Source organism: Acipenser ruthenus, chromosome 5 (genome assembly GCF_902713425.1).
Source record: "Acipenser ruthenus chromosome 5, fAciRut3.2 maternal haplotype, whole genome shotgun sequence".
Taxonomy (NCBI): Eukaryota; Metazoa; Chordata; class Actinopteri; order Acipenseriformes; family Acipenseridae; genus Acipenser; species Acipenser ruthenus.
The window spans coordinates 70495887-70612717 of NC_081193.1; the positions used below are offsets into that span (position 1 = coordinate 70495887).

The 116831-nt window shown below is 37.5% G+C and overlaps 5 protein-coding genes across 11 annotated transcripts; 2 read left to right on the plus strand and 3 right to left on the minus strand.

The window, feature by feature from the left end:
* The first annotated feature begins 1808 nt into the window (after positions 1 to 1808).
* Positions 1809 to 34827, plus strand: zgc:153169 (uncharacterized protein LOC767799 homolog). Of its 4 annotated transcripts, none has more exons than XM_059024425.1 (11): positions 1809 to 3039; positions 21523 to 21690; positions 23941 to 24097; positions 24873 to 25029; positions 27348 to 27393; positions 28155 to 28193; positions 28292 to 28380; positions 31594 to 31609; positions 32240 to 32307; positions 32904 to 33008; positions 33856 to 34827. In XM_059024425.1, the coding sequence occupies exons 1-11, from the start codon at positions 3024 to 3026 to the stop codon at positions 33955 to 33957; spliced, it is 963 nt and encodes a 320-aa protein (XP_058880408.1). In that variant the 5' UTR covers positions 1809 to 3023; the 3' UTR covers positions 33958 to 34827. The 4 variants fall into 4 exon arrangements, with proteins under 4 accessions (XP_058880408.1, XP_033860514.2, XP_058880410.1 ...); XM_034004623.3 differs by having other exon boundaries at positions 1820 to 3039; positions 23959 to 24097; XM_059024427.1 differs by lacking the exon at positions 1809 to 3039 and adding an exon at positions 20165 to 20183.
* LOC117402933 (actin-related protein 2-like) lies at positions 3246 to 20989 on the minus strand. The gene is made up of 9 exons (XM_034004622.3): positions 20828 to 20989; positions 16877 to 16987; positions 11103 to 11318; positions 10271 to 10343; positions 9885 to 10021; positions 8996 to 9145; positions 8195 to 8340; positions 6855 to 6987; positions 3246 to 4433 (listed from the first exon to the last, which is right to left on the minus strand). The coding sequence occupies exons 1-9, from the start codon at positions 20873 to 20875 to the stop codon at positions 4263 to 4265; spliced, it is 1185 nt and encodes a 394-aa protein (XP_033860513.1). The 5' UTR covers positions 20876 to 20989; the 3' UTR covers positions 3246 to 4262.
* Positions 34828 to 36831: 2004 nt separating the features above from the next.
* On the plus strand, positions 36832 to 59713 carry rab1ab (RAB1A, member RAS oncogene family b). Its single transcript, XM_034004699.3, has 7 exons — positions 36832 to 37099; positions 48403 to 48475; positions 49296 to 49391; positions 52971 to 53066; positions 53586 to 53717; positions 57958 to 58156; positions 58463 to 59713. The coding sequence occupies exons 1-6, from the start codon at positions 37077 to 37079 to the stop codon at positions 58153 to 58155; spliced, it is 618 nt and encodes a 205-aa protein (XP_033860590.1). The 5' UTR covers positions 36832 to 37076; the 3' UTR covers position 58156; positions 58463 to 59713.
* Positions 59714 to 59721: 8 nt separating this feature from the next.
* On the minus strand, positions 59722 to 82075 carry LOC117402659 (centrosomal protein of 68 kDa-like). Of its 4 annotated transcripts, none has more exons than XM_034004021.3 (7): positions 81949 to 82075; positions 68245 to 68626; positions 64445 to 65929; positions 64017 to 64139; positions 63599 to 63695; positions 62326 to 62486; positions 59722 to 62006 (listed from the first exon to the last, which is right to left on the minus strand). In XM_034004021.3, exons 2-7 carry the CDS (start codon positions 68590 to 68592, stop codon positions 61998 to 62000), a joined length of 2223 nt encoding a protein of 740 aa, XP_033859912.1. In that variant the 5' UTR covers positions 68593 to 68626; positions 81949 to 82075; the 3' UTR covers positions 59722 to 61997. The 4 variants fall into 4 exon arrangements, with proteins under 4 accessions (XP_033859912.1, XP_058880411.1, XP_033859911.1 ...); XM_059024428.1 differs by having other exon boundaries at positions 62319 to 62486; XM_034004020.3 differs by adding an exon at positions 80917 to 80996 and having other exon boundaries at positions 59722 to 62486.
* A 1029-nt stretch (positions 82076 to 83104) lies between these two features.
* On the minus strand, positions 83105 to 103831 carry LOC117402344 (neutral amino acid transporter A-like). Its single transcript, XM_034003398.3, has 8 exons — positions 103132 to 103831; positions 98167 to 98209; positions 94889 to 94954; positions 91771 to 91937; positions 89593 to 89826; positions 87958 to 88152; positions 87187 to 87321; positions 83105 to 85786 (listed from the first exon to the last, which is right to left on the minus strand). The coding sequence occupies exons 1-8, from the start codon at positions 103665 to 103667 to the stop codon at positions 85564 to 85566; spliced, it is 1599 nt and encodes a 532-aa protein (XP_033859289.3). The 5' UTR covers positions 103668 to 103831; the 3' UTR covers positions 83105 to 85563.
* Between the last annotated feature and the right edge of the window lie 13000 nt (positions 103832 to 116831).

The following is a 116831-nucleotide window of genomic DNA, read 5'->3' on the forward strand; positions in this document are numbered from 1 at the left end:
CATTGTCGATTGTTTCGCATGCAAAAGCACGCGCTTTGAAAAAATAAACGGCAAAAGTTACTTAGCAAGGCTTCAAGCTATCCGTTTGCCTCCCTCACCCCAACTGACCAGAAATGAAGTATTTATACCTGAAATTATATAAAATATATTCAATAAATCCTAATACACAAATATTAAGAAACAAACGTGCATGTGTATCAAATAAATAACACTTCAAGCAAGCACAAGAAAAACAATTCATAAAATACTTCCCCTTTATTTTTACCTTATGGTGCTGCCCTGACTACAGGAAGTCAGCACAGAGGTAAGTATCAAAAGACCGCTCACCCAAGATGGCGGTTTTCCACTTCCTCCCACAAAATGGAGGACAGCACTACCCTATGCAACTCAGGTAAGTTAAACAATTTTACAGCATATATATTATACACAGTAACAAAGAAAAATGTTTGAAGGTTTCCACCCCAACAACTAGATCCATGCAACACACTGAAAATGTGCACCTTTCCAGTGTGTTAGCCCTTCAAAAGTGGCAAAACCCATTAACCCCTTTTTCTTTTCTTTTTTTCTCTCCAGGGACCTCTCTGCTGCAGGACAGTGAATTACGCACAACAGATAAGTAACATTTTTTTTTCCTTTTGTGTTGCAGTTATAGATTTGTTTTAAAAGTGACAGTATTTAACTAAAGCACAGTTACATGAAAAGTGAAGTACCTTGTGTATGGCAAAGCAGTGACTATAAACTTATACTTAAGCATGAATTGCAATGCAGATAAACTGGTCTGTCTAACTCATGCAAAAACACGCGCTTTGAAAGTTCTGCTGACAAGGAGCTCAGACTCTGGAGTATCTTCAGTGCCCTCTTGAGCCAAAATTTTTTTTTTATCCCTTCGGTATCTGTAATAAGTGTCGAGTTACGAGTAACGCGTGGTGTTGAATATGCATATATTTCATACTTTGACAACAGTATTTGGGCACCCTTACATTAGTATTTTGTGTGCTTCACCCTTTGCTTCCTTTACAACTTACAGCCTTTTTTTGTATTTTGAAAACAATTCCTGCATCTTTCCAGAGATATTTTTGCCAATTTTTCAACACATACAGCTTTGAGTTCTGCAATCGACTTTGGTTTCCTTTTTGCAACAGCAGCCTTCAAGTCAATCCACAACATCTCGATGGGATTCAAGTCTGGGGACTGAGATGGCCAATCCATAACTGTAATCTTCCCTTTTTTAAAAATTCCTTTGTAGACTTCACAGAATGGTTATCCTGCTGGAATACAAACTTCCATCCAGTAAGCCTTGTAGCACTGGGTAACAAATGAGAGTGCAACATTTCTTGATATTTTGCAGCATTCACTGATCCTTCTACAATACCAAGGTTGCCAGTGCCTGAGAAAGAAAAACAAGCCCATACCATCACACAACCTTCACCATGGTTAATACTATGCATGATTAACTTTCGTTTAGTTGTATCACTGCCATTTTCAGCACTTGATGATTCATGTATTTATTCTATAATTATCATCAGGTGTTAGTTTTCAATCATGATAATTGTCAATAATTAGCAACAAATGGGTTGCATACAAAATGTTAGATTGCCCAAATACTTTTGTCAAAGTATGAAATTAGTTTTTGCATGTTATGTAATAATTTGTTGTTTTATTGTAAAACTGAATCTTGACTTTAATTTATCTTTCAATAGAACAATTAGAAATTATAGAAATCACTATTTTGTGATTTTTCTTTTTTTTTTTTTTAACTTCACAAATACTTTTGTCTGCGACTGTATATATATATACCGAAATTATTAACCAAGATTTCTGGAAATGATTATCTATCTATATATAAATATCTGTGTTTATATCAACTTCTAATGAGGTGGCCATGTTAAGTGAGCATTCCCTCACTTCACATGGTCTTGGAAGACAGACACTTGTGACCACATTATTCCTTAATAGAAATAAAAAATACAAATACTGGTATTTGTATGGTAAAATTAAAAAAAGCCAGCAACACATTACATTATTATTTTTTTTTTACCTGATCTACATCTTCTCCCCCCAAACCTAATCAGCATGTCTTTATATGTCGTGCAATAACATACCTCGGCCGGAACTTAAGTTCCATCAGATCATTTTGGAGATATCATTAGTGCAAGAAAAAACAAGATGGCAACCATTTTGAATATGGTAATGGGCTCTCAAATTCCTCAAGGGTGTATATTTTACCTGTCTTGTTTAAAATTAATTTTTTGCTTTCACAGAAGTATCAGTGGTTCTTATAAGCACTGTACCAAAATCTTGGATGTTCCCAACTTATTTTGTTAGAGAACAAGGTACCTCACCCCCCTCCAATGCAACCGAAAATATCAAACATTTGGTTATCAGAACAAATTGCCTGTTGCCAAGGAACAGTGTCTGCTGTATCCAATGTGTTACGTGATTGGGAATTTATTTTTGTATATTACAGTGGAACAAAGATGGTAAGTACTGGAGCAAATAAGACTTTCATTTTTCACTTACGTTACCACCTTTATCATTTACCATAATGTACAGAAACAAAATACATTTACATAATTTTGGTTATGTAACCCTGTATACCATTTCATGTGGGGGATCCTGTATGATCTTAATCGTGTTACTTAATTACGGGACTGTAGAATTGTATAACCTCCAAGCCTTTTTGACAAGAAACATCAAAATGTCACCAGTCTCCTTTATGTACTTTTTTCTGATGGATACATTGAATATATTGGAAACTGATTATTCCCGAGGTAAAGGGGTTAAGTGGAAACCCTAATACCAAAAGTATTCACTTGTGGCAAGGTGAAGTAATTTAATTCCTTTCTTTTGATTCCTCATTTTAATGGCCGCTCGATCGGCAGCAACATTATTTCCACCGTTGGAATCGCTGTGGGGTTCTGGGTTGCTGGTGCTCTGCTGCAGATAAAACCCCAGGCCAAAGCATTTGCACACCACATGCTCTGCTGAACAATCTCCAGGGAAACCAGTAAAATACCAAAGTGATGCACCATATCTTGGGTAAGTGACTTCCCCACAAACAGACCCCCACATCAATGACAACCACATCAAAGTCAATGAATTAGTTCAACTATGCTTCACAAAAGTCCCCCCCCCCCCCCATGTATTCTCTGATGCTTTTAAAATATTCGTCCAGCCGTTTTCAAATTGGAACCCAGTTCTGCAGCAGTAATGTAAAGGGAAGACAAGTTTCAATAGCCAAAACGTATTTATAAATCAGTTTGCTTTATTTAAATCAGCATTAGGCAGTTACGCGATGAAAAAAAAAAAAATCCAGTTTCAATAACTGCGCTTGGCACTGGATAAAACATTTATGCAAGATTTATTATTGAAGTGCCTCCAATACATACGAGAGCCAAACAGAAACTTAAATACCAACTTTTACAATGTCTTTGTGGCACATACACTGGTTTTATTTGTATATTACAAACATCCCCCCAGCTTTTTTATTTATTTTTTATAACTAATTTAATACATCTATTCCAGGGAACCCAGTCCCTTTTAAACAGAACAATGTATACTGAAGCTTTGTGCACTTTTGTGATTGTACATTACATGACTACACATTCTTGCACTCTACTTAAGAAAATGGTACTGCACAGCAAAATTAAAAATGAAAATTATGACATAAAATAAACCTGTTTAGGAAGAGAAAAAAAGAAAGACTTCCCCCATCACCAACACCTCACAAAATGTATAGCCTCACACAGTTCAAGTGCAGCAGTAGAGGCCTTTTATGGCAATGATTGCTTTGGAAGATCCAGTTTATTAGGGAACTACACCATAAACAGTGAATCTTACGGTACTAGCCAATGCAATATAACTGGGATGATACATAAAGAGCATCTTTTATATTCACCCAAGCTTCTTGGACTCAGAAAGGCATATACCACCTGGTGTGTTGAAGACAAAGCTAGCAAGCCTGTTGCTATAAATGCAAACAATAATAAAGAGAAAGACTACAGGAGTTACAGTAGCTACAACAATCTAAGAGACAGGCCCTTTGTTTATGTGGTTTTGTTTACAGGGCAATGGCCAAATTAAACTGTGAAATTTGGTGGCAAAAACATACATTTAACAAAAGTTCTCCCAGGAAATCTACACATCCCCTTTGCCGTGGGCACAGACAGGACTTTCCAAGTTAGATGGATGAATGAGTTGGAAAAGTAGCAGAAAAGGAGTAAGAAAGCCATAGGGAAACGATGGTTAACAAGTGTCCAAGCTTATCTAACAGTTACTCCCAGTTTCTCGAGCACGCGCATGCCTTTCTCCTCGTATTCCTGCCGAGTCATCCAGAAGTTGTCCTTGTCTTTCATGATGTCGGCCAGCACTGCTCCACCCAGGAACACCATGTGCTTACGACGAGGAGGGTCCTCAATGCGAATCTTGAATTTCTAAAAAATGTAATGAACACTAGGATGAATATAGGTCTTCCAGTATTCTTTCAAAATTCACACAAATAGTCTTTAGTTTTTAATTAAGAATTTGTATAAACTGGCTCCTGCTAAATCTGTTGTGAACAGGTTGCCCTTATCACACCTCAGTCTGAAGGTTAACTGGGAGTTGTTCATGTCGCTATAGGGGAGAAACAATGTATTTAACAGGGGCCGGACCATTTGAATAATAATACTTAACTGAGGGTAGTTCAGGTAAAACAGGACTGGCAACCCTGCAATTACCTGTGTAGTTTCCTTTTCTGATGTTAGATTGATATATTGCATTACCATACCCATTGAACAACCACATCCTTGATTTACTAAACAAACACCCTATTACAATGAATATATAACACAAAATAAAAAGGAAATAAATATTTATTGGAACTTAAATTATCTGTCATATATTGACTGGCCACAAACAATATGAGTATATAGTAAACATGGCACATTATCCAGTAGACCTGCTCTATAGGAGTGTGTGAACTATTTCAGGAATAATGGTAAAGCAGAACAATCTCATTAGTGGGTGCCTGTGTAACAAGCTCATTCCTCAACCCAGTGGATGTTTGCAAGTAGGAGCCCTTGTGCAACATATTGTGACAAGCAACAGATGTGCTACTGTGGTGTATTTATACTGGGTTGTCTTGTCCAGGGTTTAGGACAAAGATGAGCCGTAAACATTTATTCTTAATAGTCATTTAGGGATAAAGCAGGTTTACCACAAATCTGAAGCTAATTTAACACAGTTTTAAAGTGAAGACAGAAGCTAACCTGTGGAGCCAGGACAGAAGTGCACCTGTGGTGGTTTATACAAACTACACATGATGCTAGACAAGATTAAAATGTTATGGGAAGGGGGGAGCTTTACAACTGTAGATGGGGGAGGTTTAGGGAACCCTTGACTTCCTGTCCCACATCAGGAAGAGATAAGCTGATTTGAATCAGGCAGGTGGGAGACATTTGCATGAGAAACAAATTCAGAAGATTAAGGCAATTAAGTCTTTACTGCAGTTGAACTCTCTTTTATTTTACAGATAACAGCACTGAAGTTTACAGCCAAACCCATTGATCCTGGAGGGCTTTCCAGGGTAAACCTACAGGTTGGGGTGGCTGGTCCCTCGAGAAACACAGAGAGGATGACCGGTCTTTTCTGTGAACTGAGATAGCCAGGGTGAAATGAAGCAGCTCTTCATTTCTGTGGGGTTCTGCTTGTATTGAGCTTTGCGGCTAAATAGACCAGATTTATTTTTATTTTTTGTAACTCAAAATCGCCTCGCCGCCTCTAATTCCTTACTGTTATTTCACAAGATGGGAAGATTACTTTTCACTTAACATTCGAAATAACTCTAAGTTCTGTAGATGCGTGGACCAACAATCCTGTTCAGCATAACAAAAAAACTTCAGAAAAATACCTCAATAGAACAGGTCAGATGTCTTCACTGATATCAATGTTGTTAACATAACTGCAGACGATCTTGCACACGAAACAGTAGCAAGCATCTTTATGTGCATTCAGGGCACTTTATTTTCTGAACATTTTATATCTGACTGGCATAAATGGAACATAAACCTATCTGGCTTTTAATCTGTAATTGATCATCTAAAAATAGCGGCCTGACAACCTGAGAACTTAAATGAGGTTTTCCAGGCAGGAAGCCAGACTTGAAATAGCCAGACTGGGCTAGCCATGACCCAACCCACACAAATATCTGACCTGACCTGCTGTGCATTCCTCCTGCTGGGTAAGAACACCGCAGAGGCCTGCCTCAATCATTACTGCAGTTTACAGCAGCATTGTTAACCTTTTTTAACCTCTTGCTCCATCTGGTGGCACTTTACAATAGTGCACACAAGAAAACCTAAACTTCAGTACAGCGTAGCACTAAACTCTCTTGGTTCAAATAAAACTGGCACTGCACTTCCTGTTGCCACTACTACTACCACCACTTCCTTAAATGATATAGCATCTGGACTTTTCTATAAACACAGATTATTCATTTTATAGCATGTGTGCTGTTACATGTTGCATTAACCCAGTAAAGTTCACTGTTGTTGCATCAGAGCAACCCATATTCTATAACTCACAAAGCAAAAGTCCATTCCAGTCCAGGTCCTTAATTTTTTTAATTGAAACCTGGGTTCAATGAAACAATTAAAAACCTTGGTGGAACCAAGCTCTGGAAGCTTAAAAAAAAAGCGGGAAGGAATTCCTGGATAGGAATAGAATGAAAGAGCCACAAGTGAGTACCACTGCTCTAACACAACCACAGTTGCTTTACTCAATACTACTGTTCATAGCAGATGACATGCATGAAATGCACCCTGAAGTAAAAACATCCGGATTACAAAGCGCTCCCTGCCACGCTTCACACTTACCGAGAGCTTCTCCACGTCTCCCTTCAGAACACGCTCCAGGTAGAGCTGTTTCAGTTCCCGCTCGAGTCGCGAGGGCAGCCCGGGGTACATAGTGGAGCCTCCGGATAGAACAATGTGCTTGTAGAACTCAGCCCTGGGGGAGACACATACAGATTGTTTCACTGATTGTGATTAGCACTAATCCTGAACTACCTCATCTATCTTAACATTAGGCAGTCCAAGACTAGTACTAAAGAGTCTGTGAAACCAGTCAATAATGCACACAAGCGTCACAGCTTGTTCAGACTGTGCTTAATGTACAGAAATGACATTTAAGTGCTCAGACTATACTGAATGCACTGGTTTTCAAAAGATCCCCATAGATATCTTAAAAAGCTGCTTTACATAACCTTTCAATTCCACATCGGTATTTACATGAAGTGTTATATGTATTGGTCAGATAAACATGCGTGTGTGTGTGCCTTTCTGTAAATGAAGTTGACTTAACTGGGTGCAGTGAGCAGCTTTGGCAGGTGTCTTTTTTAACCTTAAATAGTTTTGTGTACGGTGTATTTAGTACCGCTGTGCTGTTGAACAAAGCACAGATGCAAACAGTGATACTCTTGCAGACGCACCCAAGAATGAATTTGCACAGATTCAAAAAACAAAAATGACGTGTCATTTCTTAAGTTTGCAGATTCCTCATGTTATTTGAAATATAAAATAAAGATACACATTTCAGTATAACATGCTTACGTAATAGAATGTCCATCGTTAGCTTAAAACTGTGCGATTGTGGTTCAAGCGCAGTACTGAATGAACAGCTGTATTCACTTACTACAATGCACAAGGCAATCTCCAACCTTAGTGCACTATAAGAAAAAGTGTTCCTGTTTACTTTATCTTTGTTTTTGAAGACCACTGCAGTTACAAACCTCTTTTAAAAATGTAAACCCATTTAAAACACAAAACGAAGAGGCTCAACCCTGCCTGCCCCCCTCCCCAGCCAAAATCTCCAACATCATAACCAAATGCATGATGTTTGCAATGATTCTGAGTGATGATTACTATTATTATTATTATTATTATTTTTTTTTTTTATAAATTAAGTCTGTGTTCTGGTGCTTTCACGGCTGCTCTTCAGTTGTAGTTGCCCGTCCGAGACATCTGTAATGTAGGCTACCTCAGCAAAGGTGTCTTTATATTAGTAAGCACCAGCACCCTCTAGTGCAAAGCAGTGTGTAGTGAGAAACAAAAGAAAACTTGATCCAAAATGCTAGATCACGATTTGGCACTGGCTGTTACTTCAATAAAGACCCTTTTGTTGATCTAGCCTAGGTTACGTATTTACATTCCCATACCTGGTATCAATATCAGCCGCATGGATAGTATTGAAGAGTAATTCAGCCACTCCAACTCCTTCCACATTGATGAGGTGAGGCTGGAACAAAGCTTCCGGGGCTTCGAAACGCTCTCCTCCGACTTTTATTAACCTGCCATCTGGGAGCTGAGGGGACGGGACAATAAAAAGTGAACAATACAAAAAAAATGCCTTTCCATGCTCATATTTTGCTATCGAAAAGAATATGTTGGCACTTCATTTAACTTCTCATGACATATTATAGCCATAGAGTTAATATTGGCACAGTGCATCATAAAGGCTCTGCACAAATATATGCACACAGTGGCTCCTCTTGGCATGAATTAATTGTCAAGATGTTGTGATTTCACACTCAGCGCTAGTACCAAATTAATCCATTGTACAGGAGTTAAAGTATAAATAGTGTTTCAGGTTAAGAATATACACACACAATGTTTCCACTTGCACTACAAAGTCTGTAGTTTAAAATACAAAGTGGTCAACCAACCCAGTGTTCTAAAGATGCTGGCCAGTTGGTGGTCACACAGGAAATGATGTTATAAAGTGGTCAGTGATTATTAACAGCCATAATATTTGTGCTGTTTGAAATGTACCCTACTGAAAAGAGGCTGCCCAGCTATATTTAGTCAAAGAGAAATGAGATCAAGCTGCCAGGTTCCACCAGTTTAAAAACAGCAATGCCAAAAAATTGCAAAACAGAAACAAAATTGACAAACTATTTGGTAAATTGTAAAAGCAGTTAATGGACTAATTCAGTTACAACTGGAGTCATTTCACTCACCGTGTAAGACTCTACAAGCACAGTGGTCTCCAAGGCTAGTTTCTGTTCCTGCTCAATGTTGTAGCCGACGTAACACAGCTTTTCTTTCATCATGCGAACCGTCTCAAAATCAGCCGAGTGGTTGAAGGCGTATCCTCTCAGCAAAAGCAACTTAAAAAATAAATAAATAAGCAAAAGGAACATTAACTTCTCATACAGTTCTTCAAGTATGTCAGTGACATGTCCATAAATGCAAAAATGTGAGCTATCAATAACATGAAAATGCACACTTACTGCACACAGGACAAACTGGTGCCTCCATATAACCCCGGATTCTGATATTTGCCTAAGCAAGTTGCATTACATTTATCAAGCGAACCAGCAAAATTGTAAAAGTATAAAGTGACACAGTTTTACAGACGCCACCAACTTCTATTTGAATATGCTTTAAAGTCCAGCATACACAAGAAATATTTTTTTTTCCTGCAATTTCTTCAATTAAAAAAGTTACTCAATAATGTTTTCTGTCTAATCATAGGTAAAAGTAACACTACTGCAACCAGCTTGATGGCTGGCTCTATATATATCCCTAACACCACAACAGTAATATCTGCAAGTCCAGACTTACGCTTTATTGGCTTGTTGCATGGACAGCGCACTGTACATTTTTGAACAGACAATGTAGTTTGAATTTCACTGTGGCCATGCCTATTGTGTTTCTATACTAGTGCTACTAGGATATTCTGATCAATTTTCCACAGTATTCATCATATGATGTATGCACAAGAAAGAAAGACAGAACCTTTCTTATGATGAACATTGAACAGAACACTGACAATGCCAGTGTTTGACTAATTCAGGGGGTTAATGAAACACACATACATACAGTACATAACAGAGTTTGGTTTACCTTGATGAGGTAGCGGGTTATGTCCCTCCCAGCAATGTCTAGTCTCCTAGTCAGGTGAGGCAGTGAGAACCCCTCATAGACAGGGCAGATGTGGGTTACACCATCTCCAGAGTCGACAACCACTCCGGTCAGCAAGCCTAAAGAATTAAGACAAATCAACGTGAAAGCATCGAGAAAGGCCTGGCTGTTGTATGGAATTGCATAATGACAAAAATGGGTGATAATATAAAATCTTAAAAGGTATACATAGTTAAATCAATCAAATTAACTTCTTCAGACTTAGCACAGAAAGCAGGGTAATAGGTCACAGAGGGATGCCAAAGCACTGTCCACTGTTTACACAGAATTATATGGCTGGTTTGTGCCATATAATGTGATTAACTTACCTTGAGCATATAGCGTAAGTACAGCTTGAATAGCTATATAGACCCCAGAAAACTGGTATGTTTCAAACATTACCTGAAAGCAAAAATTGAAAAGTGATTTCAGTAAATCCTGTTGGTGGCAAAGGTCAATGAAATACAGAAATACAGAAATAACTATTTAAGAACCGCAATCACCCTGTTACAAATCTAACTGATTCCCTTGCACAGTGCCTGAGAATATATATATCTTGAATATATATACAGTATATATGTATCTTAAAATGACACAAAAAACATTTCTCTTTTGACCTAGTGAAAATAATACCCTGTAATAAACGTATTCATAATCACCCTGATTTTTTCTGTTTTTATATATGTCCACTGTTTCTGTAGACTACGATTTTATTCTAATAATCCACCTATAATAGTCCTTATATTGTGAAAGGAATTGATGAATCCCTAAAGCTCCACCCCCATCCCAAGGAATCTCACCCTGTGCACCTGGGTAATAGTTTTGTCATCTCTACTTTGAGGTCTTTTAAAAGGAATGCTGTCTGATCTTGCCCAATCCATAATGAATCGGGCCATATACAACTATCTTGGTAAACTTCAACACATGCAATAGCAGAGTTTAATTTTGATGTATGTGTTTAATACAGTTTGCTAGGAAAAATGTTGAGAAGAAATCTCATCCTGTTAAAGATCCTAGAAATTTACCATATGCACAACATATGAAAATCTTTAAAATAACTATTGCAGCAAAGGTAGTGAAACAGCTTGTTCGAACTGGAATGAAGGATTTTCAAAAAATCTTCTCTTAGTGAATCGTCAGCCAAATCTCCAATCACTTTACCTCTATGATCTTCTCCCTGTTCTTCATGGGGTTCATTGGGGGCTCCGTCAGAAGGATCTTGCAGTTCCTGGAGTCGATGTTGAGTTTCTCGGGACCAAACGTGTAGTCCCACAAGTGCTTCATGTCGTCCCAGTTCCTGACTATCCCATTCTCCATGGGGTAGTTCACTTCCAGCATGGAGCGTAGCTCACTTGCCTCATCTCCCACCATGAGATCCTAGGAAGCCATAGAGAACTAGTCAATATCCAAATAGAGGAGAGTGGGTTAGACCAGTACTGCTCTCCATAAGTTAATAACCAGTTCTCAAACAATACATTGAAGGAAAAGTTGGTTAAAAAAAAACAAAAAAAAACACCACATGCTCCCAGATGTCCTTCATTTCTTACTACCAAATTTAAAGCTACAAAAATATATTTAACACTGTTCCATGCACTGCCTTAAGCTACCACACAAGATGACAGAGAACCTACTACAGTATTCTGACATGCCAGAAAAGTCTTCAAGCATCCTGTTTCTGGATAAGTATGTAAAACTTCATAAAACAAAAAGAATATTGAAATTAGGGATCTCTGAATTTAAATTTACATTTATTTTTAATTTGAATGTAATATACAAATGGGAAACCTAAATGTTAAAGTTGTGTACCCATCGATTATAAATAAATAAATATGGTTACAAATTTTGCATTTGTTACTTATCAAAGTAGAAAAGCCTTGCAGTGTCTTATCCAACAAAGCCTATAGGTTTCTGCATGAGCTTGTACACTGCATTCACTGTGTACAAATTACAATGGTCCTGCCAGTAAGTTGACTTTGGAAGTCAAAAATTACGATCTTTTTTTTTTTTTTTTATTACTTTTTTTATTATTATTTTTTTGTAGCCAAGGATGTCAGGATATAATCTTCATTCCAGCTTGGCTTATACTGTATCTGGGAGACAAATCACATCAGTTTCTGTCACGCATACCTCTGGAAATGAGCCCTTAGACGCTTTGGGTTGTCCAAATGCATAAATAAAATTAAAGAAATAAGAAACTGATACGGCTTGTCTCATGTCTCACAGCAGCAGAATCAGAAACTGGCATGCAGATAAAATATCCATGCATTTCATTTAAGAATGTCAGGAAAAAAAAATTCCATACAATTCCATGTACCTTTAAAGATGCATTTTCTGTTGTAAGGCACTAATAAGCACAGTATGTGAAGTATAGTCTACTCCTTTGCTAAAGAATAAGAACTACACATCCGTTAACACTGGTGCTGTGTGGACCTTTTTGCAAAACACCACCACGGTTTTCCCTTTAAACAAAGAATGCACCCACTATAAACAGTAATTTGCAAATAAAAGGATAATTTCAATCTTCCTTAAAAGTTTATATTTGTGTACAAATTCTATAATCTCATTACAAACAGGGGTGTGGAATTCATATCGGCCGACGCCTGGGACAAGTCTATCACATACACACGATATTTAAAACTGCATACCTACGTATAAACCTCAAACCAAACCTATATACCTCACACATACATAACCCTTTAATTCACAAACCCTCGGTAACACAAACCTACTTCAATTAATGAAACAACATTGTTACTAATTTACATTGCTTTTGTCTGCTGCAGTGTTTCTCAAACACTTTGGAACTCGCCCCTCCCTTGTCTGTGGTAATTGACTTAAATTAGGCAGGTTTGCCACCTTGGGTATTTTGAATTGGCGTTTTTCACTTCGCACATTCAAATATATGTTTACTTAATTTAAATATGTCTGCTAAAACAGTATCTCATTTACAGTAACTCGTTGGAACACCTGCAATGTCACTGCAGCACCTTAGTTAGAGAACAACAAAGGCGGCCTTCTAAAAATCAGTGCCTGTATTTATTGTTCTTATATGGCCCTTAATTTTAAGGTACCGGTAAACTTTTATGATAAGCATTGCTATTTCTCAGTTTTAAAACTTAACTGTGGTTCACAACATAACACAATGGAATGATCACAGTATCATGCAGTAATTGTAGAGCAGTACTGCCATGTGTGAAATCTTTAACAATAAAGATGAAACGAAAATGCTTTAATTTGCTTTGAAATAATTTAAACCTGGTTAATAGACTAGTAAGCACTAGCAAAATCAGCTCAGTTTTATACGGTGCAGAATTAATTAATTTTAACATTTTTGTTTTGTTTATGGAATTTGCGATACCTGCACTATGGGTTTCTTCAGTAGTCGTAACTACAGTGTATCAACAATAACAACAAACCATTTTGTTACAAGCTTTCTAAGAAGTCTGACACACAATTTTGGCTGTTAATTAGCCCTTGTAAAAAAAAAAAAAGAAAAAAAAGAAAAGAAAAACACTAAAATGTTTAACGTAAAAAAAGAACAGTCCTACTACAGTAGCAGTCGCAGTTTACAGTGCCTCTAGGCTTCTGATCATCAATTCCACATTTTTTAAATCCATTGATGGAAATGTCCGGTCTACTTTTAATGTTTTCAAGCAATCACTGCCATTCTCATATCCACTTTGACATCTGACACATTATTTCCCTTGTGTATATTTTGTGACAACTGCTAATAATAATAATAATAATGATGATAATAATAATAAATAAGATGTGTAGAATGACTTTCATTATTGTTTCAGCACTCGACATGAGGATATAATACGTTCTTTCACAATGACTTTGATTTTATTACAAAGCCCTGACTAAGCTTGGCTATATTGTATTGATTTCAATATGCCGCATAAACTGCGGGTTTGGCGGTTGAAGAAGCAAGTGCTTATAACTTATTCATTTTTATGATTCTGCAGCTGAAACACCGTATAGGTATTTAATTCAAATATTTAGTAACACTTAAGAACAGACATGTACGAGATATTCACATACGCAGAGATATTTAAATTTGAATTGCAAAAGCCGTTCAAAAAGTGGCTATGGCGGTGCTAGTGTTAAGTACATTAACAGCACATGCTGTGTTATTTTTGTGTGTTTTTTTCAATCTTTATTTTCTTCTATTTCATTTAGCTGTTCCTCATCTACTGTTAGGTGTCTACACTTGATAGTTGGTGCTGTACCAGTTAACTGGAGTTTCATCCCTAAATATATTAAAGGAAATAGGTGGAATGTCACTCATTTTTGTTATGGTTTTGTAACCAATAATAAATAAAATGGCAGTTTGTCATGGAATTTAGAATGCAGTGGTGCGTAGTGATTTATTCAGTGTGAAGCGGTTCATTAGTATTTAAGCCATGTTATACGTTATATATACGCCCGGTCATGTGATGCTGTTTAACCAATCAGAGGTTGTTATTCTTCTAAGCTGTGTTACAAATATATATAAAACAGTTATATCATTATTAATACTCATATCCGGTTTGTCCATTTTGCACTGTAAAAAAATAAATCTTACAGCTGACAACCGATAACACAATATAGTGAAACAGAGTTTCAGTGGTTCACATCTTATGAATCAGAAACTTTTTAAATAAGTTACATATTTACATATTGTCAGATTACTAACTTTAAAAAAAAAAAAAAAAAAAAAAAAAAAAAAAAAAAAAAAAACACTGCGTCTCAGTAGAGTATCTTTGTGGTGTGTCTGTAAAGAACGCATTTATAACACAGATATTATGATAAGCATTACAGATTTAAATGTATAGAAATCGTGCAAACAACTGTGTTGTCATTTTTCAAGATTTGATGCTTCTTAAGATTAAGGGGCCTGAATTTGAGGAGTATAACCCCAGCAGAGCTATTGAATATTGGCTTTCTTCTGATGGTACCAAGCATGTGAGGGGCCGTAAGAGACATCTTTCTTTGTAACTCTCTTGGTGCATGAGGTCCGACATAGTTTGATTTTATTATTATTATTATTATTATTTATTATTATTATTATTATTATTATTATTATTATTTTGGTTTTGCCATAAACACAAATTAGAAGGGCTCAATTTTGCCAAGTACATTTGGACAATTACTTTTACTTTATATTTCATTTCATGAAGCAAAAATTCTTTTTTTGTGTGCGATTTGTACGACGGGTAGGGAGCAATTAGATTTTTAAGAAGGACAAGAAGATTTTTCTAGCATTTTGTCCCTTGGACAAGAAGTTTTTTTCAGAAGTTCCACACCCACGACAAAGCACTCTCTCATGATCAGACTAGACTCAGTTTTGAATATTGGTATCTACTTAACCCTTTATCACTGGAGGCTGTGTGGTCCAGTGGTTAAAGAAAAGGGCTTGTAACCAGGTCCCCGGTTCAAATCCCACCTCAGCCACTGACTCATTGTGTGACCCTGAGCAAGTCACTTAACCTCCTTGTGCTCCGTCTTTCGGGTGAGATGTAATTGTAAGTGACTCACCCTAGTCTCTGTAAGTCGTCTTGGATAAAGGTGTCTGCTAAATAAACAAATAATAATAATATTTCCCCACATATCCAGAAACAAGAAAAGTTGAACAAAATGGCAGGTTGTTCAGCCAAGTTTTTGATTCGTAGCCAGCATAAACTAGAATGGAGCAACATCCAGAATTCAATGGGTTAACTTTCATGCCCTATAAATAACTACAGTACCACTTAATTTTCATGTTAATTATTATAAACCACTTCCGAGTTTCTAAATAAGGCACAAAATTAGGACACAAAATGGAACCATTTGATGCTCTCAATCTATTTCCTTCTTATATGTGTCATATTATACTAAATTTACAAAAATCTCTCACATAGACAAACCCTAAGAGAAGTTATAAATAGGTTCTATCTGCAGTTTTAATGTTCAAAATGAGAAGTCAGCAGCAAGAGGAGCAGTTCTTCACTTGTAAATCACACCCATTGGGCCGCATTAACCTTTACCAAAATACACTTTGCTGACCAAGGTTAGCAAGACTGATATTCTTTCATCAAGGCAAAGTATGCAGACCAAAAAGGCAAGGGAAAAATGTTTCGTAAAACCACAAAATTAAAGAAAAGAAGAAGCAGAGCAAATCTTTCCTCAGGCCAAGCAAACAGGGGTCGAACACAGCACATACGCAACCTCACTTACCATCTTTTTGATATTCTACTTCAACAGGTCAAGAAAGAAAAAGAAAGAGAAGGCAAAAGCAGAAGGTCAGGAAAGAAGCTTGAGTGTAGATGTCACTCAGAAAAGAAGCACTAGAAAGGTTGCTGTATAAACTTGATTCAGACTCTGCATCAACAGAACAAGCTATGTTTAAGCCAGTACACTACCTACCAGTCATCTCAGATGTGTTCTTGTTTAACCAGGTGTATGTAAATATAGGTATACTCTATATTATTCTTTTTTTTTTTTTGTCCAACGTGATTATATATACACTGCATCCTGGAAAAAAAGTGATGGACCATCCCTGGTTTCTGGCGCTTGGGTTGGGACATTTGCTCCCAATGTTACCCCAGACTGCTTGCTTACTAAATATCTTGCTACACCCTGAAGGGACAACCACCACCTATTCAAAAACAGGCAAAAAAGATTCTGTTAAGCAAGATGCTTTATCCATTCAGGGATGCCACCAGCTCATTAAAAGCCTATGCTGAAACAGCAGACAATTATGTATTCAGGCATACGAAGATATTTAGCAAGTAAGCAGTATAAGGTACAGTAGAAGGGCAACAAATGTCCCACCCCCATGCACCACAAACTAGTAGGGGTGGTCCATATTTACTGTATTGCTGCAAAAGTAATTTGGCTAAATGACTAAAAATTGTAATATATTGGAGTCCTGTATTCTGGTTTAATAATGTAAAATAAATAAAACCTTGTACCTTGATTTCGATGTTTCCCACTTTGGCAGTAGACCTGATGATCGGCCTGCCCACTAGCGCTGGAAAGATGTGCTCTGGAAAATTGGAGCCAGCATAACCGCACTTCACAAACTAGCCAAAAAAAGAAAGGGAACAGATTAGTCTACATGAAAGTTACATAGGATCCAAGTCTGTTGACAATTTAACAAATTATTACAAATTAGTGGTACACCAAGCAACAAGGAAATGGGCTTTGCATATAAGCTATGCAAGCCTGTTTAAGGTTATCCTCAATGTCTAATGATTATATTATCAAATACATGAAGGCCTTGTTCAATATCAGACATACAGTTTACCACTGTCAATGATCCCTATAACTTTTTAATGCCTAGTCAAGTGACAAAGAAAATGCATCAGTTAAATTTCATTTCATTACAATACTGGAGAAATTGTATCTTATTGTTATTGATTGTGTATATAGTAGAACTTCATTTTGATGTTGTATGAGGGTAAGTTCTCTGCTGTAGAGTTAAATAAGTGACCAGATGTCTGTCCAAAACAACGCACAAACAGATTTCCAACATTTAAATACATACATTTTAGATTTAAAAAAAGTTTAAAATATGCTTGTTTGTTGTAATTTACCTTACCTCAACTTGTTTTAAAGATAATTAAATTTTTGGGTGAAAATTGTTAGACTAGGGTTTGTGACATTGATGAGAAAGAATGGTGCTAACCTTAAGTGTCCTTCTGTTTCAAAGATAAGATGCTTAATTTATAAACCAATCTTAAAATCAGAATGGTTACCGAGCATCCTTAAAAATAAATATAGTACATTAAGAGCAGTCAAGTGCAAGATGTACAGGAGTTCCTAAATCAATTAAGTTACGGACTTATCTAGGTAAGCATAACATCGTAAGGGAATATTGCTGCACTAAAAGCAATGCTGGTGTACAATTCCTGGCTTTAACTAAGCTAATGAGGGTTTGGACAATACTGTATAAATATATACGGAATTACAGAATCCATAAAAAAAAAGAAAAATAAATCCCTTTTGATCAATATTTTGGAGATACAGCAAGAAAATCTGCAAATTTAAATAACTATTTTGCATTAATAAACTCTAACCATTGGTTGACTTCTACAAGTAAACTACGTGTTTCAGTTTCAGCACATAACAGCCGTCACGAAAGAATGCAAGAAACCAGTCAGCACAGGTCTGCCTACAGGATATCAAAACAGATAGCCACCTCTGCAAACAAGTATTCATATCAGCTACATCTGACAATGGATACTTAACAGATATGGATCATTTTAATACACAGCTTAAAGATATAGTAAGGATAAAACATAGCTCTCTTGTACTAATGAAAGTCAATCGGATAGGTCTGAACTTTTCAAATAGTGCTTCTTTGAGTTCCTGGACAAGTATTTTTACAGCTGGGTGGGGCAGAGGCATAGGAAGATAAGATAAGAATTCTTGCCCAAGGGTCATAAAGCAAACAGGAGAGTCTAAACTGGAATTTAAAATTCAGGTGCTCAAGAAATAAGTCAGTCTCCTGGGCAACAGTGCTTTTATATCCACAGTTACCTACAGTATCTACTACATAACGCTCCCTCAGAAAAGACTGTCAGCGATAACAATGCAAATACCATAGTGAACCCAATGGTCTTAGAATGGGCCAATCAGATTGCTTCCAAATTGAAAGGGGCAGATAGATAACTGTCTTAATAGTGAGTTGGTCTATACCAAGTTGGCAGCAAGGATTTTTTTTTTTATATACATTTTCTTTTTTTTTCTTTTTTTTTAAACGATTTCTACATAGCTTTGTGGTTTCAAAGCTGACCTCACTTCCTTCTGAGTCACAAATTTGAGCAGTGTAAACTAGCACTTTTTTGCTGCAAGTGTTTAACCAACTTCCTTCTAACAGCTTTGTAGTTTTCCTCTCCACTCTCTTAAACCGCTCTACCTGGTTGAATGCGCACAGTTGATAAAAGTGCTGTTAAATCTTTTTGCTATTGCAAATGTGTATGTGCTCGCTATACACAAAATATCTGATGTCAATTTTAAATCCAAAACCATATCTTTATAACGAGCTGCAAACCATTATGTTTTGATAAATCCTAGTTGCTATATTTTTATCCTTGATTCGAAGCATGAACAGCTGTGCGTGTGTGTGAATACAGAAATTTCTTTGTTAAATAGAAATTAGTGCTTAAACTTAAGTCAGTCAATTTAATCACTGGTAAAACGCATCATTACAGGATTACCTATAATTGACATTAGGGTTTCTCATGGATCCCAAATCACATGCAAATCCCAGGGTCAAGTCATCAGATATGAACGTTTTCTCTCTGTTTTGACTGCTTTATTTAGCAATCACTACAGTACAAACAGGCTTTTTCCCCAAATATCATTACCTTGTTAAATGATATCTGCTTTTACAAATGCTGTTGATCTGTGCCACATAAAAAGGAACCACAGGGACAAGCTGTCCTGCTTTAATGGAATTGGTACACGCTTGACTCAGCTATATTTAGACAGATTTGGATGTCAAAAAAGGCATCTGGTTTGGAGTAAAAATGAAAATTACATCATTCTTTTTTTACTGTTGTGATGCATTTTACACAGTTCACTATCCCACTGGGGCCTATTACAGTGTTCACCACTAATTCTGCTACTGTGTGTCATGCTTGCTTTGATCCAAAATGATGCTTGTCCTAAAAATACTCCCTTTTGCATTATTTCTCAAAAGAAGATAATTAAGTGTTTCTATGTGTTTTGAAAATGGTTTGTGCAGATTACTATTCTTTTTTTTTTTAAAGGCAGGCCCTGGGTATCAGAATACTACTATCTGAAATATTGTATGTTCCTACATTTTAAGTATTAATCGTGATTTTTTAAAATTGTACATCCAGCATCATAAAGCTATCGCCTCTGCAGAGACGCACATCAATGAGTACATCAATTAACATAGCTGCATAGTGATTCATATTACTGGGGCTATAAGAGGATTTTGCTGTGGTGGTGTCAACTGAGTAAGCATGTTTCATGGAAAACATATTTTTCTTCTGTATTCCAATAACCATTGATTACGCGTAAATTCTAGACAGTGCAGGACAAAAAGCTGAGCAAGTTGCATTCATAACATATACAACGTGTGCCGAACTCTGGCACCATGCAAGCGCCCACGAGTCCCTTAACTTTAACAACATTTACCCAAGTGACATTGCCATGCCTGTCATTTATATTTAAACGCGCTCTTGCAAAAGTGTCATACGTGGGCCACGTCCTGTCGGACCTCTGATCTCAGGCAGTGGTGTACCGGTAAGTAAATCAACATGATGTATATCCGGTGGCAGATACTACTTAAAGCTTATAAAAACACGAAAAAATAAATCTGGCAACGATATCGTGTGAAATGATTATGATCTAACACTCAAGGTTCAAATAACATGTAAATTAATTCTTTTTTTTTTTTTCTTTTTTTTAAATGTGATCGTTGAGGATAGTGATAAATGATCGTGCAATTAAAAGCAGTTGTGTGAAGGCATATGATAACACATGTAGCCCAGTTTGTTTTTTTTTACATTCATACAATCTACAGTTGTCTGCTGCTGGCTCCGGTACATCATGATGACTACATTGTACAATAATGGCAATGCACAATGCCAGCAAATAGCTTGCCCAGAAAACATCGGATACAGTAGCAGTGCGCATCTGGGATCTAAGAAACATATAAGGTCCCCACCGCCATTATATATTTTGCATTCTAATTAACACGAGATATATAATGTCCCTTTCACACACACAAAAATTGACAAGCTGACACATTCCTCTGCCTACCCACCCAGTGAGCTCGCCTCTTTACTTCCTGTTTCAATCCGTTTTGTTTTCCTCATTCAAAACAAAACCATGGAAATCCTAGTGTAAAGATAACATTAAAACAAGAATGCTGGTTTAAAACCTACCCCGGTTCCATTGTCACAAACCACCACTTTCCTGCCCTGGCTGTCCATTTTTTGAGAATCCAGGAACCTGCAGCGCTCTCCTGCTCAACTTTCTTCAGCAAGCCGGAAATCACCACCCCGGCTCCCGGAAAGGGTTTCTTCCGGTATGTCTGACGTGACACAGTCTTCATCGAAGACTCCTACCACGACCTTCAAAAAGCCAATAGCGTTTGAGATCTTTCCAACCTGTTCATTTTGATTGGAGGCGATAATAATTGACAATGAGCGCCCACCAATCAAACGTTCATATTGCATCGCAGTGAAGCGCGAGTGAACTGTCTAGTCTCAGCCAGGCGAGGGAAAAAAAAAAAAAAAAAAAAAAAGGTATTTGTAAAGTAGTAAATGGAACAGATCTCGATGTGAAAGTGCTGTCAGAAAACAGTATGTCTTCTAAACTGAATATATATATTCAAAAAAACTTTATTTGATAAAAATAAAACACAAGACTGTGCAGTGATATGTTTTGAAATTAACCATTTGCCAATTCGTTTTACCGTAATTATTTCGTCAGTACCGTAACCGTTATGCAAATGTCACGTTTTGCATACTTGAAGTATTGAAGAGTACTACTTCTCTGGTCAGCACTTGCATATCCATAGATAGACGTAGGTGGCAACTATTCTTATTGTTACTTTGTTGTTTGTTTATTTAACCAGGAAATTCATCAGCTGACCCTTTGTTTACAAAGGTGTCCTGTGACCTAGGGGACACTAGAATGGCTGCACTAGGTACCTGGCCGTTCTCCATTCCAGCAGTTGAGAAAATGAAATCCCTCATCTTGAAAGGACAGCACTCCACAGACTGCATTGAAGAGGCCATCACAGGTGAATAATGTGCTTATGCATACCTAGTTGTTACATCTTATTTGCAATGGCCTGAAATCTTAACATCTGGTTGCATTTTTGTAATCCTTAGCTTGACACCACAAACGTAATGTAAAATATACAGTATGTAAACAATAGGGTATTCAATTATGAAACCAATTGTGAAACGAAGTTGCAAAAAGTACGCTCAGGAACACAGGTGCAAAGGTAGCTGAGGCAGAAATACAGAGATCTATTCCAACCAGGTCCTAAATTAGTTGCCTCTTAACAGCTTCAATTAACTACATAAGAACCTGCTTGCCGTAAAAAACCTGGACTAGATTGGATCTCAAGGACCAGAATTGAGTACCACTGCATTAGAGGTTGGTGTTGCAGGGGGAGGGTTACACCCTGTTGAACATGATTATGAGTCCAATTGAGACTAAAGGGTTGCTTTAAACCTCTTAGTTTTACAAAGTCACTAGTGGAGTTTGTTGAGTGACCTTGACTTTGATCTTATATGGCTGCCTGGAAACCATCTTGCTTGGAGGTTATTCTCGATACCACAATTGCTCCAAAACCTGTGCAGATTAGATTTTGGAGATGATCATATCAAAGGTGACTAATGGGTGGCTAATATATACCCTTATTGATCTGTATGATGGTGCCTCTTCTTTGTGTCGGTCTGAAGCAGTTATTGGTATCCCCCAATCTGTCTGAAATATTGAATTCACCTGTCCCGAGAATGCATATGGGCCTGCTAGGGGCTGGGTGAAAGCCCTAAAGGTAAATTTTATATTTGTGTGCGTTTGGAATATAAGATTCTCACATAAATACATGTGAGAGTGTCTCTGGAGCCTTAATTGAATGATTAATGGTTAATTGTGCTGCATGGTATTTAAGAAGGTGAAAATGCTTTGTTTGGGGGTTGGTTTGTAGGTGAGTGGAACCTGAGTTTGGAACTGTGTGTATACTGAGTTTGGAAGTCTGTAGTGAAGGCGAATCCCAGCCTGCAGTCGCTTTTTGTATTGTTTTGTTTAAACCTTTCATGTTGGCCTTTGTGCTTGTTTATTTGTTCCTGGTTTTTGTTTAATTAAACAGTGCTTTAAACTACATCTTCTTGTCTCTGAGTCTCATTCCTGCCGATAACATCTGGGCCTGATGCTATCCTGTTACAAATACTATTGGAGTTCAAATCCACAATTAATGGGAAGCAGTGAAAACAGTACACAACATAATAAAGTTACATTTTTGTAGTCTCTTTGCACATTGTATCCTGTAGTGCAATAGGATTATAGAATAAAATTTGCAGGACAACAGATGCTACTCCCATTCCAATTATTTTTATTATTTTCTCCAAATTTGGAATCGCCAATTATTTTATTATGCTCAGCTCACCGCTACCACCCCTGTGCTGACTCGGGAGGGCGAAAATGAACACACGCTGTCCTCCGAAGCGTCAGCCGACCGCTTTTTTTTCACGCTGCGGACTCGCCATGCAGCCACCCAAGAGCTACAGCGTCGGAGGACAAGCTTACAGGCAAGCCCGCAGGTGCCCGGCCAGACTACAGGCGTTGGTGGTGCGCGGTGAGCCGAGGACGCCCTGGCTGACCTAGCCATCCCTCCCTCTGGGCGGCGCTCGGCCAATTGAGCGCCGCCCCCTGGAAGCTCCCATCCTCAGTCGGCAAAGGAATAGCCTGGACTCGAACTCGCGACGTCCAGACTATAGAGCGCATCCTGCACTCCACATGGAGCACCTTTACTGGATGCGCCACTCGGGAGCCCCCCTGCACATGCATACTTTGAGCTTAGTTACATTGAGTTAAGTTTTGCTCCAGCTGACTTTCCTCCCTAACCTCGCAGGAGTGCAAAGGGCAATGCAGCACTCTCAGTTGGTCCCCAAAACAGATTGTCAACTTGACACCAGTGGTAATCAAATTACCCTTGCCTAGTTCACCTCGCATACTAACTGAGGGGACCCCTTAGTTATAGAGCTTTTAACCTGATCCCATGTGCTTAGGTGAGAATCTGTAATGGCAGTGCATCCCACAGCACTGCTTGTTGAACTTGAAGAAGTTTAATGCACATCTGCAGTAAGAAAATCAGAGTTGACGGTTATGTAAGAAAAAACACATATAATCAACTGTAAGTTTCTGTTGCAAGTACATATACTAAAACTGTTATTGGAGGTAAAACAGTGCAGTGTCAGATCATGGACCCACCCTAAAAAAAAAACAACTAATGTAGGTATAGGGTTCTCATGACCAGTAGTTCACCTTGTTTTTTCAGGTATTGAAAATGACAGAGAGACAGGTCATTATATTGTTGGCAGAGGAGGTTACCCCAACAGAGATGGACTGGTCCAGTGTGATGCTGCTGTCATGGAAGGGACCCCAGGCCGCTTTGGAGCTGTGGCAGCCCTGCATGGGTAAGCGCAGAGCTTGTGGAGTTATACTTTCAGACCAACTGGCATAATCGTACGCCTGGGTCTGTGTGATCCTCAGCACTGTGGAGAATTATACAGTATTTTCAAAAATCCAGTCACTAAAATGTGTGATTTGTTTTCTCAAGATAATGCCAATGTGGGTGGGATATGTCAAATGTGCTGCTTGAGCACCCCAAACAGCATGACTGGCTAAATACTTTAAAGGTCATTCGCTGTACGGGGTTAATATTTTGAACAATAGTAACTTTACTGAAGTCTGAATTTACCTAAAATAAGGTACCCAATAGTCCTTTACTTACAGATAGTCTTTGATATGGTCTTTGTCCACTGTATGTAACAACATGTCATGCTAATGCTGTATATAGTAAAACAAATGTCTAAACATAATGTCTACATGCATCTTTAGCAATTGGATTCCTTTATATCTGAATAGACTTGTAAATATTATGCAGTTATACAGTACTGAGGTGATTTTTTTATTTAACCTAAACAACAAATATTGGCAAGCTACTGAATCCTGGAGCTGAGGCCTGAACCGGCTAGTCTCTGCCTGCCCATGTTTGGCACCTGACCAGTCGTGGTCGCTGAAGTGGGATGAGGTGAATTAACCCCAACTGATTTTCCTACTGAACCTGCTGAAACACAATAGGACAACTCCCAATGGGCCTCTAGTTAGCACAGTCAATATGCATGATTCACCTTGCACTCCGGGGATCCCCCATGTGTTTTAAGAATGCGTTTATGTTGTTTGGTGCAGCGTGGGGACCCCCATGGCAGTGGCTCGCCGTGTCATGGAGCGGAGCACTCACAGCATGCTGGTGGGAGAGGGCGCAGTGACCTTTGCCAAGGAGCAAGGCTTCACTCTGGAGGACAATGAGAGCATGATGTCTCCAGAGAGTTCCAAGGCTTATCAGGTAGCACTGCCTTTACCTTCAGTATCTTGAATTTAGGTAATGTGTAAAGATTTCAACCAGACGATCAAGAATGCCCTCATTCAAGTTTAATTTGCCACAAAAAAAAACTTGATCTAACCTGGGATACTCCATCAGCACTGCAATCCTATCTAACAAAACAAGATTAGGATCAAAAAGGAAAACCATCAATCCAGGGCTCCAGAGTAAAATGGTCAACAGTGCGACCAAAACAAAAAGAAATTGGCAATTGTTTTTTGGGGGATTGGCGCATGTAAGACAAAAAATGCTGCCTCTCCCTTTAAAAACGTGTCACTATTTATGAACGTGCAATGACGTCTGTCTAAAGAAAAAAAGCCTACATATCACATGTTTTAAACTAAAGTGCAAGAAAGACGGTAACAGTCTGATCGAATACTAACGCCTGGAATTCCAGAGGTGCTGTATTAACACAAGCAGAATATGGTAACCCCAGTTTCATCCAGCAGATGTGATAATGACCAAATGTGTGTGAGTACTGTTATGTAAAAATGTTTCTTAAAACAAACAGTTGCATTCAAGAATTTTAGAATAAGAACAACGAAAAACTAAAACAAAAATACACAAGATTTGTGTTTTGCACACGTGCCATTACCAAAATGTCCTGAAAACTTAAAATAAACAAAATAATTATAACGAAGGGCTGAAGCACAGCAAAAAGGTTACTGTAAAGCTAAAAAAGTTTTCTTTGTAAACTCCAACAAACCAGTGTTGTCTTCCACCAGTCAAATCGTAAGAATGCCTAAATAAAGCTTTGAGTTAACTAAAACAGATTGTTATCTTCTTTAGCAGCTGCATCTATTTCAGATACAATAGATTTGGTTATATTATTTACCCTCAAGAGTTTGAGGATGATTTAATTGCACAGCAGCTTCCCCAATTAGATGAAGAGCTGATAATATCTCTTCCACTAAAGAAGCAGGCACAGTAATTTAAGATGTTATCATAATGAAAAACAGTAAATGTAGCGTGAGTTTTGTGCTAAAACAAGGTCAGGTCAAACTGACCATTTTAAGAAATGTGAGAGAAACATGCATAGAAATACTTGTGACTGTAATTAGGAAATGTAAAAAAAGTTGCTAAATTTAGCTCTCAGATTGTGGTAATGAAAAATAATGGTTTTGAAATATCTCAGATATATGACAGTGTATTTGCTGTAGTGTATTTAATATCGTAAATAACAGAACAAACTCACTGAAACTTAAACTTGTTTTTACTGGGAAAAAACAGTAACATGTAACCATAAGAGCTGCCTGTGTTACATGCTGTCAGATCAGGACTTCACTAACACTAAGCAAGGGAGCTGCAGCACGCTATTGCCCATATTAAAACTGTACACAATTAAAGGTGCAGTCACCTGGGGCTCCCGAGTGGCGCATCTGGTAAAGGCACTCCGAGTGGAGTGCAGGATGCGCCCTATAGCCTGGAGGTCGCAGGTTCGAGTCCTGGCTATTCTATTGCAGACGGGAGCTCCCAGGGGGCGGTGCACAATTGGCTGAGCGGCGCCTGGGGGGGGGGGGCTTAGGTCGGACAGGGTGCCCTCGGCTCAGCGACCCCTGTAGTCTGGCCGGGCGCCTGTGGGCTTGCTTGTAAGCTGACCAGAGCTGCATTGTCCTCCGATGCTGTAACTCTGAGGTGGCTGCGAGGTGAGTCTGCAGTGTGAAAAAAAGCGGTCGGCTGACGGCACACGCTTCGGAGGACAGCATGTGTTCGTCTTTCGCTGCTCCCGAGTCAGTGCGGGGGTGATAGTGGTGAGCTAAGCCTAAAAATACTTGGATATGCCAAATTGGGAGAAAATAATAAAATAATTGCCGATTTTACTAAATTAAAAAAAAAAAAAAAATGCAGTCAACAATTCCATACACAACACTTGAAAAATATCTAAACTATAAACAAGCTGAGTTACTGCAGGCATCAGCTGCATAGATTAACCATTCAGCAGAATGTGGCAACAAACAAGTGACTACAAACATTAACTTACTGTTTTAGTATCACTGGTGTCTAGCAAGTTGTTTAAGCAGTTGAATATGGGAGCAACCAACTTGCTTCTAAAATAACACTTAACACTTAATCACCTCTACCTGCCAAACTCAGCAGTGAATGCTTTTCACACTACACTTGAATACTGTTAGTTTGCTTTATATTAAATTGTTGTTAACGCCCTTTTTAATAATATTTTTGTATTGGCTTTATTCATTACTATTCGCTTGACTGAATGTGGTTTCAATATATTGTGGTCAGTCTATGATGTCATTTTTTCCTTTTATATTCTGTGTATTCAGGAGTTCGTAGAAAAAAATGAAAGATGCAGAGGACATGACACATTAGGTAAGAATTAAGTAGAGAAGCCCCCAAAACGTATTTAAATGTGCATTGGTTACAGTGTCACCTAGCCTGCAATTTGTATATCAGGGCTGTATACTGGGCGGTTACATTGTACTTCATTGATATCCGTTAACCTTCATTTTCCAGCAAGGAGGTGACTATTGTTCGGTGCAGTACGGTGATTAATCCACAAGAGGGAGCTCAAACAGCTCAGACATTCAAAAGCAATGGTTTCCTTTTAACATTTGTCTCTGTACAAATGCCATAAAACATAAAAATATAATTGCCTTAGGAGCTCCAACACTGATTGCTGGTGCTTAAAACTTTTCTTTTTCAACAACAGCAGTGATTAAGAGGGACTTTTATTTAGGAAAAGTGTAAAGATCGGAAACCTGATTTTCTCCCAATTCAGAGTCTACAAGGCCCTCCTCTGGTGGTCACATATTAAGGTGATCATATACCATCATTTGTAACATGAAAAGCTTATAGCAAAATAAGAACTAGAAATAGTTTTTATGAAGATTAAAAGTGCTAACCAAACTACACTTTAAACACGAAAACAATGAACTTTACTCACAAAAACAGCACAATATGTATTTACAATACGGGTCACAGTTATCCAAAGATGTCAGTTAATGTATTTCTGAATAATTATTTTTGATTGACAGTATCTCAACCCATGGTATATACAAAGTCATTTAAACTAGGAATATTGCAAATTATGTTATCAGTAATTGACTCATTGTTTTTGTTCTTACCCTAAGGTCTGATTGCTTTGGATCTTCAAGGAAATATAACTGTAGGTGAGAGTGTGGTTTAAAATCATATAGTTCATGTAATATATTAGGGCAATGAAATCAGTCAAATGCATGTAACTCTGAACTGTGTGCTTACATCCCAGGTGTCTCTACCTCAGGTGCTCCATTTAAATCCCCTGGGAGGGTAGGCGACTCTCCACTGCCTGGCTGCGGCCTTTACGCTGATAACACGGCAAGTCTCCTACCAATTACAATTAATGGGCCTCTGCATCTGTCTGGGCTTATAGCTACAAGTCATATTTGCATATTGAAAACTATGACTTTAATCATTGTAATCAATATATACTAAATGTATGAATCTAATCCCCTGCCAACTCTTTCCCATTCAGACGATTTCTGAGCCCACCTATTATACTGTACTTACTAAAGGGATGATTTGATCAACCTATAACCTGTGAGGAAAAGCAACAGTTTTTTTTTTTTTTTTTTCAGAGAATTTACAGCAACAGCGAATCACCTTGGGTTGCATCAGCCACCTACCCTTGGTTCTCGGGATTACCCCTAAAAATAAATGGTTCATGCAATCCAGGGTGAAATCCAGCGGTGTTTTAAAAATGTACAGTGTATTCCAATGAGTAAAACAACACAAAGCCGGATTTGTATCACATGCAAACTGTCAGCACTGCATTGCACCTCTTATGTTGAGCCACTATAACCAATTGCTGCTTCTTCAGGCATTTAATTTCAAGAAATAACTATTAATAAATTGATAGTGTTTGCAGCCAATAAAAAACATTTTGTTAGTGAAACCATGTATTGCTGTCACCCCACCCCCCCACACACGCACACACAATTATATTGGACAGGATATGCCATTTCTGTCTTTAGATATCATAAAGTGGCTAGGCTGCACTAGTGTTACCGTGATTATCGTTTACTACAGTAGTTTCGATATTGTATTTCGATATTATAATGGGAAATTAGCTAGTCACATTGCCAACAGCAAAGTTGAACCGCAGATGAAAAAAACCCACAGAATCAATCACGTTCACATTTTCCACCTCTACGCATGCGCGGTTTCGATGGAGTGGATTTACACTCTGATAGGTGAAGCTGCCAATTGTGCCTATAGCAAGCGCTCTGTGCGGCTCATGATCTTTGCTGTTTTCAGGTTGTCATATCACTGAAGCACAATGTGCATGTTTTAGAAGTCTAAATGCTCCAGTAAACATAAATAATAATCACAATACTGATACTTTGACAGGTTTTGTTTTATTTATTACCGCGGCTGCATTTTAGTAACAGCAGTAGCGGCTGGTTGAATATGTTGTCGGTGTTTGAAATGGATGCATTTCTTACTTGCAAAACAAAAATGAAGGAAAAAAAACACAAGAGTCTACAGAAAGTGCAAAGCGACAGAAAGTTATACAGAGTCCCTTTGGATAATGTTTATGCTGGCTTAAATAAAAAAAAAAAAGTTTAACATTGTTATTATAGTTTAATCTTGAGGTTAATGTTTTTGATACTGTAAACATTTGAAATAACACACAATTATATTGAGGTGGGCAGTAAATGATAATGTGATAAACATTTATAGTGTAGACTATTTTGTGAATATTTATAATGACTTTGTCGAATACAAAGTGAATATGAGTGTTTCCAAAGAGATGTAATTAGGTTTTAAGAATGAATCCTACTGTTTGGTATTCTATCTTAAACCAGCACTGTTTGGTATTCTGTCGGAGACCAGCTGTGAAAAATGATATATTAAATAAAATGGGAAGAAATGTGTTTATCATATTATTCTGGCTTTTATTGCAACCGTGGTTCCTTTCAGTTAGCGAAAATTGTAAATGGGTCATTCCATGCCAACTCAATCAGTGCCTTTGCCCATCCGTCTCAGATTTTCCTAGAACAATTCACCTGGGGGTTTTCACACGCTGAGTTCAGAAATGATAGCCATTATTTTTTTTAAAATGTCCCCTTCGACCTGTGACCTTGCAAAGCTCAACCTAAAGTGAGAAAGGGACCTTGACCAGAAAAAATCACCCTGGGTGCAATTTAGATGCTACCATCATGTGTAGCACCTCGTTCTACTCATAATGAATATGGCTTTTCAGAAATGAATGCTAGGAGCACCCTACTCACTAAGTAAGGTTTTGGAAGTTTTAAATGTGTCATTGTAACAAAGAAGTCCCATGCAAGTTCATAACCCCTCAGCTCCAAGCTAGTGCCAGTGGAAGCACATACTGTTACTTTTTCCTCTAGATCAATCCTCAGAGAATGCAAAGTTGAAGAAATAGCCAGTTTGGATAGAACTATGTGGCACTTTAGCCTCACCAAAGTGGCCATAAGCAATGCTTGAATGCATGACAAATAGAACTTCAAAAATCCCAAATCCCCGGATACCATAATATTTAGCTTGATGCTTGTAGATCTCATCAACATCATTTCTGAACGCAGCATGTCAGAAAACCCCCAGGTGAATTTTTCTAGGAAAATCTGAGACGGACAGGCAACAAAATGTCCCTTTTCTGGTTGAGTTGGCGTGGAATGACCCAAAGGGTACTTTAGCTGAAACCTCCCGACAGAAGGGGTACAGTTTCAAAAAAAGGTTGAAAACCCTTGCTTTAGGCTTATATCACTAACTGTTTACTAGTTTGGTATTACAGTATATAATCCAATTATGAGTGAAAACAAATTAAATAGGATGGGAAGTTGTTAGCTTGGCTGTAGAAATGTGATTGGGTACTGTTAAAAGTTAAGTGTACAATAAAGGTAAATGTTTTTCAATCAGTCATTCACATCAGAACGTTTCTATCTAAATACATAAGATCATTTAAAACACTTTAAAATTAAGTGAGTTGTACCTGTTAACTTGAATTTATAGTAACTAATTTCCAACCACTTACGCAAATAGAAATTACTGCCATGTGTAATGCTAAAAATGATGTAAACTAATTTAAATATCGTATCGTAGATATCGAAATTTCAGTAATTGTAGAATAAAAATGGTTCAATAATTGAAAACTAATTTTGTGAAGCCAAGAATAATTTAAACAGTGTAACGGTGGAAAACAAATATCAATACAATAAGATTAAGATAGAACAAAAGATTTAACCCTTAGGTTATCTTTATTAAATTCATATTTCCTGCAGAATTACTACACTCCTTATTCTTAGGCTCCAGTAATGAAACAATTCTAATTTTAAAAAGTTAGTTATCCCCTGGCACATGAAGGATTCTTTAATTGAGTGAACTCTTATCAACTGTGAGGTTTGGTACACAGCTTATTAGACTATATAATTGACCCAAGTAAAATCATGTTCAGTAATATACACTGTAGTATGAACAAGGATGAGTACATTTTCATTAATACCTTTGTAGGTTTAGTTGGTCTATGCTTCACATCAGCACTGACAAAGCTATTGTGTTGTTTTCTAGGTGGGAGCAGCTGCAGGTATGTGAAATCATTGGCTTTTAAACATACAAGGGTTGGACACACGCATAGAAAGACCTGCCTGTGCACTTTTCAAGTGCTATGACATGGCAAGTCTGCAAGGTGTTCCCTCAGATAAATTAGGGGTAGAAATCTGCAGGAAATCCTGTGGCCCATGGAGCCATACATTTTGAAACTGTTCCTCATGAAACCTTACTAATGTGCATGGTCTTTGATATGGAAGCGCCTGCCATGCGCCTACGATCAGCACTCTATCAATTGCCGACAGATCAAATGAGGTGTAAATGTATGAAAATGCTGCAGACTGATTCATGTTCCATCCCCTTGTCTGTCTACTGTCTTTGATCTTGTGGGTTGGATTACTGGGTGATCTACAGTACTTGGTGGTTCCCTTTGCACTGCAGCAACTGTATAGTTTTATTTCTTGTATTCCTTATGCAACTTGGTGGTTACCTTATCCAAACAAGTAGCACAAAGGTAAGCCTAGGCACTTTTTATAAGGAGGTTGTGTTTATATTTAATTAACATGATCTGAAATTGTGTATGTTGTTGCAGGTTTTAGAATTGCATGTTCATTTACTGGATGAGATTAGTATGATCTCTATTTTGTTTTATTTGTTTTTCTATTAGCAACAGGTGATGGAGATAAGATCATGTGTTTTTGCCCTAGCTTTCATGTTGTTCAGCTGATGAAGCAGGTAATTTTCATTCCATTTTACTACAAAATTAATATCACATGGTTTTCAATATGTTTAGAATGTCTATATTAATTTAGAATATCTGTTACTACTTAGTTGTTGGTTCTGTTTATGTTTGTTGGAAAATGTGTATGTGGTATAGAAGCTTACTTCCATAAATAAGCCAATTGCACAGTGGGCAACTTGCTTAAGTTTTGAAATAGTATTATTATATATAAAATGAAATGATATCCCTTCCATATAAGTGGAAATCAAGTCAATGCTATTGTTATACTAATTTGTAGATGAGACTCTCCTATGTTCTGGAGTGCAAGAAGCAACTGTGTGCTTTTGTGAAAATAAAAAAAATGCAGCTATTTCTATTGTAGCTGCATAGGATTTGAAAAATATGTATTAAGTATTTCAGAACGTTCTAATCTTGTAAGCAAGTTAAAAATGTTATCTCCTCAGCTAAAATTGTCAGGAAGGTATATTTTCTGAAATTAAACAGACATCGATGATTTCAGTGTAACATTTTACAGGGTTTTGAGATACTGCAACTTTAATGTACGTAAAATTATGCTGGCTATTCAGTAACTGAACTTTTTGTTTCTTAGGGGTTATCTCCTGCTAGTGCTTGCCAGACGGTTGTCAGTGATATTCAGAGAAGGATTGGAATGGGTGTCATGTTTCAATTTGGGCTGATGGCAATGAATATGAAGGTATATTTCCCAATTATTTTTAATTAACAACAACAACTTCCCATGTAGTTGCTGATACAGGCCCTTGGTTGCTGATACAGGCCCTTGGTCATTGAATATGATCATATATTCTCTTGACAAAAATCTCAACACACTGTTGAATTAATTTAAATATTTACAGCACCTTCAAAGTTTACCCAGACATTTCATAAAGCTTTTGACGTTTCACACCCTGTATCCACTTGGCTCTTCAGTATCATCTGCTGGTAGAGGTAAAGTAAGGATCGATGCTGGTGTCTGATATTGGTGGCTGTTTCAGTGTCAGTTTGTGAGCTCAATTTCTAGCTCTGCCTGCCAGCCATGGATTTTATTTGCAGGGAGTTTCCAGGATTGAGAGTCCTCAGCGTTGCAGATGTTTGTGCAATGAGAATAGGGGAATCACAGGAAGCTTTTGCATTTAGTTCATTGCCAGGTACGCTGGCAGACACCAATATCAGATATTTTTGTGAAGAGAATATATGATCATCCTTAACTTTTTTAAAGCATATAATATGTAAGCACACACTTATGTGTAAATGTTCCATACATGACTGATTGATTTGACACACAAGCACAGACTGAAGGAAAATCCTATCAGTATAGAGAAGGATTTCAAAATCAGTTCTAGATGTATAAGAGAGGTATTTTGTATACATTTTTAATATGATAAGCTGAAACATTTTGATGTAGTTCATTGAGAGACAAAAGCAAGTAAGGTAAGCGTGGTCTGAAGCAGTTTCTTGTAACTGCTCCCACAGCTTGGCCTCCTGACACATCCTAGTACACTTCTGGTAGGATTAAGCTTTTTATTTATTAATTTTTTATACAGGGTGATGTTGGAGCTGCATCCTCAGTAGAGTTCCCATATGCATTCTGGCGTCAAGGAAGCAACACCGTTGAACAAAATATTCAGTTGCCACTTCAAGAATAAACCAGCACTTCATATCTTTAAGGATCATGAAAATCAGGTGGAAAATGCCTTCCTCTTGCACATCTGTGCTGTGCTACAAAACCAAATAATGTTTTTTTAATGGTTAAAAGGAGAAAGGGAGTGTGACATGACAATTAAAGCTAGTACTTGATATGTATTCCTTTTTTAAAATCGAGAAATCACTGTGTTGTTTGTTGTGTTTAAAATTGATAGGTTCTTGCTCTGACTAGGGACAGAACTATTCTGCCATGACACCTGAATCTTCAGTTCTATGCCCAGCATTTATGCCACTTACTTGCAAGACTTTAACAATTGAAGATGATTTGCACTGTTGGTTTCAATATTTATTTGTATTTGTTGTGTAGTATGTAGTGTGCAAATTCCTGAGATGGCAGTAATATTTACCATGAAGCTGATTCATATTAAAATGATTTTTATTAGTTGTGAAGTATCTGTAGCACTCTTCCTGTTACCTGGGAGTTACCCAGAGAATTAAGAGGCCTCTGCTATTTACTAAATTAATTAATGATCTGATAAAAAATAATAATAATAAAAACACTGCAAAGTACAATACAAATATATACCTGTTTCATACTGAGGGACAGCTTATGATTTACACTAGTTTACTCGTTTGTTTTTTTTTAAGAAAAAAATAACTTATTGGGATCTGTATTAAATCAAAATGATCTTCAGTAATCCTGATCAGTAATACTTATACAGGTACTTACATCATAAAACACATACTGTATGTTAAAATGTAATTGGTTACACCGTCTGCTGGGTCTATTTGTTGAACTTGAAGGAAAAATGTAAATGTTAGGTAAATTCAAGTAATGCCCTTGTGCAGTTAATATACTTTTTTTAAAGTCTCTTGTTCGGTGAGTGGACCATTATTATTATAACGGCGGGTCCCGAGGTGGGCGGGTGAGATGGGCGGGGCCAACACTGACTACTTGTTAACAACCGGAAAGAGCGCACCCCGCGGGTCGGACTGAGAGAAGGAGAACAGAGCTAAAGAGAGAAAGAGCTAAAGAGAAGAGAAGGCCGACTTGTAGAAGCGTGAGCTGTGGCTGACAGCAGCTTTGTAAAAGTGATTATTAAGGCTGAAACAAAAAGTTTAGCCTTGAAACCTTGTCTTGCATCCTTCTTGACACCATTACATTGGTGTCAGAATGGGATGTCGTGGGTGTTCAAGAAGGAACCAGAGGAACTCCGAGAGGCTGTGGAGCTAGCGCATGAGAGGGAGGTGGTCTGGGCTATGGAGCGACAGGGCTCGGCGGGACGAAGCCGACCAGCAGGCCCGACGACACAGCTTGAGAAGGGGCCGTTCGACCCCAGTGAGGCGCCAACGGCATGGCTCCCAAAGGTCGTCACTCTTCTCAGAGCGGTAGCAGCCCATGACCTGGGAGCCAGTCCACAACAACCTGTTCTTTGCTGGGGTTGTGGTGCATGGATCCAGCTTCGAAGTGCTGCAACGCCTGGAGGTAAGGGGTCTGAAGCTGAACCCGGATAAGTGTTGGTTCATGAGGAAGGAGGTCACCTTCCTCGGACACCTGGTGGGGGGTCAGGGCACCAGCACCGAGACGGACAAGATCAGCGCTGTGCGAGTTGTATCTAATTTATCTATCCAAAACGTTTCTCTTTTCAAGTTTGTTATTCAAATCACCTACTCTACATCCCAGTGACACATTTTCAATTCCTATACATCGCAAACTGAAAATCGGATGAAGGTGTGTTTGAAAGTGTCTTGAAACAGAAAATGTTTCATCTTTGTGCCTAATTGCACTTTTGTGCTCACTAACTAGTTTTTAGTTGTCTACTTGTTTTACCTACATAGCCCCAACTACAACTACAACTAAAGTGCCATTTATATCTGAGCAGAAAATCTATTTTGAGAAGCCATGAGTACTGTTATAGTATGAAGGTGTTATGAATGCTGCAGTGTTCAATTCAAATACAGCTTTGTCCTGTTTTATTATACAATCCTAGTATATACATGACTCAGAAAGTTTAATTCTTCATATACTGTATAATAATGGGAGACATGCTGTACATATGTGCATATTACCAGCTGCCAATCATACACAATTGAGAACTGATCAGACAACAATGTGGACTACTATTTTTAGACACATGGTGTCCTTGCAGTTGCAAGGTTACTGGGATAAAGGCAAGCAATATTAGCTACAGTTTAACCTAAACAACACTATTATATCAAGCCTTATATAGTTCAGTACCAGAATCCTCACAGTGACAACACCATCTACAGAATTTTGAGATGGATCAAATCGTAAGACCACTCACTTGCAACACTACTGTCTTTTGAAGCTTTGGAGGGGAGGGGGTATGTAAAACAGTCTTTTATAACAAATAACGATTTATTTCAGTAAACCGTTTTAAACCTTTAAAGCATCGTGTGACGTTGCTGATAATTAAAAATGGTTGGTGGATTTCTAATTTAGCAAGATACCAAATCTTCAGAGAATGCAACAATGCTAGAATTCCAAAGAAGACCAGCATTAGATTAGACAATTGAATGCCAATTTCTGCCATAAAATTATGTGCGATGCGGACCATTAGCCAGTCATCTTCGAGCATCACGAGTTATACAAAATAAATGACAGAACTATTACATATCATAGGATTTTTAGTAATCAATACAATGATTTCTAAACCTTTTGTTCTACTGGTACCGGTCTTGCTGCCACGTTTCATTGATGACGTAACCATTTTTGACAGTGAGCAGGGTTGCGCTAGAGATGGGAGACCTGCTTAAAAAGTACGGGTATATCATTGCGCATGCTCGGATTACGCATGGCAGTCAGGGAATCGTAGTCAGTTCATCCTGTGTCACTTCGTTACTGACAAGGAGCACTTCTGTTTAATAGACTACAAATCCCGAGAAACCACGGACTCGACGATAGCTTACGCTAATGTATTGCTCTCTGTTTGAGGAGTTGCTATTTCCTGGTTAGACTGGCAGCCATTTTGGGTTTGAGACAACTAGGCTTTAGGTTTTTGGGGAGTAGTTACTTTGAATTTGACAAAACAGTTACGATTTGAAGTTATTTAAAGCAAAGGGGAGCACCATTTTACAAGAAGAGGCGGTCTAAAGTGACATGTCAACAATGAATCCCGAATAGTAAGTATTATTTCGTAGTGTTGACTGGATCTTGTTTGGCAGTGATGGATTTGGCTGTTATAAGAAGTTGACTGTTAAAAAAACAAAATAAGGTATACGTAGACTGGTGCATGGTGATGTCACCGCCGCGAGGTTATAATGTAGCACCGCAAATAGGCTATATTTAAAATTTTCTGAACCTAGGGGACACCGGTATCATGAACTGACGAAGAAAGGCGTTATCAGAAAGTATGGGTGTATTTTTAAATGTATTAATAATACTGTTTGGAGAATTACACTACTGTGATGACATGATAATATGAAGTGAGAAATTGCAAGTATGTCATATATACTACATGTAAATATTGGTATAACTTGTAAATTAAAACGAATGGTTAGAAATACATTGAAACAAACAACTTCACCGGGCCTAACATCTTTGAACCTGTACTGCCGCTGTTTTTATTTTATTACAACCGGTAAAAATAAAAATACATTAAAAAAGCAGTGTTATGTTGTGCAGTTTACGTTTTCGTCAACATAATTTAATGAATTGTTCCTAACAATAACATAGTAAGGACAGTTTTATACTTTGTCTGGCTTTTGACATTCAGCAAAATGCGAATTAGTTATAATACTGTACCTTGTATTTCTGTATTTTGTCAGGAAACCAGCAAATCAATAATATAAAAAGGCACATGTACACATTTCTAACATTTTATCTGCATCTGTACATAACAGATTCTTGGTTCATACGTTTAGTTTGCTAAGATGGAAGAAATTCATAGCAGGAGAGTGAGGTTTCACGAAATGTCATGAAAAGTTAATGATTTCCTAGTTCACACATTTGCTGCAAAAGCAATTCACTTAGCTTATTGAGTTCAAAATAACAACACATGTAATTATATGTATTGTAGATATTGTTCTGATCAGATTGTTTACATAGCTTTTGCTTCCGTTTCCGGTTATTGACATACCGGTATGTAGTTGTAGAGCAAAATGTATATGCGACATTCAAAAAGATTCTTTTTATTGCTTTTGGAAAGTATCTAAGAATGTATAACAAGGACCCACCCATCCTTTTTAGAAGCGAGTCATGTGCCGGTCACATGGGTCTTGCAAAATACATTGCACAGTCTTAAGCAATTTGCTTAAGGGTTTGTATTGCATGTACTTTGACAGCAGTTGTATGTTCGTCATCAGTATTCTACAGTTGGAGTAATTATAAAATTAAATTGGCCAATTTGAAACGTTAAGAAATAGAAGAACGTTGTCAATTCGTCATCTACCATACAAATTTAAACTGACTAGGAATTCAAACGGAACAACCTCACAATTGGATGACATGCTGTACAATCAAGTGAATTGTCTGTATCTGTTCACTGCATTTCTTATCGCTTTATATCATATACTGCTATTTAAGATCACAGAAAAGCAGTGGTTCAGTAATGCTTGTTTCAGCAAGATTCTAAATGGAGGAGGAACAACCAAATACAGTATAAGCAGTGGTTCACATAACTGGTACGCATGCGCACCAATAAAAAATGCGGACCATCAGTACATCTTTCATATAAGCAGTTAGGGTGCATAGTGGCTGTGACCCATACCTGCCTAACCTCACGATTTTCTGTTGAGTCTCCTGGTCTCTAGGATCTGGCAACAATCTCTGGCTGTTACCGCTGATCATAATTAAATACCAGTCTCCATATTTCACTTCAGGCCAATGATTCCAATTCATGAAAAACTCAATTTCTGCTAGTGCTATCATTGGCTGCTTCAGGGTTTTATTAAAAAAAAAAAAAAAAAAAGAGAGAGAGAGAGAGACTGATATATATATATATATATATGAAGCATTTTACTTAAAATAATATATTTTTTCCTTAAGTTATCTTTCTATAAATACCGTTGTGCCATCAAGCTAACATGTTCAACAACACTAAAGTGAAGAAGTTTTGTTTTTTGCTTTTGAATCCCCAGGGCTGGAATTTAGTGGTAGACTATTGAAACAAACAGAGAATGCAAGATGATTTGTAAAAAATTGTAATAACCAGCAATCCGGACTCCTATTTAAACATTCATAAACTATTGTTGTTGTTGTTGTTGTTGTTGTTGTTGTATGTGTCACTGCCAATAACCCTTGAAGGACTGTGATGGTGTAACACGATCATGCTGAAGTGTCATTCTGGGCCCGTGATCGGGTAAACACGATAAAAAACGCACTTCGTTTCTTTGACTTACTTGGCCACCATACTTTGTAGTACAGCTTGTTATGCATGTCATTGGATAGGGGAGGGATTGAACTTCAGTGCCTCATTTTGTGTGTGTGTGTTTTTTTTGGTTTTTTTGTCACTGAGCCGGGCATTTAATTTTTAAAGGGCAGAAACATTTCATAGCACCAGGCAGACAAAACATGACACAGGAACTTGTTTACAGCAAAGAAAAAACAGGTAAACACTGTAAATCCAATGTATTTGACTTAGTTACAGGGCTTGAAATACATTTTCCCATGCACTAGCCACCATGGCTAGTGGATGGAAAAATCCACTGGCCACACAGACATTTTACCGGCCAACGTCGTTCCGGGGGGCGACGACGACAAAAAAAATGTAAAAACAAGCAACATTTATGAGCAGTCTTAACAGGGTCTGAAACAATCTGTGTCATGAGTGAAGATATAGCTTCCGAGATGTTTTGGGCATCTGTCCTCTGCACAGACTGCATACACATAAACTGCACATTCACCAGCTTTTTATGGCAGAATCATACATATACTAGCTCCTCTTCTATGACAGCGCTATCAGTTGAACCATCTGATATCACTGGCAGGAACTTTGCACCTTTTATTTTCTCGTGCAGCTGCCTTCTTTCTACCTCAGCAATGTAGTGCATACATACTGTTGCTTGTTTGTCATTCCTAGATTTAGCACAGTCTGTTCATCAACCCTATATTATTAAAAATTATTTAAATAATTAAAAAAAATTGTATTTTCTATTGTCACACTTTGACTGAGGATCTGCAAAGCATAACTTGGTATGTTTTTTTCAAGCTATAAAACAAGTCCGTTCAAGATGCAGTTGATTCCAGTAAATATTAAATTCACCAAAATGAATCTTAAATAACAAATAAGAGTTTAAAAAAACAAACAAAAAACAGTAACCTTTTAACTTCATTTTTAGCTTAATTATTGAGCTTATTGCTTCATTTCAATTGTTTTCTTTATGTTAGGTTTTCAGGGTGTTTTGTTAATGCACCTCTATTTTAGTTTTTCAATGTTCTACATGTTTTGAATGCAGCTGTTCATTTTAACCATTTTTTTTTTCTTTTTTCACAAGAGTACTCACACACGTTTGGTCACCATCATAACTGCTGCATGAAACCGGAATGTAATAATCCAGCATCTCTGCACTTAAGCATTTGTGTATCGGCTAACAAGTGTTAAGCTGATATCCCATCACGCCTTTCTTAAAGACGGACAGCCTCTATACATGAGTTGAAGCTGACACCCTGGGATCCTTCAAGAAGCTGTTTGATGAGATTCTGGGATTAATAAATTACTAACAACCAAACGAGCATGATGGGCCGAATGGCCTCCTCTCATTTGTAAACCTTCTTATGTTCTTATGAACCCCCAGTATCTCTTCAAATTAATATATAGCAAGACCATAGATGCCTTTTTAAAAAAGTAAACAAATAATAATTTTTACATGTATAATTTAATTAACTATATACAATACATTCAATAAATACAATAATGTTTCACTGTACAACCTAAACCCAAACTAAATGTTGTAGAGACCCCTATTATAATTCATACTTCATTCAGTACAAATACATTAATTAATAAAATTACTAGTTTATCTAACAATTACACATTTGAGTCATTAATTAGCCTTACATTTTTTGTTTTCAGCACAAAAAGTTCCACACACTGAAAAATTGGGACGTTACAGTCTGGACAGTATGAGCTTGTCAGTAGCCTAATATTCACAAGTCTGATCATTATTTTCTGCAGTTACCCAAAAATGTACAACATGGGAACAGTGATTCAAATGCTTGCTAAACTTTATTTATTTTATTTTTGTTCTAAAATACAATGAGTATAAATTATTATTTGTTTATTTAGCAGACGCCTTTATCCAAGGCGACTTACAGAGACTCTTCATTTGGTAGATCTGTAGAACAAATATGATTACACTTATATACAATAGTTTTTTTTTATTAGTTTTTGCTGCTTTTTTTCTTTTCCCTCTCTCGTCTCTTCCTATCTCGCTAGCTACACTGTCCTGAGGATCACAGCTTTCTGTCTCACAATCTTGGTCGGCAAATAGAAGACCAGCAGCCTGCAGTGCAGTGTGTTTTGTATTTTGCCATTCTAAAAATAAAAAATAAACAAGAGGAGTAATTCAAGACGTAAAACAGACAGCACTGCCAGGGCGATTTTATTTTCATCAGTGAAAATAGTTTTCAGTGTTTTCACCAATTTTTTCTGAACTATGTTTGCTGTTCTGTGGCAGCATTTTTATTTGCAAAAAGTAATCACAGAGAGAGAGGCAGTACAGCCCAAGACGTCTGGTTTGTTTTGAACCTGTGTAAATTTCCCACGGCACTCAGTCTGACAAGCTGCCTGCTATGCCCTTCACACACAGTTATTTTCTTGATTGGTTATCCAGCAAAATGTTTTCCATATATATTTAAATAACATTTGACTTTATTGTAAATCAATCAGAAAAAAACATGCAAACATTACTTCAACTTTTTTTTTTTTTAGCAGTATGCATATACAAGTTCTTATTAACAGTGATTTACATCTAAAAAGATCATATTTATACTATCTCATTAACAGAAGCTGTTAAGTAAATATCAGAAACTAACCTCAATTCTTAAAAACGAGAGAGATGCTGACGGACTGTACTGAAAACTAGTCCTATCACTTCGCAGGGCAGGCACCACCTCCTCTGTTTTGTTTGGTTGCCAGCAACATCACTTTCATGTGATTTGCTAAAAACAGCTTGAATGACAGCATATATTAAATAATAGAGCAATCGAAAGCAGAAGTTGTGGTGCTTACTGTGACAGATTTTTTCAAGTTTCTTGTTGTTTTAGCCAACAGCTTCTCTTTAAAGGTACAGCGGTCTGTCGCAAATTCTCACCACTGACACAGAGCCGCTGGCATTCAAAGTGTTAAGTGTACAAAAACATACCCGCCACTGTGGCGTATGTGTGAAATTTACCCACCACAGACCAAATAAACCTGTGTTTGGCGGGTGTTCATTTCGATCCCTGTAGTTATATTAGAACGTTTATTCTGTCTCATGTTTCAATATATGTTTTTACAAAATTTATAAATATCAAGAAACAAGTGGATATAAGCAGATCATTGTTTTCCTTATTACTGATAACAATGGAGTGAAGAACTGTGATTTTATTTATAAGTACTTATTTTGAGAAAATTATCGAGTAGTGTCCATTATTGCTTATAATGACCCTGAGAATAACCATGTATTATGTCATTACAATCATTCGGGTGAATTGGCCCAAACATCAATATTTTTCAACAAAGCGTTCGGAAAGTCTTGTAAGATCCTTTGGGTCATAGAATAACCAGTTTTTATACTTGTATCTCTAAGCCGAAATACATAATTATAAAAAATACTTGACCTTAAAAAAAAAAAAAAAAAAAGAATATATATATTAGGGGTGCACCGATAGCCGATGGTTATCTACCCATATCGGCTGATACTGATAGGATACCGATAATAAATACAGTGCAGATAAACTACTAGAACAAGGGTCTGTATTTAAACTGTTTTATAATTTATAAATGTTAAACAATTAAGATATCGTTTACTTGTTGTATTTATGAACAAAAATGAACAGGTATTGTTTACTTGTTGCATTTACTTCAGAAAATGAATAGAAATTAATTGTGTGCTTGTCAAAAAGCTTGTATTGTTTCTGAAGTATTTTATAATGTTCCCCAGAGTGTCAATTACAGCCAAAAAAATACCCTGGTTCTGGGGGAGCATCCCACTGAAAAATGCTTGGTCCTTAAAAGGTTAAGCAGTGCTACATGTGAGCGTGGGTTTTCACATGTCAAAAAACAAATATTGATCCTGCCTATCAGCCTTGCGCTCCAGATTTGCACCCCTGATCCTTGACATACCAATTGTTTGAATTGTTGGAGGAGGAGGTGGCGCTACAGATTATGACCCCTAATTTTGGTGCGTACCAAACCATTTCTGCTGGTACTCATGTGAGACTAATGATAAGTTATGTGAACCCCTAAGTATAAGTGTAATTGTTTTACTTACCAAAACGTTTAGCACAGCAGCTCAGCAGTAGATATACATGATGGAGGAAAAAAATAGTTTTAGCCACTCCTCACAATTGTAATTGATATAGTAATAATCAAAAATAAATTCAACGTTTTCATAAGCCCACTGTAAACAATTTAGCATTTTCTTTATTCTTGATGGTAATTATTTTTCCAACTTTTAAAAAGGTGTAAATAAACACATGTATTTAAATTAGGATATTAATATGGATTTTTAATTGTATTTATGTTTCTAGGTCCCTGTAGCTTTATTTTAAATAACTGGAATTTTACATTTAATTAAGTTCTGTTTGAGGTGAAACAGTCATGTTGGCTCTATAAAGAGGCCTTTGTTTTAGGATTAAGAAGTATGAAAGCTATCAAGAAAAAATGCAGTAGCAATACTTGACTACATACAGTAATAAGGAAAATGACTACAGTGGCCATGGCATCAGCCATCATGCAGTACTGCAAGCACAGCAAGAACATGTAATGTATGCTATTTACATTCTGTGTACAGCCCCTTTCACAGTGGCACTTCTACCCGTGTCCGGACATGGGTTCTGGCTACCCGGGTCACAATCCCGCGTAGTTTGAAACCACGTACCTGGGTTGAAACTGGGTTAATCCGGGTCCCAGCGACCCACCTCAGGATTTGGGTCAACACACTTTGACCTGGCTTGAGCGAGACAAAGTGCATGACGGTCGTTCGTAAGCCGTCGAAAAAACAAACAGCCAAGACTGCGTGAAGGTTTCACTTCTGCAAGGAACGTTTTATTCTGTTTAGCCATATTTGTGTTGCTTGAAAAACACCATGAGCCTAATTGCAGCAGGGATGAAGAAACATTTGCACTAATCAAAGACTGGGTTCAAGCCAGAGAAGCTTGGATGGAAGTGTCTGTAACAAGCTGCTTCCTGGATATTGATATGCGTATTGTTTACTTGCGTCTGTCACCCAGGTCAGCCCTGCTTTATCAAAATCATTGTAAAATCGCGTAGCCAACCTGCATGACACCGGGTCCTGACCCGGGTAGAGCATGCCAGTGTGAAAGGGGCTTTGGAGGATTTCAGTGATTTCTCATCTGGAAGATTTTAGGCAAGTTTTGTTGAAGACTTTCTTGGTCTTTCAATCAGTTTTTGTGATTTTTATACGAAAGCTATCTTCACCTAGTTCACCTTGGCAACTGTTGTTGATGCACTACCCATAGTTCACCTGTTTTAATACATGCTGTACCATGAACTGGGGCAGACCCAGGATTAATTTAGAGACATTAGTTAGTTTAATGATTATCCCAGCTTTAATATTCAGAGTATAACACTGAAAAATGAATGATAAACTAGAATATCCCAAGTGTCATTGCAGGATTTGGTTTGAGGGATATGGAAAGAAGCTCAGCATTACAGTAGCTTCTATATTAGAGTTGTTTTTCATGATTTCTCAACATCGACATAATTTCTGGTTGGAGTCAAGTTCCTCAAACTGAACGCAGTAATCCTCAAACTGAACACAGTAGGGATTCAAGGAAACGCATGCACATGGATTAGGGAGTGGTTAACATGTAGAAAACAGAAAGTACTGATTAGAGGAGAAACCTCAAAATGGAGCGAGGTAACCAGTGGTGTACCACAGGGATCAGTATTAGGTCCTCTGTTATTCCTAATCTACATTAATGATTTAGATTCTGGTATAGTAAGCAAACTTGTTAAATTTGCAGATGACACACAAATAGGAGTGGCAAACACTGTTGCAGCAGCAAAGTCATTCAAAATGATCTAGACAGCATTCAGAACTGGGCAGACACGTGGTGAATGACAATTTAATAGAGAAAAGTGTAAGGTACTGCACACAGGCAATAAAAATGTGCATTATAATATATGGGAGATAATGAAATTGAAGAAGGAATCTATGAAAAAGACCTAGGAGTTTATGTTGACTCAGAAATGTCTTCATCTAGACAATGTGGGGAAGCTGTAAAAAGCCAACAAGATGCTTGGATATATTGTGAGAAGTGTTGATTTTAAATCAAGGGAAGTAATGTTAAAACTTTACAATGCATTAGTAAGACCTCGCCTAGAATATTGTGTTCAGTTCTGGTCACCTCGTTACAAAAAGGATATTGCTGCTCTAGAAAGAGTGCAAAGAAGAGCGACCAGAATTATCCCCGGTTTAAAAGGCATGTTGTATGCAGACAGGCTAAAAGAATTCAGAAATAATCTATTCAGTCTTGAACAAAGAAGACTATACGGTGATCTGATTCAAGCATTCAAAATTCTAAAAGGTATTGACAATGTCGACCCAGGGGACTTTTTCGACCTGAAAAAAGAAAGAAGGACCAGGGGTCACAAATGGAGATTAGATAAAGGGGCATTCAGAACAGAAAATAGGAGGCACTTTTTTACACAGAGAATTGTGAGGGTCTAGAACCAACTCCCCAGTAATGTTGTTGAAGCTGACACCCTGGGATCCTTCAAGAAGCTGCTTGAGATTGTGGGATCAATAAGCTACTAACAACCAAACGAGCAAGATGGATGGGCCAAATGGCCTCCTCTCGTTTGTAAACTTTCTTATGTTCTTCTTAAGGGTCTCCGACCTTATGCGACAGGTTGGAATTACTCTTGCGACGTACATGTTTTTTGGAAAGTCGTACAGCATTTTCTCATGCGTCTGCGACCTGAGATCACACAGGGTCAGATAATGTTGAAAAATGTCAATATTTGCTGCATGGTCGGAGTGAAGCTGCAGTGCTTTTATATCTGTCTGTGCTGGACGTATCGCATTCATCTGCAACAGAAGTATGAACCAACCCTAACACTGAGCCAATCCTCTGCATTTAGGATCTGCCAGTTGTACAGCAGCTGTTGTCAGCAGTGGAGCTGAAAAGCCTGATCTCTTATCCTTTTGTCAGAATTCAAACATACATGCTAGAGTAGTTAAATCTACTTAATACAGAGCTTTTAGCATTTTGGAATATGGTTTCATTGTAAAACAGTAAAAAACAGGTTTAAACATAAGCACCCTAATGTGTATCTGGAGTAAAATCAAAATTCCTACTGGTTATTTTCCTCCCTAGGGACAGTATCAGTGACATTTGATGAAAACTGTTAGAAAACTACCAGTTTATAATAATTAAAGTAACAATAATACAGTTCCACATCAGGCATTCTTTAAACTTCCATACTTACACATAAACCGACTGCACATGCATCAATCTATTTGTTTTACTGTTTGCATTATTCTGTCTTGCAGCAAGGATTTATGAATATCTTACATTTGTAAATATTTTGCCATGTACCATATTATTGTATTCCTAAATGTGGTAATACATGTTCAATTGAAATCTGTGTAACCCTGCAGTCTTTGAGGTATATATCTTATGAGGATGAGTTACTATCTCAAGGAGCAGGGTGGCTTCCATGTATTGTCATACATTGGAAAGGATGCTTTAAGGAGACACCTTAATCTACGCAGTCACCTCAGATGACCCTTTCTTGGCTGAGAGATTGGGAGGAGCTACAGCTTTTCCCACATTCCAATGTGTCAGAGTGAGCACCTGACTGTGCTGGCAAGGAAGATAGCTGTCCTTTCCTCTTTCCTATAGAATCCGTCTCCCATTAAGTCTTGCACAGTGGAGTTACGATGTGTCTGTTTATTGTCTGATTAGCTCTAAACTAAAAGTCTGTACGTTGCAGCGACAGAGAGCTGCATTTTAACAAAACAGCCGAGCTGACAGGAACAGGGACAGGCACCTGCACCTCCCCTTGAACAGCCTCACAGAACCCCTGTGCTAAGCTATTTAATATAGATTTTAAAAGCTACTACTGTAAGCCAATATGCCTTTATTACTAATGTGGCCTCTAATGTTGTATTTAGCTGTTAGTGTTTATATTAACAAATATGTTATAGTTGTGTTGCCCTTACTTGTATCCAAATTAATAATAAAAGTAAAAAAGTGTCAGGTGTCTTATTTGTGTTCACATCAACCACAAAAAAACAAAATGGCTGGTTTCACAGTGGAATGTGTGTTCTTTTACATAGTACAGCCAGCTTTGTGAAGTGTATGTTAACAAAACATAAATCACACTTAAATCTAATTTTGTTTTTTCAAGATTTTGAGCAGTCTATTCAGCTCAGTATACATTATCAAGTGTTTTATGCAACATTAGAAATTATTTTAAATGTCGGAAATACTTAAATGTAGTTTGGGAAGGTCCTATTAACTGAATATCCTATTATTATTATTTTTTTTGCCTACGCCTTTTTCCAAGGTGACTTGCAGAGACTAGGGTGTCTCACTCAAAAGACAAGGAGATTAAGTGACTTGCTCAGGGTCACACAGGGAGTCTGTGAGTGAGGCAGGATGTGAACCGGGGACCTCCTGGTTACAAACCCTTTTCTTTAACCACTGGACCACACAGCCTTGAGGAAGGGATGCTAACAAGTTTCCTTGTGATGAGCTCTACAGGATAGTGCTTGTGACTTCTTTTTGCAGCTGCTAAACCTGAATATCTAGTTACTGCAGGTTGGACTGTCAACAAAGCTTTTGTCCAAGTCAGTGGTGTGGGAATGTATCCCATGTGTTTTTGCAAAGCCGCCAATTCCTAATCTTCAACTAAACATGCCTGCAAACTCATGGGCACTTTCAGTCTTAACTTTCTTCATGTTATCACTTACAGTTTTTGCTCTCTAGGTCATCTTTGATTCAGACGATAGTGGGTTTGTTGAGTGGCTCCATAGAGAAAACAAAGCACTCCAAATTATACTACCACCCATCATTTTTCAAGTGTTTTGGCTAAAAATTCAACCTCAACATTCAACATTTCTCTAACACTAAGAAAGATAGCCCTGGCATGTCATGTTAGAAAGACCTGTATTTATCCATTGTATTGGTGTGCGTTAACCAGAACTCCTAACAATAGAAACATTGGAAATTAAGCAAAAATAAATACTTGAGTTGAATTTTGATTTTCACCAATGTTTTGATAGCCTCCATTTATTCTTTATTTTTTCAGTGATTATTTATTCAAGCTGCTTCTGATTGGTGACTCCGGTGTGGGAAAATCATGCCTCCTTCTTCGGTTTGCAGTAAGTCTTCTATCCTGACTGTATCCCTGAAAGATTAAACGGGCTAAATCTGTGCCAAGAAAACATTTTTGTACTGCTAAGCATAGTCTGGTATCTGAATTTGTTTTTTCTGCTTGAGAGTTGTAACATTTATTGTTAAACTAACGCAATCCTGTTTTAACTTTGAAGTGACCAATTATTATTTTTATTTTCCCCCAATTTGGAATGTCCAATTATGTTTTTTTTTTCCTTCACCGCAGCGAGTCCCCACACAGCATAGAGGTTCTGAGGGCGTGCGAGCATCCTCCGATCTCACAAGCCTAAAGCCAGAATCGCTTTTACCCTGAGCAATCCAGAGCAGAGGTGGGGGGGCTACCGATCTCGGAGAACAGACATCGGCCCTGCTTTTTATCCACTCTGAACGTGCTCGTTGTCTGGCCAGTAGGGTTCGCTGTTGCACGATGAGGAGAAGTAGTCCCTGCCGGTTTCCAATCCAACACCCCCCACCCCTGGGAGCGTCGGTGCCAGTGTATCGCCCCCTTTGGGGTCCCCAGCAAAGTTTGGCCTCTTTGCACAGCTCAGACACGAACTGTCCGAGCTGTATGACTCATCCTGTGCTCCCAGCGGCAGCACTTTAACTGGATGAGCCACTCGGGGACCCCCAATCTTGTTTATTTTAATTATATAAGAGAGATGTTTATTTTATTTATTTCTGATTAAGAAACTTTGACCACAACAATATAAAGTCTATGTTTATGTATTTGTATCTAGCATTTGCCTCATTTGAAGATACCTTGAATAATAATTATATACATCACAATTTGTTTTTCTTTCCATACAGGATGATACATACACAGAAAGCTACATTAGCACAATTGGTGTGGACTTTAAAATAAGAACTATAGAATTAGATGGAAAGACGATCAAACTTCAAATTGTAAGTAGATTCTTAATGACTTGCAACAGGCCAGTTTGTGTTTAAATTAATGCTGAACTTCACAGAGGATTATCCCATGATTTCCAGTTGAAATGGTAACTGAACAAACAGTTGAAGTATCAATTGTCAGGTTTAATTTGGCATGTTTTATTTTAAATAATTTAATTTATTAATCAAGTCACAATTCTAATGATTAGTGATATTTAGTTTTCTTCTATTTTAACATTTGTTAATTTGCCTGCTGCCGGTGCAAAATAAAGGATATCCAGGAAAAATAAATACAAGATTTCCTGTTCAGCTTTTTACTTGCAGCAACAACATAGTAGTGAACACTGTGACTTGTACAGAAGCCTGTACTTGAACTGTCATATAGATAGTTGCCTCCTCTAGATCTTGAGAACCACACCCAATTGTTTAGAAACTTGGTAGTGGCATTCCTTGGCACACGTTCCTATATTTGATGACTCTAAAGCCCCTTTCACACTGGCATGCCAGTCTGAAAGGGGCTTAAGTGTTTCTATGGAACCTACCTGGGTCAGAACCTGGTGTCATGCGGGTCGGCTACGCGATTTCACACTGCTTTTGGTAAAGCAGGGTTGACCTGGGTGACAGTAAGTAAACAATACGCATATCAATGCCCCGGAAGCTTGTTACGGACGCTTCCATCCAAGATTCTCTGGTTTAAACCGTTGGCCCAAATGTTGATTAGATTAAATGTTTCTTCATCCCTGCTGCAATCTGGCTCATGGTGTGTCTCAAGCAACAAATGTCTAACTAAATAGAATAAACAAAAATGTTCCTCGCGGAAGTGAAACCTTCACACAGTAATGGCTGTTTGTTATTTCGTCGGCCGTCATACATTTTGTCTCTCTCAACCCAGGTCAAAGCGTGTCAACCCACATCCTGAGGTGGGTCGCTGGGACCTGGTTCAACCTGGGTAGTAGTGCCAGTGTGAAAGGGGCTTAAGTGTTTGCTATTTTGCAGCTGGTTAATCCGCATGCTGTGAATGTATTTTGCAGTGACCTACTTTTTCATAGTACCTTTGAGCTGAGCTAATGAAGACTAAAGTGTTTTATTTTTTATTTTTTGGAATCTAGCGCCCAAATTCCATTAAACTATTCATGGACTTTTGTTGTGACATAACATTCTATGTGCTATAGATGTAGGTCATAGTGACCTATTTCATGGCATCTACAGTTGCAGACAAAAGTATTGGCACTATAATAATATAAAATAATTCAAGAAAACATGCTAAACTATAAGCATTTAGTGAACATTAGCCACCAATTAATGATAATGATAAAGATAAAAATACACAATTTCTAGTAGCATTTAAGCAATTTTCACATATTTGTTCACAACAAAAGTCTTTAAGTCAGTAAAAATGTAGAACTAATTAAATATATTTATTGATTGAAAACCATTACGAACCAACTAAAGTGATTCGTTTCATTGTACCTTCTTTTCCAAAGGCTAGAATAACCATTTCGTCCCATTTCCAAATGCATCTCAAAGCATCCTTTTTTTTTTTTAAAGTCACCAATTATGGGTTTTTTTTGTGTTTTAATGAACTGTAGAATCTCGGGACAGATCTACCAATTTTAATATTATATTATGGTCTGTTGTAAAGGCTGGTATTGGTTTGAGGCGAATATCCTGGAAATGCTTATATCAATTCTAACTAGGACTGTCACTCGATTAATCAACTAAAGCCCATAAATAAACAGATCAAGATCTTTAATCGGTAGATTAATCCGTACAAATTTTTAATAAAGGCAACAATCTTATAGCAGCTGTCCTGCATAGTAAAACAAAAAATCAATAGAATCTTAAAAAAGCCCAATGGTAATGGTCTTTTTAAAAGCATTTTTATTATTTTTATTTTAGTAAATGTAACACATTTTCACAGAACAACTGTTCTTTCAGGCCCCTGTCAGTCACATACCTGAAAACACAAGACAGCTGAGCTGTGTTTCCATCGTCGGAAGTTTAATCTACCATTACAGCTGCGTACTTGGCTTTCTGTAGTTCTGCTTTTATTCGTTCTGAATCTTGTTAGAGGTACACGAGAATACTGTGGCTATTGACAAGCGATTGCTTAACATGCTGTCGTAGTGCTTCCTGTACACAAGGCAGTTCAAGCAATATCATTTTAATTGACAGCTACCAGTAAGCCACAGATACTTTTCATAATTTGTATCATTTTGGGTATTTGTGGTGTATACCTCCCTTTTCTATTAAGAAAGTTCTTCTTAAATTGATTTGTAACCAAATCGAGTACGATGTCACCATTGTCTGACTTTTTTTTTTTTAATTTGTAAAAAGCAGTTCTAAAAATTACTTCGAAGTTCTCAATATAATTCTCAATAAGTCTCTAATATTATTAGACCGCTGAAAAAGCAGGGCAGATCTTTGACGTTCCCATTGGTTAAACTTGCAAGACCTTCAACTGAAACAGTGTATGTCCCACCTCTGCTTACTCATGATTGGACACCTGCACAAAGGGCAGATCTTTGACTCTCCCATTGGTTAAACCTACTCAAGACCTTCAACTGTTTGTCCCGCCTCCGCTCACTTAAGATTGGACTGCCGTGGAGAAAATACGGATCTTCTATTGGTTGATTTTATTTTATATAAAAAATAAAATTCTGCACGATCAAATTGTAAAAAACAACAAAAAATAAATAAATCTGTGATCAACTCTTTAGTTGGTTAATCAGTCCGATTAATCTTAATCGGAGCAGCCCGAATTCTATCATAACACTGACGTGGTTGATTTGCATGGGAGTAAGAAGACACAGGACGCTTGAGTTGAAATTTTACAGAAGGTCCTGATGTCCTGTAACAAAAAAAGGGCCTGTGAAAATTATCTGGGATAAAAAGAAATGGACGGTTCGCACAGGATTGAAGATCGAATGAACGCAGCCATGTATCAAAATATTCTACAAAGTACAATGATACCATCAGCTCATAGGCTAATTGGCAGACAGTTTATCTTCCAACACGACAACAACCCAAAGTATACGGCTAAGTCAACTGTGGAATTCTTGAAGAAAACGAAGATAATAGTTCTGGAATGGCCTTTGCAATCACCAGATCTCAATCCAATAGAATTGCTTTGGACTGATCTGAAAAAAGCTGTAACCAATCATTGTGTATCCAATTTGTCTAAGCTGAAGGAAACATGCAACACAGAATGGTCCTAAATTTCACCAACAAGATGTAACATACTGGTTAAGAATTATCATAATCGCCTGAAAGCTGTAATAAAAGCAAAAGGACCACACACGATATACTAAAGCAGAGGTGCCAATACTTTTGTCATGAATGTACTTTAAATGAAAAGTTGTTTTTTGATAGATTATTTGTTAAATTACTACAAATTATGTATTTTGCTTTTTGTTTTGTATAATAAGCGTAGGGGGCCAATACTTTGTTTCTGCCACTGTATACCTAATTTGTCACTTCTATCCCCGGTGGGGTTTATGTATGTTAGTGACATTTCTATTTAACTTGGCAACTTTGTATCCAGTGAAAACATACATTTTTGCAGAGCCCTAATTCTTCTGTCTCTTGCAGTGGGACACAGCAGGGCAGGAAAGGTTCCGAACGATCACATCCAGTTATTACAGAGGAGCGCATGGCATTATAGTTGTTTATGATGTTACAGACCAAGTAAGTTGGATAAAACATTACAGTAAATGTATGTTTATGCTTGTTTTTGTTTACCTCCCAACTTCTTCCCATTTTTGACTTTTTGAATAGTTTGTCAAAGTAAAAGAATCACTTTAGTTTTAGGGGTGTAATAATTTAAATGAAATACATTTAGCATTGATAAATAAATAATTAAAACAGAATGTTTATTTTGCTTGCTGTAAATTCAGAATCAACTTTTGTATTAAGTTTTTCAGGTTACACTTTGAACATTTTGAAACAGATCAGGCTTAAGAATAATGCAAGGCTTCTGTGATTGTGGAGGGTAAATGCTGTTCCATGATGAGGTGTTTTTTTTGCTTTAAATATTAACGTGTTTCTGGGTTACGAAATTATGAATAGAAGCCTTTTAAAGCTATTTACATCCATAGCTGAACTGCACTGTAACACTCCCATATGCCCATTTTGCATTTTGTATTGTTACATTCAAGAATCATCTATGAAGTATTATGTATTTAACAAAATCACTTTTTTTTGTAGGAGTCTTTCAACAATGTCAAGCAGTGGCTACAGGAGATTGACCGTTACGCCAGTGAAAATGTTAACAAGCTGTTGGTAGGGAACAAATGTGACCTAACTACAAAGAAGGTTGTGGACTACACAACGGCAAAGGTAGGGATGGGCTAATACTGTACTGATTGTATATAATGTGGGTTTAAACTATTTAATTAATGTCAGTTGCATTGGAATTCAGTGACCATTTGCTTGGTTACTAGAGTAATCATGAATTCCTTTCCGTTTATGAACTGGTTGTTTTAACCGGGATATGTTCTGTTCTAAAGGGCAGCAAGGCTTTGCTGGTAGTCATCATGAGACCTTGCATTTGAAAGTTGGCAGTGTTTTTGAATAAAAAAAAATAGGTAAAGAAATAAATTAAATATTTAAAGTACATAGAGCTAACACAATAATTCCAGTAAATGTTACCTCATGTGCCTTACCATCACTTTGGAGATCTTACGTTTTCCTATATAAAAGATTAGATTATGGTAAAGTTGTATTTGCCTTCCAAGTACTAATCGCGGCTTTTCAAGTGACTTGGGTGTCTTCAGTGTCGACTGCGTTCTTTCATGCTGTGAACCGGAAGTGTACTGGAATATGTGAAAGGAGCAATTGATACATTTGATTCACTTATAGTTTAAAAAAAAATCAAATTCACACTTACCGTAATATGAACATTTTACTGGGATTACTTTGTTAGTCGTAGGCAAGAATATTGACACCTTACACTGAATGTAATACAAGCATTTAATGAAATTTATAATTAAAGTTCGGGAGGAGGGTCAGACACCAATCTCCGCATCACCAAATTGAATCATTCAATTTACACATTAGCTAATTTAAATTGTTGGCACTATAAATACCCTCTTCACTTATCTCTCAGTTGCGTTTTGATTTCATCGTAACCCACCACCTCCCCATCTCCACCTTTCTTAATAACAGTTTTTATGTTTTATCAAATGGGGGTCTCAGCCTCGTCCAGTCGGCCAGGCAGCGAACCCTCAAACCAAGTTAGGTTTGATGCCAAATGAATGTGTATATACAGCATACTTTTCTGTTAAATCGCATACTCCGCATTCTCTACAATAAATATTTGTACTAAAACATTTTGTGATTGGTGTTTGTCCCGAACTACTGAAGTGAACATTAGCCACTACTTAATATGACAAAGCCAAAATATACAATTTCTGGTAGTTAAACAAACCATCTTTATAAAAAAACAAAAGCACTTAAATTTCAAATATTTGTTCATAACAAAAGTATTGGCGCCCCTGCTTTAGTATTTTGTGTGTCCACCTTTTGTTTTTATTATGGCTTTCAGATGTTTATGATCATTCTTAACCAGTATATTTCATCTTGTTGGTGAAATCTGGGCCCATTCTGCACATTTCCTTCAGCTCAGACAGATTGGATATACAATGCTTGGCTACAGCTTTTTTCAGATTGGTCCAAAGCATTTCTATTGGATTTAGAGCTGGTAATTGCAAACGCCATTCTAGAACTTTTATCTTTTTGTTTTCTTCAAGAATTCCAGAGTTGACTTAGCCGTATACTTTGGGTCGTTGTCGTGTTGGAAGATAAACTGTCTGCCAATCAGCCTATGAGCTGATGGTATTGTACTTTGTAAAATGTTTTGATACATGGCTGCATTAATTCGATCTCCAGTCCCTGAACTGCTGAAAACACCCCCAAATCATGTCCGAACCACGTCCATGTTTAACTGTAGGTACAAGGTTTTCTTCATTTTGAAGGCTTTCCCCAAACATACCATTGTCCATTTTTAGGAAAAAGTTATATTTTAGACTCATCGGACCAGATAATTTTGTTGAAGAATGCTTCAGATTGCTGTTCCTATTTCTTGGCAAATTGTAGCCTGTGTTTATGATTTGTCTTAGTGTTTTGCAGCAAGGTCTATGCGTATACAACTCTTCTGTGTTCTGTGGCTTTTAATCTTGAATATTTTGTTCATCTGCTTTGATGTTTCTCCTAGCTTTTTGTATCTCCTAATACGTTTGTCATGAACAAATATTTTTTTATTGGTTAAATGCTTTTTTTTTTGCATAGATTGCTTGTTAAACAGCCAGAAATTGTGTATTTTGGTCTTTGCCTGTATTGGTGGCTAATGTTCACTAAATGCTTGTATTTAACATGTTTTCATGAATTTGCTTATATATTGCTTATATATTAAGTGCAGGGTGCTGCACTTTCTTTTGGGGGGGGGGGATTCAATATGTCAAAATATTTGTCGTCCCCCCCCCCCCTGCAGTAAGGGAAAATGGTGTTCTAACAAGGGACGAGTCTTGCTTGTTCTCAAACTTTTCTTATGTTCATAATTCTGTTAATGTTAAGTAAACTACATTGTTTTAAAACAATTCTTTAGTTTGTAAATACAGTAGAGTTGATTATCCGAACTAATTGGGACCAATTCTTGTTCACATAATTGATTTGTATGGATAATCGAACAGGTATTAATAACAATTACTGTACCTTTAATAATGTATAGAATAAAGTTAACATACACAAGTACTTAGTACACAAGTACCTACTGATGATTAAGGGTACGATTTTAGCACTGTTTTTTTTTTTTTTTTTTTTTACATTTCACAGACGAGTTGCGGAAAAAAAAAAAAAAAAAATTCACGGAAAGGTCATGTAGGTTTAGCTACATCAACATACACAATAGCTTTTAAATAGTACACCAAAACCAATAATTGCTATTGCTTTTGACTGCTGGCAATTCAAGTGTTACTTTAGAATACAAAACTTATTTAAAGGTCCTTTCACACCAATGTAACATTCTCTCTTTTTTTTTTTTTTTTTTTTTAAATATTCTACGATCCAGGCCTTCACGCCGGCCACGTAGCGAAACAGACAGGGTCTGAAAAACGGTGTTTCTATATCTCTGTGCGCGTCCGGTGTGTGTGTGTGTGTGTATATTTATGTGTATGTATGTGTGTGTATGTATATGTATGTGTGTGTGTGTGTGTGTGTGTCTATATATATATATATATATATATATATATATATATATATATATATATATATATATACAAAATCAATATGTCAAATTTGTTTTTATTACCGTGTTCACAATGAAACCGTATAAATATTCTTCAATAAGAGCAAGACGTTTAAATTGGGTTTTTTTTTTCTGAGTAGCCTACAGAGCACTCCCCCTTTTAAAAATAAAAACAAACAAAAAAAAAAGTTGTTAGTCAAATCACACAGGCAGGCACTGTTCCAAGAAGCACAAAGATCAGAAAAAGACTACAAAACCGATAAACCTCTCGTTTTTTGCAGCAAACTATTTTGTTTTAGCAATGTTTTTAGTTTTAGAAAGTCAGTATTTATTTTCAACAGACTACTTGAATTAAAAAAAAGTTTCAAGAAATAAAAAAAAGTATTAATATTTTTTAAAGCTGCAAGCCCACTTTTTTGTTAAAGAAAATAAATTAACAAGCGCTGTATGTATGTGAAGATCACAACCGAGAGTTTACAGTACCATACGATCTGCGTTCATTTACATGCTCGCTTAGCTACAAAATACAAATCTCATTCGCTGCTGCATGCATACACAACCAAACAATTTACAGATACTGGCAGATTTGTATTTTCAGTGCATGACATACTGCATTTTTAAAGGGAGTGCCTAACCAAATGTGCTTTTACCTTCATTTTCAAGATTTCACTGACTTTTGTTGAAATTCACGATTTCCGTGGTCTCCGTGACAATCATATCCTTACTGATGATATATAGCTAGTAACCTATTCTATCACATTTAAGCATACAAAGTTACAAAGCTTTACAAATCATTAAATTAATGCAATTCAATACAACTTTAACACCTACAGTTAAGGTAATTAAATACTATATTAAACGTACCATATACCAAACTTTGAAAATCATCAAAAAATACAATTCAGTACAACTTTGTCATGTTACAGAACCTTAGGAATCATTAAACTTCAAAAATTCAGTAAAATGTTTCTATACTTTGATACTTGCTGTTAAGGCATTGTAATAACGTGCAATTGAAATGAATAAAAAAATAGGTTTTTAGTTGCTCAGTAAGACAGGATCTCCAGCCCTTATTGACGAAATAGAAGAAAAATCATGAACGAGGTTTTGATGGTATGATTTAATTCTGTAACTTTCATTTGCCTCATAAATCTCGTAGCCGTTTTAGCAGTAGAAGCTGTGTGCGTAATACACCACACGTAATTCATCACGTGATTACAGGTGTATTCGGTTGATTAGACAGTATGGTTGATCAAAGATCGGATAATTGACTCTCTGCTGTGTACTATTTTAACGTTGCATGTTTTTTACATTGTGCTTGATGTCTGTTTCTAGGAATTTGCAGACTCTCTCGGAATTCCATTTTTGGAAACCAGTGCTAAGAATGCAACAAATGTAGAACAAGCCTTCATGACAATGGCTGCGGAGATTAAAAAACGAATGGGCCCAGGAGCTACAGCTGGTGGATCAGAGAAGTCCAATGTTAAAATCCAAAGCACTCCAGTCAAGCCATCTTCTGGAGGCTGCTGCTAAGGTCCTCCTCATCCTCTTTCCCATAAATCTATGATGTAATAAGCCCAAGTGTAAGAAAAGTTGCCTGAATTGTACTGTATGTAACAGCACTACTACAAATTCTTCAAACAAGATCAGCAAATCAACGGTCAATCCCTGGCTGTTTTTATCCCCACAATTCAAGACCGCTAACTTCATTTTCAGAACTGTTTTAACCCTTTGTGTGCTGGTTTATAAATAATAATGTGTGTAAATCTCATTGCTTTACTTCTACGGGACAGTTCTGTGGTTGGTTTAAATAAAGTTTTTTGTTTTGATGTTTATATAGGCATGTTTAGACGTCCAGTTAGGTCCTCCTCTGAAGATGAAGTCCAGCCATCTGCGCAACCAACAGCACAACAATGTTTCACTGTCTATGGCATCAATAGCGTTTAGTGAAATATGTTATATATGTAAGATCTGATTTGCTAGTCCTTTTCTGTAGAGAGATAAGTGGAATAAATTACATTACATGATTAGTAGTTTAACTTCATAATCTCTGCATATAATTTGTGGCTGCAGACTATTGTAATTTGTTGCACAATATGTAACATTAAACAACTGAAGAAATGTTTAATAAATATTGTACTTATTGGAATACCAGACTGTATGATGGAACCAGTGGTTTGTAGAATACATTTTGTGGTTTAATTATTTATTCTACATTTATCTGGTGAAATATATTGTACCGGTAATTTAGATTCTGTTTTGCGACTGCCGATTACCTGTGGACACCTGACTGCAAGTGGCAATGTCAGAATTGCTCTTATAAAACACTATGTTCTTTTTCATAATAAAGGCAACTGAATTCAGTTTTACTTGAGCTGAAAAATAGTTAATAGCTAGGCTTTCTGTTAGTTTCTGAGCACTCTTCTCAAGCTTGAGTATTGCATGTAGATTAACATGGGTTAGTTTGTTGTAATAAATGTGTATTGGAGCAGCTGGTCTTTCAGTAGTTAAAATTCCCTATTGAGTTGAGAGATATACGACAGTGTATGTGGGCTTATGCTATTGTGATCCCTCAAAGCTCAGGGTATTTTTACAATTGCATGTCCCTCAATAAATGATTACTCAGTCCACTTATCTTATCAGAAGAGGCTGTTGTCAAGGGAAGAAAACATTTTTTTAAATATATATATAAAGACTTCATTAGGCGCTTTTTTTTAAATTCAAATGTCAATCTGCTTTCATTGCATGTTATCCTTTGATATTTGCTATCTGTAAGATTAAAAGAATGAATGTGCTGGCATTTTAAATGTAGAACTTCAGAAAATCTTTTCATAACCCCAAATGAAACTTTTTCTTTTTAACCCCATTTCCTGTTTTACAATTGTGATTTTTATTTTCTTATTTTCCATTAATTAACCCTTATGTGTACACAGTGGTGTCTGATTTTCTTCCCTCAGCGCTCATGAGATGGCAGCATCAAGCATGGTTACCTCTAGTGAAACTTCCACAAGATTGGGGATGGGGATGGGGACAATCTGAAAATGTTAAACAATAAAATCATTGCCCAATTTTAAATAAATTATACACAGTATTCACAGGCTTGCATTTTATGGTTTATTTTGTTGAAATGGTTACACAACTATGGTAATTCACAGAAAAGAGTTTTAACAATTTCATACTCGCTGTAGTACTGTATATAAGGAGACTGTGGTCCTGTGGTTAAAGAAAAGGGCTTGTAACCAGGTCTCTGGTTCAAATCCCAGCTCATTTATTGTGTGACCTTGAGCAAGTCACTTAACCTCCTTGTGCTCCGTCTTTCAGATGAGACGTTGTAAGTGACTCTGCAGCTGATGCATAGTTCATACACCCTAGTCTCTGTAAGTCGCCTTGGATAAAGCCGTCTGCTAAATAAACAAATAATAAAAATAAGCCCATGTAGCGTGAAGCAAATAAATCCATTATAGTGTAGAACATGAACATGTTGGCTAAGGACATTATAAACCTGTTAATGCCCCAAAGCTGTGTATTAACCGATTTTATAACATTACATTAAATAAAGATATATGTACAAGTGGTAAAGACCATACAGGGTACAGAAATTGGGTTTAAAAAAAAAATGTAGCTAACCCAATACATTTTAAAAGGATCCACATTCCATTGGCTGCCGTCTTGCTGGTCTAGAGTATGTTGGTTTAACAACTAAATTGGCATCTTGCCGTCTATTGTCAGCCTCTAACAGGAATTTTGTAAGTGTTAATGGTTCTGCACTAAAAACAACCCATTTAACATTGCATTGTAGTTTTGTTTAAAGATCAAGTTACTTGACCCCAGGGATGAAATTCTGTCGGTACTGTGTACCAGGACTTATTTAGTCTGCTTTTCATCCAATGCAGATGCATTCATCCACTCGCACAGTCCACTAGCACAGGGACCCGGGACCCGCACGTTTATCATCTGACTGCAGCCCACTGTATAAAGCTTTCAGTATTTTCAGTTTATTTAGAGACATTGCAGTACTACAAGGGAAACGTATTTCACTTTTCTAATTTACTTTGTATGTGTATCATTGCTGTTATACTCCCTGCAATCAGCAAGGTTCCTTCCTTTCTAATTTTAGACTGGACATGTTTGATTTCACAAAGGAAACCTAACTGCTGGTACCATAGATAACAGCAGTGAAGGCTAAATTACTATAAGGCCGCATACAGTATACAACTTGAAATTATAAAAAGGACTAGTATTTAAGCAGTACCATTGATGTACTTTTGGAATGAAGATCTGCTGTATTTGTTCATCAAATGTGATGGATATATGAATGCCGTATTCCAAAAATGTTAGTGTGCGACAAAAGGCATCCTAGTATACTTTGGTTATTGTCAAACATTATTTTAGTTTTTCCATCTAAGATCCCCTTGATGTTAAAGCTAAATTTCTGTTAAAATATGACTGCATTGTTCAGATAATACTGTAAACTTCCATATAAAACTGCATTTCCAACCTTTCATCAGTTCACAATTACTGCATTAAAAGTATTTCTTACATGATGTGTCAAAGCAGTGGAAGAGCAGAAATAACACATACACAAATGATTACAATCACATAAGTAAGGCAAAACAATAGCAGAAATACACTGAAATCATTAGTATTACTAAGAAGTAAGGCTCGGGTATTAGATCATCTGTCAATGAAAAAAAGATGCTGCTTGGTGAAAATCATTGAATACAGTGCTGACTAAGTTTTGTAATGCCACACAATTGTGTGAATACAAGTGTTTTATTGTAAAGCCTGCATATTTGTGGTAGGATTTATTTAATAATGTTGCTTATTCATCAAGTTTACAAAAGTACATTATTTCCCTGTTCTATTGCACACATTAATCAAACTTTCAGACAAAGAAGGGTCTGCAGCAAACAGCCATGTGATAACAAAAACTTCAAAACTCTTTATAAGTACAGTGGTGCCACAATTTAAATCGAATCCTAGAGTAAGGCAATTTACTCATCAGTGAAAACCTGAGCAGTCATTTATGAAAGATAAATTAAGTTATAACACCCACATTATACTCCAAATAAAATTGTGGAAAATTTCAAACATGATAATTACATTCCTAAAATATGGTGTAATAATATACCATATTCCTGAAAATCATTATAGGCAATAGACTAACCTTAAAGTAGATTCTACAATAGCATGTTATGCATCATCTTATTGTACAGCACAACAGAACTAAATTATATTAATGCCACAGAAAAAAAATCAAGGGTACCATTTATGGGGAAAAAAATACATTTACATAACCAGTGAAACGTAGTGTTGATGGAGATAATGTGTCTTCGTAGTTCTGGATCTTGTTCCACAAATCCACTTTCATTCAGCTATTGACTCTTTATATATAAATATAAAAAAATTAGTATGTTTTGAGGAAGTGATATTTCATACCAGAACATCAAAGCAACAAATGAATCCTGCATTGCTACACAGGAGACTGTCCCAACTGAATGCACTTACACTAGTAATATAAATCTTCCAACTCTAAATGACCAAGTGGAATCATTCAATTAACCTACAGGGTCCAAAAATCGGATTTCCCCTAGAAAAATATAAATAAATGAAAGATAAATCTTTGCTTATTTAAAACTAAAATTACAATGGTATTCTGTCTTCTTGAATTGTGCATTCTGAAATGGTTACCTTACTTTTTACCTCAATTGAATCCACAGTAGAATCACCACTTGGGTCAGACATTGTCAGCACCTCATCTCGAATGATATCCATAGCGGTCAGTATCGAGGAGTACAAGTGTTCTGCATGCTTGTCCAGGGCCTCCGACTGTTTTTCAACCAACCCCAGAGTTTCCTTTAGAACTAACCGCAAAGTAATTTAGTCAGTTAGAATAACCACTGCTATCAGGATTTAAGATGATGCAAATAGCATAAAATGGTTTTAGTACTTTGTAGATGCTTTCCATATAAACTGTCAGGATAGATGACTGGATAACTTATTCTGGTAATGAATTTGAATATGTAGGGATTCTTTAAACAATTAAACAGAATCATTTTGAGCAATATTAACCATTAACTACTGGGATTATATACAGCGCTACCCTGTTATAATGCGGTTGTCGGGGTCCATAATTAGGAGACCGCCTTATTTTGTGTTTTGCCTTATAATGAATATTGGCATTTTTGTTCCTGAAATGATTTACAAGCCCACAAGTCAAATTTATATTGTAGTGTAAAGTGGAAAATGAAGGAAGGAGACACACACAATTTGCAGGTACTCGAATCCACTGTTTATTGGGACGATTAATCCCGACCCTGTTAGCCTGGCCAACACCAAAAACAACAAACAGTCTTGCATTGCCACAGCAGCACTTTCACACAGCTGCTTGTCTCACTCTATAGCACAGCACATTTTTTTTCCTAAAGCAGCCCTCTTTGGAGTCAATCTTATCAAGCAAACCTCTTAGTTTTTCTTCGTCTTTAAGCCATCCACACCATGTAGATTCTGCAAAATGTATATCTTTTGAAACTGCTGCTTGAGTTTCACCTTTTCTTACTCTGTCCACCGCATCGAGTTTAATTTTAACACAGAAAGAGTTTCATTTTTTGCTGTCTGCCATGCTTCATACTGTATATCTGGAACGTTCACCCAATGTTTGCCTGTCAAATTGCATTATGGGGGAAATGGGAGCCACGACCTTACTGTGTTATAACAGATTCCGCACTATAACAGGTTGCGTTATAAAAGGGCAGTACTGTTCTTATTTTTGTGTTAACAAACCCCTCTAGGATTAACCCCCTGATCGAGGCTATAATAGAAGAATACTTTGTGTGTGTGACCCTAGATTTTACACTGATTTAACTATCAATGACTTATATGATGTGCAGATTAATAATTAGGGTAGAAGAAAGTGGTGCTTCCTACACATAGCCAGAATCTTTTGGTCTCATCCAATTTCTTTTTATCGAGTTACCTGGGGAGGTGGAGCTCATGCAGCAAAGAAGAATTTCTCCAGTTTTTAAAACTGCTGTGGTAAGAGGCTGGTGTTCATCCACTTCCTTCTGGAACTTCTGTAAAATTGATAGTAGAAGACATACAATGTATGATTTTTTAAAGCATTTGTGTGAGACAGCATGAAGTATATAATATATTTAAAAAAAAAAACACTGGGTTTGAGTTTCATGCTTACCAAGGCTTTGAATAAGGCTGTTGTATACTTTATGATCTGTGTGTACTTTTTAAAATAACATTATAAATGTGAAACATTAAAACAGCTATGGTTTTTGCCACTCTTGTCAGATCAGCTTGAAACTCATTCCTCTACCTGCCAAACATTTCATTTTCTTCAGGAAGAAGGCGGACAGTTCACTAGACTTGTCCGATATATTTACCTTGTAGACATCAAGGGAGGCCTTGACACTGTCGATGTCTGGTGCTGGAGGATTCCAGCTGTCTATTTTCTCAGCTACTTGGTATAGCCATTGAATTAGCTCCTCCAGTTTATAGCAAAATGTCTGTATAAGAGAAATGTGTCATTTACCTTTTACCAAATCCATTTACACACCTCATGCCACTACGGCAACAAGTAAATAAATACAAGAAGTATATTAGATATCTTCTTATATTCTGAATCTGTATGGGAGAAGAATTCCCTAATCAAGTGTCATCACAATAGGATAATAGATTCTCTAGATAAATGTAAAACAATAGTGTCAATGGGCGGCTCTACTATATCTCTGTTACCTGGGATTATGCATCGCTAGTGGGGGATAATTCCGATACATTGTGCAATAAATTGAGGTTAAGGTTAAGGCTATACCTGAATGTGTTGCATAAGCGATTCCTTTGTTTCTCCACCGCTGTGGTCAACTTGTGTCTTCTTTTCAAATTCAAAAAGAGATAATCCTCCAAGCTGCTCCATAAAATAAGAGACCTTTTTCAGCCTGCTTTTTGTAAGTTCACCCTCCGCACTTTGTAAGTCATTCTCTAGGTCATAGTCTTCCTTGATGGTTTGCGTTCCAAATAGGGCACCAGCATCTGTAATTCCCTCACCAGTCATGAGCTCCACTTGATTATACAGGGTCTTGGGTGAAGCAGTATCCTTTTCCAGAACAGATTGTGTTTCACAGCACACATCCCCAGGCTTGCTTATCTGCACCGCTATGGTATTTAATTGTTGTGATAATACCTCCAACTCCTTTAACCTTAGAGGCAGAGAAAGGTATTCTTCATCACTGTCCCATGCTTTGTGTAGTGGAAGGATCTGTGTAGTGGGGATAAAACAAGGCTTGGATGCAGCAGATGAAAAGACCCCATATTTATGGTGCCACATTCTCTGTTCAAGTTTTTTGTTATGTGATTCAAACCAGGCCGAACTGTTGGAGTTTTCTAATGAAAGATCCACATAGTCATCTGAAGAATATGGGCTGATGGACCTTCTTGAAGAACCTACATGCTGCTGGTGTACAAAACCCAATTTCAAATGACAGGGTTCCTTATACTCTGGACCTGAGGGTCGTAAGCCTTTGCCTGAGAACGGGCTCTCAGTAGCTGAATTGTCGTTTATCAAAACTGCAGTGTCGCATTCAAGGCACGGTGTTGACCTCAGAGTGTTGTTAGTGGAGTAACAGAAGCTATCAAGCTCAATACCAGAGTCGTGCAGCAATGGGTCAGAAACTATAGGATCCCCACCTGATTTGCCCCTGGAACAAGAATGATTTGGTCTTAAGGGATAGGTGTAATCAAGCAAGACCCTGTATTCCTCATTAGGATCCCAATGAGGAGACATTCGGTTGGGAGATGGAGGTAAGGCGCTAGGGATTGCACATGCCCAGTAATCAGCCTGATAAGGACATTTTTCCCTGCTGTCCTTGGAATCCAGTGGCTCATCTAGGCTATGATGCAAGGACCTACCAGAACGAGTGGATGCATTAAGAGACTTCCAAACTTGAGATGTATTTTTTTTTGACAGTCGTGAATAAGGATTAGATGCTTCTACTGAAGATGGTCGGGGGGCAGACAGACCTCTGGGACTCATCTTCACCATAGTGCTGTAGTCCCCAAGAGGTGGACTGGAGAAGCAACATCTACTAGACCAAGGGGTCCCACTATCGAATCTTAAACCTGTTTGGTGGTATGACGTATTCCCCTCTCTAGAGTACGATGCTGCATGTGAGGTTGCTGGTTCATACAAGCCTTGATGAGGTGAACCACAATCAGTATTGTCATTTATTTTCACTGACTTTGACTGATATTCACAACTTGGAGTTGGTAGTGTGGTACTTTTGTCCTCTACATGTAAATCCTTAAAAAAGAAAGAAAGAAAAAAAAGAAACATATGTAGTTTGGTAAGGTCTATGACATTTTACAAATCTGACTTCCACTGACATTGTTTTGGGGAAGCTGTGAATTGTGTACATATTCATACACGTATATTTTTATTCAAGAAAAAAAAAAGATTTGTAGGACCATGTTAAAAGGAGTTTACCAAAAAAAATAAAAAATAACAGAATAAAATCGTTAAACATGATCAACCTACAGTTTAAAGTACAGTTTACATAACAAAAACAATTACAGTATATAAATAGCCTTTACAGTTTTATTATTTTTAAAAAGTGGTTTTGTGCATCAAAGGATACACCATCTTAAGTATCTGTCATATGTCATTTTTTTAAACACAAACTGGGCATCGTATTGTATTGTAAAATGTTGGGACACAATGAGGATAAAGGGAACATTGATCGATTTTGCCAGAAAATGCCGCGACAAAGGTCCCATGTTGCAAATATATCATCAAAAGAGAGAGTAAATGATGTTCTTTGCTTTGCTTTGTACACTGTGAAGGTGGCACCCGATGCGATCCACAGCGCTCTACCGCCAAGGGAAATTGACATCAACAGCTGACCGTCTTCCTAATTTGAAAACATTAGCTTTCAGATACATAAATGCAGTAACAAATATAGCTGACACTGAGTGCAGCAACTCGCTGTATAATCTTCTCCTGTCTGATCGGAGGCGTTCTCTTTCAGAAGACAAACTCAAAGAGTTGGTGTTCCTTTATTTCAATCTTGGAATTTAGAAAGACTTTATGTTTAAAAAAAAATCCATTGTTTTAAACTTATGCCAGTATTTTGATATCCAGTATGAAAGAAGAACACAATACAACTGCACAATACTTTTGTTACTTTGCACATACTTGTACAGATAATTTTGCATAATTTTTATTTTTTCTGTGCATAATTCCCTGGGGTGTAGCTTTTGTCACCTGATGGAAAGATATTTTGAGGAGGAATGTGATCTTGAACCCAGATTATGTACCTGAAGCCAGCTCAGGCAGGAATCAAATAGACCTTGTATCTGAGACTAGCAGTAGGGGATTCCAGCAGTGAAGAAGACATCTCCTGTGATTCCACAGAGAAACAATGCAGCTAAAAGGGATAGTACTTCAAAAATGATAGGTGAATAATGCTAATATAAACTAAATAGTTCTTAATGTATATATATATATATATATATATATATATATATATATATATATATATATATATATATATATATATATATATATATTAAACATTTTGTATGGAATATTTATTATTAAATGTAGAGTAGGCACACACAAAAATCAGTTTAGAAAGTAATAATAAAAGTAATACACTTTTCAACTTTTGTCAAAATGTTTGTTACTTTGATAGTATCTACTGGTATTTTACTAAGATTACATTTAAGAGTTCAAAGTTATAGATTAAGTAATAATACTACTACTACTACAATGCACTCCGTTTATAAAAATCACCGATATAACAATCAACAATCAACCGCATATAGTGATCAAAACTAAAATTAGCTTAAGCGGATTGATGATCGCTGTGACTTGGTTGCTTGGAGGTTGTAGCTACAACACTAACTGATTCATAAAACAAAGACTTCACCTTTGCTAAACTCGTCAAATAAAATGAATAATAATTGCGATGGTTAATTATGTGTTTGCATTACAAGAGGGCTTCTTAAAATATAGAGCAATTCATTTGATTCTGCATGTTATTCGCTGGAGTAGAAAGAAGTCTTCGTTAATCGCCTCGTTTCACTTTTTAATAAAAACAGGAGTCGGCATAAAACATATTTAAAAGGCAGGTACATTCGTCAGAAAAAACCCTGAAACGCTAGATAATTTTAAATAGCGATATTACATTAAAATACAGACAGTAGCCTACTAAACACATCAATCACTACAGGCAGTAAAGATTTTGAAGAGCACAGAGGCTATAGCCTAGATATCAGCAGGACTTGGAAATTAGTGTATGCACAACGAGGGATGAAATGCATTTTATTTTGCGCAAAGCAACGTGTAAAAGGGCCTAAATAAATAATTATTACTATGATTTTAATGCCCGTGCCTCGGATGCCTTGTAGCTGGCTACGGCCTTGATAAATACAATTGAAATTGAATATCGTAATGCATAATGGATATGTGACCTTTTTAAGGATTAATCTATTTGGATTAGTCTACTCAACAAAAAAAATCAAAAATCAAAAAGACAAAAACATTGAATTCCAAGCCATTTTCTAACCTTTTTTTAAAATGTTGGCAATACATTTGAGAATATATCTTTATCTCACCGTTTCTGAGTGCTTCTTGTGGTCAGTAGAAATGTCATACAATGGCTTTCTCATTGCATTCTTGGCTTTCCCTAAAGAATATCTGGAAAACGGTTTGATTGTAACTGTCTTCCTCTGGCTGCAACTGAGTGACTCTCCAGGACTCATTACTGAATATGACTTAGGCTCTTGTGCTGAAAGTGCCTCTCTGGATCTGTGTGCAGGAGACTTTGATTCATCAATGGTCATGAGCTGATGCACACCATGAACAAGCTCCGGAATATCCTTCTCTTGGTCAGAGTAATTCCAGGTCTTTGTTTCCATCTCTGATGGCATCTCAGAAAATATTCTTTCAACTTCCAAAGCCATGAATCCACAGTGCTCAGTCACGTGTAAGCAGTTACTAAAAAGACAAAAAGGATTTATTAGTTTAAATGAATTGTATTTAGTAAACATGAGATAACACCTTTCCCCTATAAAGATTGAGCATCAAGGCGGTTCCCTTTCTAGTACGAAATGTAACCATTGCCTCATGGGATATATCTCTTATAACCCAAATTACCTGAGCACTTATATCAAAACTTATATCGTCTCCGCCCCCGGAAATAAATACGATTTACGCACAAGGCTCAGTGGCATTTTTCTTTCAGCCTTGCCTGAGGAAGGAGTGAGTTCTGACTGATAAGTTGATATATTTACTTTTTCTCTCTCATTTCATATTTTGAAATAATTTTGCTTATTCTTAGCATATAATTCTTCTTGGCCTTAGGTTCTGATTAAGTCCCCTCCGCGGCCTTGTGTGCTGTGCAAAGCCGGCGGCTCTCCCGGCCCCTTCCCTGGGATTCAGTCCCTTGTTGCTTGGCTTTTCATGACTGGATATACATTTTTGCTAGCGATTTTTCATTATATATATATATATATATATATATATATATATATATATATATAGACGTGCTCAAATTTGTTGGTACCCCTCCACAAAAAACGAAGAATGCACAATTTTCTCTGAAATAACTTGAAACTGACAAAAGTAATTGGCATCCACCATTGTTTATTCCATATTTAATAGAAATCAGACTTTACTTTTGATTTTTTATTCAACATAATATTGTAAATAAGAAAACAAATGAAAATGGCATGGACAAAAATGATGGGACCGCTAACCTAATATTTTGTTGAACAACCTTTAGAGGCAATCAATGCAATCAAACGTTTTCTGTAGCTCTCAATGAGACTTCTGCACCTGTTAACAGGTAGTTTAGCCCACTCTTCCTGAGCAAACTGCTCCAGCTGTCTCAGGTTTGATGGGTGCCTTCTCCAGACTGCAAGTTTCAGCTCTTTCCATAGATGTTTGATAGGATTCAGATCAGGACTCATAGAAGGCCACTTCAGAATAGTCCAATGTTTTGTTCTTTTCCATTCTTGGGTGCTTTTAGCTGTGTGTTTTGGGTCATTATCCTGTTGGAGGACCCATGACCTGCGACTGAGACAGAGCTTTCTGACACTGGGCAGTACGTTTCGCTCCAGAATGCCTTGATAGTCTTGAGATTTCATTGTGCCCTGCACAGATTCAAGGCACCCTGTGCCAGGCGCAGCAAAGCAGCCCCAAAACATAACCGAGCCTCCTCCATGTTTCACTGTAGGTATGGTGTTCTTTTCTTTGAAAGCTTCATTTTTTCGTCTGTGAACACAGAGCTGATGTGACTTGCCAAAAAGCTCCAGTTTTGACTCATCTGTCCAAAGGACATTCTCCCAGAAGGATTGTGGCTTGTCAATATGCATTTTAGCAAATTCCAGTCTGGCTTTTTTATGTTTTTCTTTCAAAAGTGGAGTCCTCCTGGGTCTTCTTCCATGGAGCCCACTTTCGCTCAAAAGGCGACGGATGGTGCGATCAGAAACTGACGTACCTTCACCTTGGAGTTCAGCTTGTTTCTCTTTGGCAGTTATCCTTGGTTCTTTTTCTACCATTCGCACTATCCTTCTGTTCAACCTGGGGTCGATTTTCCTCTTGCGGCCGCGCCCAGGGAGGCTGGCTACAGTTCCATGGACCATCAACTTCTTAATAATATTTGCAACTGTTGTCACAGGAACATCAAGCTGCTTGGAGATGGTCTTGTAGCCTTTTCTTTCTGATCTCCTCAGACAACTCTCTCCTTTGCTTTCTCTGGTCCATGTTCAGTGTGGTGCACACAATGATACCAAACAGCACAGTGACTACTTTTCTCCATTTAAATAGGCTGAATGACTGATTACAAGATTGGAGACATGTGTGATACTAATTAAAGAAACTAATTAGTTTGAAATATCACTATAATCCAATTATTTATTATCTTTTCTAAGGGGTACCAACAAATGTGTCCAGGCCATTTTAGAATATCTTTGTAGAATAAGCAATAATTCATCTCTTTTCACAGCTTCTTTGCTTTATTCTATGACATACCAAAGGCATGCAAGTATACATGATAAAATAGCTTTTAATTTCATCACTTTTCAGGAGGAATGAAGCATTATTTCAATGAGCTGTAAGGGTACCAACAAATTTGAGCACGTCTGTATATATATATATATATATATATATATACAGTACTGTGCAAAAGTTTTAGGCAGGTGTGAAAAAATGCTGTAAAGTAAGAATGCTTTCAAAAATAGACATGTTAATAGATTATATTTATCAATTAACAAAATGCAAAGTGAGTGAACAGAAGAAAAATCTACATCAAATCAATATTTGGTGTGACCACCCTTTGCCTTCAAAACAGCATCAATTCTTCTAGGTACACTTACACACAGTTTTTGAAGGAACTCGACAGGTAGGTTGGCCCAAACATCTTGGAGAACTAACCACAGTTCTTCTGTGGATTTAGGCAGCCTCAGTTGCTTCTCTCTCTTCATGGAATCCCAGACAGACTCGATGCGATCAGGGCGCTGTGGGGGCCATACCATCACTTCCAGGACTCCTTGTTCTTCTTTACGCTGAAGATAGTTCTTAATGACTTTCGCTGTATGTTTGGGGTCGTTGTCATGCTGCAGAATAAATTTGGGGCCAATCAGATGCCTCCCTGATGGTATTGCATGATGGATAAGTATCTGCCTGCACTTCTCAGCATTGAGGAGACCATTAATTCTGACCAAATCCCCAACTCCATTTGCAGAAATGCAGCCCCAAACTTGCAAGGAACCTCCACCATGCTTCACTGTTGCCTGCAGACACTCATTCGTGTACCGCTCTCCAGCCCTTCGGCGAACAAACTGCCTTCTGCTACAGCCAAATATTTCAAATTTTGACTCATCAGTCCAGAGCACTTGCTGCCATTTTCTGCAGCCCTGTTCCTGTATTTTCGTGCATAGTTGAGTCGCTTGGCCTTGTTTCCACGTCAGAGGTATGGCTTTTTGGCCGCAAGTCTTCCATGAAAGCCACTTCTGACCAGACTTCTCCGGACAGTAGATGGGTGTACCAGGGTCCCACTGTTTTCTGCCAATTCTGAGCTGATGGCACTGCTGGACATCTTCCGATTGCGAAGGGAAGTAAGCATGATGTGTCTTTCATCTGCTGCAGTAAGTTTCCTTGGCCGACCACTGCGTCTACGGTCCTCAACGTTGCCCGTTTCTTTGTGCTTCTTCAAAAGAGCTTGGACAGCACATCTGGAAACCCCTGTCTGCCTTGAAATTTCTGCCTGGGAGAGACCTTGCTGATGCAGTATAAATACCTTGTGTCTTGTTGCTGTGCTCAGTCTTGCCATGGTGTATGACTTTTGACAGTAAACTGTCTTCAGCAACCTCACCTTGTTAGCTGAGTTTGGCTGTTCCTCACCCAGTTTTATTCCTCCTACACAGCTGTTTCTGTTTCAGTTAATGATTGTGTTTCAACCTACATATTGAATTGATGATCATTAGCACCTGTTTGGTATAATTGTTTAATCATACACCTGACTATATGCCTACAAAATCCCTGACTTTGTGCAAGTGTACCTAGAAGAACTGATGCTGTTTTGATTTAGATTTTTCTTCTGTTCACTCACTTTGCATTTAGTTAATTGATAGATATAATCTATTAACATGTCTATTTTTGAAAGCATTCTTACTTTACAGCATTTTTTCACACTTGCCTAAAACTTTTGCACAGTACTGTATATATATATATATATATATATATATATATATATATATATATATATATATATATATATACACACACACAGACGTGCTCAAATTTGTTGGTACCCTTACAGCTCATTGAAATAATGCTTCATTCCTCCTGAAAAGTGATGAAATTAAAAGCTATTTTATCATGTATACTTGCATGCCTTTGGTATGTCATAGAATAAAGCAAAGAAGCTGTGAAAAGAGATGAATTATTGCTTATTCTACAAAGATATTCTAAAATGGCCTGGACACATTTGTTGGTACCCCTTAGAAAAAATAATAAATAATTGGATTATAGTGATATTTCAAACTAATTAGTTTCTTTAATTAGTATCACACATGTCTCTAATCTTGTAATCAGTCATTCAGCCTATTTAAATGGAGAAAAGTAGTCACTGTGCTGTTTGGTATCATTGTGTGCACCACACTGAACATGGACCAGAGAAAGCAAAGAAGAGAGTTGTCTGAGGAGATCAGAAAGAAAATAATAGACAAGCATGGTAAAGGTAAAGGCTACAAGACCATCTCCAAGCAGCTTGATGTTCCTGTGACAACAGTTGCAAATATTATTAAGAAGTTTAAGGTCCATGGAACTGTAGCCAACCTCCCTGGGCGCGGCCGCAAGAGGAAAATCGACCCCAGATTGAACAGAAGGATAGTGCGAATGGTAGAAAAAGAACCACGGATAACTGCCAAAGAGATACAAGCTGAACTCCAAGGTGAAGGTACGTCAGTTTCTGATCGCACCATCCGTCGCTTTTTGAGCGAAAGTGGGCTCCATGGAAGAAGACCCAGGAGGACTCCACTTTTGAAAGAAAAACATAAAAAAGCCAGACTAGAATGTGCTAAAATGCATATTGACAAGCCACAATCCTTCTGGGAGAATGTCCTTTGGACAGATGAGTCAAAACTGGAGCTTTTTGGCAAGTCACATCAGCTCTATGTTCACAGACGAAAAAATGAAGCTTTCAAAGAAAAGAACACCATACCTACAGTGAAACATGGAGGAGGCTCGGTTATGTTTTGGGGCTGCTTTGCTGCGCCTAGCACAGGGTGCCTTGAATCTGTGCAGGGCACAATGAAATCTCAAGACTATCAAGGCATTCTGGAGCAAAACATACTGCCCAGTGTCAGAAAGCTCTGTCTCAGTCGCAGGTCATGGGTCCTCCAACAGGATAATGACCCAAAACACACAGCTAAAAGCACCCAAGAATGGATAAGAACAAAACATTGGACTATTCTGAAGTGGCCTTCTATGAGTCCTGATTTGAATCCATCAAACATTTATGGAAAGAGCTGAAACTTGCAGTCTGGAGAAGGCACCCATCAGTTTGCTCAGGAAGAGTGGGCCAAACTACCTGTTAACAGGTGCAGAAGTCTCATTGAGAGCTACAGAAAATGTTTGATTGCAGTGATTGCCTCTAAAGGTTGTGCAACAAAATATTAGGTTAGAGGTCCCATAATTTTTGTCCATGCCATTTTCATTTGTTTTATTATTTACAATATTATGTTGAATAAAAAATCAAAAGCAAAGTCTGATTTCTATTAAATATGGGATAAACAATGGTGGATGCCAGTTACTTTTGTCAGTTATTTCAGAGAAAATTGTGCATTCTTCGTTTTTTGTGGAGGGGTACCAACAAATTTGAGCACGTCTGTATATATATATATATATATATATATATATATATATATATATATATATATACACAGTATATATATATTATGTATCATTTTTAGAAAGTTTTAATTATTTTCTATTTTCTTTCCCGAAACCCAGCATGAGCGTAGGCTGTCTGCTTGTACTAGGTACGCCTCTGTACACAGATGGTATACTGCGCTAGCTATCTGTTTTTTTTTTCTAGTCAGCATTTTGCACTACGGAGACACTGCCAGTGCTTTTTAGCTACACTGCGCTGTCGAATTGGCAGGAGCTTTTTCGACCGGAGAATATTCTGAGTATCTCTTTGCCGTTGCTGTGTCTGCTTTTTGCTTCAGTGACAATGAAGGCTACTAGATTTGTTTCTAGTTAGCAGGCACCTTCAACCCCTGTCTGTTTAACAGTGCATGCTTGCAGTTGTCAGTGGATTTTTCAGGTCACCTGCACGCCACTTGTCCTGGTAATAGAGCTGATACCAGTGACTTGCTTTTCAAGTACCAGACTCACTACTGGTACCAGGGCTGGGTGGTTGGTACCAGGACACTCTTGCCGGTACCAGTCAGTACCAGAGCCTGGTCGGTACCAGAGCCCGTACCAGTGACCTGGTCAGAACCAGTCAGTGCCCCTGTACGAGTCGGTACCAGAACTAGTACCTGTGACCTGATCGGTACCAGTCACCTTTATTGGTACCAAGGTTGGTACCAGTCATCTGGTTCATACCAGAATTGGTTCTGTCTGGTTTGACACCAAGACCGTTACCAGTGCTCCATTTCTGTGTATAGTTTTGAGCACCAGTCAGCTGTCTGTTCTTGTGCGCATACATTGCACAGCTGAACTGTTTTTTTCAACCTTGCACCATGCCTGGGTTTCACCTTTGTGCTTGTTGCAAAAGAAACATTACAGCAGAGGATAAGCATCCACTGCCTGGGAAGGGAGCATGCAAAGGGAGCAGTTAAAGACTTTTGCTAATTCTGCTAAGAGGACACTGGAAAGCAGACTGGCCTGCTGTTCCAGGGACCGCTCTGCATCTCCGACACCAGCACAGCATGACTCGCACCATTCGTCCCCTGCAGTGTGGCCAACAGTCCACACTCCCTGTTATACCGGGAGCTAGGATGTGATCCTAGGAGTAGGAGCAGGATTAAGAGTCTGCGCTCCTCTAAATCCTCCTCTTCATCCTCTGGCTCAGAGAGCTCCCCCTCTCCTCTGACATAGAAGGCATTCTGACAATACTGACTGGGCTGCGGGGCAAATGGAAAAGCTTTTTGAAGCTATGAACCAGCAGAAGTCCCTTTTGACGCAAACCCCCCTTCCCCCCGTTGTCTCAGTCCCCAGGGTTCAGGCGCCATTGCCTAACCCACAACCAGTGCAGGAGGACGCTTTGTCCCTTGCTGCATCTGAGGACATGGACACCCAAGAATTAATCTTCCCGTCCGAGGATGCGGAGTAGGAGCTCACCTCCCTTATCAGATGTACTACCACAGCTCTGCAGGTGCCTTGGGTCACAGAGGATGAGCCTAAATGCTCTAAATTTGATAGGCTGCCCGTTGCTATACACCAGCCTTGCCCCCCCCCCCTCCCCCCCCCACTTATTCTGCGTTTTAACACATTTTTATTATGTTCCACTTTAAGTCCTGGGGTCGTTAGCTATACGAACTGGAATTCTGGTGTTAAATGCTGAGGTTACTCTGTGTAACCTTGCAGTATATACACTGCATGAGGGTTCTCCCTCACTGTTTGCTTTCTTTTGGAATATCTGCTAACTTGGAATTAATAATTGTTCTGATGATTAAACAATTTATTTTGGTACCCGTACCGCTGAAAAATACAATGCCACTATGTACCACTGTCAATCTGTAGGTCCGTAAGCTTCACTCCATAATTGTATTAAACAGAGCAAGCTTAGGCTTGCCCATGTTTAAAGTTTTCCTTTGAAGAATGTTCTGATTTGACTCCCACAATGTGCTTTACACAATCAAGAAGCCCATTCAAGCTTCCTACTGAACTGTTAATCAATCACTGCAGGAGTACAGAACTAAAGAATGCTACAAATCTATTCTGTTCTTGAAATTTAACTGTGTTCTTACCAAGTAAAGACACAGCCTATTATAATTTCAGTGAAAGTACATCTTGAGTTAGCAAGGCTTCAAGGTAAATAAGTGGACTAGAAGCAAAGTTTCATGGGTCCAAGTATAAAACCCTTCCAGAGAAAAATAACCTGTTAACATTACAATCATAGTCTGTGAACTGGAGTCTATGATGTCTTTCAAGTAGGTGGCATTATATTTCTCTTTTCAACCACTTTTAATACTCACTTGAGTTGCAAATGGGGCAGAAGTTGCATGCCCCTAGTGGTCAATTCTAACAACTTAGTAGCAACAATAGAGAGCTATAGAGAACATACATAACAGGATATTAAACCAGCAATATATTTAATATTTCCAGAACTGTAGATAGTAGAAATTATCCCTTTTTAATAGTTTTGTATTATAAACCATTTTATGAAATTTGGTTTTAAAATAATATTTCTTAGGCTGTTTCTTAAAATCACAGCAAATGCATAAATGTCACTTTAGTCCTGGATCCTCCTGAACTTCCCATTAGAAAAGTTACAACATTGTATGTCACATACTGTGTTCAAAGCATTGTGCTGTAAGTTCAATGGTGAATGTTTGATGAAACTAAAACACCCACTGGTTCTGTATCCGTGGTTAGCTGACAGTCAAACATTTTAAAATAAACTGCTGTGGAATTGTGTGGTACAGTGGTAATGCACTATTTAACACGTTTCTGTTCTCATACCTTCACAACCCCCAGTGTGGATCAACTATTGGCAGCTTGCACTGGAATGCCAGGAATCCAGGATTGTGTTAAACAGCATTCCAAAATGATGGCTTAAGGTTTAGCAATTTATTGAAATTGGGGTTTGAACTAACCCAACATTGAACACCCAATGCATGAATGCCAGTGATTTAACAAGAGCCTTTTTTGGAATAGAATCTACTGTAATTTACAACAACGAGTCCACGCATAATCAGCATCAACAATTAGTACACACATTTTGTAAATATAACTATATTTAATAAAACGTGTTTTAAAAATCCAATAAAGAAGATTTGAGAATTTGAGACACACAACAATTTTAGCAGTTGAACCGGTTGTTAAAATGTTTCTTCATTATGTGTACGGGGGAACCAGTTTTTCAAGATTACCAAGTCCATTCTGCCGATAACAATATTTTTCTCCATTAACCTTTTTTTCCCCGTGCCAGACCAAGGCCTTAGCAGGGGTAAGTATACCTCATATCATTATAAATCATTAGGGTTTGCGTTCAGCAAAGTGGTGAGAACAACAAATGAACCTGGTAATAATGGAAGGCTCTTGTACAAATGAACTTGTTTTTGGTATTATTTCTGTTGATGCCTTATCTCACAGTCATTTGGCTTGTGAAAGTTGGAAACTAAAATACTGTTGTCCACATTTTTGGCAGGACTATTGTATTCTCTTTTTAGTGATATTTGCCAATAAACAAATTGCCTCTCAGAAGACAGTGACACATTGCAGTGTAATATACAAGGACTATACCCATATTGAAAAGACTTTTAACTGTTTTTTCTCAAGAAAAAAATAACTATAACCAGCAAGATGAACCCTACAGAATACAGTGGAAGCATGCAAGCCACAGAATCCTGGTTCAAATGCTAAATCGTCCTTTTTTCATCCCCAGGCATAACAATTTTTAGAATATAACAAACACAGAGAATTTCTGATTATTATATAAGTGCTGTGCATTAGGTGCACAGTATACTCAGGTAATAGCATTCACATATATATAGGTCAGGACTGCCCAGTCCCTGACCACATTCCGGCGCCTCCTTAAGACTGACCTCTTCAAAGAGCACCTGTAGAACTCTGTTTGTATCCTGGGACACTTTCACCCTTCATGTAAATGTGCTTTATTTTGCTCTTATCAGCCCCTATTTTACTGCATTTAATCCTGTACTTCAGAATACTGTAATCTGCCAAGTTTTTAACCTGTAGTACTTTGTATTTACTCACATCCTGATGTAACTATCACTATTTAATCATATCCTGATGTAACTATCACTATTACCTGCTGTATTATTGAATTGTGGTTTGTCAAACTTGTACTTTACTTGAACAAAAGTTATTGTAGTTCTTGCTCTTATTGTATTACTTGTATTGTAACGCTTGAAATGTCTTTGCTTACGATTGTAAGTCGCCCTGGATAAGGGCGTCTGCTAAGAAATAAATAATAATAATAATAATAATAATATATATATATATATTATACAACAGAGCGTGTGCTATCTAAGAGGTGTGCATTATACAAAGGATGTAACCCAAGGATGCTCATTATACATAGGGTGCACGTTATATTATAAAAATGAACGTATACCCTTGTGCCTCAGTCTTGATCAACCCCACTGTAAACGTTTTTTTTAAACAGGGCTTATGATGTAATGCCAGTCATGACAGCTGTTATTTCTATATGTAGAAGTCTATTCATGTTACAGCAGTTTGTATGTAACAGAAGGGTCAAAAGATAACATTTTATGGTACTGGAACCACTTCCTTCACAAACAATGATTTGGCCTTTGATTTTATTTTTCTGATGTTTGGCATAACAATTAGCATAATCATTTTGTTATAGTTTAACTAAAAAATGTTACTATGTGGGCTTTATTGTTCTGTAAAAATACAAGGAAACATACAGGGTAAGTAATAAAAACAATAACTACATCTGTGAAAAAGGCATTCATGTTATTGCCACAGAAAGCCTAAATCAACTTCAGGCAAAACAGTTAGGAAAACAGCAAAGTGCAGTACTGTATGTGGGACAACTTCTGACACCTAGCAACCAATCTTATTCCTTTTAAACAACTGTAACACAGATATTAATGAGGCAATCTGATCCTACCATCCATTCAACGATTTACGTTCACCCAACTTTGTTTCTTTGTTTGTTCTGTAAATATTCTCTAATTATATATCATTCAGCACGGTAGGCAAGCTAACTGCTTCGGCAAAATAAGGTTACCTTAGGAACAGTTCGGAACTATCCAAGGTTGCACTTCAGTAAATAAGAATACTCATGAGTTATTCATGAGCCTGTAGATATAGAACATTTTATTGACTGTTTACCAGATTAATATTTGTTTTCTGGGTTGTGTAAACGTACAATATGTACAACTTGTCGTCCTGAGTGTTTGTTTATTCAAAGGAACCACTATCATGTATGAGCACTTGTGTTTTTATACTGTATGCAATGCATTTAACGTTCAGCTCAATTTCAATTGGGCACGGCTTTGTTCTTTTCTCCTAAAACATTTTCATTCAAGTCGTTTTTATGGAATGCTAATTCTCAGACCTGTTAAAGAGTTACATGAACATTCCATTCATATGTCAATTAGATAAGGTGTACATTCTGCCACTAGTCGAGTTTGAAATTATATTCTAAACAATACATTAGCAGCAAACCAGGTGACATGCAACCTTACAAATTTGAAAATGTTTTTGATATTCAGGTGTTAGTTTCAGTGTAATTTCTAACTTCTACAATACTGTATGAGCATTGACTGTTTTAGGGTCTCTGTGACAATTTTACTTTTAAACAGCAGCAGTGTGGAGTAGTGGTTGGGGCTCTGGACTCTTGACCGGAGGGTTATGGGTTCAATCCCAGGTGGGGGACACTGCTGCTGTACCCTTGAGCAAGGTACTTTACCTAGATTGCTCCAGTTAAAACCCAACTGTATAAATGGGTAATTGTATGTAAAAGTAATGTGATATCTTGTAACAATTGTAAGTCGCCCTGGATAAGGGCGTCGGCTAAGAAATAAATAATAATAAACAAATGCCATGTATCTTTCCTGGTTGATTCTGTCACACTGAAAAGCAAAATGTAATTGTGGGGGAAGAAAGCAGATCAATCTGGAAATGCTGGGATAATTTAAGTACAAAGCTCTATGTAAGTTTCTTCAATAAGAGCAAGTTCAACTTAAATGCTGATCTTCAATTAAAATACTGTTCTAACAAGCATACAGGCCTGTTTTGTTTCTGTTCTTACCTCCTTATGGGAATTATCATGACACATGACACTTTTCTTTAAAAAAATGTTTTGCAAGTATTTTAAACTAAATTACTGCCCCCTAATCCCAGAGGAGGCTTATTTTGGAATATCAGCACTATAGTATCAGAGCAGTGTGTTGGTCCTTGAGATACTGTATTTGAATGCAGATATCTCCAAGAAATCAACACATTGAATGCCTGCAGCCCTGAGTTCCTTTTTGAAAGAACAAACTCCAAGACTGCTTTCTTAATAAACTCTGGGGAAGGTGGAGGAATTCTAAGCACGGGTTGATCTTAAACATGGGCTAACAAATCCAGAACTGAAAGAGTTTTTTCAACTTCTAACTTTAGATGCTGTATATTCTATGTCAGTATTATGAATCTGCTTTAGTTTCAATTGGCTGTTCTGTTGAGGTCACAAGTTTGCAAGTGTGTGCATGTACCAGTGACATTAACCCTGACTGAAGCTATTATGATTTCTGTACCTTAGTCTCATCCAAATAAACATATTAATTTCAGAATGCACTTTGTATGTATGTTTCTTGAGCTAGCTGGACTGGTGAGGGTTTTTGCATGCTGTTGGAATTGCCTCACCTGGCTTCTAAGCCTATTTTCATTTTTTAACATTGTATCGACATACACTTCTGTAATATCGCAAATATTATCTGCTCAGACATAGGCTATTAGGCTAGACAGCAAATATGCCAATCGGAATAGTATAGAGATTTATGGTAAATCAGACACAAACTTGGATAAACACGGACGTTAAAATTAAATAAGTTGCCAGATCTTGGACCTACCTATTCCCATGGTATGAGAAAGCAGTTTACTGAAAGATGAAAGAGGCTCATCCTTTCAGATCTGTTCTGTCCCACTGGCTCTGAAAATAACAGCAAACAGAGCCTACTACCCTCTGTGCACAGATCCAGACCCAATCCAATTCAGAATCAGATTATCGGAACTATATCAAGTTCCATGGCAAATGCCCAAGTTGACCATGTTACATTTGCACCACCAATGTTATAATTCAAACAGTTATTTTCTTATAAAAGTTTACCAAGATAGATTTGCACGGTAATTGTGTTGGTTTTCCATTGTTATACTATACATGTACTGTACCACAGTTTACCATGTTTTTGAATATGCTTTACTATACCTCGCTGGGCTTTACAACATTTACCGATGTCGCGATGTATTATCCACATTTCACTATACCTTCGTACACTTTGCCATGATTTGACTATGGTAAACATTTATAAGCGTAAGCTACACTTACCTGTGTTTTACCACACTTTACCATGATATTCTGCAATTAAAATGTATACGGGATAAAGTATTTCTTAAATGCAGTCGTTGTAGTATGATAAACAAAAGATATTTGCATCTCAGGCGTTTAAAAAGGTGATATTCACACTCCATCATTAATGCAATTTTATAGAACCCGAACAGGTTTCCTGGACAACATCAAGGTAGATATTACAAGACATAATAGCATAATGCCAAACAAACAGCCACCACCATACCCTACACACAGATAAGAAGAGAAGATTTTAAAAAAAGATCTATAATTTAATTGAAAAAAAAAACGTATTTAAAACTACAAATTAGCACACTCTGGTTTGGTACAAACCAAATGCATTATAACAGACATTATTTAAAATAATAATTGTTTTAGGATTTAAAATGCACATGCTGTATAAATGAAATCTCATCTTACGTGTTGCTACTTTCCTTGTTTTGTTATCATCGCTTCAAGTTCAACATAACGTTTAATATTATTTGCATCATGCACTCTTTATTCTTTGATAAATGGTTTACGGTCTTGTACTTACATTTTTAATCAGCAACTGCGATTACTTTAGTTGTTCATTGTGTTTTACTGTAACTGTTTTCTCCAAAAGACGTGCATTTGACTCCCAATTTGTTAAAATGTTACAAAACCCCAGCCTGACAGCCAGTCTTAGGAAATTGTTCACAAACTACAAAGGCGGAGCGAGGGAAGCAGCTGCTAGCCAATCAACGCAAGGGTTTCCTCCCGAGACGCTTTTCTGTCGCTAGGAGATGAAGATTTGTAGAATGCAAGAGGGATTCCACGTGATATTAAGAATGTTTGCACGGATTATCACGTATCGGAGAACGAGTGACTGTACAATAATACAAATGTGCACGGTTATAACAGTGTAAATCATTAACAGAACGTACATATGTTGTCACTACATTCGGCATCCAGATTTTTAATGATGGTATTCAGTGGTCCCTCCCTATACAGAAATGGCTTTCCTGCACTGGAGCACACAAGACCCGTGGGGTCCTCCTATTTTGAAGCAAGTACAAATTTCCACTGAAATAACATAAACATTTGAGTAATTGTATAAAACTAGAAATTACTCAGAACCATAATTGAACTACTCATTTGCTTTAAATGTGGCAGGCTCTGGGTTGTATGATGGTTTAAAATGATATTTAAACAAGATTAAATAAATACACATTATTATAGTATAATACCTGGTATGTAGGACCAGTCATTTGGGCCATTTGTGACACATCTGTCACAATCCTAGTACACTATTGTATTCTTAATGCATTTTATTTTTACTCTATTATTTTTTAATTCATTTAAATCAGATTTCCTATTAATCTGGTGGGAGGTTGTGGCAGTTCATTTGCTTCCAGTCCATGCGGTGTCCAAGGGCTATTACTTCTGTAGTTGTAAGGCTGTTTCTTATAATGATGTGCAGGTGGTGGGTATAAAATAGGACCACCCTTTAACTCTATATTGATTGGGCCAGTGTTTATTAACATCACTAACTACAACAAAGAAATAGTTCAAAAGAGACCTGAGATTCAGCTGGCTTGTGTGGTATCAGGGTTCACCTGTAACAGGTGACTGTGGGAGATTTGGGGTTTTCAAGGTGTTAACCATGTATGCTTCACATTTCCACAGGGTGTCATTGTTTTTTGAGCAAGGAAATAAAGAAAAAAATCTAATTGTTTGACTGATTTATTGTTCTCAAAAGCAGCTGACAAACTGACAGCACAGAAGAACTAAAAACAGGGTTACAAGAAGAAACACCGATCTGAGTACATTTACTAAAAACAGGGTTACAAGAACACGGCCCGAACTATATGATTTTAGATCTGAATTTGCAACCGAATGAACTCACTTCACGGAAAAAAAGTGAACCTATTTATTAGGGCTGGTGCGTGAAACATTACACTTGAATTAGTTACAGTTATAAACTAAGGATTTCAAATTATTATTATTTAGCAGACACTCTGATACAAAGCAACTTACAGAGACTTGGGGTTAAACTATGCATCACAGCTACTGCTGCAGAGTCACTTACAATAGGACCTCGTTTTACGTCTCATCTGAAGGACAGAGCACAAGGAGGTTAAGTGACTTGCTCAGGGTCACATGCAGTGTCACTGGCTGAGTTGGGATTGAACCTTGAAACTCCTGATAACAAGCCCCTTTCTTTAACTACTGGACCGCCAAGCCCCCATATACAGTAGTTGTTGCTTCTATCTATCATAAATACAGCACGGTCCTTCCACTATATGGTAATGTTTTGCTGTACTGTTTAAAAAAGGGTGTACTAAAAGCTCCATAAACATTAGTAAAAAGCTCAATGTACTGATAACATTTCTTGAAAAATAGCACCACCTACTGGATCAAAATAATAAAGAGATGATGAAAGCTGCATGATCCTTCATCTTTGCTAGTGGTGGTATATACAATACATATATTGTATTATAACATGCATTCAACAAGCACTGAGCAATGTATTACATAAATACAAGCTAGGAAGTTTCTCATATCTGTTTCAATGCTATTTATTATAGAGTGGTGATTCATTTTGGTAACAAAAATACAAACATTTTGACCCTTTTAAAATGGAAAAGGTCGTTTATAAAACCATAATCTGAAGCTTAATAAGGGCAAATCCACTTATTAAAGGTTTAATATCCACTTTTAAAATATTTTTCTTAGCTGACAACTTTCTTGATAGTCCCTATAATTTTTTTTGTAGACATTTAGCTTTACCGACTTTATTTTCACTTTGACTTTGGTAAGGCCCATCTATCCAGCCACATTGTAGGTGCACTCCCTGTGCAACTACTGTACACCTGTAACCTAAACCTCCCTGTCCTGCACACTGGAAGGGTGAGGTGGTTTCCTAATAACTGCCCACAGGTAGTTCATCTACAAAGTTGTGGGAGGATTGGGCTTCATCCAATTCAAAGTGCAAAAAGACTGGAAGACTAAATACAGATGATAAGGGACTCGTAAGAAATCTCAGATGGTTGTATCACATCAATAAAAGGGTTTACCACATGTTATAAATGTTTATATCACCAACACCTATGAACAAAGAAGACTTCTGTGTTTGATACCAAATTATTCTCTATTCAGTACACATATCATATCCAGTGACAACCAAGGCTTTAAAATCAATTGTATTACCTTTCTTACCAATATAATGACTGCAGATTATTAAAGTAAAATGCAGTTTACACTTTTTTTTTTTCTGGTAACGTATCACGTTACGATATTCATTACAATAATTGGGGTCCTGGAGATAATTCTAATAAGAGGTGAGACAATTCATGTTAAAGCCATGTTTAGCACTCACCATTCAACAATGAGCTTCTAAGACATGCCAAACCTGTTCCAATCCAGACTGACTTAGCTTCAGAAACATTAAAAAAAAAAAAAAACTAAATCAACTTCAAAGGGGGTCTGCCCCATCCCAGCCCCCAGATTGATACAACAAGAGGTTCACAAATTTTCAGCATCATAAACTTTCATAAAAACAAACAAACATTCAAAGAAAAAACATTTTAAGTACTTTCTAGTGGTTTCCTTTTTCCTTTGACAAAGAAAAACAATGCAAGCATTGTACTGGAGGAAAAGATAACACCTTTTAAGTTTATTTTTTTAAATGTGGTAGTGGTTTACTTTGCATACCAATGAAATTCACCTGGTGTCTGCTTTCCTTTTACTTGGTTTGAGCTTGGGACACTTTAATTAACATGCAAAATCAAGCCACATGCCAGATGTGAAAAGATAAATCACTTTAGAAGATTTCTTTAGAGGGGAAACATGGGTTTCAGTACTGCCATTTTTCCTCTTCTTTACAATAATAAAATGCTTTTCAACCCATTACTGACCCTCACAACACTCCTTCACAACCATTGTAAAGCCCTTCACACTGATTATACCTCAGACTGACACATCTGTAAACACAGGGATGTTTAGCGTGATTACCTACATGGCTATGACACTTCATTTATAAAAGTAGCAGGAGAAAAAAATGTATACCAGGTGGTAAGAAATACATCTTTGTAACCTTTTAAACCTGGATGAAAAAACGTATAAAATGGTGTCTGTCCGACGTCAGTCACACAACAGTTGTCTGATGTCAAGGGAAGGGGTTCAAAGTTCATAGCACAGACTCCAAGTCTCCCTTTCTGGAAGGCATGACCCCCATGTTCTGGTGAGTGACCAGCGGGGACGTCTCCTCCTCAGACTTGATGTTGGGTATAGCTTCCACTCGCACAGTCTCCAGCTCGGCTTGCTTCTTCATTTCCTGTTGGTTGATGTGGTGGAGGATTCCTGCTCCCAAAGCGTCTCCTTCTACATTTACTACAGTAGTAGTCCGGTCTCTGGAAAACAAAACTTACTGTGTCACACAATCATGTTAAATTCCAGGGGTACTGTTTCAATGCTATTTACTATAGAGTGGTGATTCATTTTGGTAACAAAAATACAAACATTTTGACCCTTTTAAAATGGAAAAAGTCGTTTATAAAACCATAATCATAGGCAATTGAGCATGCGTTTTTTTGTTTTTTTGAAAGCCTGCATACTTATATTGTTCTGGAACCTGCTGATCAGTTCTGGGTATTGCTATAAGAACAGCAAATTGTAAATTCTAAGCCATTGGTGTTCTGCAATAAGGAGGTGATTCACAATTTTTTGTGTTACGTGTAAAATGTCCAGTAGTATCATAAGCATTATACTGTAGTATTCATATATGTGGCACTGTAGTAATCCAGTCAGCAAGTGTTCGGGACAGAATACGTTTTTAATAGAGTTTAATTTGAGCTCCTCAGGGTGAAGAAAGTGTACTATGTTTGAGATACAATTACAATTTAGTAATAAGGCAGGATAGCACAGTATTGTAACTATAGCTCCTGACTACACTGTTATACAGTGGGGGCTTGTGCTCGTGTGTATATATATATAAATCTACAAATTGTTTTCTATTTGAATGTGCAATAACTTACTGTGACAGAAATATAATGAGTTTTGGTTGTAAATCTCCCTCCCGACATGTGAGGGCGCTAAGCAGCGAAAGCGGAAGGCTTTGGACGGGCCGACCTGACAGTTCTTTCCCCGGGCCGGGAAGTCGGTCAGTCTGGAATAAGGCGAGACTCCGTTGCAGGAACGCATTGACCCGGAAGGGAAACGATGTAGCAGCTGCAGACAGTAGAAACATCTGCAATCATTTACCAAGGGGTCATGCGTGATAGCATAAAGGGGACGGAGGATCATAAATCTTTTCCTTTGCTTGGTTCAGAGAAGCACGGAACTGGAAGGACCGGGAGAGTTCCCAAATACAATTGTAAAAAAACAAAGAGTTTGTAAGTGTTTTGTTTGTTTGTAGCACTGTTAGTAATTGTCTTTTGTTTGTAAATTCACTAGACAGCTAACACGTCGCCTTGGGCCAGCACTACCCGGAACAACAACACCACAGTCACTGTTTATTGTTATCACTCACCCGAGCACTACTGCACACACCCGGACTGGTGACCATGTTTAGTATAATTGTGGGGCGGATAACGTGTTATTATTATTTGGTTTTGCAAACCATTATTATAGTTTCCTTCCGTGTTTTACACATTGGTGTGTATTGCCGGAGGATTATTGTTTGGTCGCCGGGAGTTTTACAAAATAAAGCCCCCTTTTCCAAACCAGATAATAGTTTCCTTTTGTGTGATTATTCCTGCACTGCATCACCTCTGCACCTGTTTCTACTCAGCAGCCACTTTGCCACACTTACACAATCCAGTCGACAGCTAACATGAGAGACAGGTCGTTGGTTGGCAGGCCAATTGCCTCCAGAATGATTGCGATAGTGATGATCCCTCCAGCTGGGATCCCGGCTGCTCCTACACTGGAGGCCGTTGCAGTAACACTGGAACCAGAAATACATAGAATCTGCTTATTAGTGCTTATCAAAATGTATGAGCCTATTCAATACCCCCAACTTACAGCTATTACTAATAATGTGAACTAGTTTGCTTAGTGATTTCCAAGACCTCATTTAAAGACCACATTTTAAAATATAACCCATAACCCATTTCTAAATTAGGGTGAACAAATCGGGGTTTGCTGGATTGGATTTTTCTGGATTAGTGACAACTTCAGGTCAGGTCAGTGCAAATGGGTTAACATCATAGTTAAATGCTAAAAGCATGTATATAACATAGATATTTTTGTGAATACACAAAGTATGGAGAATGTAAGAAAACAAATAAACTGTTATACTGATGAAACAGCATGCACTGTACAAACTGCCCAATTGAGACCTACATAGCCAATGGAAGTGGACAACAGGTAAGGAAGGAAATTATTACTATATGTCAGCTACAAACACTTTACGTTTCCAAAACAGCTGGCTCCAAACACTAATGTTTCTGGTAACATTTCTTTGAAAACTACCCATTTGAGGCCTATCTAGTGAATGGATGTTTTCAGCAGCTATGGTTTATGGAATTCCTTTGTTAGCTATGACTCTAGCAGTCAGTTAGATGCTCAGGGTTCTACGTACAGAATGGTAAAGATCTGCCCGGCATTTAGCTCGACATTGTTTAACTGGGCAATGAAGACAGCAGCAATGCACTGGAAAATGGCAGCCCCATCCATGTTGACCGTGGCGCCAATGGGCAGGATGAAGCGGCTGATCCTCTTGTCAACACCGTTATTATCCTCGATGCACTTGATCATGGAAGGAAGAGTTGCAGAACTGTCAAGAACATTAAAATGAAGCTATTTTAGCCATAAGAACATAAGAAAGTTTACAAACGAGAGGAGGCCATTCAGCCCATCTTGCTCGTTTGGTTGTTAGTAGCTTATTGATCCCAGAATCTCATCAAGCAGTTTCTTGAAGGATCCCAGGGTGTTAGCTTCAACAACATTACTGGGGAGTTGGTTCCATTTTACATACTGACATGGTAGATTCATAATTTGTAACTAACTGACCATTTACTGCGAAAATGTCATATTGTTAACAGGGATAATTGTGTACAAATACGGAGTGCGATCGTGTAACCAATATTAATGTGATGTAGGTTGTCACGATCAAAACATACTGTAGCGTACGTGATTATTTTTTGGTTCTGTCATAGTGCTGTTCTTAAGATAGACAAAGAAACGACAGATTTGAATATCTATCTATCTAAATCTATAGAAGACTTGTTCTCAGTAAATGGTCAATTCATTATAAATTATGAAAGTACAAGGAAGCCTGTGAGGCTGAACAAAAGCAGTGGGATACCATAATTACAAATAACTTTTTCTCCTTTGTGTTAATTTTTTTTTTGATGAATTTTTTTTTTTGATGAATTTTTGATTGTTAACAGGTTGTCATCTACATAAAGCATCATTTTTTGACAAGAATTAGGGAGGCCTATTCCTGGAATTCTCTCATTATGTCCAAGGCTAGCTGCTAAAGGTTCTAAGCCAGTTATAAATAGCAGTGGAGGTAAAGGACATCCATACCCCCTTCTAAAATAATTGGATCTGATATGTCTCCACCAGTAGCCATTCTAGCAAGAGGGTTGTTGTACAATATTTTGACCCATTTCTGAAAATTTGTCCCAAAACCAAATTTTCCTATAGAAAGTATGTAATTCCATTTTTATTTATCAAAGGCTTTCTCAGCATCTTGAGAAACAGCCGCAATAGGAATGTTGCTATCTCTGTTTGATAAAGTTAACAAATTCCGGATATGTTTTGTTGAAAATCTATTTTTCAAAAAAACTTACTTGATCTGGATGTTTAATATCGTCCATTACATTTTTAAGCCAATTTGCTAAGATATGAGAGAGAATCTTAAAATCATAATGTAAAAGTGATACTGGTCTGTAATTTCTACAATCTAAGAGGTCTATATTTGGTTTGGGGATAAGAGTAATATTTGCTAAATGCATTGATTTTTTTGTTTCAAATGCATAGTTATAGGTTTCTAACAAAATTGGGGACACAACTGATAGATTCATTTTATAGAATTCTATTGAGAAAGCTATGTGTACTTAAAAGATGGATAGATCAATCCAATATTAAAGATCCTGGACTGGTATGTATTGAATGAGCCACAAGTGTGTACCTCTGTTATAAGAGTATAAAGATAATGAAGACTGTGTGTAAACTACGGTAATCTACATTGTATGAACACTTTACAAACCTGGAACATGTGGCAAAAGCAGTTGTGAAAGGTGTGATGAGCCCTGAGAGAAAGCTGAAGGGATTTTTTCGAGTAAATCCAAAGTAGATAAGAGGCAGAACTATTCCTCCATGGATAAGGTGCCCCAGTATTGATGCAAATATATACTTTCCCAGACTAGTGACAAGGAGGACTACATCTTCCATCTCCACAAGTTTGCTGCCAACTAGGAACATTATACCAATGGGCACGTACCTGTTAGAAATGAAATACACAAATTAACACTTTCATTTGTCAACCAGGAAATTACCACAAACAGCTTGCTGTCAACAGGGTGGTACAGTACTAAATGCATTTTGCTGACCATTTCCATTTCTTGGTTCTGGCCTACAGTACAGCTCTAGACCTCTAAGATTAACATGCTTCAAATGAAAAAGTAAGAAGCTGGTGAAGACCTGAAGAGTTATTTTAAAGAATGTGGCAAGAAAGTAGAAGCTAAGATAAGAATATCTATGCAAGCTGGAGATGGCTGGGAACAGGTGGGGGTACAGACCAAAGAGAGAAGCTATAAACAAAGAGCCTTTCTGTTTCTGTTACTCTGAATGCTAGATAAAGACTCAAGGCCAAGAATGTCTTAGTGCTTTGCTGCTTAATAACTGTCTTTGTTTTAAACTCCTCAAACTGTGGGAAATGTAACTCATGAGTGTCCTGCAACTTGTATGCCAAGAATAACTGGAAAAAGCAAGCTTTAATGTGTGGTGATTTTAGAAATATGATTATCTATATAGCAACAGTTCGTCATAGGCCCTGACACAATGTAACCAATTAGCTTAGAACGCGCATAGGATGTAAGCTTAACAAGTGGTTAGTGAATATAAAAGATTACCTGGAATGTAAGGCCTCCATCCAGACCTGAAAGAGGGCTCCCAATATCAGAACGGATGTGGCTGCATAAAAAGGATTAAACATAGCTACAGCACCTGAGAATAAGCTGGTGGAGATTTTGGAGATCCCAGTATTGATCGCACTATGCTGATATTGAGGACTAATAGACTTGTATATTTTGTCTAGAGATATATGTTGCAATAACTGCTTTGAATCAATGTTTGTTGTATTTGAATGATAATAAATGATGTTAACCTGATATCTGTGTTATGCTCTTAATTATGTAATAATAAGAATCACGGCAAAGTAAAATCACACTTTTTTTACAGGTCCATATACCTTTGTAGCACAGCAGGGGAGCTGCTTCACACCATAAGATAACAAAAGCTGTTATGGTTCATATAATTCAATTTTGCCACAGAATGTAGCATGCAAATCAATTTGAAATACTTTGAATCAACTCTGCTTGGCTATCCATCCGCAAGATGTGCTGCCCTGAAACATGATTATGAACTCTTACCCCATTGACACACAGCTCAAAGCAGGGGCATTGTCGTGACAATATAGTAAGAAGCATGTACAGTCCTTAAGAGCCAGTGCCATTAAAAAAAACTCAATCTCTGAAAACTTCTACTTCTTCTTGTTGTTGCGTATAATAAAATGTATAGTAAAGGTGGATTTTCAAGAAAAAAACATAGAATGGTACCGTACACTAATGAAAATGTAGTAGCCTTACTGAAATGAGGCTTTTGGTGGTATGTACAAGTCAGCTTTGATCTCAGAAAATCTCCACCAGCTTATTCTCAGGTGCTGTAGCTATGTATAATCCTTTTTACGCAGCCACATCCGTTCTGATCTGCACTAATTTTTTTGTCTCCTGTACTTGGAAGAGTCTAGGCATTGAGCCAGGCTATCATGAAAGGGTGGGGGCATGTCCTGGAAGAGGCTTTAACACCTGCATCTCTGATCAAACGGTTTGTGAACTTCAAATAAAAAAGGATGTGTTAAAAAGCATGTGATTTGTATCATTCATATGGCCAGAAGTTAATGACGGTCCAATCTTACTGGACAATACAAAGGACAAAGATACTCTTCTAGGTTAAAAAGAACAACTTGAAAAGTTTATGTTTTTGTGGTGAAGTTTTGAAAAAGATGGTTTGGGCCGACCAACGAGCAAGCAATTCCAGTTGTCAATAGGAGAAGGTATGGGGTATAGTTTCAGCAGAGCCTTGGCTCAATAGTATTTTAGTTCACTTTTGCTTACTGTGATAAAGTGCATGAAAATAAACTAAAATTAATTTATTAGGTACTTACCACATGATCCAAGATACAAGGACCATTGTTGCTTCATTAAAAGAGTTGAAAAATTTTATTAAATCTTCCCCTTCAGGTCCAAGTTTTCTTAGAGCTATTCCGAACACAATGGCAAACAGGACTAGGCCGAGGATGTTCATGCCATCTATCTCTGAGCCAGTGGGTATCTGTAGAAGAAAACATGAGATATTTTGACATAGTCTGCAATGTTTAATACTGTAATGCTGTTTGCATACAGTATGTAACAGACTGGAGTAAACCAGCGACCACACACTCCCCAAATGAGAGTCTTAACCAGTGTACAAAAGATTACAGCGCTTGGTATTATCTGAAATTGGGATTAAACAATTAGGCAGACTTTTTGGGACTGTGATTGCACACCAATTAGAAGAAATGGAAATGCTACAAAAGACAGAGAATGATGCAGACAAGGAAATACACTCCTAATTATTATTATTAGTTTATTTAGCAGACACCTTTATCCAAGGCGACTTACAGACACTAGGGTGTGTGAACTATACATCACCTACAGATTCACTTACAACTACGTCTCACCCAAAAGACGGAGCACAAGGAGGTTAAATGACTTGGTCAGGGTCACACAATGAGTCAGCGGCTGAGGTGGAGATTTGAACAGGGGACCTCCTGGTTACAAGCCCTTGTCTTTAACCACTGGACCACACAGCCTCCTCATACTAATACAACAGCTCCAACCCCATCAGTAAAGCAGAAGAAGTGAAGATGAGAGAGAAACTGATCTTCAACACAGTAATCAAAAAGGAGATTGAATTGGTTGAAAATGCAGACAGGGTGTAAGATTGTGTCAGAAACAATAAATGTTTCTAGAACATTAATAGATTTACAAACAGACTACCAGGTGACATACCAGACTATGACCTGAGAAGCCATGTGCTAGTGATAACATGTATGTTCTTTCTGATTGACTTACTCATGACTTCCCCCGCCCCATTATAGTGATAGTAATAAAGCAGTCTGTCATGGAATATTATTATTATTATTATTATTATTATTATTATTATTATTATTATTATTATTATTATTAATAATAATAATAATAGACGTAGTAGAGATAGTCCAGAAAGCAAATAATGAATGCATGCTAATATAATAGTAATTTGTAAATGTTATTTTATAACTGTTTTTGTAGAAAGTTGGGTTAATTAACCCTTGAAAATCTACAGTAACAGCTCCCCTATTCAAAACCAACACTGCACAAACACCCTGGTAGCAAATTAACCTAATCTCATTTTGTACAGTGAGTGACTCCCAAAGGCCATGCACAATGCCTCTGGGACGAGACTAATACCCAGAGGTGTCTAAACTGAGCTCTCATCACACACTGTGTCATTCTCAGGAAGTCATTTCACACCACAACCATGAACACTATCATCAGATCGGCTGCTTGTTTTGGGTTTAAATTTTTTGCGAGTCTATAGAAACCTGGCAGGAATTCGGATGAGGGTATTATTAATCTAGAAGGGTTAATTATTGTATTTTAGTGTAATGTGTAAAATGTCCATGTGATGGGGTAAAGAGCAACTATTAGAGCTATTTAAACTTCTGTACTCTTCTTGCGGTTTAGATTCACTTTGCAGCATTTTCACTTTCAGTTCTCACATCCTGGTGATTTTTTAAAGCTCATTTAAAGCATCCTTGTAACCATCACAGTGTAACCATTAAAATGTCCCCCTGCAACTCTATCTCTAGTGGCAGTATAACAACATTTAAACAAATGTGGTTGCATAGGAGCATGTAGTTGCAGGGGGACAGGTTAATGGTTAATGATTAATGGTTGTGTCTAAACCGCTCACAGAAATATGCATGTAAAATATAGGTGTTGGCCTTGATGTTTATACAGTGGTAGCAACTACAGTGTAAGCATATCTATTTAATATTCAGTATTAATTCATAGTCATCGATATCTGCATTAGGACTGTACACATGTAGTCTTCATAGTTCTATTTACTTTAAACTCAATGTGTTCAATCTTCAGTTTAAACGTTTATGAAATTAAACAGAATCTAACACCGCTACTCGGATATACCAGATGTCCTTTGAGGTTTGTTATTGAGGTCACTGGAGAATTTCAAACTTAAAAAGTCATCTGGAAGAGATCAATTAGACAGAAAATGATAGAAAGTGAGTCTATACATATTCCATACCCATACCAAGCTGCTCTTTCAGATAACAATGTATAAATCTAAGATAAAAAAAAATCACAGAAAATATATGCTCGTTAAATTATTGTCTTCATTTTCATTTATTTTTCCCTCAAACCTCTAATAATAATAACAAATAGTATCTAACCTAAATGGAATCTTAAAGATAGGAACACATGTGTGAATCTAATCGGAAAAAAAAGTATTGAATATTTATTATGGGTTTAATGACCTATTTTGGTTGTGCTGGTTTTTAATATGCCCTAAAGCAGGGAAGCAGACACTCCTAGTTTTAAACTAATGGCCAAGGTGGTCAATCCAGTCAGGGATCAATAGTGTGATGCAGTTGCTAGCACAAGTTTCAAAGCAGTAGGGAGAAGCTACTGTTTACTGCTCTGACCAGCGATGGATCTGTGCTAGCTGAATATTAGATGATGGCAGGTGTCCTTTAACACAATACAAATACAAACAGCGTGTTAATTAAACAATGTCAAGAGGCATCAATGTCAGTCTCTCATCCATCCCTGTTTCTAGCCAATGCATTGATTTGCATTGATTGATTGTAACCACTGCAAGTTTCAGAAGTAGACGGGAGAAAGACATAGATAACAATTGAACCCATTTACCAAATAATTTTAAAATAAAAAGGTAGAAACAGAGCTTCTGTCCTCTCTTGAATCTGAATTGGATTTTTTTATAACATGTTCTGTTTTGTTACCTGCTCATCTCAGGGGTTACGTGATGCTTGGGTAGAAGCTCTGTGTCACAGCCTAAACTGAAAACTTACTGTACTTATTTTCCCTAGACTGAGATACCATTTCAGCTGCCGTTGGCATTTATCACAGAACCAATGGACATCAAAAGAAGTCCCACTGCATTGCTATTGGTGATCAGTTGTTGATGGGTTATTTTGCCTCTTTAATTAAAATATAACATACCTTTTCATAAGTTAGATTTCCAGCAGTGGCATTTCCAATCGAGACAGTCTTGTAGTCGGTTGCATACTGTAAAAAAAAACAAAAAAACAGATGCATATGTAATTGTGATTTATGATATTTTTTTTTTGTTTGTCAGAGCATTAGAGCATAGTGTCTTTATTTTTTCGTTTTTCAGAGCATAGTGTCTTTATTTTTTTAGTTTTTCAGAGCATAGCGTCTTTATTTTTTTAGTTTTTCAGAGCATAGCGTCTTTCTGACCGAGGGTGCTTACTCAGCATGCTGGGTCCTGCTCTATACAGGGATAAGATTGTGTTTGAAGTTACAGAAGAAAGTCTCTTCATGTATCAAGTTTATTTACCCTTCACTGGTATTTTGCATTGTGTGTAATGTAAAGGCATCAAATGACAAATGTTAAATCTGGTGAATTCAATTAAGCATTGTGTTTTCACACTATGCAATATGTAACAGTGCTCTCCTAGCTGTAGTCAATGACAACAACAAAACGTTTACTTCTTTCTTCTATCAATACAGGCTTTTTTTCAGATGGACGTCCTGATTTTAATAAATGTAGTTTATAAGGAAGGACTGCCCCCTACACACATTCCGTCGCCAATCAGTAACTCGTTCTTTTTTGTAATTGATTCATTTGCATCCCTCTGTCTCCCCAATCTCCAATCATAAAACTACCCTTTGGCTGATCTAATCTGTAATAGAAGGTCCTCTGCCTCATCCAGTTGTCCAGATGGTAGGCCCTGAAACCAAATGTTGCATGACCATCAATAAATATTAATAACTATAGGCCAAAAATGAAATATGTAAGATGATGGCAGTTCCATTAAAGTTGTTTCCACATTATTATTATTTTCTTATGTGAGCGCTGGTTACTCTAATAACTTACTGAAGACTGAAGTTGGTAAAGATGGAGCTCATATAAAAAAATATGCAGAGTAATTAGCATAATTGAACAAGTCAACCTATGTAGGATTCAATACACATGGAAAAAAATAAGAATGTGGTAGCAGACAAGTTAATTTCTAAAAATATACCCTACGATAGTTTTGTTTAAAGTGAAGAAACATTCTTTGGAAATATTTAATTTCTGTGTTGGGGCGGTGGAGTTGTTCTGAACTCCTGATAAGGATGTTTATTTGACTGTATCTGTTGATTGCTGATGTTAAACTCCAGTCACAGTAATACCCTGTATCATGTGTACTTTGTATTCTTTACTGTTTGAGTTTTGTCTTTCCTGGATCTTTGCTTATTGTCCACACTTCATAAACTGTGGCGTGCACTGTCGGATATGTACAGTTATCTTTGAACTTTAGAGCTTACAGTCAAAATGAGTTTCTATTTGCACATATTGTAGCAGATTTCAGTGTAAACAAAAGAAAATCAGACCTATTTGCTTTCTGTAAAAATAACTTCAAAAACTGCTTGTCCTAAAAACTGTGATACACTTTGCACTGGACCACACACTTAGTAAATCTGCCTCAGCATAATTAGACTATAAAATACACATTGTAAGGACTTTAATTAAGTGAAGTTCTAAGCTGTTTTAAAGAAGTGATAACCATTTTTTTTTACTTATTAGTACTAGTAACATTTTCATTGGTATACTTTTTCTAGTGGTTAAGATATTTTGGTTCAATTCTGTTTTTTATACTGTAAATTGGGGTGTGGGGATATTTCAAATACACCTCTATATAATTAAAAAATGATGCTGCTTCCTGGTTTTAAACCACTGGTTTTTACTTGTTTAGGTTTTGTTAACACCCATAGAGGTCTATTCAATTTTTCAAAACAGAGGTGTCTCTAATTACCACCACCATTTAAATATATAATTAGGACCAAAATTTTATTTTAATTTTACTTACTTTTAAAGACAACATTACTCACACAAGATACACACACCGTTAGAGCTGTTAATTTTCTCAAAGCCTCCTTTGTTAAGATGTAAAATATTGATTGGCTTTTTCTATGTTGCTATGCTAGCATAATAAACCTATATAATGAAAAGAAAAGCACAAGTAAGATTTCATAAATTAATGTATTAGTTACAATCACTTTAAGCCAGTAGAAAGCTGGAAGGCCATTAATGCAATAGTTCCAAATCTTTCTCTATGCAATGCCTGTAATAATATTGTACAGAGATCTAACAGAAAGTTTAAAAAAAAAAAACTATTTATTGATATTTGTGATATTTATTTATGTAATGTATTCTGTAATAAATAAAACCTCCATAAATTGAAATATCGGATCAAAACATATAATAACTATTGTCATACAGAATCAGTGCTGTTCTGGTTGATGGCCCTATTGGCAGGTGTTCCTATTATTCTGTCCAATCCTTGTTTATGCATTCATTTCATATAGAAAGACAGAGACCAGAGGAAAATATTTCACAAAAAAGCAAGACACAATTTCTTTATAGAAGCACCGTGGTCTGCTGCCAAATCCTAGACTGTGCGGCAAAGCATTCATTATAGCTCCCATCAGCCAGTGTTTTGTTTTGTTGCAGGACAGTGAATAGGGGGCTTAGTTCTCTGAAGACTGGGATAATGGGGACTGGGGTCTGGGAGCTGGAAAGGGATGGAAAGACGTTGCTATAGAACAGTGAATGGAATCTGGTTTGCTCTCACAATTGTACCAGAGAGGGTCTAGCAGTCCTGACAGCCTCAGTTAACAACCCCTGGGTTTGAAAGCACATCGCCCCTGGATACTCCTAACAACACAGACACAGAGCAGTCTCCCTGCCAGCTCAGCCAGCAGTGAGGGCCCACATCCCAGAACTATCTGAAACCCCCACAGGAACTCCTTCTGTGCCACACCAAGTGAAGCACACACATTTTTCAGCTTTTTTTCAGCTCTTTCTTCAACAGTGAAATCTATCAGCCAGGCTTGATAGTTCTGCAAGGGAAACTGGGTTATGTACACTAACTAGGTAGGTATTCATACATAGAAGTACTAAAATACAATATTTTGGTGAGAAGTCATATAACCATTGAAAAAGACTTTACTTTTTACCAGTGCATTTACTACCAATGCAGAATGACATTCGACAAACATGTTAGCTATAGTGGCAGTCAAGGGTACGATATAATGTGATGTATCTGTCTTGAGAAGACTGACTCACCTACCACGCTTATATTTGGCTCCCACAATTTGCAAGCATGCCTATTTTACTGTGGTTTATTATAAGGTTCTACATCAGGAATAACATGATCATTGTCTCCCTGTCTGCTGAACTGATTGGAAGAAATAACAGTGAGCAGTCTTACCGATCGAAAGGCTGCGGCCACAAGGTTAGCAGGAAACAGGTTTCTGGGGAAGAAGAAAATGAATTGGATCACAAATTAAATGAGTTTGGTGGTCACACCCTCGGTGTGGCAAACCACACAAAACCACCACCCGCTTCAGCACATGGCATATATGAGAATATCTCATCTTTAAATTGATTAGGTCCAATGTATAATTATGAAATCTGTAGTGCCACCAATAAGTACCATATACATATATTTCTGAAAACCACATTGAGACTGTTGTACTTTTATTGCATTCAACTGTAAAATGCCAATAATAACCCTAAAAGGTTGTAGAATACTATTATCACAATTGTACATTTGAACAATGATTTTTAATTTTAACATGCCTTTCAAAAATGCATTCACATGTACTTTTTTGACAATATTCTGACCAGATTTCTCTGTTCTTTATTATGCTTGCTTGTTTTATGCATCATACAACTCTACCATTCTAAACTACAGGACATAATATAGTGCAGGGGTAGGTTCTAAACCAAACCATTGTGAGACTTTTAGCAGAGTCATTTAAATAATTAGGAAAATGTCTGGAAGTCCTGTAATGAATTGAGGAATGGAAGAGCCAAGATTGCCTGACATGTTCAATGTATACGTCAGCAACGTTAGTAACTGGAAATGGTTCCCAGAAAGGTATGTAGTGAATTAGGTATACAGTTTATTTAAATATATATTAGTCTCTAGTCACCCTCTCAGGGACGTCAAAATGTAAGAAATGAGACATACCATATGTAAGGATCATGTAGAACTCGGATTCCCTTGATAATAACCAACAGTCACACAACGTGTCAGAAATATAAAATAATAATTTATTTAAGAATAAAAAGGGTACACTACATTATTCTAATATTACAGAAAGGAAAGGATGTTGGTTACAGATATGCGTGAATAGTATACAGTTCATTGATTTCAGTCAAACGATTACAACGACAATAACATCATTAGCATACATTATAATATTATCATTAGCATTAATATACTAATATTAATTATGGCTGATCACACAAAGTGTCTACTTTGCATTAGTATTTTCAAAACCCGTTTCTCGTTGTAATTCATATCAATATGCACGAGAATTCATGTTGATCTCCAAGTCTTGCAGCATTATCTTTGTTGTCGGCAGTTTTCCAACTGGAAATAGTTCCGTTGACCAGACGTAACTCAGTTCAGATAACGCATTGCAATTGAAAAGTTATGTAGTTCGTAGAAGTGTTCTCATTGCAATTCATCTGTATGGCTAGTAGTACATGACCTTAGGCCCAGCTGCTGGCTATGCTTCCGTTTGTGCTGTGCAGCGACGTGAAAACCAAGACCCGCTTTCAGATCAGACAGTGTCCCATTTATTGTTTCAGTCTCTCGTAGGGCAAAGAGCTAGGGTTCTCTTCAAAGCTGATTTCAGCCTTCTCAGAACATGATTTTATCCCATATAATCTTCCTTGCATTCAAGCAATTATGCTCCCATGACTCCCAAAAACACCCTTCAATTATCTTTCTGAAGGGGTTTTGGTTCACACCAGAGTGGCATTTTTGTATACAATGTGAAGAAATATTGACCTTGTTTTTCCACCTTTATCAGGCCTGCTATTTATGACCAGTATTTATGATTACATATCGTGGCAGGGCAGAACTCCTGTAGGTGTAAATAGTGTAGTTTTTGTGGGTTATAAATGAAGTTTAATTATTTCGAATTTAAGTTTGGCAGGGATGGGGTTAATGCCATCCCTGCCAAATCCATATATGGAATGTGGCTGGGTGTTGATTGAATAATTGATCATCAATCAAGTCTCAGTCACATGGTATATAAAGGGAGCCAGATACTTTGGTTGGGAGATTTGTTTAGGAAAAGCTAAGAGCAGCAGGGTGTGCTTTCAGTCCAAGCACTGTGATAGCCCAGCTTGGATGCTGTTTTTGCTGTTTTGTTTTTGAAGTGTTTTGTTTAACCAGAGAGGAGATGTCTACAATAGATGTCTACAATTGTTTATTTCAGCATTTTTTTTGCAAAACTCAAAAAATGCTAATTCAAAACGATTCATACCCTTTGATGCTACGATAGTATTGTCTACAAGACACTAGATATTGCAATATGATAATGCAGAACCTAATTCTAGAAAAGTCTAGAAAATGCTGGATTGTAGGTGAACATTCTTAGAGAGTATAAAAGGGTTAGGCATAGGATGATTGCTGTCATTACCAATAAGTCAATATGGGAAAAAGTAAAGAGCTATCTGAAGAAAATTATTTTTTGTCATAAAGCTGGAGAAGGATACAAGAAGATTTCCAAGCATTTGAGTATCCCAATTTCAACTACTGTTTCTATTATCAAAAAGTACAAGATTCATGGTACTGTCACAACGCTTCCTCGGTCTGGAAGAAAGAAGGTTCTTTCACCAAGAACAAGTAGAAGAAATGTGAGGAAGCTTAATAACAATCCGAGATTGACCGCCAAAGATATTCAAAGTGAATTGGCTGCATGTGGGACTGGGGTTTCCATTTCAACCATAGATCGAGTATTGCATGGTGAAGGTCTCAATGGTCGCAGGCCAAGGAAAAAGCCACTCTTAAGAAAACGTCACAAGGACAATCACTTAAAGTTTGCAAAACAGCATCTGAGTGATGGAGATGAGTTCTGGTCAAAGGTTTTTGTGGAGTGAAACAAAAATTCAGTTATTTGGTCACACTGATAGTTGTTAAGTTTGGAAAAAGTTTGGAGGTGGTAATGTCATTCTATGGGGCTGTTTTTCCTCTAATGGTACAGGAAATTTAGTTCCAATACATGGTAAAATGGATTCCATAGCATACCAAAATATATTGGCCAATAATCCCTCCACTACAAAACTTGGTTTAAAGTGCAACTAGACATTCCAACACAACAACGATCCAAAGCACACATCAAAATCTACTTCAGAATGGTTAAGAAGAATAAAATCAAGGTTCTGGAATGGCCTAGTCAAAGTCCCAATCTAAATCCAACTGAGAATCTTTGGTATGAGTTGAAGAAGGCTGTGGACAAGAGAAGTCCCCGGAAATTGGATGAACTGGAACAATTTTGCATTGAAGAATAGTCAGGGTATGAATACTATTGAATTAGCATTTTTGAAGTTTTGCAAAAAAAATTGCTGAAATCAATAATTGTATACATCTATTTCTTGTAACTTTTTTTCCTCATCCACAAAAGCAAAACTTTTGCTACAAAAGTTTTTTCCTACAATTATTTGTTTTCGAGGAATTATAAATTTCCATTTGGGGTATGTAAACTTTTGACTACAACTGTATGCTTAAGAGAGATTAAAAATGTTTTTTAAATCCTTGATTTAAATGTGTACAGTAAAATATGTTAGCATTGTATCAGTGATGTACAGTTTTGGAACAGGTGCCAGGTGGTAAAGAGTTGAAGGGGTTAAAAGAAGGTGGGTTCAGATCCAGTTTAGGTCTCAGGTACATGAGTTTGGTTACAGCCAAGCCCTCCGTGGACCATTGTACTGTATAATTCAGGGCAATTGGAAATGATCACCATTGCAGGACATTCCAAAGTGAGGAGGCAAAGGATTTGATGGGCATAGAGACTGAACTGCTCTCTCTTGGTAATGTATGCAAGCTCATATTCACATTTCTTGTGCTATCATTGCTCTATGTATAAAGGACGACAAGGGTCTAGAGATGGAATTTTTTACAGCCAAAAATGATATATTTACTATAGAAGTTGTTTCACCTTTAATGTAACTATCATAGGGTATACTTTCCTGAAATAAACTTGTCTGTTGCCACATTCTTATTTGTCTATGTTTTTATTGAATCCTTTGTAGGCCCATATGTGCAGTTTTGCTCATTTTAAGTTAATATTTCCTACTTAAAAAAAAAAATCCTATTTTCTTTTATTTGACGGCCATATTTAAACATATTTAGTCTTCAGTCAATAAATAAAAGATGATACTGTTTAAAGTTGGCGATCAGATTTTTAAATGATTGCAACATTTCATTTTTGGCCATCACTTGTAGGCAAAATTCACATCCTTATATAGACCCTAGTCCTTCCCAGTTCCTGGTGCAGCCTAGCCAGTTAAAAGAGTTTATTAATGTACATTTCCTTGCACCTGGAAGTTCTCCCATCACGTATGCCCGTACACACTGTGACCTTCAGACAGTGTTCTGCACTGATATCAGCTGCCCATTTGTTCACATGTGGAGTTTACCCACTCACGGCCTTCAAAGGAAGTTCAAATATTTAGCTAAAAGACAACTGCACTGTAATTAGCAAAAGCTGCATTATCTGAGACATATTAATGGAGGTTTTGTTTTTAATAGAACTGCATGCACTGCCCTCAGATTTCTCCACAATGAGGTGTAGAATCCACAAGGGATGATCCATTGGGGACTGTTAAGTGTTCATTGTCTTGTTTGCCTTACTGTGCAGAATTACTTCACCAGAAACCAGACCGGTTTGTTTACATTCTCTAACAGTAGGTTCAGCAGCAGCCTCACAAGCTTAGCCATCTTGGAACTTTGAGAAATTAACACCCATGCCACTCATACTACAGGCAACAGTAGGGTATTTAAAACGTGACCAGCAAAAGAAAAAGCACAAGAAAAAGCATAAGCTATATAATATAAGCAAAAGAAAAACGTAAATACATTTTAAAAAATGTTTTTTTTTCCAACGGGCGTTTGTTTATGGGTTTTACAGAAAACATCTATGAAGCTATTATTTTTCATCTCAAATACAGTATGAAAAAACAACAACATTACTTTGAAAACCATATGGGCGCACTGAAACAAAAAAAGAAAATAAAATTGATATTTAGCAGTCTCGTTGCAAATGATGATTAGCATTATGTTTCCTATATACTACATATCTTGGCTGCATGACAAAGCAGAAACGGCATGGTAGGTGGCAGAATGGTTTAAATCATATAAAGTATAAAGTATTACCTTGCAAGATCTAAAAAGGAGTCGACTGTCTCTTTGTTGTTGGTTACTGTGCCAGTTAATCTTAGACTGTTCGTATTCAGCGCACCGGCACCAACTCCAGGTTTGATAATGAAGGCAAGGGCTATTGCTATGCTAGAAGCTATAAGCGTTGTCACCAAAAAGTAAGCGATGGCAATTCCACCTAGTTTTCCTAGGGATCTAGTGTCCAGGCTAGCAGCACCTGAAATCAAACTACACACGACCAGTGGAAGAATAATCATTTTCAGCATCCTCAGGAGCATCTCACCAGGGAAGGCGAAATAAGTCATTTGCGCTCGGGTGAGGTTCATGTTCCTGACTGCCATGCCGATACCAACACCGGCCAGGACGCCAGACACAGTCAATATGACCAAAAGATGTCTTTTTAAAAAACGTACAAACTTCTCCTGAGCCGTTAGTTGCGCATCCTTTTTTGCATCTGTATCTACCTCCGCAGCAGGCAAGGTGTATTCCGTGTGGTTGGCAGCTTGCCCGTTAATTTCGTTCGTGTTCTCCATTTCACGCAGGTTAACGGTAGAGAATGTGAGGAGAGCAATCTGAACAGAAGCCTGATGCGCTAGGCTGTCTGACAAGACTGGCTGAAACCAATGTGCTCTGGAGCGCAACGTGCGTCTGAGTGTAGTGTGGCAATACAAAGCCACAGCAAGTGGGTGGAGATATATGCTGGGTTCCTCTGTAAGTACCGTAGCGGGGATGATGCAACTGCCCAGAAATTGCTGCTTTCTTTTAGGATCGAAGCAAATACTGTACTGATAGTACTGATAACGGGACAGAGGGCGCGCAAGGACAACAAAATAATTTGATGCTCATTTGCCCGGTAATTGAAGTGTCAAGTAAGATTAATTGTAGCTCGGGAAACAGCGCTAGCCAGACTTTGGCAAACGCATCACTGAGCGAGCACTCAGCAGTGAACTGTTTTATGTTTTTTTTTTTTAATTATTATTAATTTAAATTACTTTCATGATTTTGAAGGGGGGGGGGGGGGGGGGGGGAGGAACACAAATATTGTCATTAATTTTTATTTTTTATTTTTTTAAACCCAGTCTATGAATATCCATCGCCATAAATAACATCTTACTGCAGCTGACAAGACCAGCCGGTCATGGATTCGCTGGGAGAGCTGTGGAAAAGCACGCCTGGTTGGTATTGTCACAGATGCACCAGCCTCACGTTCTTGGCCATAGTCATAAACAGTTGAGTTATAGTAGTCACATAAGTGTGCCAATTTAATGTGTTTTATTATTATTATTATTATTATTATTATTATTATTATTATTATTATTATTATTGAGAAAGCACCGTTAAGTGAGTACTAATTCTCAAACGTTTAATCTGTCCCAGTTTGTGTTGTAATGAAGTTTATGCCATATCTGTGATTAAATGATATCTGTGGTTAAATATTGGGGAACTGATCACACAATATCTAGACAGTTTACAGTCTACCATTACATTGATCACGGGTATTGCAGTTCCAGCTGCAATACCCGTGATCCTCCACAGACATTTCCAAATGCTCTATCTGCAGAGTCAAGTAATTATTTGCCGGCTGTTGGTACAGTCTTCCATTAGACTTAAACATGTCTTGTTGACTGGAAGTACGAGGTTTATCTATGTCATATGATGAAATAAAAAGAGACATTTAAAAAGTGATGGCAAGTGCATTAACAAAGTCAGTGAGTTCTGGTTGTCTCATTTCCGCTCTGAGTAGCTTTGGCCCATTGCAAAAAAACACAATCAAAGTTAGCACTTCAATGAAAATGTGCCAGCTGCAGTCTCAAAGTCAAGAACCAATTAAAATGTCAAGAACCAATTAAAATGACTTCTGAAACAACTTCATCTTTAAAATTATAATACAATACACAAAACCAAATAGAATATATTGAAACCCACCTCAAGCTGATGCACTGTACAGGCAGCTGACTGCTAAAAGAAAGCTACGAAGTTACAGCAAATTCAATTTCAGACCATTGCTGGAATACTTTTTGGAGTCACTGTACATACAATAGCCATGGTGAGCCGATTGTTCATAATGCTAATTATGCTAATTCTATTTATTTAATTTAATTATTTCATTGCTGCCCAGTAGTAACAAACACAATTTGATATCCCTGAAACCGTTCTACCCTGTTGCGGGCTTTACAAGAGACAAGGAAAGTTGTGTATACAATATATCAAACTTCATTTTATTCATAAAAACATTCTTTATTTGTGAACAAGGAGATCAGATGGAAATATATTTTCCCCATATTCTGGCCATTTCTTCACAGGACACACAGCACTAGCTTTATGCCCACTTTGTGAATTTTTTAGTTGTCTCGAGTGAAAACTGAGACATTGATTGACTTCAAAATCAAACATTTGTGACCTATTGTGACAATTCAGTCTTGCAAATCCATGTGGTTGCGAGAGAGGGCCGGCAAAGTCACTCTAGAACATAAAGATTTGCTTAAAAAATACAAATAAGATACCTAGGCTGACATTTTAAAACCATTTTTGAACTCTTAGCTTAAACAATGAAACACAAAGCTACACTTTTTTGTTTCAACACTTGAGACCTCATGACACACATCTCTGATCTAACTTTAACAAGTGAAATATTTCAGTTTTCAATCAGCCACCACAAAAATAATATTGAACTTTGTGGTCACTAGGAGTCTTTTACAACATAATGATTTAATTCAAATAAAAAGTCTATACCCAACTGTAGCAGGGCAGCAGAGTCCTGCCTTTAATGATTGGGCAAGGCAGAGCCCTGCTAAAAATGTATTATTATTTAAATGCATTGGTATTATTTAAATGTATTGTTTTGGGATTATTTAAGAACAGGTGATATTATTGTTATAGTTTAATGTGGTTTGGCAGGGGTGATGTTTGCAGCTTGTCTCTGCCATACTGTATGAGCATTGACTGTTTTAGGGTCTCTGTGACAGTTTTACTTTTAAACAGCAGCAGTGTGGAGTAGTGGTTAGGGCTCTGGGACTCTTGACCGGAGGGTCATGGATTCAATCCCAGGTGGGGGACACTGCTGCTGTATCCTTGAGCAAGGTACTTTACCTAGATTGCTCCAGTAAAAACCCAACTGTGTAAATGGGTAATTGTATGTAAAAATAATGTATAAAAAATAATGTAATCGAATGTGAAAATAATGTGATATCTTGTAACAAGTTGCCCTGGATAAGGACGTCTGCTAAGAAATAAATAATAATAATACTACATCACGTGAGAATCCGTGGTTGGCAGCTAATGAATTATTGATAAATTGGCTGGTTACCACTCATAGTAAGGAAGGACCAGCACGATACTTTTATTTTTGGCTCTGTGAGCTGTGTTTTTGTCTGCCTTTTTTATTTATTTTTGTATAATAAATACGTGCAGCAGCGCATCGACCCACAATACTTGTCAGTGTCAACTTCCTGGTCTGGGGACATCACCACTCTGCCGTCCTGTCAGACCAATATTGTAATTACTCAATTGTCTCAGGAGTGGTCATGTAAACACTGATTGATGCTTTATTTAAGCCCTCATGAACTATTAGGTAGAAAAAAAGACAAGTGGACAAAAAGTACAGTCATCTAAGCCAATTTATTAACAATCCAAGCCAATGAAGCAATGTCACGCCTCCATTTCCAGTACCTCCATTATACAAGGGCTCTAACTTTCTTTTGTTCAACCTCTTCAATGATAACTTCTTCTTGCTCTTTATCTTTGGTCTCTTCTACTTCTTTAAAACTGCCTTTACCTTTAGTCTCTCCTTCATTGTCTATCTTGTCTTCCTCCTTCCTTTTCTCCTCTCCTTTGGGCTCTTTCTTTTTGATCCGCTGTGCTTCCGTAATTACAGTGTCCTCCTCCCTGGCAAGCTCTTCAAGGTTCCTATTTCCCTCATTCCATTTCTTCCCACTTTCCCTTCCTTCTTTGTTCTGCTGTTCCTCTCCTACTTTTGGTATTCCTTCCTTTCTCTTCCACTCTCTGCCCTTTTTCTTCAGTTTTTCACCCCTTTTCTCCTTTCTTCCACAACAAAATAAACGTTCCATTTCTAATTCTTTGGAAATGTTTTAGAGAATTGTTGCTGCTATTGCTGTTACTACCAGGTTTGATTCATCACTATAGCAGTTAAAGCTCAGCGCTGATTTTTATTAAAACCCTCCCCTTTGTGACATCACTAGCGGATGTGATGTTTCATTATACTGATGACATCATAAACAGAGTGCCTGACATCCCTAATTGACATCATCATTAAGGATTTTCCAGGATTTACGTGGCATAAAAACAAAATATTTAATATTACTTTTATTCTGAAAATGAATTACAAAGTGACAAACATTTTTCATGTTCCATAATGGATCATAGTTACTGAAATGCAACAGAATTAATCAATTTTAATCAACAAATGGCCACTGAATTATATGTCAGATACTGAAATAATCAGTGTTCCTTAAAGTGTACATAAGGACCTTTTTATTTTATTGTGATAGATGTTCCCATGTGTTGCTATAACTGTACCCGCATGGACCTCTCAGAACTACATTTCCCATCATCCTCCTGCTCACATATACAACTGAGATGCATTCCCTGCCTCAAGATGGTTTCCCATGTACCCACATGGACCTCTCAGAACTACATTTCCCATCATCCTCCTGCTCATATATGCAACTGAGATGGAGTTACCAGTGAGCAGGAGGGTGATGTAGTTCTGAGAGGTCCATGCAGGTACATGGGAAGCCATCTTGAGGCAGGGAATGCAATGTAAAAGTTTAAAAAAGTGGACAAATGTAAAAAAAAAAATTTAAAAATTAAAACAATACACACACCTTACATAAACAGTTGTAGCAACACATGGGAACATGTAACACAATAAAATAAAAAGGTCCTTATGTACCCTTTAATAACCCGGAAGTCCAAAGAAGCACTACCAAAACACTGTCAAACAACCAAACACACATCCCTTTTACTGTACTGATATTTAAGAGCAAGTCATTCTCCTACCACTAGGTGGTACTGTTGATTCTTTTATGTCCTTCACATGCGTCCATGTTCAGCATTTGACTTTTAACAGCTAATGTCTACTGCTTTATTTTACACTTTGGTAAGAAATTATCAGAAGAACTACGGCTACAGTTAGAAAGTGTTTAAAATTACAGCATACTCCATATTAAACAGAAGTTTGGTGAGGATTCATTTTTGAACCCATATTTGGTCCTCATATTTGATTATACATGCAGTGTGGTGTAGTGGTTAGGGCTCTGGCCTCTTGACTGGAGGGTTGTGGGTTCAATCCCTGGTGGGGGACACTGCTGCTGTACCCTTGCGCAAAGTACTTTACCTAGATTGCTCCAGCAAAAACCCAACTGTGTAAATGGGTAATTGTATGTAAAAAAATAATGTAATTTTATGTAAAAAATAATGTGATATCTTGTAACAATTGTAAGTTGCTCTGGATAAGGGCATCTGCTAAAAAATAAATAATATTACATTTATAAAGGCATCATAGTGCAAAGCAACTTTTATTATATAAGTTATGTTACTAATGAATCATTACTTTGTGTATGAGAATTATGGAACCATATGCATTGTGGTTTAAGTCACTGGAGAAACACATATGGTCTCAGGGCTTTAAAATTCTATATGTGTAATTGCCGCGTGGTGTATCCCAAACAACTCCTAGTGTGGCCCATAGGGTGCACCGCTGTGTCCAGCACAGAAAAAAATCCTGACCTGGGAACACTTTCTTTATCCAAACAGTACCATTTTGTTTTTATCAAAGGATAGCAGGATATGGAATGAATGTAAATGGTGGGGAGATTCAACTGGTTATATGATCTTGATTATAAATACTGTGCTTATGTGGATAAAAGTGGGATTCAGTTCTGCACAGCTCAGAACGGTTTATGAGAACCACTAAATAAAAATAGTAATGTAGTCCTAGACATTTACTTCTGCCCGCACAGAACTGATTTCAACCCTGGCATCTTAATACACACCTCAGTAATAAGCCAGGAGTGTCTGTCTGTCACCGCTGGAACTGAGCAAGAAAAGATAACTAAGGTGCAAATAAAGGCTTTTAAAAAAAAATGTCTAACCTTTTATTACTAGAACAATCTTCTTGCAAGTCCCTTGGCATTGTTTAGTTTCCCAATACCTGATTTTTCTTTTGAATTGGGTGAAACCTTTTTTTTTTTTATCCTACTGCCTCCACCTAATCACAACCTAAACCTGTGCACAGCCGAGTTAATTTAAACGGACACTGATTGGAGGGCATTAGGTGGTATGAATCTGATCAGCAGATGAGGGCACTAGCGTAAAGACAACTGCTGATACTCAGATTTGTACTGTGATCAACCAGTACCTGTATTTCTATTGTAAACAGTTTGCATTTTGAATGTATAGATTTAGTTGCCTTTTTTAATGTTTTGCTTTCCTGTTCCATTTTTTTTAAAGCTAGACATTTGATCAGAAAGTCACCAGTGTAGTAGTGCCCTGCAGTGATGCTCTTTGATTGGGGAAGAAAGCTCTGAGGTTTTTGATGAGAAATAAATGTTTACTTAATGCCTTGGGTTTTAACCCATTCGAGGTGCTGGGATGTAAATCGTTGGGGGCAATAGTTGCACAATAACAAAACGACTTGCTTCTAGAATAACAATAGTGGACAAAACTTAACAAAACAATGCCAGACAAGGCCAGGTCAAGACATGTGTTTTCATATCCTTACTAAATATCTTGTGAGATTCAGAAGTGCAGAGTTTTGGGTTTTATGACCTAAAATCCTTGTTTCATCCAATTAAGTGGATTCATGGTCCCAAATAAACTTACAGTTTGTTATTAATAATAAAAATACCAAAATATATAAAGACAATGTCATGTCTCATAAGATCAAATACCATTGTGCAAACCCAAATTTTTCTTATGAGACATGTCTTATATGAGTAAACCTCACCAAAATATTCACCAATTCAGTTACAGATATACAGGTACAAACACAGACATTGTGTGCGTTCACCACAGATTATTCTGAAGACCATTAACAATTGGAAAAGGGGTTCCAGTCGAGATGCAAACCGTGATAGCAACTTTAAACCATTTTAATTGACAGGTTTTAAAACAAATAAAAATGCTTTTCTTTTATTCTGGAAAATAATATGTAGTTATATTAATTACAGTAAATCAGTTCATGCAGTATTTTCTTGGTCTTACAAAAAACAAATGAAAACTTAAAGCCTTTCCTTCAGAAACAGCAATGACAGCATCATTGCCTAACACATGAAGACAGATATTTGGTCTGTTGGCAGCACTTTTATTCTGTGCACTGCCTTTCAGTGTCTGGAGGCATTTAACACTGAAACATTTAAGTTTACAAATTCAAATGGGTTCATTGTTTAATTTGACTGGGTAGCGATTGTCCAATAAATCTACTACCCTGATACAATCACAAATATGTTTTTATTGTTGATTTAATTGACATTGAAAAATCATTTATAGTTAGCTAAATATGAAATGGTGTAGCACCAACTGTGACACGTGTGTTAAACACAAGAGGAATTAACAATATGTGACATTACAATAAGAACTCAAGGTTCATAACACAGTAATTGTTTGTTGCTTTATATTACTGTATTATAAGTTGGATTAAGGGATTCCAAGATATTTAATAAGCAAGAGGTTTAAGTGGGGGATAATAGTTTAAAAAAACTTTTTTTTTTTGGTAGGCCAGGATGTATACTGCTGGATAAAGAATTTTAAGATACTTGATCTCGTTAGTACAACTGGCCCCAGAAGCTCAGCGCATGGCGGTAACAATAAATTATAGAACTCTGTCACATTGTTGGCAACCCATGTGTGGAATTTCCCCTCTCTCCCACACCCTCACAATGTATACTGTCCTCTGCGCTGTGCAGTGTGTGTCACACCCTGAGAATTAAAACCAAGGACAGGAAAAAAAAAAAAGTTTGGATGTCATTAGTATCATTGGGCTTTTGTAAGAAAAATAAAGTAGATCAATCATTTTAAATAGGTTTTTAACAAACACATTCAAATTATTCTTTCTTAACACATGTGGCTGTTAATAAGTCTCTTTTTTGTGAAATATGCATATTTCCAGTGGAAGAACTTAGCCCTCTATTTCCTGTTTTGTTAAACAGCTGTAGCTTGTAACCAAAGATCCTGCAGAGCACTTGAGTGAGCAGTGAATCAGCAGGGTTTCACCTATATATTACTCTGTAACCGGAAAGATATACAGTGCCTCAGTTACTGTTCTACCGCAAAAGAGAAAAAGAAACAACACCACCACTGTCTCCAACATTTCTAAAATAATTTCTCTAGCCCACACCAATTGTCACCCGCAGAGTATTAAAGCATTTGGGCTATCTTTCTCATTTTCATTACATGAGAGTAGCTGTTGACTACTTCATGATAATATTGGACTCGGCTTTCGTCAAGATAAAATGAGATAGTAGTGGTGGGGACTGTGGCGGAGTGTCCCACCCCTATGTATAATCATTTGTATTTTTGTTTGCGGCGCGGGTAAAAGCGCCGCGTCTTTTATTACTTGTATTTAAAACCCTGTGAGGATGCATGACTGATCAGCTACTGATTATTTAACTAGCTGACAGTCATGCATCATTACCAAACGCGTGCAGGCCGAGGGGTAATAAGATAATTAACAACTAGTTGACCCCTCGGCCAGAGTATAAGAACCGGCAGCTGCCCGTGCTGAGGGGTTGAGTGTATTCTATGCACTCTCTCTCCGCTCTCCCGTACTCTCTACACTCAACCCCGCAGCACGGGCAGCTGCCGGTTCTTATACTCTGGCCGAAGGGTTAACTAGTTGTTAATTATCTTATTACTCCTCGGCCAGAGTCTGCACGCATTTGGTAAAGATGCATGACTGTCAGCTAGTTAAATAATCAGTAGCTGATCAGCCATGCATCCTCACGGGGTTTTAAATACAAGTAATAAAAGATGCAGCGCTTTTACCCGTGCCGCAAACAAAAATACAAATAATTATACATAGGGGCGGGACACTCCGCCACAGAGACCAATTAAGACGTAGCTGCGCTGTGATATATGAGCATTCAGTGCTTTTCCTCTGCCAGGTAACATGGATTTCCTGCTGGCCTGGTGTTGATGGCTGAAGTGTAATGTTGGCTCCAGGGATCAGCCTATTTGTGGTCGCCCTGGTGCATCAGAACACACAACAGTGGCAATGCTGGCTCCAGAGATAGCATGGCAATCGTCTGGAATGGGCTGGGTGGGGCACTTCGCAGGGGTCATCAGGTGGGCACCTCCCGTTTCCTGTGTTTCATTGACTAGCCTACGACACCTCAGGAAAACTCGACAGTGATGCTGGCATCCCAGCACCTCCCCTCCAAACCCCACTCAACCCAGACCAGTTTACTTACCTTAGCCATCCATTCCTTTTTATTGATGTTAACTTCCTCCATCACTTGCCTTATCCATCCACTTCATTTCATTGATGTTAACTTTATCTGTCACCTCTCTTCTGAGGTCCCCAATCGGCCTCTTTCCTCCTCAATCAGAGCCAGTTGCTACTTCTCTCTGCCTTCTCAGATAGAGCCGTCATTTTAGGCCGCAATTCCTGTCCACTGAATCCAAGATCTCAGAGAAGTTGGGTCATGGAGCGTGATATGGATCCAGAAAACCCACCTCTACTACATAAAAACAGACTCTCCACCTCCACTGTTCCACCTCAGTGGCTAACTCAGCATATCGGAGTTTCATCCTCTTGCATGCCTCATCCACAGAATCCTCCCATGGCACTGTTAGCTCCACCAGGAGAACAAGGCGTGCTCAGACTGGCCACAGGACAATATCAGGTCGAAGGGTAGTAGCAATCTCGGGAGAGAAAATAAGGCACTGGCCAACATCTACTGCATTCGCCAATCTCAAGCAGCTTTCAATTGTCCCTGGCGAATCTTAGTTCTAATAACCTTTCCTGCTGGCTGCTCTCCTGGGCGGAGGAATGTCGTTCTCTATATATCAGATATTGCTGATATCCAATGCTAATGTTAAGCTATATTCTCCCATCTCATCCATTCTCCCTGCCTAGCCTAGGACATCACCTTGACACACCTCCTCCTCTCCTCCTGCTTTTGCACTTCAATAACTACCAACTTCCTCCTTTCAGCTGGAGCTGCTTTGTGCCATCGGAGGAGCTGAACAGAGACCAAGGCATCCTCGTCCCTGTTTTACTTGCCCAGAAGGGCAGCCTTTGCATCTTCCACCACATCCTTTGCTACCCACTTTCTCCCAGTTCTCACTACAGGTGCTACCTCCCTTAAACACTTGTCATGCGATTCCATCAGTGTCATCAGTGAATTCCTTTGTTAGAGCTGAGGAAAAGTTGCAGTTTCCCTTTACTGTAGAGTGCAACTTCCAGCCATTTCTTAATGTATGAACTAATCAAGGCTTCCAGTCTCTCTGCCGTTGACAGGGAAACCTCTTACACAGTAAGCCCTTGCACTGCCTGCTGTCTCACCTCTACTTACATGGACTGTGTCCTTCTAAGACTTTACCGGGCAGTCTGACACTGTTGAAATGTCAATATATGTCACCTTATCCACTACTTTGCCTCTGATGATGGAGATGCTTCGCGACTTGGTGGGCTTGAACTGTATATGTGGCCATCTGATGTTATCTGATAGTTTATAAAGTAACCGATTGGTGCAGGCTACCGTTGTAGTAGTCATAGTAGTCATGTCATCTATGTATGCTCTAAATCAGCAGTTCTCAAACTGGGGGGCACGACCAGGGGGCGGACTGTATCCTGGGGGGGTGGCGTTAGAATGTTCGGGGGGGTTTGTTTTTTTTAATTACAGCACACATCTTAACCTAGACTATACCGTATAACAGGCGCATACTTTATTTGGGCTTTATTGGCTATTTTGATTGGATCGCCAATAATACTTCCACCTATCAGAGGGTTGCATACAGTACTCATAGCGATCCTGCCCTCTGTCGGACTGGTGTACAGAACAGAGTAAAGAAGCGCTGGACAAGAGAAATAATGTGTCAGAATGGGTATGAGAATGGCAGTGACGAAGCCAATTTGCTTGAAAACAGTAAAAGTAGACCGGACATTTCCATCAATGGATTTAAAAAATGTGGAATTGATGATGCGATCAGAAACCCAGAAGCAGTGTAAACTGCCTTCTAGTAGGACTGTTCTTTTTTATATTAAGGATTTTTGTGTTCTTTTTTAGAAGGGTTTCATTAAGTAACAGCTAGAATGATTTGTGTCAGACTTGTTGAAAGTCTGTAACAAAATGGTTGACTGTTATTGTCGATACGTTGTAGATACGACTATTAATGCAGTCATCGTGCAGGTATCGCAAAGTCCAGAAACAAAACAAAACGTTAAAACGTTTTGCACCGTATAAAACTGAGCTGATTTTGCCGGTCCTTGCTAGTCTATTAACCAGTTTGAAATTATTTCGAAGCGTTTTCGTTTTGGCTTTATTGTTAAAGATTTCACACGTAGCAATACTGCCCTACAATTACTGCATGGTGGTACTGTGATCGTTCCAGTGTGTTCTGTTGTGAACCATAGTTTTAAAACTGAGAGACAGCAAATCATAAAAGTTTACTGGTTCTTAAAATTAAGGGCCATATATAAGAACGATAAGTACTGTAACTGATTATAGAAGGCCTTATTTGTTGTCAAGTTGCTGCAGTTACACGAGTTACTGTAAATGAGATACTGTTTTAGCAGACATGTTTAATTTATTTCAATGTTTCTGGAATTAAAAGTATTAAATGCAAAACTGTGACTTTTTTTGTGAACGTGCTGTGAAAAAAATCCCCCAACGTATAAATCCGCCGAATTTAATACGAGACAATATTTCCCGTTATACGGTATATATTTAATTAAAAAAACATCTTTATTCTGAGACACCTCCAGGCAGGGGTCGGCAACTTGTCGCAGTGTCAAAGTGTCCGTAGCAGTAAATACGTCTAACACACACACACGTACGTAATTGTATATAACTTCCGTTTTTTTTGTCCGTGGACAGTGTGTGGTTTTTTTTTCAACGTCCGTCAACGTGCCTTTTAAGCTTGCATGTTTTTTGATGAAGTCCGCTGCCATTTGGTAATGTATGTTGTTTATCAGCTTACTATGTAGTATGCGTTGGTCACAATCGATAAACTGTAATTTACAGTGTTAACTTTGCTCTTATTACTATGGATCGCGCAAGAACTACAAGTCCCATAAATAGGCCTTAGCTAACCTAGTTATAGTACTGGGTATGCTGAAGAACTCAAATGCAGCCCAAGGAACTTATATGGCACTGAACCATATGCATTAGCTAAATCCAAGAAAGTAGACTTTCCTGGAATCTTAGTTATTCATTGCTTTCCATGTTATACTCCAAACATCTCACACCCATACGCATACATGGTATCCCCAAATGTATCCAGTTTCCTTTCCACTGTTCCACTTAACTTTTCCAACAAGCAGAGATCTGTGTCAATTCTGTGCCAAGCCATTTTCTCAGACGCACTTAACCCTTGGATTGCACCCATTAAGGTTCCTTTCTCTCCTAGGCTGGTTCATATGACTTGGCTTACCAGGATCATTGGTTTCATCACTAGCTATACCTATTTAAACTACTCTCATCTACAACAGGTCTATTTCCTTCTATCAGCTGTCTCTCCATGCTGTCACATGGTGTTTCCCTCATCGCCAGCTGCACTATTTATAGCAGCCACTGCATTTATTCCAGATCTTCCTGATTTTCATTACATGAGCGTAGCTGTTATTCACTTTGTGCTAATATTGGACGCAGCTTTCTTCTTTATGTTGGGTCACTGCTTTTAACAAGCCAAAAGTGTCTTAGTATTTTTCTTCTCACCATATAACCAATCTCGTTTTAGGCAAGGAAAAACATTATTACAGAACATGTTCAAATTGAACTCTGCCGGCACGTGGTAATTATTGGATTCCAGTAAGTTCGGACCATCTAGATTGTGATTTTTGCAGTTTTAGTCCTGTAATTCAGCAATGTTCTGTATAATGTTTTATGAATCACCCTGTATATATATATATATATATATATATATATATATATATATATATATATATATATATATATGTGTGTGTGTGTGTGTGTGTGTGTATTGGTGATAGATAAATAAATGCACAACAATTGGAGGAGGGACATTTGTTTCCCATTGAACCCCACATAAAACCTTGATCATGAAATATATTGGTATACCCGGAAATACAGTGTGCTCTCTATAGTACTACAATGTGTGAGAGGAAAAGTGGTATGGCTTAGTTATATTGGAGTTAAAACATGATTTAAAATAATTGGGATTATCATGGTAATTTGAATCTGACAATCTACTAAAAATGTGTCAGGAACCAATAAAAAGCTCTACCGGGACCATACATTTTAGGGTGTTATTGTGATCTATTCTTTCAAAGGTAGAATTTATATATTTGTGAGTTCTTTGTCATTTTTAGATTAATCAACATAGAATATTTTGCAAGAAACATGAATGCAGCTATAAATTAATTTACAGTCAAAGCTGATTGTTGTGTTGCATTATTTTCCAGTAGCCCAGTTGATTCATTATTTTGTATTTTAGAAATGCATTTTGTATCAGTAAATTCCCTGGGGTGCAGTTCCAATGACACACATATTTCA

What these genes read in the sequence shown, in the direction of transcription:
- zgc:153169 (XM_059024425.1), top strand. An exon ending in AGAGTTCCAAGGCTTATCAG is followed by an intron (nt 25,030 to 27,347) that starts GTAGCACTGCCT and finishes CTGTGTATTCAG; the next exon opens with GAGTTCGTAGAAAAAAATGA. An exon ending in TGATGGCAATGAATATGAAG is followed by an intron (nt 33,009 to 33,855) that starts GTATATTTCCCA and finishes TTTTTTATACAG; the next exon opens with GGTGATGTTGGAGCTGCATC.
- LOC117402933 (XM_034004622.3), bottom strand. Translation starts at nt 20,875, where the DNA reads ATGGACAGCCAGGGCAGGAAAGTGGTGGTTTGTGACAATGGAACCGGG. An exon ending in TAACCCGCTACCTCATCAAG is followed by an intron (nt 9,146 to 9,884) that starts GTAAACCAAACT and finishes TTATTTTTTAAG; the next exon opens with TTGCTTTTGCTGAGAGGATA. An exon ending in GCGGCTGATATTGATACCAG is followed by an intron (nt 6,988 to 8,194) that starts GTATGGGAATGT and finishes TGTCTCCCCCAG; the next exon opens with GGCTGAGTTCTACAAGCACA.
- rab1ab (XM_034004699.3), top strand. Translation starts at nt 37,077, where the DNA reads ATGTCAACAATGAATCCCGAATA. An exon ending in GCCTCCTTCTTCGGTTTGCA is followed by an intron (nt 48,476 to 49,295) that starts GTAAGTCTTCTA and finishes CTTTCCATACAG; the next exon opens with GATGATACATACACAGAAAG. An exon ending in AGACGATCAAACTTCAAATT is followed by an intron (nt 49,392 to 52,970) that starts GTAAGTAGATTC and finishes TGTCTCTTGCAG; the next exon opens with TGGGACACAGCAGGGCAGGA.
- LOC117402659 (XM_034004019.3), bottom strand. Translation starts at nt 68,592, where the DNA reads ATGGCTTTGGAAGTTGAAAGAATATTTTCTGAGATGCCATCAGAGATG. An exon ending in ACAAGAAGCACTCAGAAACG is followed by an intron (nt 65,930 to 68,244) that starts GTGAGATAAAGA and finishes TTCTTTTTTAAG; the next exon opens with GATTTACATGTAGAGGACAA. An exon ending in CCTCCCTTGATGTCTACAAG is followed by an intron (nt 63,696 to 64,016) that starts GTAAATATATCG and finishes TCAATTTTACAG; the next exon opens with AAGTTCCAGAAGGAAGTGGA.
- LOC117402344 (XM_034003398.3), bottom strand. Translation starts at nt 103,667, where the DNA reads ATGGAGAACACGAACGAAATTAACGGGCAAGCTGCCAACCACACGGAA. An exon ending in CTTGTATCTTGGATCATGTG is followed by an intron (nt 89,827 to 91,770) that starts GTAAGTACCTAA and finishes CATTTCTAACAG; the next exon opens with GTACGTGCCCATTGGTATAA. An exon ending in GCTTTTGCCACATGTTCCAG is followed by an intron (nt 88,153 to 89,592) that starts GTTTGTAAAGTG and finishes TGTTCTTGACAG; the next exon opens with TTCTGCAACTCTTCCTTCCA.